The sequence below is a fragment of the Nicrophorus vespilloides genome, unplaced genomic scaffold, assembly GCF_001412225.1.
Source record: "Nicrophorus vespilloides isolate i.1.1-1 unplaced genomic scaffold, Nicve_v1.0, whole genome shotgun sequence".
Lineage (NCBI taxonomy): Eukaryota > Metazoa > Arthropoda > Insecta > Coleoptera > Silphidae > Nicrophorus > Nicrophorus vespilloides.
The window spans coordinates 19,919-141,814 of record NW_017099242.1 but is presented as its reverse complement, the minus strand read 5'-3'; the positions used below and the strand labels follow the sequence as shown (position 1 = coordinate 141,814).

General features: G+C 32.2%; 4 protein-coding genes across 10 annotated transcripts; 2 read left to right on the top strand and 2 right to left on the bottom strand.

Annotated features, from left to right (window-relative positions):
* Window positions 1-576: 576 nt before the first annotated feature.
* On the bottom strand, window positions 577-2,891 carry LOC108564243 (solute carrier family 41 member 1-like). 2 transcript variants are annotated; one of them, XM_017923234.1, is made up of 3 exons: window positions 2,806-2,891; window positions 2,311-2,420; window positions 577-2,249 (listed from the first exon to the last, which is right to left on the bottom strand). In XM_017923234.1, exons 1-3 carry the CDS (start codon window positions 2,825-2,827, stop codon window positions 900-902), a joined length of 1,482 nt encoding a protein of 493 aa, XP_017778723.1. In that variant the 5' UTR covers window positions 2,828-2,891; the 3' UTR covers window positions 577-899. The 2 variants fall into 2 exon arrangements, with proteins under 2 accessions (XP_017778723.1, XP_017778722.1); XM_017923233.1 differs by lacking the exon at window positions 2,806-2,891 and adding an exon at window positions 2,492-2,680.
* Window positions 2,892-2,910: 19 nt separating this feature from the next.
* LOC108564242 (SET and MYND domain-containing protein 4-like) lies at window positions 2,911-6,004 on the top strand. The gene is made up of 4 exons (XM_017923231.1): window positions 2,911-3,227; window positions 3,827-4,934; window positions 5,369-5,696; window positions 5,751-6,004. The coding sequence occupies exons 1-4, from the start codon at window positions 2,942-2,944 to the stop codon at window positions 5,946-5,948; spliced, it is 1,920 nt and encodes a 639-aa protein (XP_017778720.1). The 5' UTR covers window positions 2,911-2,941; the 3' UTR covers window positions 5,949-6,004.
* A 490-nt stretch (window positions 6,005-6,494) lies between these two features.
* LOC108564228 (prion-like-(Q/N-rich) domain-bearing protein 25) lies at window positions 6,495-9,136 on the top strand. The gene is made up of 11 exons (XM_017923191.1): window positions 6,495-6,563; window positions 6,748-6,876; window positions 6,929-7,207; window positions 7,273-7,428; window positions 7,492-7,620; window positions 7,675-7,806; window positions 7,964-8,101; window positions 8,158-8,286; window positions 8,341-8,460; window positions 8,518-8,655; window positions 8,876-9,136. The coding sequence occupies exons 1-11, from the start codon at window positions 6,518-6,520 to the stop codon at window positions 9,061-9,063; spliced, it is 1,584 nt and encodes a 527-aa protein (XP_017778680.1). The 5' UTR covers window positions 6,495-6,517; the 3' UTR covers window positions 9,064-9,136.
* Window positions 9,137-9,702: 566 nt separating this feature from the next.
* LOC108564240 (protein eva-1 homolog C) lies at window positions 9,703-106,599 on the bottom strand. Of its 6 annotated transcripts, none has more exons than XM_017923220.1 (9): window positions 106,319-106,599; window positions 13,636-13,850; window positions 12,998-13,036; window positions 12,172-12,310; window positions 11,963-12,112; window positions 11,738-11,881; window positions 11,432-11,677; window positions 10,412-10,627; window positions 9,703-10,266 (listed from the first exon to the last, which is right to left on the bottom strand). In XM_017923220.1, exons 1-9 carry the CDS (start codon window positions 106,383-106,385, stop codon window positions 9,887-9,889), a joined length of 1,596 nt encoding a protein of 531 aa, XP_017778709.1. In that variant the 5' UTR covers window positions 106,386-106,599; the 3' UTR covers window positions 9,703-9,886. The 6 variants fall into 6 exon arrangements, with proteins under 6 accessions (XP_017778709.1, XP_017778707.1, XP_017778708.1 ...); XM_017923218.1 differs by lacking the exon at window positions 106,319-106,599 and adding an exon at window positions 14,419-14,603; XM_017923219.1 differs by lacking the exon at window positions 106,319-106,599 and adding an exon at window positions 14,419-14,603 and having other exon boundaries at window positions 12,172-12,295.
* Between the last annotated feature and the right edge of the window lie 15,297 nt (window positions 106,600-121,896).

Genomic DNA, 121,896 nt, shown 5'->3' with positions numbered 1-121,896 from the left:
TTGAATATACACAGATTAAAATTAACGTACATATTAGTTTGTAGCTGCAATGGTATCTTCATAATTGATTAACAAACTTAGGTAAACAGTTTGGAAAAGAACGTTTTCGAAAACAGCCTGTATTTTCGTATACTCGAACTCTCAGAAGAGTTTTGGACATAAATGTTGATCTTGAATATATAGAGATTAAAATGAGTGTAAATACAGGTTTATAGCTACCATAGCTTCGTCACAATTATTTATCAAACTTTGGTCTTAGATAGTTTGGAAAACATATACATACATATACCCATTCTTCAGAGGGTCGCAGAAACTTTTTATGTGCAAAAAAGTTTGAGAATCACTGTTTTAGAGTCCTAGTTTTGCTGGCTACGAATTTCAAAGTTTTCTATATGAGCATTCTAAACTAATTAAAGAAATTCACGTCATACAAATGTATTGTTTATTGCAAGAGTAAATCTTATATCAAAAGTTTGTACAATTAATGTATGTTATTTTATTTGAAATAACTAGTAAAGTCAATGTTTGTTTGTACAATTCCATTGGGAAGGTAATCTTAGGTGGACAAATAAAGTGTTTTTTTTTAAGAAGATTCACATATTTATTAATAAGTTACAACAGATTAAATTGTTGTTCAGCATGTACATTTAACAGTTACTTTGTATTTGTTTCTCACTATACATAAATACTTATATGAAATATAATTTTGTATAAAATATAGCACCTTAAAAATATATATATCGTTTACAAATATAATTAACATATAAACCTCTTTTGAAGAAAATTTATGAATAATTTGATGCTAGTATCAACAGTATTTATTCTTTGGTAATTTTAAACAAACTAAATTACAATCACATTTATGGCCCCCAGCAAAACGTCGCTAGCAGGTATCAGGTTTAGTCGCCGACGTCGCTGTCTCTGTCGCCGATCAGGAAGAGTATTTGGAATGCAATACCCAAAAGTAGAGTACCTAGGAGATCACCGAATGCAGTCAGGTATGGTATGGCCGAATTGTCCGGATCGGTACCCATCTCCCACATCCAGACTATGATCACTTGGGCAATGTAGAGCAATAAGAATACTTGGACAAGAGCAGCTGCTAGATAGACAAGCATGAAGATCGGTGTGAAAGATGTGTGTCCTGCTTGTAGGTAGCTTATTGTGTAGGAAAATATTAAATGACCAGGCACAACCATTAGCATCAGCATTCTAGCAGTATCCGCATGAGGGGTCACTGATGTATCACAAAAAGCTGTGCATGGTGTCAGGCACACTCGCATACCATGCGGAAGCCTTCCCAGCGTTGATTTCGAATGCAGCTCGGTGGATATACGACTGGCCTGTACTGCGGCCAAATTCCCTCCAATACCGTTTATTACCAATTGGAAAACAGCCACGCCTTTGTACTGAGATACTGTGAAATCTAAAATTAACCCTCCAATGCTGCTTATAAGCATGGCAATAATAACAGGTGACCAGCCAGAGTCTAGTACTTCCCTGCTATATTCGTTCTTCGAAGCCATCCATCCCCATAGTGGCACAAACAAAATTGCTACGACTATTATGACTATTGATAGCCATGGCATAGTGTCCATACCTTTGTACATGAGAGAAGCAAAATAGGAAAGCAGAGCTAGAGTAGTTAAATCTCCCAAGCTTGCAGCAATTGGAGTCGCCACGTTGTCTGGGTTTATGTTGAAATGCCTGGAGAGTAGTATGACACCAACCATCACTAATCCTAATATAAAACTGGCCATAAATGCTGTCGCCACACTACTTGCACATAGCAACATTGCATGCTGGATATTAAACTTGCCGCTAGGCACCCATCCAAAAACCATTGCAGCTATGGATGCCAAAAAACCAACAACAATTGCCTGGCATTGAATCAACGACAAATTGCCTAGGATTAAGCTCCATTGTTGACTCCTTGTATCTAAATGGCCCAAGTTGGCATGGGTAGAGAGCCTCGAAGCTAATGTCATCTCCAAGTTGCCTTTCAATCCTAGTAGTGCAGGTACAAGTATATATACCTCAGATACATTTTTGTATACTGGCCAATGTTGCACTATATCCAACAGCAAACTAGCAGCAACCATTCCAAATCCAGCCAACAGGAATGGTATAAACATTTGAACTGACGTAGCCCATATGGATTCTTTATTGATAAACGCCACTCTAGGTTGTTCCTCAGCTTCTTCTGTTGACAATAAGAGGCTTCGATCATTGTCCTCAACAATTTCATCCTACAAGTTGTTAAAAAATAGTAAAACTGTGCATTATAAGTTAGAATCCAATTGGACTTACACTATTTTCACTTCCAGTCATATTTTTTGATTTTAGTTGATCAAAATTTCGCTTGCGTGTTTTACCTTCTGTAGAATTGTCCAAAGACAACATAGACATTGTTTGTGCACCTATGAAAAATGATTCAATTAACTGATGACATTGAAATACTAGATGTAAACAATTGAAAAACGATCCAAACCTTGGTCCCATATTATTCGTATTAATATTATCACAGTATCAAATTATAGTTAAACCGTAAGAGATAAGTAGATATTGTTCATATGGGAGGATTAAATATATTTTGCACACGTATTATACTCTAACTATACCCGTCTGGAGTGGATCAGAGAAAATTTTTCGTTAAGGTTAGACAACCGGGATGAGTGCAAATTATTGCAGTTTCCCACTTATCAGGCAACCAAACGTACATAATTCAAATATTGATTTTTTAAATAATTAATGAAATTAAGATAAACTAATAATTACAATATCTATTAACGCAGTTTTACTCACTTGATTTTTTATGATGCTTCATGGCGACGAGTAATTTAATTATGGCTCTGTAATGCGATGTTTGTATATAGCCCTGCAAACGAACTGAAATAGAATCTAAAAATAAGGTGGGCTTTTTATCACACACGTATCCAAAATGACCGGCGAGACGAAGTTTCAGTCGCAATGCGAAAAACTTGTGATCAAATTGCAAGATGAAGGCAGAAAAAAATTTGAAAAAGTTTCGGATGATCTGCAGAGGATCATATTCATTTACGAGCTGGCCAAGGAGACGCCAATCGAGTTGGCCAACTGGGCACCGAAGGACTTCCAAAGATCTCTAAGCCTGAAGCTCAATGGAAATAAGTTGTTTCAGACCCGCAATCTTTTCCATGCTATTAATGTTTATAATGAAGCTCTGCTGCGGTGCCCCCAAGATTGTAGTAAGTATTCTACGCAAATGTTTCACAAAACTCATTAAACTTTCATTTACCATTTTACAAATTATTCTATTTCACCGAAAGACCGTCTATTGAAATCCCGACTGTACCGAAATCCCGACATTTGAAATCATGACTGTATTAAAGTCCCGACGCTTGAAATCCCGACAATCAAACTCCCGATTATATCAAAATCCCGACTACCATAAATATGTTATTGTAGAAATTTATAATAATAAAAGACACTGTCGGGATTTCGACTTTGATTGTCGGGATTTTGACATAGTCGGGATTTTGAGCCAGCCGGGATTTCGAACGTCGGGATTTCGATACACTCGGGATTTCGAACGTCGGGATTTCGATAGACGGGATTTCGGTTGTCTTTAATTTACATCCTAAACGATTATTAAGTTTCGTGCTTGATATTATGTAACGTTATATTGAAAAACTCTTTATAATGTTGACATATATTGTTTATATACAAAGTTTGGAAAATTTGTATACTGTAATCATATTAGAAATGTATCACAATTTTAATAGCAAACTATTTGTGATTTATTTTGTTATGTCGATATGTAAAAATTAATGCGTTCCGTTTTTAGTTGAAGCACAAGAATTGCATGATATATTGATTGCAAATAGAAGCGCTGTGTTTTTTGAATTGAAAGAATACGAGAAAGTCCTGAAGGATGTTGAATTGGTGAAGGCGTATAACCATCATCCAGCGATTTACAAATTGCTGATACGCGCAGGAAAATCTTGCGAAGCGTTAAAGAAGAGTTCGAGTGCTCTTGATTACTACACAGAGGCTAAAGCGGCATTAACCTCTGGCCAGTTCGATGAGGATGAGGTGAGGAAGCAGCTCGTCGAGGTAACAAACAACATTAATTTGTTGAAAGGTAAGAAACTCGTCGACGTTGCTTGCGCATCTAAAGATGCGGAAATGGATATAGAATATAGGAACATGGGCTATCCAGCATTGAGCTCCAAAGTTTGCGTGAAAAGCTCACCGGAATTGGGCCGCTTTATCGTAGCCAAGGATGACATTAAAGCCGGAGAGATCGTAGCGGTCGAGGAACCCTTCGTCTCCGTCGTTAATGGGAGTACGTATAGGATGAACTGCGCCTATTGCTTGATCTCTACGAACCAACCTGTCGCCTGCGAACTATGCTCTCAAGTATGCTTCTGCTCATTGGCTTGCAAGCAATCTGCCAGCTTCCATAAGGTCGAGTGTAAAATGCTTCTGACCCTCTACGATATTGAAGCATCGGTGAACTGTCTAATGGCGCTCCGAATGATAACCAAGAAAGATTTGGATGCACACCTGAAAGAGGCTAAGGAACTGAAGAAGGAAAGGAACGTCGTAATTTACAAGACGACGGACTATTACAACGTGACTCAGTTAGTTTCGCACTGGGAAACTAGGAGCTTTGAAGACTTTCTTCATTATAGCTTAATTTCGACATTCTTGTTGCGCTTGTTGAAAATGAGTGGGTACTTCGGGGAGACGGATGATGCTTCTCTCACCGAGGATGAAGCTTATATAGGTAGCTTAATTCTGAAAAATCTTCAGATTCTACAGTTTAACGCTCACGAGATTTCCGAGCTGAACAACGACGTGGACGGTGACTACAAAACCGAGTCTGTCGGAGCTGGACTTTATCCCACTTTGGCACTCTTTAATCACTCGTGCAATCCATCGGTGATAAGGTAAAGTACTGGTTCTAATAAGCTGCTTATTAAAGTATTAAATTAATCATATTTGGCAGAATATACAACTAAATATATTTGTGTTAATTTTGGTACTAATTTTATAGAATCTTTGCTGATTTTTCTATTATTAATGCGTATTCAATAATTTTTATTTTCTATAGATAACATTTTTTGAAAATCAACAATTCTTAAGTAATTTTGTTAATTCGAACACAGTTATCTAATCGCTTCTTATAATCAATTCCATGCTGTAATTTATTACTTTAATTGTCTTGAATTCCAAGATTTCAAAAACTTTCAAACTTTTTAAGCAAGTATATCTCTTTTGATCTTTTGAAATGGAAGGCGAATTCCTATTTAAAACTCAATAATTGTCTCTGAAGAACTTTCCACTTGATTATTTCATTCCTAATGAATCGCATTGATTGCAGATATAACATTGGAAATGTTATGGTTTTAAGGGCAATAAAACCTATTAAGCGCAAAGAAGGAGTTTTTGAGAATTATGGGCTTTTGTTCACAAACAGTGTGCGCGATGCACGCATCGCAACACTGAGGTCCACCTATAGATTCGACTGCTACTGCCAAGCCTGCACCGAGAATTGGCCATTATTCCAGGACATCAGTAAAACTGAGTTAAAAATCGCCTGCGACTGCGGCAGTTCTTTGATTGCTGACAGCGAAATTGATGTATTTATGATCTCGTGCAAGAATTGTAAAAAAGAAAAAAATATCATCCCAACGTTGACGGCATTGATTGTAAGTTAAGTAAACCTGATTAAGAGGCCGCAGAGTAATTTCAATTAATTTCAGCCACTTGCGGAGAAATCAAATGAAGTGGAAGAGTTGTACGCCCAGCGGAAGTACGGGGATTGCGGGAAGCTTATCAGCGAGTTGCTGGATGTTTACACAAAGACACTTCTACCACCAATCAGCGATATGATAATTCTCCAGCATAGATTAAAAACGTGCCTGATATATCAAGGCAATAAGCATTTCAATTTTAAGTAGATTGACACTTATGCAACACTCATTCCATCCAACCAATAAGTTATGCATATGATAACTTCCTGTTGCTTATATATTTAAATAAAGTTTAAATAAACTTGTTAAAAAATGTAATTTTTTTTTATTTCCTCTACATCCCACGATATTATTCAAGTTCTTTGAAATAATGCAATATTATTTTTTCTAAAGTCAATTTAATACAAATAAATTATTGTAACAATAAAATTACAAAATAAAAACACAATACAAAAATAAATAATCTACTGCAAAGGGTTATTGACCATAGGTAATTTAATAAGTTTATTGAGAAAATTGAAAAGATTTATTAAGTATAATAAACAAAATATTTGGTTTTCTCATCCAATTTATAAATTTGCTATCAAAGTTCTATCAGGTAACAACACCTGGAATTGCGATATATGATAGACAATAATATATATATATATATATATCCAAACACCTGGCCATCTTATCGCTCGTTTATTATCACACAATGATGATTTTGAGTAATCAGATTTTAAATCGACTAGAAGTTAATCAGTTTCCATCGTCCAACGAGCGAGCATCACAAGATGAGAACTGGATTAATTTTCTTACTTCTTTCGTTTTTCCTGGCAAGTGAGTAATTCTATTTAAAGTTATTTCCACGCCGGATAAATTTCGCTCACGCAATGGAACGTAATGGAATATAATTCGGGTCGTCAATATTATTTTTTTGTTCGTCTGTTCGTTCCGTCGGCAGGTGTTTCAATCAATCTGATCATATCAGATGATAAGCAGTGATTAACACAATGTGTTATAGGTGGAGTAAATTCACGCGTCTTCGAATGCGACGATGAAGGGAAATGCCCGGCCGGAAAATGTGTGTCGGGAATCTGCAATTGTCCTGCCGGCGAGGACTTCAGCAAGGACTCTCTGAGCTGCCTACCTCGTAAGTATGCACGCGTTCTAAATGGGTTGCTTTGAACAATAGATATTTTTAGTGGCCAGAGGATATGGAGATCAGTGTGAGGAGGACATCGTATGCAGCACTTTGAAAGGTATTTCGGTATGCTACGAAGGCACGTGCAAATGTGCCGAAGGATGGGTTTACTGGAAAGGCGAGTGCATGAAGAAGAAGGATTTTGGAGAGACATGTAGCAATAACGAGGAATGCTTCGATGGATCTTATTATAATGCCAGAATTTGCAAGGACGGCAAGTGCGAGTGCAACAAAGGGTTCTACAAACGCGGCAACGATGATTGCAGGCATATTTCCTCTGGTAGTCGAACGCCCTTAGTCCGTTCCAAACCTTTGATTTTGTTAACACTTTGTTCCTATATATAGAGTTCGACAACCTCTGCGTTCTCGATTCCGATTGTAAAGAAGAATCTCTTAGATGCATAGTCGGAATTTGTAGCAAACCCGTTGAAGAGAAACCCGAAGGACCGAAGGACTACTATCATGTCCATGACCAGGAACGAAGCGTAGTTGAACCAAGAAGTAATTACAAGAATTAATTAACTTTATTTTTTAATTTATATTCACGTTTATTGTCTTTTTTAGCTACTGGGGATAAATGTAATGTAGACGTTGATTGTGTGGAACCCAATACCCATTGTTCACCGATTTTTAAAGAGTGCACCTGCGATAAAGGATATTTCTATACAAAAGAATCGAAAAAGTGCGCTGGAGGTGATGTTTGTATTTGTTAGAAGGATTAGCGTAAACTGAAGTTTAATGTTTCAGAATTGGGAAGTAGTTGCGAAAAAGACAAAGATTGTGTGATCAATAATAGCCAGTGTTCAGGGAAAGTCTGCGTTTGCAAAACAACAAACTTCCTCTACTTACAGACTCATGGTAATCAGAAGTGTTCAAAACGTAAGTAATACAAAAAATATAGTCCAAATTGCCAAACAAAATTGAAATAAATCATTAATATAACAAGAGGCTGATTTTAATCCATAGTTTACTGAAACTAGAAGGCAACAGTTAACTGTTATTATTACGATGGATAATCAGTATTTTGCTTTTGTAGCCTCCACTGCCAGTAAATTTACATGCTCAAACAATGAAAGCTGCAAAGTATTTTTAAGGGATTACGAGTGTTTGGGCGACATTGAAAAGGTATGTCACTGCAAAGGTGAGCTAAACAAGGACAATATTTGTGAAAAGGGTATGTATATAAAAGTTATGCACACAGTTTTCATTTTCCTATATTTTTTTTCCTAGTAATGCCAGGTACGACTTGTATTAATGATGAATCATGTCAATACTCAATGAAAAATTCTGTTTGCTCTCCAAACAAGATATGCGTTTGTCCAAAAGACTTCGTTTTCGACAATGATATGTGCATCGGAGGTAAGGATGTTATGATATTTTATACAGTATTCTTATTTTTTTTTTTAATTTTAGGTATTGGGTCTACCTGCAATATGAATGATGATTGCCGATTGGTAGATAGTGCTTTATGCAAGGAAAATGTCTGCGTTTGTGACAAAGGATATATTGACCATGAAAATATGTGCTACAAGTGTAAGTTTCCCAAAGCTCATAGGATTTTCAGTTATTATTTGTGTTTTAAACTTCTAGTGTCTAATGGTCTTGGTGAGGTGTGTGAGATCGATGTCCAATGCTCTAATATTAATCAGGCCGAGTGCAAGGATCAACGATGTTCTTGTGCCCCAGGTCATATCGACGTAAACGGATTTTGTTACAAGGTCGCCGAAAGTAAGTTTTTAGAAAATCTCGAGATATTTATATTTCAATTAAGTAAAATATTTATCTGTGATTGCAAAATTAAAAAAAAGCTTCTAATTAGAAAATTAATTTCATGTAATATTTATCATTACTTTTTACATACAACAAAAAAATGTAACTTACCAAAAACTATTGGATACAAAAAATGTTTCTTTACAGTTGTTAATTTGTACCTGTTATTTTTTTTAAGATTTTGGTGAGCGTTGTCCCACGCCTATTGTCTGCTCCGAATTACAGGGTTCTGTATGTTGGAATGGAATATGTCAGTGTCCACTTGGAATGGTATCAACGAATAAAAAGTCATGCATCAATGGAGCCGCAGGATTATTCTTAGCGCCATTAGCTCTTCTCGTTGTAGTTCTGTCGATAGTAATTTAATATGCTCTATTCATTATTCACTATTAACCTGTATAATTAAATTTTTAAATGTGTATAAATAAATTAAAACTCAAAGGATTTTATTTGATAGAATATAATATCAATAATATTTTCAAATTATAGATTTACTTACCTATCAATTTTTGTATAAAAACAGAATCCGGTTTAATTATTTCCAATAAAAGGATTATTACAGTATTTTTTATCCTAAAGGAATTATTGGAAGGTACTGATTTACTAAAAAGAAACAACAAAATGACAGAAGTTTACATTTATTCTAATAATAATAATATTTACAGAGACATTTATTAATTATTTAATGTATATATTATATATATATATATATATTTAATTTATATATAAACAAATGTGATATAAATAATTCTTTACCGTTTTCTTTTAAGTTTTGATTTTTTTTTTTCATCTTCCCAATATAAATAATGTGTTAGGTATATAAGATTATCTGTCACATATTTATACAATTATTCCATAAACGGTACATTTAATTTAATTAGGGGGACAGGGAGGGATTTTGAAATATTTTCGAGGGAGGTGATATTCTTTGGTCTCGTACACTGCATTCGCACGTTCGGCCAGTGTCCGTCGATATTAATCTGAATACAATGTTATATTTTTATATATATATATATATATGTATGTTTTTGGTGGCGGTTTTGTTCCATGGTGCTTCGCCGTCCTCTCGGCGATGAGATGTTGGTACAGTGCGATGATGATCTCTTCAGAAGCAGTAGGTGCGTTGGCCCGGGCAAGTGGAGGATGTCGGAGAGTTGAGAGCCGCCGGTCTCCTTCCCGGGCATTCGGGTCATCCATAGTAATACATGCTGTTGGACCCGGTGTTGAGGCTGCGAGGAATCTCGTTGTCGGCGGCCCTTCGAAGAGTATGGGAGTGGACATGAGGGTATCGCACCACCTCTCCAATACTTCCAACCGATGCTGGTGAATGAATAGCCACAGTAGGAACCGGAAGAGGGGTGGTTAGGTCAATATCAGCATCCACTTCGCTGATGTCATCAGAGAAACCATTAGGTATAGTATTTTCAGCGACGTTGGTGGCGTGGAACTTGGCCGCGCGTTTGCTGCGGTGTCTTTGAATCAGCAGACGTGTAACAACAAGGATGAGGCATAGCAGGACTCCACCGCCGATGCTCAGGATCAGGTATAGGTAGAACCTCTCCTGATTCTCTGCAACACAAATCCTACCAGTTAACACCATAACTCGATACAGAGTAAATATGCATGCAGCAAAGGAATGCACAACGACAGCGCAAAAAAAATGGGAGGATGGATGTATCTAATGTTTGTATTTTTTGTTTTGTTGTGTACTTACGCGAGACAAACGTGTACGCATTTATCCATTCAGATATGAATCCAATAACCTTCGTCCCCTCTTCGGGAGGCGCAGTGTATACTGTTACAGTGCAGTTGGGGTCGTTTATGTCGTCGGCCTGCATGTCTTTGGGTGTTTTTTGTAGAAAAGGATTTAGGGTTTTCGGATTGAATTTGCGAGGCCGCGGGGTACTAATATATGGCTTACGGGGGATCGCTGTAATCGAAAGAGAATTTCAGAGATCGAATAGTTTTTCGTTTCGTTTTACTTTTTTTGTGTGTTTGTTGCTTCGTTCTTTTGGTTTTGCAGTGTTCGTGTATATAAACAACCCCTCAGAAAGAATTTTCCATATATTTTTTTACATATATCTCAGTTGAAATCGAAAATGTTACCAAATATTTCAAAAATTGTAGTTTAGATAAATTTATTGTGTTATATTTCTATAAATTCCACTATTTATTACTACAATGTATGTTTCTGATATTTATATATACAATATATAAAGTAACCATACTTGATTCATTGAGATATGTTTCATAATTTTGGTTATAATTGAATTATTGTAATTGTTTATAAAATTCTTTCTGAAGGAAGTGTACGTTACAGTGTTTCATGCTCGCAGGGTGAGGTGTGAAAGTTGTCCCGACTGTGACCTTAAACCGATCGTTCAGCTATTGATGAACCACAAGTATAGAGTTCGTGAGTTCGAATGTAACATATTTACAAGAAAAAGGGTTGTGAACTTAAAAGTGGGAAGTGGAGTTTGTCGAGGAGTTAAGCTGCCAGCAATTAGTGCTCACTACGAGAAGCAGCAAATATCTATTTGTAATATATATATATGTATGTACATATATATAAGTTATAGCAATCAACATGCAAAACACTTCCGCTTGTAGACCGTTAATGATGCACAACTCGATCCGGAACAGCCGGAACGTGATGGATACACAGTAACAGTATACAAAGTTAAGGCCAAACAATGGTAGTGTACGATTGCGAATCGATATGTATTTAATGTACCTGCATCCGGGTCTTTGGATTTGGAGTGCGGGGGTATTTTAGCGGTGGTCGGATTATCTTTGGTTAAGTTGTTGGAGCCGTTCTCGACGTTGGGGGCGGGCGGAGAAGCCGCAGATTCCCTGATGAACTCGTTCCCAGAGTCGTAGTTGTCGAAATCGTCCTCCTCCTCGTTCGTCTCGTATTCGGTGTCCAGCTCGTCTGGCTCCAGTTGACCTTCGTACTGCTCCTTCAATACTTTCCTAGGTACTAATGGTGATAGCATACATATTAAAGCATGTACTAAATATGGTTTCTTGTGATACTCACCACAGGCGTATACTACTTTAAGGTACATCCGGGTTTGGGGCCTACAAGGATTACCGAAGGTGCTGGCATCCGCGGACATTTCGCAACTGCGCTTACCATGACATATTTGCATAACGGTCTCCGTGGCGTAGCTCACCAAGCAAGCTGCAGGACAAGATTATGTTTATACTTGCTTGGAAAAGTCATTTCCGAGGGATGGGTTTAAGGATGAGGATGTACACTTACTTTCCTCGGAGACTCCTTGTGGCTGGGGACATTGGAAACTCTCGTATTCGGTGCGGCCGTAGCTTGCGCTGTATACAGCGACCCTCGAATTCGGATTGCACTTCAATTGCATTCTTTCATTCTCGCATGCCACCTTACTCCGGAACTCATCTAAATCGAAACAGAATTAGTTCTCTACGAGCATACGGAAACGGGGTGATGGAACTCACATGGTCTGCATTTGTAGGCGACCTCCACGTACTTCCTTTCTCCTGGGCATGGATCGCCTCCGAAGGTTTTTGGTGAAGCTTGGAACTTGCATTGGCTCTTCTTCTGGCATGCTTCGACGACCGTCTGCAACAGTGAATACTAGGTACCGTCAGTCAGATCGGCTGTTATTGAGTTCCACGTTCGGCGGTGATTAATTGCGAAGCCACTGTGTTAACGAATGTTAGCTGAAGATTTAGTAAACAAAAACAGAGCGTGTGCTGAAGCTTCAATCAGAATCAAACCAAAGAAAAGTACATCAAAAAATATTTATTAGAGATACCATTGTACAGTTAGCAATAATTTTCCAACAATAAATCCGAACAAAATAATAAGATATAGTTATAAGATCCTAGAACTAAAGTAATTGGATTACAAATTTTGGAAAAGATATGAAACCACTTATTTATTATGAATAGCTCATTGACTTTCCAAGCTTTATTCATTCGATTATTCGGTAACAAAGCAACTGAAATATGATTATTATTCGATTGAATAGAGACGTATTGAATAGTAGACTTTGAAATGCGATTGAAATTCCAGTTAAGAAATGCTTGAAAAATATTCATTTAAATGATATTAATTATCTATGAAAATAAATTTTGTCCGTAATTGTTGCAGGAAAAATAATATTTTCTTTATATTTCTAACTAAACAACGGTTAATAAAAATAATAGAATATTAAAAATGAACATAAAAGTAAGTAAACAATGTACGAAATAGTCGAGAAACATAAGAACAGACTAGCTAAAAAAAATGTCAGAGAGCAAAGCTAGTGTAAAGACTTACTCTCCCCCAAGAACCTTGAGTGACTTCTTCCCATTTGCTCTGCAAGTAAGCATACGCCAACCAATAACAAAAAAAAGAGAGAACACAACCAATCAGTAATCGCCTTCTCTTCAGTGTTAAAATATATTGCTTGCGCTTAGATGTTTTGATATATTAATATTGTTAGTAGTCGAAGCACATTCTGCGTCTGATGGCTGTAAAATGCTGCGAGAAAGAGGTTTATTCCAGACATGGTAAGATCATTTACAAGGTATGATATATAATTAGCTAATACTTATAGCTTTAGTCTATGTTTTAATTTAATATAAACATGATGATATACGTAGCCATTAGTATACGTTACATGATATATTTAGCTATTTCTTACAGCTCGAGTATAAGTTACAATCAAATTATTAAATTGATGACATATTTAGCTATTACTTACATCTCCAGTTTACGTTACTATCATATATCATATAAACATGATGATATACTTAACTGTTACATATACGTAATAGCTCTAGTTTACATTACAATTTATCTGTTCAGGAATATTTAGACTGATAAATGTTTTGTTCTAAAAAACATGTTTATTATTAACTAGACCATATATTGTAAATGATAATATTGCGGATATCTTTGGTTATTCTACTGACCTGCAGGGAGTTGGGCCATAGACAGGATATGTTGAAGGAGTGCGAGTTCTTCGCCACCGGTGTCGACCTGTGTCCGCAAAGCGCCTTCGTCGAGGCCGACTTCCCGTACTGGGCTACCTGCACGGAGATGCTCGTACCCGGAGGACACTTCAAAGTCACCAGCTCGTCGTCGCACCCCGCCCTTTGGTAGGTCCTCAATGTACCTGATAAAAGAGCTGCAGCGTTGTAGGAAGGTCATCGTCGTCGTATCCAAACACCACCACCAGAAACAGAGAAGAGCACCAGAACCAAGATTAGTGGGTTAGGTAATTGCGGTTATATTTAGTTAGGTATTCAGAACGCGCCGCTACATTGTGCGAGTCTCCGCATTGTTATTTGTGTATACATTCTTTCTTTCTCTCATCTTACATCCTTCCTTTCATTTAATTTATTTAAGAGATTTTATTTATTTGGACGAGTTTTCATTTGATTTCTTTGGAAAAGTTTTTTTTTATTTCATTTATTTTCAGGGGTGTAAAAGTGAGTTTAGTTAATGGCGTGTTATATATTTAAAGCTGGTTGTCTTGGGCGATGCACCGTTGGAATGTAACACGGGATGTGGGAATTCGAACAAAAAGCCAGCGAAACGAGGGTGCAATAAATCCCTTGCGAGACAAGCTACATGTATCCGGGACTACGTTTGCACTGAAAACGCTTGTATCTATATCTATGTGCATCAATCTGCATATGTTGATATTGGGGTTTTGGGGTAGTTTGTGGGAAGGACGTCACTGTCGCGATTACCAAAGTGGTCGACCCTATGAACGATTTGCGCAAATCCGATGGTGCAAATCAGAACAAGTATGAGTGGGACGAGCACGTTTGCACCCATGCTCGAGCATCGTAGCGCGTCGCAGCCGTGTTCACAGATACAACTAACTGGCAGATGACAGAGTGGCGACCTGCAGAATTATATTATTATTATTCCGAATACGTTTCTGAGTATGTTGGTAGGTTGGTATAAGAGTAGGAGCGTGCTTTGGCAGTGGCCTGCTGCTGTTCCTGCCCACCTTTCACTTGAACATGGGTTGACCCCGTCACCATGAGTAAATATAGCGGAGCGCCGTTGCGTCTCCAGCTATCCCACAAATAGAATCTACCGAAAAACTGCGAATAACAAAACATCATCATCATCATTCCGAAAGCATCCCAGGCATCTCATCTTCTTCCTTCCGTTCGCCACCAAAACCGTGCGCGGCTTAAATTATTCACCGATAAACGCCCAGCCTCCATCATTAAACGAATGCCATCCGCCCAGTTCCCATGCCTCATACCATCCCATGCGTTATTCACCGATAATTCATTCAAATCCCTCATTACCTTACAATCACACATTAATCCCAAATCGAAAGGATTTTAAATAATAATAACACTGTTAATGGTACTTCAAAGTGATTACTTCATTAAATCCAATAATAATAAAACGTTTTTTTTATTCCATACCTCTTATATTCAGTACAAAAATTTAATGACAAGATTCAATTAATGATTTTCAGGGATGTGTTTTTTTTTTGTTGATTTATTGATCTTGGTGGAAATTATAAAACCCTTGGTTTATTCCCTTGTTTTTGTTTTCTGTGATACTAATTCTGTTATTTTTCTTTTACCACCGTTCAGGGTCGAAGAACCAGAACAAATAAACGGTCTCTCTGCTAATGTAATGTTCGTGCGGAACATGGGCGATAAACGGTCCGGGCTTTCGAAATGAGAACCACATGAGCTCGGTGTGATAATAAACACTTGGCTACACCTTCTACTGATTCTTTCCAGCTCACTTTCCTCCCTTCTTTACAGACAATAAATTCACCCGACGGAACGAAGAGATGCAGATTCTCATCCCCTAAAACGGAACCATCCATTCTGACCCCAATCCACCCTCGCACAATACTCCTTTGCCTTTATCAGAACCACTCGGTCTTTATCCAATTCGATTTTATTTATACCTAGGCTAAACTGAATCATATCTTAGCCGATAACGGAAATTGATTCCGCCTATAAGTCGCCAATAAATTAAGTTTCCTCAAGTATCTGTACTTGCGGGATTTGTTACAAGTTTATTTGGGTTTTGGAAAAGAACATCGAGAATTAGAATTTCATCAACGCGCGGCACTTCTTTCCTATGCAAAGGCATTCCGATACGGAACAGAACGGAGATTCTTGGAAAATAATCCTACGCAATGTAAATTTAAGCGAGATATTCCGAATGTTGTTAAATAGAATATTTTAACATAAATACCATTTAGATCGTCCATAAAAAGATATGACTCCGCTAAACAAGATTTCAATGTGTTCGGGATATTTTGTACAATGCTTTTTCCTCCAACATGAGGATTATAAAAACCATATGCATTTTCATAAATATCTATCTCTAAAGTATTAGAATTTTACTATTTCAACGTATTTTTTTTCTATAAAATAATTCTATTACATTACGTGATTATCTAACAAATTACAACTTTGTGAGAAATGAAGATGATAAAGAAATTTCTGAAAAAAAAAACAGATTTCATAACTGGAAATGGTTTATATTTATATAATGACCACATTTTGGGACGGATATGTAATTTGATCTAAAGTCGTCAGGATTCTTATAGATAATTAAAAATATTTATACATTAATCTAGTAGAATGCGGATTTCAGACGATATGAAAGAAGTTTCTCTAACTTCAAATTGCATTAATTGAAAATCAATGAACTGGAAAACGCATGACCTTAAATGACTTCAGTAAAAAAAAATGATTACATACCTGTATTATTGTACATTTATTAACATACATTATGTCTCTAAAGGAATATGCGAAGCGGATGAAAAGCAACGACACACAAACGTAATTGCTCTAATTTAGTTAAGAATTAAATTGAACTTGCTGTAATTTCTACAAATAACATTTCATTCATCTGCAGATTATGAATGAGATTTCGTGTTGTAAAATTATGAATGAGATTTAATTTCTAAAAATTAGTTACAATTTTTATAAAACAATTGATTGTATTCATGTAGTTTATACAACAAAAAATCGTTTGAATTTTATGAATGAATTTCGGTTTTCAAAATTAGATATAATTTATAGAAGAGAAATTAATTAAATTGAACGTGATGTAGTTTATATAACAAAAAAACGTTTGTATTTTATGAATGAGTTTTGTTTTTCAAGATTAGATATGATTTTTAGAAGAGAATAATTTAAAATGAACTTGAAGTAGTTTCTAAAAAAATCATTTGAATTTTATGAATGAGTTTGGTTTTTGAAAGTTAGATATGATTTTCAGAAGAGAATAAATTCAATTGAACTTGGTGTAGTTTCTACAGCAAAACAGCGTTTGAAGTTTATAAATGAGTTTGTTTTTTTTTTAAATTAGATACGATTTTCATAAGTTAATTCATTAAACTGAAGTTGATATAGATTTTTCAAACAATAATTATGAATGGGATTTTGTGTGTAATAATTACTTATGATTTTCATTGAAAACAGCATAGGTTAATTACGAACGAACATACAAGAAAAAAGGTTAATTCATGCGATGCGCTCTGTTAATGGAATAATTAATTAATATACACGAGCGTGAATTTTAATTGGAGCGACGGCTGTAAAGAGTGCTTACGCAATTGCGTTACGTGATTCGTGTGAATTAATGAAAGTTTGCTGACCAAATATTACCACAGGACTACCGATGGGAAATATTTGCATTCCTTATTGTCCTCTACGGATCATATTTGCCGACCAATTTTGTGGCGGATAATAAGAAAGTAATTACGTTATGCAACAGCGTCCCATGAGGATATGGGTAACACAACAACTCGGTTATTGTCGGTGGGCGTATTTGAAGTTCGTGGGAAGAATCCACATCCATAGTCCAGCATCAACCGTTACCACTAAAGTACAAGTTTCTAAATAAGTAACGAATGTTGGATAACGTCCATACAGTTTATGAACGTGAAACAAAGTGTGATGAGGTTAGTACTTGGATTGGTGATAATAGTAGTAGTGACGAATTTGTAGCAGTTAAAGTAATATTTTGGGATGTAATGTTACGTAAATTAACGAATTGGTTCTTTATTTCATCAGAATTTCAAGAATTATAATATAAGTTTTATTATAATATATTTATATAATGAGAATGAAGAAATCACTGAAAAAAAAGAAGATTTTTCATAATTGGAAATGTTTACATAATGACCACATGTTGCGACGGATATGTAATTTGATCCAGTCTAAAGTCTGTCGTTAGGATTCTTAATCTTGTGGTATGCGGATTATAGAAGATATGAAGGAAGTTTGTCCAATACTAAAATGTTGGATAGGAATAGTTCATGGATTGGTGATAACATTAGCTAATAGTTATAACGGACACAATTTAGTAGTGTAACAAGTAGTGACAAATTTTGGGTTGCAATGTTACCAGCCTAAATTACATGTATATTCATAACAAGATTATGTAGTTCGGTGAGATATGCATATAATGAACTAATCACTGCTAATACTTGCTGTATCCTATTGACTGTCACAAAAAACACAACTATTGCTACAAAACGAATTACAGAATTAATTGAGACACCGGTTAATCGGGACAGCCGCTTATATGGGACAAATCTTAAAGAACGGATACAAAACCGAGCAAACATTGGGACAGCGTTGACATTCGTGTCCCGATTAAGTGGAATCGACTGTATAATTATACGGTATTTAATTTAAACCTGAAATTATTGGCATTTTACTAAATAAATATATAGAAATTTAAGAAATTTAATAAAGAAGTCTTATTCTAATAATGAATACTAAAAGTAGGACAATTTGTGAACAAAGAGCGGATAACGAAAGTTCAGGATACTTTTTTAAAGTGAATTTTCCAATACTTTACAAATAATGCAGGTTGTTAAAACCTGGCAAGTCACAACTAACGAGAAGAAATAACTTACAAATATAAAAAAAAAAACAAAGTTAACTTGAAACCTGTTTGGACTTACGACATTCAACTCTCCGAAGAATCGAAACAATTCAATGAGTCATTATTAACAAGAAAGTGCAGCCAAAAAACTTTTTAGTTTTATCTAAGAAATTCATATTTAATATTAGTTTTAAATCAATAATTTATTTATACTTTAATATTTTTGTAATTACATTTAGAGATGAGAAATTCAGTTTTTACTATATTTAAAAAAAATACAGGAAACCAGAATATTTACATGGATTTTTATTGCTTTATTAGAAGGTAGAAATACCTACGGTCAATAGCCCTTTGTATCAGTTAACTTTTTGAATTATTAGATAGAAAGTGTGAGGATTTTATGCAATAAATTACACCAATTATATACATATATAATAAAAAAAATCTTAGACTTGATTCTAAATAATAAAACATTTCTACAATTTTATGCATTTTTATTTGCTGCAAAATTTTGGACCCAATCGTGATTCTTTTTATATTTACTCAGTTTTGATATATCCAAGTAGCAAAAGAAACCAAAGTTTCTTTTCTTGGACGAAATTGCTCTATTTTAGAAATTGTTAGTTTATTGATTGAACTCAAAATTCTGAAACGTGATGAAAATGAGTTGTTATAATATTTTATCTCTTAGTTTTAGGAACGAGATGCATTTCAATTAGATATGTTCGTTTGTTTGTTCGAAACTCTAGTTAATATTAAATAATAATTATATTAGTAGTATATATTTGCGAGTTTAATTAACCCACGCAAGTTGGTCCTACACTGTGAATACAGTTAACTTATTGGATAACAGCTCTGCAACTCAACGACTGAATCGTTTCAAAGCACAGGATTTACAATTTAATTAGATATTGAGTTATATAATCTGCATTTTAGTTAATAATTAAATAAATGAAATGTTTTATTCAGTAGTAATTTACTTGTTAGATTACAATGTTTATTTACAACCTAATTCATTGGAATGTAATAGGGTTGTGTGAATAATTATTGACGTTAAAACAACAACGATTATATTCGCAAAGGGAAGCCAAAGCAGATTTACTTTGGGACTCCTCGGATGAAGTTTGTTTAATTCGATTATAGTTCAACAAGGAACCGACTGTTTATTAAGCAAATTTAATTATCCTATTAATAGTGTAACGTATTTACGGTGAAAGACTAATTCAATTAATGATTCATTTATAAACTTAACTTTTCTCTGCATTAACGAAGTTTTCAATACAAATTTTTACTTTTCAATAAAATATAATTAGTTAATAAACACAATAGAAAAAAAAATAACAATTTTGTTTTCCTAATTTATTTTTCACGAATTAAAATAATTATTTATTTTTTTAAATTTATTTTAAGAAGAAAATTGTTAAAATTTTTCACATGGAATAATTTATTGGACACATAAGAAAAATATAAATCCAAAACAAAATGATATAAATTAATAATAAATCCTAATAAAAAAAAATAATTAAAAATCTGATATTATTTTTAATTTGAGTTGAATTAAATATATTATCAGGCAGTTACAATAATGTTGCGACTGTGCGCGTATATTCAAATTAAACAAATTACGTAATAATTCAATTTCGTTAAAAGCGAAACAAAAGTATATCATTTAAATGGAATTTACAAATTCTCGGCTGTACAAAAGCGCGGATTTCGATAAATCATTCGTTCCCATTAATTTTTATTATCGCTATGCTTCATGGATAATTTCTTTATTGCTTTTTAAGCGGAAATGATGAATTCTGTTTACAATGTTCGTAAATATAAGTTTCTTTTTTCTCACACTTAAATAGTTGGCACGTTTCTGAAAAACTTTGTCCACTATTTTTAATCCCAATTTCATACTTAAAATAAATGTCAAGAATATCGCAGTATTATTTCATGTTATAGAAATTACAAAAGAATAAATTTGTTAAATCAAAAAAAATATAACATTCATTGCGAAAAGTAAATTTTAGTAATTAAGTATAATTACTAGTAACCGTAGATGTTTTTGTTGATACTTTATGTAAAATTATGCAGACATTCATTAATCGTTTTTCACACGAACGTATTTGACGTTTGTCATTACGTTCATGCTAACAAAGAGACACTTTTGTATACAAAATTGTAATTAGGATTTGTTAAATTTATATGTACGTTCGCTTAACGTACGACAATGTGTATGGACATGGTGTGAAAGAAGTTAATATTTTTGAATTATACAACAGGAACTTGATTGTAGATCATCATGTCGTGATCAATAGATACATGTGTAGAGTCTTGTAGCTAGCGTCAGTAGCACGTGTTGATGTGTATCTGTAATACTAGCAGCTGTGAACTAGGTTTCATCATTTACATCATGCAAGGTGTATGCAAATATGTATAAAATAGATTATGCAATGTTGCAGAAAACTGTTCAGTGCTTTGTTGTGGTAGTAATGTAATGTATTCGAGCGATGCAAGAAAAATCGTGTAAGAATGAGACGGATCGTGCTGTACGGGGTGAAATGTATGCGTACACAGCATGCGAGTAGGGTGTTTTAAAGTTTATCTAGCAGAGCATATGTGATTAATTCAAACCTGGGGCGGTTTTGCGAGGGTGCAGTGTATCCACCACGTATTTGTAATTTATATTAGAGCAGCCGGAACGTGTGGAAACGGGAAACAAAACGATGCGATAACTCGCAAGCAGGAATATTAATTAAGGCATGTCCATGCTAATAATTCCGAAAGCGAAGAAAAATGCTGTCCTCCGCGTAGGATGGGACACTGTCAAAGAGTTATGGAAGCTGTCCTGCGATTTATGCAGGAAGGAAAACGACACCCATCCCCTTTATCTCCGCCCTGAAACTGGGCTAAAGCCAAACTGATTTCTAATGCATGTAGGCTAAAATAAAAGGGCCCTCGGTTTTCCACCGTCGTTGAGATCTATGAATGCCCGAAAAACGAGCCCTTTCAATTACGTCCTCCAGTGGCATGAGGGTGACACTTATTGAAGTGGCAACTTATAGTAGCCCAATATTTCGCCACCCCCCGAAATGCAACCCTTTCACCACAGCAGCGGTTTTCAAACAATGTTCCGCGAAATCACATTTTCTAAATCAATACACCATTTCGGGAGAGAAGCGCTCATTTAATCCTATTTCGCGCTCTCGCGATTCCGTTTTTCTCCCCTTTGAATGCGACCAGGACTATCCGTTTAGGAGGGCGGCAGCGGACGCAACCCTCGTTTCCAGAAAAAGAATTAATATAATGGCAGTTGATGACAAGTTCGTAATGAAACTATTACAGTTGATGCATTGGCTTCGATCGCAGAGTGCGCATCATTAATGTAAATTTACTGGCTTTGATCCGCGAAAGTTAGAGCCGTGAAAAGAATCGGGCCGACCGACCCTTATCCGCCTTCGAGGCCCATCTCCTCCACGAAAGCTGGAGCTTTATTAAAGCTCAATTGCGGAATACACTGGTTATCTGCAGTTACCACATTTGCTACCATCAATCACGGCCAGTCTGCGAGCGGGGTCCGCCTTTGACCCAAGTCAGGATCCGGGATTCTCGGCTGTGGAATGTATGGAATATTTCTTTGATATCCCGAAAATTAATGTTAAGATCAAAGTTTGCAAATTCCCTGGACCCGACGAGAATGTTTTGGGGTGGCGGCGAGAATGTGTATCGTTAATTTCCTGAACTTTTTGATGCTGGTTTATTGCCTCTGGAGATGTACATCCGGTCGGGCCGTGAAACGTAATCGTCGGCTCCAATGACTTTGGGGGAAATATTTTTGTATTTACAGGACTGCGGCTGCATCTTTCTTCCGTTTTGCTCTCCAATAAATGTGTATTTATAACCCGCACCTTAATCACCGAATTACACACACTTCTGGGGGTATTGTGTTGCCGGACATAAACTTATATTACACACGTATTTTTAACTTTCCGCTTCTAATTTTATCTCACTTCCTACTAAAACATACGTAAAAAAATACTACAATTCAATCACGTTCTGTTTTTAATTTCTGTAAATCGAATTTTATTGTAATTAACATTCGCTAATACGTACATTATCCTGTTTAAAATATAATGTAAATGAAACCAGTCAACATTGTTAATTTTCAAACCGGACTATAAATCCGGACTGATCGAAGCCTCTCTAAGCGAGGTATTGATATAACGATTTGAGTATAAAGTGCACGTATGCATCAAAGTTGAGTATGTACGTAAAAAATCATAGATGAATTTATATGACGATTAGTTTAGTTACTCAAGTCATTATAAATATGATTATCTTTTTCTATGATGATTTTTGGAAAAGTCGAAAGATGAAAAAGAAAACATCTGATAGATAAATACCATTTATTCAAAATCAATTTCGTTTATATTTATTCATATCTCCCTTTAACCATATTCTGCTGAATCCACACTATGCGTGACATAAGACATAAATGTCTATCAGACGTTACCAATTATTATATACACGTGGCAGCATAGTGTGTCTGTAATTGCGGCTGTCAGTTGAGTTTCGATGTCATCGGACATAACCAATAATAGTTTGTACATGTGGCAGACATTTATATCTCAAGTGTAGATAAAGCATAATCTAAACCAATTACATCTTTCTTTGATTTATGTCTTTATATGTATCATGCCTTTATTTGTCTAGTATCTTCATGCTTAATATCTTTATATTTCTCATAATTCTGTATTACGTCGTTATACATCTTGTTTATTATATCATGCCATTATAAGCTTTTGTTGGTATTTCCTATGTCTTCATTTGTCCCATTTGTATAAGATATTTATTATCTGATTTGGTATAAAATCAGACGTTAAAAGATATATACATTTACTGGTTTTAATTAAGGTTAAATGAGATTGAAAATGTTGTCTGGAACTCGAAGGAATGTTGAAATGTTACTAGTAAATTTTCTTCTGAGTAAGAAACTCTCGTTGAATTTAATGCCGATTGATTTATTGCGTTGCCGGTATTCCGGTATTCCTTCGTTTGGTTCCCAAAGACGGAAAGTGTTCTTAACAAGGCGCCTTTTTTAATAAATCCTTGCAGACGTGCAGATATGGCCGGTCGTTCGTCGGTATTCATTTGCCATCCAGTTACGAGTTATCACGATTCGCTCATCAAGCTTCGCATCCCTGAGGTACGTGACATTCTTTTCTAATAACTTGCATCGACCCTTCCTTCATCCCTTCCTTGCATCCCTTCCGCAGGACGCGGTCATAAAACCTGGAACCGATCCGGAAGGGCGGGCCTTCAAACAGCCCCGGAGCCCTCAGGAACGAAAGAGACAGCCAATATTTATCCCGGCGAAATCACTTTACTGTCCTGACTAACAGCGAGAGGCGGCGATTAATAAACGGGTTTGAGAATTCTTTTAATTGGACATTTTTCTTCAACGTAACAGGATATACACGCACAATTAAATTGTTCCGTGCCATTGAATAAATCGCAATACACCCCCTTCATCCACTTTCGTTCGATTAAATATTTACCAGCATTGTCGGAAGAAATTCAAGATAAGTGTGTTATGAAAGGATGTTTCTGAAATGTTGCGTTTGTGGAATCCGCGATGGCATTCCACTATTTGCCCTTCGGTTCCTTCGGATAATGACAGGCTTTGTTTGCTGCCACCCAAAAACGAGAGACAGAAAGGAAAAAAACGAGGATCGCTTAGAAAACCGAAATAATAAATCTCCGCTCCTCTTCTTCTTGTCCATGTCCTTTTTTTATGTTCCGTTTCCGACGCGTTGCCGAGGTAAATAATAAAAAAATGTAAGCTACACCTTTATTAAAATCTCGAACAATACTCCGGTATTGCTTTTCGGAGACGGCACCTCATATTGGCGAACCACCCCCGCGTCACGTAATGTACTGACTTAATTAGGACGAGCTCCCCAAGTTAACTACAAACCTGGGCCCTTACCTATCTCTCTCGACTAAACATTAGTCTCTCTCTTTACAAGCTTCAACGTCCTTATTACCTCTTGCGCGTCTGAATTTAAAGACTGAAACAATCATTGCATTACGCAAACTTCTTTAAATTCAATTACTCAAGGAAATCAAACCCGAACGGATTTAGCCCGACTTAATTAAAAAACATTAAGGAACATTTCTTAACTTCATTAAGCGTCATCAAATCACAGAGAGCTCCTCAAGGGTGGGATTGATTGCTTAGGGTGAATATTTTTTTCATTGAAAATTTGAAATTTATTTTGAGAAATTAAAAACAAATACATTTGTACATTTTTTTATTTCATACTTTGTATCTGTAAAGATTGTTTAAAACTAAAATAATTTGTTTAACACAATAAACTAGAAACTGAAAAACGTTTGTTCTATAGATTTTCTATACGTTTTTAAAGTCCTTGATTAGTCCTGTTTAAAACAGGATATTGACTGAACCGCACTATACGAGGTATTACTGTTAATTTGATAAATTTTGCAGTAAATGTCCATGTTTAGAAATTTGATTTGGAATAATAAAAAGACCATTTTTTTACTTTGAACTGATTGCTTTCTATAAGAAAATGGGTTACAAAAATAGATAAAAAAAATAAATTTTCAATTAAATATAAAATACTGAAACTCTTTGTAAGCTTGACCTATTTGATATCTAGTTCCATAATTGAATTGAAAGTACTTTGAGTGTATCTTTTGATGTGCTTTAAAATATAATCAACGTTGAATCGAAATAGAAGTCTAATTAATACAATGTACTTAAATATACGATTCTGTTCAGTTGGAACTAAGTAATTGCATAGGAAATGGATGTATGCGATATTTTCTTCGTCGTTCGATAGAGGTAGACAACTGCATTGGCAATTAGCTAATTCAGTTGCCGTTGATATCGAAGCTATATGGTCTGATAGCATTGATCATAAAGCAATGAGTTCGGATCAGTCGATATATGATTACAGTAATTGAAACCAAAACAGTTGATTATCCTATATCAAAATACAAATTTTCCAACGTACGTTATTTTTCATCTCTTGATATAATAAAATAAAAACTTTTATTCGAAGCGGATTGAAATTAATGGTTTGATTGGAAACAAAAGGCTGTAGTGTATTTCATTAAATTACGAACGCTAATACAATTATATAACCGCATATCGGACATACCGTTATTTATTGCGCATAATTATGTATATAAAATATAATTAGCACCGACGCATTCATTATGTATAGGGTAATTAATGAAATACTAATTTTGTGAAGCCTCTCTGATTCAACTTTCTGTTGGACAATTCTTTGGTAGGTCCATAGTAATTCCATTTTAATTATGGAAGAAAATCCGACCCGAAATTGCGATGCAAAGGCTATTGCGAGTTGGATTTGATTTGAATTGAATTCGATTCGATTGGATATTGGATATTATTTTAATTGAGGTTGTCCGTTTCACATCCGCAATTCCAATCGTACAAATACAATACTTTTAATAATTAAATTATGTTTTCAAAGTTTTTCACTTATAATGAAAATTATTAAAAATATTATATTTCATATTTCACTTACAATTTTTATGAAAATTTTTAATATGCATGCGGCTCTTCAAGAGTCTTGTAGTGGCTAGCCACAAATATTATATATATTTTATATTATGACTGAGATTTTTGAAAATTATTATACCAAAAAGTTTTCATTATTGCTTTACTTATAAAATGAAGATGAATAAATACAAATCTGAGATTGATGTAAAAAATTAAAAGTTATAAAAGTATCAGTAGTACTAATAATAAATTAATTATTTCACTTTATTTTTATTGAAATCATTTTGCAAAGAGATTTGTGGAAATTTTCTGTTTGCTGAAAAAAGAGAATTGAAATAATTGATTTGACTGAAAATTGAAAGTGATTGAATATTTCATTAAATTGTGAATGAAAATGATCTAAACTAAAGACTTTTAAAATTTGCGGAGCAATCCTATATTGACTTTGATGGACGTTTCTTGGAGATTATTTGTATCTAAATACTTGCAAAATAGAGTTTATAGCAAACTCGTAAATGATTAAACCTCAGAGAGAAGATGCAACAACATCTTGCAAACAGGAAGTGTCAGTATAAATTTTCCTTTTTCCATGGCTTCATTCGTTATGTAATTTATCAAGTTGTCAATAAATATTATAATGTAATTTCGGCACAACCAAGCCTGATTAACCCATGAAAAATGGATGGGCTTATGCTTCCCGTATACGCAATTATAACCTCTATGCACTTTGCGATGCACAAAAGGAATGCCCAATTATTGTCCTTTTTTTAGACCGTTTAAATTGTGAAGGTAATTTGGACGAAAGGACAATAAAAAAAATATAAACGTAAATAGAGGACGTCGGGTTAGGAAAAAAAATCAATCCTATGGGGGGAGTCAATTTGTAAACTGGGGTTGGGGTTAGATGAAAGGTTATTTATGTTGTTCTTCTTTTGTTAGTGACCGTTTAGTCGCGGAAAGTTGTCGAACTTTTTTCCTTTTTTTTTTGTTAACCGGCAGTTAACTCAACTTTACGCACCCAATTTCCATTTTGAATTGCGACGCGGGCGGTTAAAAAGTTTTTCGGGTGGGAAAATGAAGATTCTTATTAACGAAAATCATGAAAGTTTTTTTTTTCTTCATCTTTCGTTTCTTTTCGGTGTCGCTTGGATTATTTATTAGGTGGTTGCAGGTAACAAGTTTGGCCGTAAATCTGGGGATGCTACTAAGGGTGTAATTGAATTTAATTAAAGCTGGCGACCTGCACCCCCGTCCCCCAAAAGCGGAGTAAACAAAACTTTAATTAATCGATTCCGAGGGGTGCTTACTTTTTGTTGAGGAGGGACGACGAACGAAAGGTCAGCCACCGTTAATTGCATTCTAATTTCTGGAAAACAAACCACCCCTCGCGGCTTTTTACGCGCCGGGATTACCAATATTATCTCCTCGCGTCCAATTTACGAATTGGACACGACAACTAATTCACAAGGCGGAATGAAAACCCCCTCGCGTAATTTACAAACGTGGACCCTACTCAGAACGAAAATTAGTGGAAATCGTTCATAATTGCTCGGGACAGGAGAAATCTCCGTTTATGTGCTTTTGCCTTTCCCCCCTTTTTTTAGGACCCTATTTTCTTTTTATCTGCTGCCTCTTCTTTTGACGCCGCCCCCGCAATACTTCCTAGTTTTTCACAACCACCCCCAATATATATATATATATTTTCTTCATCCTCTCTTCCGCCACCAGAGACCAGTAATTGAAGTTTATCGTTGCGGAGGGAGAAGTTACATAAATGTCCATGGCGGTATTAGCAGAAGTAATTGTGGCGACGTGATTTCCTTCCTTCCTGTTTATTTACGGCGTAGCCCTGATGGACTGGTGCAATTTAAATGGTAATGCCCTGGAGCTGTTCCTCATTCATATTTTTTTTGTCCACAGGGTCATAGTTTTTTTGTTGTTGTTATTATTTTTTTTTTGGTGTGGAATTTATGTTGTTTCGCCATCATTCTTCAACCTGTCCGTGTGGTGTTTGTGCGTGTGGTCCACAAAAACGCTGTCTTCCGTTTACCACTTGATATACGAGCACCACCTATTTTTGCGACCGTTCGACATTTATGATCTCGGGGGGTAGAGATGTTCCAGACCTCAGTTTCATAGCAAAATCATGTGAACCGCCCTGAATCAATTCAGGGACAGCTCGGAAAAACAACATAATCATTCGCATGGTTAAACATGTATTCCCTACATGTTTTCTAGTTTGGGTCTTGATTTTTTTTTTCATTTTCATTGATTAAATTTTCAATTAAAGTCATAGTAATATCCACGATTAATGAATGATTTATCGTAAAATTGTGTACTACTATATAATTCATAAATGATATCATTATAGTTATATATAGGTGATGGTACGTGACGTAGTTATAGTTGAGAAAGTTTCGAGGGGACATTGGTTTTCATATAATAGGAAGCTCTTTTAATTGGACCGGTTTAGTAAATTCAATAATTCAACGTAAGTGTCTTCATCCATACGGTTTAAACCTTAATTCCTCTAATAAATTTCGGGTAGGAATAAATTAATTGCTCTGCAGCCGCAGCTCCGTCCATTTGGAGCGCACATCCTTATTTGCAACGAAATTCACCATTCCGCACGCACATTTAACTATGGTAACATTTCACAAATTGAATTGCAATTATGTCAGACACGGGCGTTTCCTTTTAAATCAAATACACTTAGTTGAATACAAGCAAGTTCTTGTACCTTCAAACATACTAAATTTCACGCATTGTCTATTATTTTAGTGCAAAACTTCAATTGCTTTGCATTATAAGACAATGGGTATGCAAACAATGACAGGCTATAATCTCGGTGAGCTTACCGAAATCGCGAAACCTATCTCTGTTTCGGTATGCGTTTCTTCCTCTAGGATTTAATAAAACGAGCATTTAACATTTCGCATTCTTATATTATTGATCCGGTTCTTGACTTTAGACTTATCCAATTGTACTATAAGTTATATAAATAAAATTTGGTTTCAACGAGAATTCGGATGCATTTGTACGCAATCCCATTTGAATGTATGTGTGTTGCAAACACAAAGGGAAATTGCTATTGAACATAACAATACGGTATTGAGAATTCCAATATAATCTAGGATTAATCCGGCAAAGCTCGTTTGAACCTCACATATAATAATTCATGTGCTCAGATAGAGGTTTCAGCTCATCTCTTAGATTCCATTATGCAAATTAATTTGCTTCATTTTGTACCATTACTGTTTTCTTTCCTTAATGTGGCGCCATACGTCATAATGTGCCCATACACGGGGAAACACTGTTTTAGGTAGAGAAATCTTGTAATAGAATGGCTGTAAACAGAATAAAAACACAAAGAATGAATTTACCAAGTGTCTTGATTTAGTTGTCACGTCAGCAGTGTTGTATATTTACTTTTTATCCTGCTTGGAGTGTGGATCTCGTGAGGTGTATGTCATCTGGCAACATTAACTTGACTTTGTCATGTACGTGCTTTCATTATAGCGAGGCTTTGAATATCCGGTCGAGTTCTTCATCGTCGCCACCCTTCGAAAAGGGCGACACTCGTGCCGGAGGAAGTTCTCAAACCTCCCCTGCAATGCCATTTGAAACTTTCAATTAAACCGAAATTAAGGAGCTTTTGTTTCTTCACCTTTCGCGATTATCAATATTTATTTTCAAAATGAATTTATTTAAATTACTGCTTTCCCCTTCGGCGCTAGCGAATTGGAGAACGAAACTCGAGGTTGGGATTCAGCCGCCGCCCATACCCGAAAACCGCCAAAGCAACTCGCTCCACTTTCTAGAGGGTGGCTTAATTGTTTCCTCGCCGAGTTTGCAAATTAATTTCTTCGCTCGGCGCCGGAAAAGAATACAATAATGAAAACATAATAACTCCCTAATTGTGAATCCATTCAGCACGAGAAAAGATGAAGAGAGAAAGAAGCAGCAAGGGGTGGCAGGCGAGAAATAAAATAAAGGCACCGGAATGGTAGTGCGAAACCCTTTAAATGAGCACAATCGTCGGTTAAATTGTATGTGTGGCCGAGAGATATACGCCACATAAATTATCCAGATTTCTTTGCTCACCCCAAATTTGTGTAGCTTTAGCTTTTAAAACAAAACCCTTACATCTAGTTTACATTTATTTTTTTGTTGTTGATTATTTCAGGTTTAATTTGCATTTTTTCAACGAAGATGCATTTATATTTTCCTTCTGTGACTACAACTACACTATACAATTATTTTTCGACTTACAACTTCGAAATGGTCGTAAATCGAATTAAAATATTACTGAAGTTACATCAACCAACGTCAATAATTGTGCGAATAGCTTATAGTGTATCTGCAACGGGATTTCGGTATCCCTAGTATTAGCTGCGTTTTTATAATCACAAATCCCGGGATTCACGTTGAATAACCCAGAACATCGTCAGAATAAGAACGCAATGGGATCATTTTCTTTACGAGTACAGTTTTTGATGTGACTTCAGGTGAATGTACAATAATATTATTATTGCAGGGCAGGAAAAGACTGTAAGAAGAAAAGATTAAAGAGTTGTTTGATGTTGTATGCCAGAGGAAAAGTATATACATAATTTGCAAATAACGAATAGGAATTGTATAGGATTCTGTGCTTTTGGACCCTCATGAAAATTTCTGCACGCGTTGACCCGTTTCAGTTGTATATTGTAAAACGTATTCGACACAAAGGGTTCGATTGTTAGACAAACGTAAATTGTGCCTACGCCTAGGTTTGTCTGTTTGCTTTACCGGCCACTATTGAAATCTATCAATCACACAACGGATACGTGTTCTAATAATCAAACGCCACCGCTGACCCAATCCTGCGGCGAACTTCACAGCATCACAACAGGTTCGTCCATCCCATCTACACCGATCGAAGTGACCAACTCTCCAGTTTAAACTCTGTATCGATGATTATACAACGTCGCTTATTTTAACACCACATTCAAAGTAAATGTTAAAAAAAATATTTTCATATTTGATTATTCTATTCTATTAATAAAATCCTATTTAGGGCTAAAAAGTATAAAAAATAATATATATATATATTTATACGACATACTTTCTGCATCATCGGAAATCTGTTTGGTAAATACATGGTGACAGGCGAGAGAAGCTAAAAATACTTTAATAAGAATTTTAAGTGTAAGCTTATACTGCGGCACTATTTTTATATTATTTATCGATTTATCCAATAAAACTCGGATATTTTACTAGCTTCAAGCCTTTTCTATATTATATATTCATAATTATAAAATATAAAAAAATCTATTAAATCCAATTTATTTTTTTGCTATTTAGTTACTTATTACCATTGGGTTACAAGGGTTTTTTTACAATTCTTGTACAACTGTAATATTGGAGTAAAGTATTGAGAAAATTTATGAAGATAATCATAAATTTTATAAAAGCTACTTTGTCCACTATTGTAAGATAAATGAAAGTTGAATATAAAAAATAATAAAAATAAAGAAAGAGTTTCTAACACAAAATAGGTTGGTTTACTATCTGCACTGGCACAGAGCGACGCTTGGATGGCTTCCAAAGATTGTCATCGTGGAAGAGCTAATGCATTTCGAATCTTTGGTAACTACAAGATCGTATTATCTCGATAAGCTATGACAGTGGAGAATATCCGAATTCCTGTGACAAATGTCATCCGTTTTTAATTAGCCAGAACAAAACTAGCAGCGGACTGTGATTAATGCGAGTAAACGAGCAGACTTAAATCATCGTCGCCTCTCTACGAAATGGAAATTGCTTGGTTTATGAATGAATGAGATGGGCTTGTTTCATGCCGAATTAAGGAGCCGCATTATTTTGGTCACGTCAATTATATTTACATGAATATTCATAACCGTCTTTCCTAAATGTACATGTTTTTATGCAAATTTACATGCTTATAAGCTCAGAACATAAGATTATATAAATTCAGGAAATTGTTTGTTTTTTTGTTGTTGTTGTTCTTGCATAATTTGCTTAAAAATACAAGCAACAGGTTTTCAACATTCATCTCAAATTATTATTAATGTATCAAATTAATTCTCATTTACAACAATATAATTGGATAATACGAATAAGTAATATAGAAATAACAAAATTTATTGCAAAAAAAAAACTTTTTGGTAAATAAATTTGAAATTATAATATCAATTTTTCAACAAATGAAAATTTCGTGTTTAAAAAAAAATTAAATTATTTATAATATCTAAACAATGTTTTTTTTTTCCTGAAAATAAATACAATATTATGCATATTTTCATAAAATTATTCAATGATTTATTTAAGCAATAGATTTGCGGTTGTTGATTTATGAATACAATAATATTATTTTCAATTGAGCATAAATAATATATTTATGTAAATATTTAAAAATGAACTGGACGTGTGGAACAATTGATATTTGTCGATGAAATGAAAATATCCTGTAATAAATGTAAACAATATAATTCAGGTAAACACAATGGATTTCATAACATTTTATTTGATTACGATTTAATATAAAATGAATACATTGTAAATTTTTCATTTCACCTATGATTTGAAAATGTTTTTATTTCAAGAAATATTTTTATTTCATAAAATTTGATAATATTTTGAAATTAAACTGCTTTTTATTCATAATAAATACTAACATATTATATAATAACATCAACAAAAATAAAATAATTATAAGTGGTTGAAGTTTGAAAATTTGCAAAAATATATTTTTTGTCCTATTTGTAAACGTAGAAATAAATGAAAATACGTTTGTAAATTAATAGTTGACAAAGAATGGTAAACTTAATTATGTAAAGTGACTATCGAGTGGAACAGTTATATAATAGGAAAATCGTTTGAAGAAAAACGGCATGCAAATGCAAATGAACAAAGTCCAGAGTTTGTATTCGTTTCTTTTTGTTTTCGATTCGTTTGTGAAGTGGCATTTATGCAGCAACGAAAGTTTAGTCCATTGTTCGTGTTCAATAATTTCTCTTTACGAGTTAGCATTAATTTTATCGAAATCTACTGTCTATAAAACAGCCATCATCACTACATATTTTAATAGGTACTTCATAATCCGGAGTTTACGAGGTTTGATAATATAATTATAAATATAGTTGATTCCGCATATTAGAGACAAATCCTAAAAACGGAAACAAAAACCGAGAAAATAACAAATGGAATTCGGATAATTCGGACAACAGGGATATTAGTCCTGATATGTCCCGATTAAGGGGATAAAAAAGTGCAGGTTAATTTTATTAAACGTAATGTGTAACTAGAGCATCGATCCCCCATGGAATCTATCCGTGTTGAAAAACTTCAAGGATGGCAGAGGATATTTGTCAATGTGTCACGCGCTTTTGTGCTTTAGTTACACAATACCTGTTATTTATATTTGTATGCTTATTCCAAGGGAACGACATCCACGGGCAAAAGTACAAAAAAAAAGAAGCGCCCTCGCGGCTCAAAAATGTGACACTTTGTCGCGCATTTCCTTCCTTCCTTTTTTTTCGCCTTTTCCTGTCCTCTTTCAACGTGTATTTATTAAAAAAAAAACGAAACAACTTGTTTTGTTTTATTTTCCTCTCTGATTTTTTTTTACGCCGAGAAATCTCGTGGGATGCGAGTGGAAGATAAGTTTTGTGAAAAATATATGTAAAAAAAAAGAGTGTGCGAGTCATTTGGATTATTGTTGTTTCGGATCGTTATATTTCGAACGTGCCGTTTTGGCATTGCCGTAGAGGCGCCGATAATAATTTGCGTCGCTTCCGGTTTTCTGCAGTGACGACTGGATCGTTGATTGGCAACGAACGCGAAAGGATTTCCGTAAGCTACTTTGGGAAGGAAATGCATGAAATACATAGATTTTCAATACTCAAAGGGCGGCAAATTTGTTACCGCAATTTTGTATTCCATTATTTATTTTTTTTTTATTCAAAGGAAACACATTTCCACATCCTATGTTCTCCTAAATCCATACATAAACCATTACAAATTACTTATTTCATCCTGAAAAATCAATGTTGTTATTTTATTACCTTGAAATGAATATTTTTTTACAATAATACCTGAATATTGATATTGTGAAGATTGTTTTGCTAGACTGTTTTGTATCATTGTTGATGGTTACAATTGTGGTTTAATTCTATGACAGACTATTCGATTCAGTGGCAATCGCTGAATGAAAATCGTCAAGCAAGGATTCAGTCAAATGTTAGATGCAATCCTGTTAATGCGATCCACACGTTGCGTCCATTATAACTTAGTATATTGATTAGTCCTTGTTTCCTCGTAGATGAGCGACATCCATGGATTTACTTCGACATACAGAACACTGTAACACGTAGTGAAACCTTATGACATGAAACACGTATAATTGCTTAAAATCATAACTTTTGAAAGTCTCGATCAATTTTGGAAAAAATATTTTTTTATTAAACAGATTCTTACTTATAATCAATATATTAAATTAAATGATTATATAGTGACGCCCAAAAATAGTTGTAAGGGGTTGAAGTGAAAAAATTTCAAAAAATATTTTTGAAACTAGGGGTGGTTTATAAATTCTTACTATATTACTTTATTAGATAGATTATTATAAGTGATAATACAAAATTTCATTATAATATGTCAAGCCGTTTAGAAAATATTAAGATTTGTCTAAGAAAAAATAATATGTATTTTTACTATAGAAACCCGAAAAAAATATTCATTAAAGAGCAATTAGTAAATTAGTATCACATTAAATCTGCAATTTGCCAGAGAAACAATTGTTGCTGTAGTAGAGAAGTTTAATTGGAAGATCGCAGCTAGTTGATATGTAGAGATAATCGAATGAACAAACTTCGGATTATCCTGGAATGAGAGTGGTTTAGATACTGGCACACACATATACTTTTGTTCACGGCTTTTGATGAATGATTGGATGACGCGACACGTTCACCAAGATGATGGAGAATTTTCCAGCATGAGGCGATTTATTAAATCACTGCGAACGGTTTCTTCACACATCGAGAGTAACGCATTGACAAATCGAATATTCAATGGAAAATTTCCATTCGCGATCGACGTTTCCGTAACTTAAAATGGCAAAAGCATTATTTATGATCTGTTTATGCACCACCTTTCCGAGACATTTAATTACATTTAATGCCGCGCTGCGTGTAGTTTTCCGAGAGGAAACTTCGGCTGGGTTTTTGCTGTTAAGTCGCTGAAGTAAACTTTCCGGAGGCATCTTTGATAGTTTACTTTATTAATGGAATTCGTGCGTCGCCTTAAATATTAAGTTATTTCATAATATATAATAAAGATCCTCACAGAATATTTCGGAAAACTGTTGTTACTTCAATTGTGTAACAAATTTTGTTCTTGCACATATTATCAGTTTTTTTATGTTTATTGACTGAAATCTTTATGTTGCTGATGAAGTTTCATACATTTTTTTTGTTAAATTATTACTTATTCTATACTTTAGTTATTTTATAAAATAACGTGAATGTACAATATGAAATAAAAACGTACATCTATTTATGTGCCTGTTTTTTCAGAAGTGACGTTTAATTTTTAGTCCCCAGATACTTTGGTTTTCTCCTTAATTTCATCAGTCGGCAAAACGCAAAGTAAAAAAAAGGAAAGAAATAATAATAAAGGGAGGAAGCAGGAAAACCCGTCCCTTTTCTAAGCAAACAGACCTAACTAATCTCCGCTGTGGGATCTTTCTGCATTTATGTTATGAAGGCGGACCGTTTTATCTGATTGGCAAAGTGTTGCGCAAACACACACACGGGATCCGTTTCCGGTCCAAGTTCCTGTTTAATACGAAACGCGAATAGTTTGGTATCTTCCAAAAAAAAAAAGAATATGTAAACCAGGATGCGAGTGGATGGATGAAAAGCTTGAAAGCGAAATGCTAAACAAACTGGTAACACTTCAGAATCCGAGCATAAAGTGTGATTATATAATTTTCTGATCATATAAAGAAATTGAAATGTAACTTCTTTTTTTTTTGGTATTTGTGCTGAAGTCTAATTGGATTGATTTTGTGGTCGATGAAAAAAAAATTGGATATCCATCTGTATGCGTATCTGAAAGCACAAACAAATGATCACTAATTGCGTTTCGGTTTCTGTATGTTTGATGATGCATAGTTTTGTATTGGCCCCCAGTGTTTTCGTATTTGAAGAAAATTTGTGCCAATTTCGGAATACTAATGAAATGTGTAACAGCGTATATCGCGTGTTCCAATCAGCCCGCATTGTGTTGGCCAGAGGGGGCGCAAATCCCTAGGCGGTAGCCCAAGGTGTTAAGGGGGGGCGCTGGATGTGCGCCCTTCCACCCAGTCCATCCAATTGTTTGCCCCTCTTCCCGCGTTTCGCGCCGGAGTGTAAATATTTTATTGTTCTGCAGAACTTCGCGGAAACTTCATTATGTGCAGCAATTAGTCCAATGACTAAAAAGTCTTTTAATTCGCGAACGAAACAATTACAGCGAACTTAATGTGCATTACGCGAAAGGCGCCCCCCCGAGCAGCGCCACCGGCAAACACTGATAAAGAAGTAAAATAGAATAATTAGAGGAGAGATGCGGTAGAATTGAATCGGCCTTTAACGAGGATTTAATTGGACAAAATGCTGGGGACTCCCAATCCTAGGAGTAGTCAGGTTGCCAAGGAGAATACTCTCCGATCCATAAGAAGCTTCCTTCGTTTATTTGAATACTTCTTATTCGAGTGTTCCAGTTACTCCGCTCTGCATCATTAAATGCAAATATGATTTCAACCAATTTTTATGCAATAAATATCCCATTGGAATTAATCTATTTAAATTAAAGATTCAGGATTATTAAATATTAATTGAAATAATCCCAATTTTCATTAATTATTTTTATACAAATATACATTATTAATTAACTAACATATCTTTTATAATTGTAATAAATGTAGTTGAAAACGAACATTATATGTTCGTTAACCGAATATAAAAATCTTTCTGAAAAGTGTTCGTTGTCCGAATTGTTCGTTAACCGATTTACCACTGTAAAACACAAATTCAAGGTCATATTTTTTTTTTTTAACTATATTACAATTTTACTAATCAACATTTTATATTAAAATCTTCGAACTAATATTTTTTTGAGAATTCATAATGAATCTAAATGAAAATAAAATAAAAAAACTAAGAAAATAATATTTCATCTAATAATACAATTATGTCAATGGTGATAGACGCTTTATATGTTTGTAACATGTTGTTGAAGTTGTCAGTCACACTAACAATTGAAAATGTACAGTGAAGCAAATTGAGTGGAAATGATTCTAATTTATGTTGAAATCAGTGAGTTCGAATTTCGAGAGTTTATGTATCTATCAAAGCATAATTATTCTACCAAATATTCATTTTTTGGCGTACAAATTTATATTTAGTTATTTTCAGTTGTTTGTTTTCTCTTGGAAACGCACAAACATTTTCCAATTTACAAATATATAAATGATGTTCATATAAAATTCTATATATTTTGAAGTATACTTGAATTTTGTTATTTTGGGAAATTAAACATTTATATTTTTATTATAGTGCATGAAAACCCTTTATGAATAAATAAAACTATTTTTTTATGTCGTATAATTTTATTCACAATCTGTTTATCAATGAGAACATTAAGTAAATTTAAGATCGGTTGACAATAGATGGATAATCTTTCTCGGTGAATCCCATTATGATGATTTGAACATTAATAATTACTTAAATCTATATACTAAATGTAGTGGTTTGCAACGCTTCAGCCTGTTTGTGGTTTCACTGTTGTCGAGTAGGCCAATAGCCAGAACATTAGTATGTGCCTCCAATCTATCTTGGTATCTACTACTAAATGTTGCTATTGTATCCTCGAGCATATCTATATGAAGATTTTCGTGTATTTGTTTATTCCTGACAAACCATGGAAACCTAATAATATTTCTTAGGCATTTTGATTGGAACCTTTGTATAATTTGTATGTTTGATTTACTGGCCGCACCCCATAATTGGATACCATACGTCCATACTGGTTTCAGTATTACTTTGTATATAAGTAATTTATTTTCCATTCTTAATTCCGACCTTTTCCCTAGAAGCCTGAAGCTCTTAGCCTGAATGTGATCTTTCCAGGTGAATCTTCTGTCTGGATGCATGCCTAGATATTTGACTTTTGATGCAGGTATCTTTCTTTAGCATAAATGTGATATGCATAGATTTCATTTCGTTAACTGCTATTCTCCATTTTTAAGCCATTTTTGTTGCTTATCTAAATTTTCCTGTAGATATTCGGATGCTACTGATGGATTCTCATCTGATGCCAAGATTGCTGTGTCATCAGCGAATATTGCAATAGTAGTATTGTTAGTTTTAGGAATATCTGCCGTGTATAGAAGGTAAAACACTTCCCTGCGGCATCCCTTATTCTATTGGGAATAAATGGAGGTATGACTTTATTATAAAACTATTGAATGACAAAAAAATTTTCTTTATTATATGTTTGTATATATGTTTGATGTTTTGTTTTTCAAAGATTAATATATTGACATTTAAGTAAAATTTAACTATTATGTGATATATCTCTGTTATCTTTAGACTTCATCTTAATAAAATTGCAAAGAAACAAACAAAAATCATTTAATAAGACAAATAACATTAAAATCACTGGGACAAAAGTATGTAATTTAAATATGTTCATTATAAAGACACACTTTCATTACAGAAAATGTCAAACAACTGTAAAATAACAAATGTCAAGTTGCACAACAAGCAACATCGGGGACAAAAATATGTGTACATGCTCGCATACTTTAAATCGTCGAGCAATTACACCACAAATTGCATTATTTCACAGAATTAAACCGAGACAATTATATTATAAAACAGTAAAGCTCCTTGTTATGTGCATATAAAAAAATACACGAATATTTATGAAAATCGTTTGCTATAAAAAGTAATGAATTCAGCGTCAAATGACTCTAAAACGGAACGGACGTAATTAAATGATCTTTATTAGTTTAAAAGAACAAAAAAATACAATATGCAATGGAAAATTATATAATGACAATAACGCACTTGCACTGTATGCATTCGTATTTCAATTACTATCAATTAAATCGTTAATAAGTAGATCATGCTTTTAGTTTATAAATTTTAGCTTGAAAAAGGAGGAAAGTGTGAAATTTCTTCACCTGACTTTGATATATATTGCGAGATTAAAGTTTCTGGAATCTCAGGAAAGTAATTAATACGCGAGTAATTAGACGCGTAGCATAATAACTGTTGGATTTAAGTCGAAATTTTCCGTAATTAAGAAAAATTGACTGTCTTCTGTTTATTTTTAGTTTCAGTTGCATTCATCGATAACTTTTTATTATGTTCGTTCCAATTAGGTAGAAACGATCAACATAATTAAAACACTGCAATTCGGACTAAATATTTAGATTGAAAAAGCTTTGCTGAATTTTTATTTCTACTTGAAACTGTAAAAGTTATCATCAACAGCATCATTATATAAAGTTGTATATATACTAAAAACGTTGATGCTAAAACTTAACTATAACTATAGTAGATCAAGAATATAGCTATATACAACTGTTAGAAAATTTGATAGCTCAAGTCGGCAAGCTTTTTGGAGACAAGAGCCATTTCTAAGGTTATATCTGTTAAACAAATATTTACGGAGCCGCAGGTTTCCGACTCTTGTATTAGATATATAAATTCGTCCTTACAAGAAAGTTGTTACATTATAAAAATGACTAAATTTTCAAATTGCAAACAAATTTTGAAATATCAAAATAATTCTCGTACATTTATACATGTATTCGCGTACAAAAGAGCGTGCATGGAATCAGAATCAAACAAATATCAGCAATCAGCAATAAAAAAAAATCTCATTAAAAACGACATAACAAATATTTATTTTCGTTGTCCGCATATGCAGCACAGCACGTTTGATCCGTTCTACGTTTTTAATATAAAACCTGAAACATTCAAGATTTTTTTTTTCCCGTCCACAATCGATCGATATTTGATTTATTGGGGAAGCGGTATTAATTGAATGCGGTAAAAGTTTGCTCGAAATTTGTATTCTCTGCAACGACCGGTAAATATTGTAATGAAATAGTAACTTCATAAGATACGTTATTACATGATAACATTCATTCGCCAAAACTATTTGGATGCAAGCCAGGAAAATATTGCACCGGTGTAATTAAGTTATCCATTACTAACAATGTTATATAATTCATATATTTTTATTATATTATCTAGATTTCAGCTGTTTAAATCTAATTGTGTAATTTTGTAACAAATATTGAACACAATTATTTTTATTTCAAAATTTAATTCAGTTTAGAAATGATGACAAATAAAAAAAATGGTGTAAAAATGTTAACATATTCGAATTGTACAAAAGTATGTAATTGTATGGGTAATAAAAATATATATATATATATGGAAATTCGGCAATTAATAATAAAATTTCGGCAACAAATCAATTAGTTACATAAATATTCGTTATCGGTGCGAGTGATATTTTTTTTTGCACCCTGCGACCGCGTTAAAATGCAAATTCCGTGGAAACAATCGTGTTGATTATTTCGTTCTCATTAATCCCCGTCCATATGAATTATTTATTTTTAATTAGCGCTGCCGATGTCACGTCCCAAAATTGATTAGGGCCAGCGACAACAACAAGATAAAAAAAAATGATAACAAATTATATAATCGTAATGTATAACATGTCAGTTTTTGTATGTAAAATGTTGTAATTTATATTAATGTTAAAACTTAATGTTTAAGTAATAGGTGCGCGCGCATTGATTTAAAATATAAAATTGTTTGAACAATTACATTAAATTGTGGTTTTAAATGGAAACATTTGATGTCATTTCCTTTACAAGATTTCGCGTTCATTAGTTAACGAACTTAACTTTCGCAAGACGAAATTAATTGCGTCATAATGTATTCACGCCCGAGACACCTTCAATTACCAAACAATTAAGCGGCTTCTACCGTCCTTTTACCATTTTACCTGCGCTCTTTTCTCGGCGTTCGTTTATTGTGCAAGGAACACTTAAATTTCATAAATATTAGACAGTTATGCGCGTCAAGTTTTTAGTTAAATTTCCGTTTCCGCTTTGTTCTTTCATCGCGGAAAGTTGGGAGTCAGGTGCGGAAAAATCTCTTCCGCACAACTTCCCCAAACTATTCCCGGCGGCTTACGTTGCATTCCTATTTTCTTTTTCCCCCGTGTCCTTACTTTTTTTTCCCTTTTTCTGCGCGTTTCGCCATTTCAGGTATAATTTACTCGAAATATACTGGATGCACGAAAGTTTTCGTATTATTTTACTACTATTCCCATTTCCTGTTTTCACAACATTGAAACACACATCTATTTTGGGATGGAAATGTAATATCATCTCACCCTGCTTTATTTCACATCGGTATAGAACTAATAATATAAAATGCGGATGTATGTCTCTAACTGAAACTTCTATATCGACTTCAATCTTTTGGTATATATGAATTTTTTTTATAGCTTTCATAAATCACGAATACAATTTTTAAGCAAAGTCACAGAAAAACTTTATATTTCCAAATACAACAATCTAGTTGCAACTACTATATTATAACAGAATTATACCAGAGGTCGGCAATCAGCGGCTCTTTTGATAAGAATTTTGAATTTTGATTATAGTAGAAAGAACAATTTAGTAGTAATAAAAGTTTCAATAACCATTGGTTTAATCCAATGTCTTACTTAATTGGTGATAGGTGTAGGTTATAGCTTCTGAAGACTTAGTGAAAATTTATTTTTTTTTGAATGCTGAAGTGGCCGGATGTAGATGTTTGTATCTTTTACCTGAAATGTTCTCACGTCTCGCTGTTGCTCCGGATATACACCGGATTTGTCGCCTTAAACATACTCAGAACTAAAGCTAGAAGTACCATATGGTATACATTTACTTAAATGGAAGACACCATTATGTTATGAGAAGTAATCTAAAAATAATATTCATATTTAGCACATTTTGTTTACTTTAAATATATATAATAAACACATTCTTATATAAGAAAAAAAATGTAAAAATGTCAACGATTTCTTTAATAATCAATTTATTAGTAATGTCGCTAATAAAAGTATTATATTTGAATGAATTATTTCGTTATTAATTAATTACTTTATGTTCTATTAAGCAGAAAGAGTTTAAATTAAAACTATTAAACAGAAAAAAAAATAGATGAGGTGAGGGATTTCCGTTTTTTTTATCCTTTACTTAATTTGGAAAGCAATTTAGGGGCTCAAACCCAGCGGAAATTTAATTAATTATTTCTTTCACGCCAATTACTTTATATATCTAATGCCTTTATTTTAATAGAATTTTCACAAAAGCTTTCACAGTAATTTATTTTTTTCTTATGAAAAATATTGTGAAAAATAATAAATAATAATAATAATTTATTGGCCAAACATCGATATATAAGAAGAAGAGAAAAAAGAAGTACAATTTATACATAAATAAATTTTAACATACAATAAAAATATATATACTAATAGAAAGGGCTGTGAAAAATATTATTTAGCGAAATTGAAAATTATTAAGGTTTTCAATTAATGTGCGTAAGTAATAAATTTATTCTTATAAAAACTATGAAGAAACTTATAGACTTCGATTTTATTGTGAAACTTGAATTAACCGGTTAAAAAATGCGAACCGGTTAATGGTTTCTTCGGGGCAAGTGTAATATACGACTTTGTTTGTCGTGGATGAATATAAGTTCTTCTTTTTAAAGTATATATATGTGTGTGTGTATGTATATAAAAATATAATTAATAGTGGCTGAGTGACTTCGATGTCTGCGCAAATAAAAAGGAGTTTTCGAGACGCGGAGAAAAACAAGAATGTATTTTTAATTTTATTTGTAAATGATTAATGTTGGTTTTGCGTTTGGTTGCTGATGTCGGAATAGAAAAAAAAATATATAGAGAGAGGCGGCAGTGAACCAACATCGCGGGGTGTGGATTCTTGTCCCCCGGTGCAAAAGAATTTATTAGATAAAAGTGTTAATATCGGCGGTCTGACAATAAATAATCGTCGTCGGGGCTTTGCGTGTCGCGTAAAATTGTCATGCAATGGAGGCTTGTTATTTAATAGAAGAGTGGTTGGAAGGGACAACGGAAGATGGGGTGGGTTTTCGAAATAGTCTTAGTGTCTACGGGGCTCCTTATCGTCGTTGCGAAATGGGACAAAGATAAATCTTTGTCTGCGATCGATAATCCTCCGGGGTGAGCTTCACCCTTGCCATTATACCCCGAAGTGGCCTGTAGGCGGGGGGTGGTATTACCAGTTGATTTTTAAGGCTCCAACGGATACGCCATTAATTAGGGTTGCGAGGGGTTTCGATCAAACGTCCGCGAGACGTCGGAACGAGATTCCAAGGCGCCGGCGTCCTCACCACCCCCGGAGAACACAATATTGTTTTGATCGCATAATTGCACTTTCCGTTATAATGCATGCCCTGAGGGCCCTAAGCCGCACTAACTCTATTATATTACGTACCCGGAGCTTCTTAATTAAGTCGTATTTTAGGCATACACTTCGGATTAATTGCTAATTATTTGGAGCCCCTTCAGCTTTTTCACCTCCGGAATTCAATTGAAAATTCAATATTTTATAAAACCGTCAAACTTCACTAGAAATTTGCAATCAACTCAGCTAAGAACATTTAAGCCGTCATCTTTTCAACATATTTTTTTCACATCTTCATGGATTTTTTTTTAATTAGAAAAATGAATTTAATTAGAAAATAAATTTACTATAAATATATAATTTACTTGTTAATCAATTACCTAAAATAAATCAATGTGACTCATTATGAAAGGAAACATTTATTTTCATTTTGATCATTTCAAATTTAGTTTGTTTTAAAATATTCAAACCGTACTATAGTGAAATAAATTAGTAAACAAAAATCAACCTACTTCTAATTATTTTCCTTTCAATTAAACTGAAAAGGTGACTCTTTCCAAACTGTAATTACATGACATGGGTCAATTTTTGATGTATGTAAATATTGAATACATTTCATTTCTATTACCATATTTACCATAACATTAATTACCAGCATTGTTTTACCTGCAATTATTCAATATTTATGTTACACATTATGTTTAACATACTTCAACCATAAAACATAACTAACTATTGATGTACCTATTTTAGTGATGATAAAACTGAAAGTCAATTTAGTATTTAACAACAGGTTATAATACTCACTAGAATATATTTTATATATGATATATCCAATGTTTCCATTAAAAGTTTACTTATAAATAAGTTTAAAGGATATACTGTATTAACCAATAGTATTTTCCATCAATCTATTTACAAATATACGTCTCTTTATAGCTTTAAGATCCTTGATATAATTTAAGTGTATATAATAAAAGTAAAGATACCCAGATCCTTGCATGTTATATACACAATGAGAAAGGATTCCTACAAAATTGAAAAGATGGGATTGCTAAACGTCTTATGTTACTTTGCTAAATTGAATTGAATTGCGTATGTTTACTATATACATATAGAGTGCGGCAAAGACATGATCGATTATAAAATTCGATTTATCAGTAATTAATTTGAATAAATACATTATGTTATTAACATAATAGCATTTACTAAATATATATTTTTTAGTTATCACATTTCAAATTCTTAATCTAAATGATTAATTCAATGATTAATTCAACCTTTATAATATTTATTTCATTTTTATTACTATTATTTGGGTTGTTATTATTATTGGGTTGAATTATTTATTATTTTATTTTTATTTCCATTACTCACAAATATTATCTAACAATTGTATATGTTTCTTAAAAGGATGTTGCAGAGAAACGGGCGATTATAAACTTCTATTGTTTAATGGCTATACGAATATCTAGGCAGTTTTGTTAATATTATATCATATAGAATAATTGTGTATTCAATACACAATAAGTATAATTGTTTAAATATAGGATTTCAATGATTTATTGCACTTTTATATTCATCCGTTTTTCTGCCGCACTATTTATAAATAAGATTAGTTTTGTTTATTGTTTATTTAATTATTTGGAAATCTTTTTTAGTCGAGTATTTGATATTCGGATTTAATTTCGTTCCATTACTCGTATAAGTCCATCACATTAATCGATCCAGTTTATAGCTTTTAGTAAAATAACCACTGCAGTACATTTCATTACCCTCGAGTTCGTGAAGTGTCTGCAAGGTCTGCTCGTAAATATCAAAAGCAACTTTCTTAGTAGTAGAGTTTAACTTTCGGGAATCCGTAACAATTAGTAAGTTAGGCCCACATCAAATGGCATCACTCGCATTCGTCGCGTAACCTTTTGACCCCAAACAGGATGCGCACAAATGTATCAGCAGAGAAAAAAAAAACAACAACAACGTAGAACGAAGAAGTGACAAGTGGAATGGAAGCAGTGAGAAGGCAATAAGTAATTCGCTGTTTATTCAGGCCCAAAAATAAGCGCTTATTTTCGGTAACATTGCGCGACATGTTAATTACAGCCCGTTCCGTTGGACCGTGTCTTGACAAATGCGCCCCGAGGAACGATCCGAACACTCTTCTCTTTTTTTTTGTCCGCCCTTCCCTTTATCTCCTACCTCCCCCTCTGACCCCACCCCTTACTCATGGTACAATTAAATTTGTCGAAGGACAGGAAAGGGCGGAGAGGAAACACGCAGCAAAAGAGAAAGAAAAACGAACGAAATGTAAAGAACGAAAAGGGCAATTTAGTACCTGATCCTCGCGACTTTTAGTGTTCATTAAAATGAAAACTTTGCCAATTACCTTTTATTACTTATGCCCCCGTCCGACTCGATTATATTAGTCGGAATGTTTCAAGTTTATTATTTAAATGGTTTCCAAGCGTACATAATTAAGTGTAATAGGTTTCAATTTTCGTGCATTATAAGTTCCTGAAAGTGGATTGGAAAGTTTTTATTTGCTTTTGATGTCTTGTCCCAACTCTTTTATATATGTATATGTGCGAGAGCACTAGTGTGCGTGTATATGTGTGTATGTGGACGTGTGTATATTTAGGGAATGGGGCTCATAGGTCGTATAAAGCTTGATGGCAAGCGATTAAAGGATGAAAGGAGCAGATGTGTCGCGTGTGCAGCCCCGAACGGAGACTTTCAGGAATTTGAATATTTTCAGGAAACAACAAGAAGGGGAAAACGAGAACACAAAAACAGGAGGTGGTAAAAGGAAGAGGATGACAGCGGGGCGAGGTCGCTAGGACAGGACCAAAACAGAGGAATAAAAATAAAGGATTCGAGGTGGGAAGAGGGCAGAGGACAGAAAGAAACGGCGGAATGTCTCGCGATGGATATAAATCTAGCAAGTTTCGGAATGGAGTGATTGTTTGTTGGGATTGGTGATGAATAACCTCCACTCGTTGGGGACGCCGACGAAGTAGAATAATAAGAAGAAGAAAAGACGCTTTTTGATTAATGCACGAACTTTTCATAATTACACTCCTAGCCACTATTCATCAATATAAATATAATTCCGCGGTATTTCTGTTTCTATTATTAATATGGAAAACTTGGCATCGCGGCGACTTCGGTTTCGGCTTCTACTTCGACTTTGGAGCGATGCAATGCAAATAGGATGGAAATTAATTAATCAAAGACAAAAGACGTTCCTCGGTTGAAGCGAAGAATAAAAAAATAAATAAAATAACGAAAGAATACAACGCAAAAATTAATTAAAAAATATTCAAGCAATTAATTTTCTAGTGGAAAATCACATCAAAAAAATGTATGCAAAATATCAATCATAAATATACGTGCTTTCAAAGTTCAAGCTGATTAATATTGCATGCAATTTTATTAAACTTATTTTAAGTCAATAGTAAAAAATTTCGTTCCATACAAAACTAAATAATCGAAAATTCAAAATATTAATTAAGATAACTGCATTCAAATTCTAATTCATACAGTATGTAAGCAATGTTTTAAAACTTTAATTCATAATTTTAGTTGAATTTTCAATCAAATTAAACAATTATATTATTATACAAAGTTTTAAAAATATGCGATTACAATTGATTTTAAAATATTTAAAAAGCTTTGGTCCTTGACCCAACAAAAATTAATAAATTAATTCAATAAAAAAAATGATAAGTTATAGTACGTATATTTAAATGTCATTCAATAATTTCATATTTAGTTTTAACAAAACTTCAATAACTTTCATTATTCTTGAAATTTCATTATTCTTGAAAAAAAAAAAAGTTGATAAAAGAAAATGAAACTATTTCCCTATGTAAATGAACAATATATTCGCACTTTTAGTATTATCGGTCTAAAAAATATCGAGAGTTGGTCCCTTCAGGCCACACGATTACGGTTCGGACAATTGTATTGGAAATCGGCTCTCCTTCATCGTTTTTTTATTGCTTTCGAAATCACCTGCTTATTTTGCAAATTGACCTCACGTTCTTTGTTCCATTTTTATTTGTTTCCACTTTTATACACTGAAATTATGAATAATTTTATACCAAAATGTACTTTTTTTATTGTCCCTAGCAAATATAATTGAAGGACAAAATGACATTTTTTTTTTATAAAAGTATATTATTTCCTTTCAGTTAATTTGTATTAATAATAATAATAAAATCAACATTTTGTAAAAAAAAAAATGGTGATTATGTTACATATAATAATTTACTTGTTTCTATAAACTAAAAAATTAATAAATAATGTATATATTTCATATGAAGTAATAAATAATTTTTATAATAAAAATATATCATTTGGTATTCACATGGGGATCCTGGTAATAAACGCAAGTGATTGGTGTTCATTACTAATGGCGCATGCAATTGAAATAAAGTTTCGCCTATGAATAGTAGCCGACAGTTCAAACGAGTTGATTGCATTTGCAAATTCCCCTATCTGTATAATAATTGAAAACGGAAACGGTGATCGGCTGAAACAAAATCAACGCATAAATAAATAAAAGAGAATTAATTCGTAAACTAATGAACCGAAAACAAGACAAGAACAAAAAAAAACTGGCTTTGTTTGCGTTCATTTGGTATTTTGCATTATCAAACATAGGTATAGCTTTTAATTGGTTGTATTTATTTTTAACGTATATGAGATGAAACCTTCCCCGCATAACAAACATTGCATAATTGATGGTTTGCGTTTTGTCGCATTGGTTTTCCATGATGAATGTCAATTTCTAAAACGTAATGCTTTCATTGATTGAAACGTCAATTTTGGATTTATGAAAATTGTTTTAACAAATTTAATTAGATTTTCTAATTTTCATTGTATTATAAGTTTTGGAAATGTTAATCACTTATAAATGTCAACAATTAAAAAGTGGACATAATTTGTCCCAAAAAGGAGAGCACAAAAAAAAGAGGTGGTGAAAGGAAGAAGATGACAGCGGGGTGAAGTCGCCAGGATAGGACCAAAACACTGGAATAAAAAAAGGATTCGAGGTGGGAAGAGGATAGAAAGAAACGGCGGAATGATGATCACTTGAGTATATTTAACTTCAAAAAATAAATTAATAGGTGTAAATTAAATTTATTAAAAAGTGGACATAATTTGTCCTGTACTTTACAAAATAAGTATAATGAATAAATTCGTAAATGTAAAGAATAAAAAAAGAAGAAAGAAGTATATAAGTATACTTCTAATGTGTCTTTCTATGATTAATAAGTTTTTTGAGGGTGAAGGAGAAAGAAATGTATGAATGAAGATTGAAGAGGTTGCCGCAGTTTCTAGGCAAAAAAATTGTAAGTGCACGAACGTGCTAAACAAGAGTTCTCCTTTTATTTTCTACTCGTTTTTATACCTCAATTGCGTAAGATATTTAGTCCACCACTTTTTTTTTTCTTCTTTAAACATCAAGTGTGTCATAATATATTCGCACCATAAGTCTATTTATTGCAAACACAATAACATTTGTCTTTTCCTTTGGAACCTTTAATCACTCCACAAAGGGGATTGTGTTACCATCGTTGGCATTTCTCCAACATAAATCTTTGATATAAATAGCAGTCTACTAACAGGAAAAAAAATATCGAATTCCTTTTTTACCGATATAAAAGTTTACTGAATTTCAAGGTAAACAACAATTCAGAGTTTTTAGAAAGTCTTTTTTTATATGTAAAACCAAAATTCTGACTTTAACTAAAGTTACAATTAATTAATCAAATAAAGTAGATTTAAAAAAAATAATTTCGTAACATTTAAAGTATTGTAGATTGTCCTATTTTTTGATATAAATTGGAACTAATTTAAGCTAAGCAACAATGCATTAGGTATAAATTACATAAAATATGTTTCATATTCATGCAACAAAGTCATAACAGTAAATTTTCAAAGTAAGTAATAGTAAATTCATAAGTGTTATGTAAGGATACAATAGCATACTATTGTGTTTAATTAATGGAAAGCGTAGCCTTGTGGCTCCGAAGTTTGGATTCGCGGTTGGTAACACGATAAGATTCCAGGGTGGCCAATTTCATTATCAAAATGACTGAAGTTTCCCCAAGGCATCTGTATATTCGTTGTACTCGTTTCTCCTTCATTCTTTTCCTCGTGTGTTACCGTTCAATCAGGTTTCAGAAAGGATTATTTCCTTTTGAGAAATCCTATTAAGCTTTATGAAAAAGAAACAGAGTGTAGGAGTGGCTGAACAAAAAAATAATAATGCACAAGGTGGAAAGTATAAGCTTCTGTTCTAATGTGTTTCTTATATTTACTATTTACTTACAGATTTTCGGTGTTATATTTATTTTATTTTTTCCAAACAACAGAAAAAGAAAAACTTTTATATCGTATAGAAAAATGTTAATAATAAATTTAATGGACTTTTGCTATATAATAGAAATATGACTTTTTACTTCAATTTTGATTGTACCATTAAATATAATATTTTATATGGGATATTGATCGACATCAGAATGAATAAGAAAAGTTCGCACAGGAATGAAAGTTTGGACATTCGCCAAAGGTTTTTTTTGTTGTTGTTGCAGTTTTCGTTCATATTACATGAAATCAATTTTTATAATATTATTTGAAAACTTGATGGTTATTGATTAATTTATGTTTTCCAGACTTCAGATCAGAAAACACATTGATATAAAATTGAATGTTGTGTACGGGACTGAGGACAAAGTGTATGTTCGTATGAACGACAAGTACGTGTATGCGAATAAAATATAAAATTAATAAGAATATAACAAAAACAAATGGATAATGATCGTTTAATTAACGTACGTTCGCTTAGCGTACACATTATCTATGTTAACTGAGCTGTAAATCTATATTTTTGCGTGATGGAGTTTTAAGGGTTGTATAGAGAAGATTTATTTTGGCTTGGAAAAAGGGGGAAGAAGCTGTATTTTTTAACAGTCAATTATCCTTGTCAGATGGAGTCGATTTAAATTTCCCGCCATAGTTTCCATATAACTGCTCACTGGATTACTATTGAATCCGTTCGAAAATGTAAATGTTGTTACATATTTCCATTAACTTTGAATTTAGATAGTTGTGTATGGCATTGAAGACAAAGTGTATGTTTGTAGGTGTAGGGTTGTGTACGTTTCATTTGCTTATCTATATTAACTGAGCGGTAAATCTATATTTTTGGTGGATTTTTAAGGGTTGTATAAAGAATATCTATTTTTAACAGACAATTAACCTTGTCAGATGAACAAATGGATTTGATTTAAATTTCCCGCTATCTCCAATGACAATTAGACAGGCGATAGACGTTAGTTGGCTTAGAACTGTCCATTGGATTACGATTGAATCCGTTCGAAAATGCAAATGTCGTTGCATATTTAAACATTGTTTCCATTAACTTTGATTTTCGTTAGCGATGACGGACAATAGACGCTGTCAAATCTATCAATTTCACGTTGCATCACCGAGTAATTATTCAATCAAGGGTTTCATGTTCTTTAGCTCATGTACCAGAGGAGAGTTTTCAGCATTCACCTGCGTTTCAATAGAACTGATATGAGCAAAAAGCGCCGCCCCCGCCTAGACAGCATTTGACTGACACCGATTGTATTTTAATCGAATTTTCGCCATGCCGCAACCGGAAGACCGGCAACAAAAAGCCGCCCCCGCAGCCACAGGAGGCAACCGCCCCTTGAAGTCCGCGCCTCCGCGCCCTCCATTGTTCATTATCGTAATTTACTGAAGCTTACGCATTACGGAAAGATAAACAACCCCGGAAACCAGCCGCCGGAAACCAGCGTCGCCACCCCACGTCCCGCATGTTCTCCACCCCTCTCACTCAGTACACTATATACCAGCCTTTAAAACCCGATTAACCCAGCGGATTCGGTTAAATTAAAGGACACAGATTAACTTTCACTTCATATTCGAAAACGACTTCATCCCCATCCTACAGGCGCTCGACTAAATTACGCTGTCAGACCGTTTTCCTTTATTTTCCGCAGGACCTCTCATATTCTTGCTTTCGAAGCATTTTATGTGAAGCTATATATTCAGTTGGAACCTTCTCACGTAACTACCTATCGACCACATCGTAGTTCTGCATATATTTTTTTTTATTTGAATACTTTTATTCGTGAGGAATTCATAATCCTTTTTGCTAATATAAGCATGTAATAATTGAGTACTGCTCAATTTTGCTATGGTATATAAAAATAACTCGCTTAGTCCGAATATTTGGTTTTATTTGTACCTGGACTGTAATAATGATTTTATTATTAAAATGGACAAAAATGAAATGATATTAAATTATTTTCTTGGTAACAAAAAAAAGATTTTGAAAATAATTAATAAAAAAAGTATGTTTATTTTTGGAGTCTTATATCATCAGAAATTACCATAACATGACAAATAATGTACACAACAAAGATTCTTATTATATTTGATTTGAGTGTTTGTCGTGTATATTGCTTTTCGCGTTGAAAATTACTTCTCTTGAATAAACAGTGAAATGTGTTTGCTTGTCTCACCGAGACTACCTTTATTAAAACGAATCAATTGGACATTTCTTATATTAACTTTTTTGTTTTGTTTCTTACAGATCGTTATGTGGGCTGGGATGCGGGCCGAGATTTCAACAAACTTGATCCATACTACTACATATGATATGAGAATTAAATGGCTTAGGTATACAAAATGCTATTGTATTTATAACTAAAGTATTGTTGTCAATATTTGTCAGAAGTCTTCAATTTTAATTAACAAATTGATTAATTACAACTTTTTAGTTTTGCTAAAAAATTTAACATTTTTGTATTTTGTACCAAAATTAGCAATTATTCATGTCTCAAAAGTCGCACCTTTATATTATTAAAAAAAATATTGTGAAGCAAAATTGAGTACTGCTCTTAGAATTGGAAATCATCCGGAAATGCTCAATAAATACCAATGTGTCTGCTTTAAAAAAAAATATATATAATAAAAATAATCCATGTCTGAAGTAACTCGAGCGGCAGAAAGTTTATGTGGTTCCGATATTTGGCCTTTGTCCAAATATATGGGAACTATTGATTGGCGACGGTGAAACGCGAAGACAATTGAGCAACGAAAATCTCATGAGAAGAGACCATACCATCATTCAATCAAGTAGAATAACACTGGATTTTTTTAATGACATTATCCTATTAACCTACTGGGATGATCCCTAGAAACAGCTCAACTTCCGGAAAAGTACTCGAGAAAGCAAACGTTCGACCAATAAATTTTAAAAAGAACATCTAATGTACTTATTGTCTCTGTGAGGTTTTCCTCTCAATTAAATGATTCGGATCAGTAATTGGATTAATTTTCAGATAAAACTATCTGCTCACTACAAAAAAAATATATATAACGAGTTGGAGGAGGAAATAAAGGACTTATTGATTAGTCGAAGGACAATTGAGGATATGTTATGTGACTCGAAAATACAAATCCGGGAAATTTAACCCTGGAAATTTCATGTTATTGGACATAAAACTGCATGGGTCTGCAGCAATTGACTATGGACAATGTAAATAATTATATGGACAAAAAAATTGTAACGATTACCAAACAAAAATCGATCTGTAACTACTTCAAAATATTTCTCTTTGTTGCAATACAATGAAATGTACATTGTTGTAAAGGTATTCCAAATTTATTAAATTTTTATTTTATTACAGCTCATATAAAGTACATTTTCCCCCTTTATTACGATCCAATAAAAAATAATAATTAACTTTCTGCAAGAACAGTTTTTCAGTGCAACAACCACTATTTTACGACTCTTTCTGAGGTAATGTTTTGCTGAAAAAGTACATACAGTTTGTATTAAAAAAAAGTTTGATTTTGTATCAAAAGAAATTTTTTTCTTTAATATATTTACATATAATAATTTTGTATTATGTGAATAAAATTAAAGAATTTTTTTGTTAATATTTTATATTATAAAATTTATATTTCATAACCAAATAAACACAATATTTAACTATTGTTTTTTTGTCCTTAAAATTTGTATTTTGTTTTAATATTTTCATTCTATTAATTGTAAAAAAAAAAGTTAAATTTATGGAATACTGTACAATCGTATATAACGAATTATTGTAAGAAAAGCTACAAATTACCAATTAAATCATACACGTAATTTATAATAACGAGAATTTAACTTTTACGAGCGGCTTAGGAGTAGTTAGGTTCAGTTATTAAATCATTCCGGGTTTAAACTTGGTACGTGCACACGTTTCATTGTGGAAATATGGATCACATGGAAATGCACAACAATAATTTAATAGTTTCCAAATGGTAAAATGTGAGAGTATAGGGGAGCGCGAACATTAATTCGCAGGATCGATTAGCGCCCTTCGAGCAAGAAGCCCCAATTATTTCTTGATTGCAGAATTTCGATTTTTTTTTCTTATTCACTTATTCACCCTTCGCATAATTTTCAAGCGATTCGTTACATATAAATTAAAAATACATTAATTAGTAGATTTAATTAAAGTGCTTATCGATTTCAGAAGAGAATTAGTATTAAGCAATTCATTTAATTGAATTTCAAAAATTTTAATTTTAAATAAGAAAAATTAAAATATTTCATTTATTTATTATTTTTCTTTCAAGAGATTTTCTGAGAATAAATATATTTAATGTTTTGTTTTATTTTTTTGCGTTGCCTTCGCTTACACCCAAATCAAGTTTACTTATTCTGAAAGGATTTTGTTTATTTTTTCCACTTGAATGTGTTTTATTTTATTTTTCTTACGGCCGAAGCTTTTCTTTGATTAAGACAAAATTTACATTTTCTCTCAAACAAAAATCCTTACAAGAACGAACTCCAAGATGAAAAGTTTTTAATTCGTTCAACAAATAGAAAACTGTATAAGCGTTTACATCAGGCGTATAGATGCTGTGGTTGCACCGCATCCATGCACAGACCGCGCCTGGTTTACATAGATGCACGACTTTATTAATATAATTATGTACATTTTTCATTTTTAGGTTAATGATGGAGGTTTTCGTATATATAAATTGGTGGAAATTAATGCAAGTTAACGTGAAGGGTGGTCCAGTAACGAGGAACGTAATTAAAAGTTTCAAGGATAAGAAGAAATAATGGACCAATAATAGTGGAATTTATAACGGGCATCGCAATTACGACTAGTCGAGGAAAATTCACTATTTTTGTTTGCAAAGTATCAACGACATTATGAGAAGAAGATGAAAAAAAAATTAACGTAAAGGGTTTCGTATAAATATGAAACTTCCTAGACAGTAATTAATACTGTATCAAATTTATAGCAGCGCTTAACGTTTTTTTTTAATAAACATACATTAATTTGGAAAAAGTTTCATTATTTAATTAACTTTACATACAACTATTAATTTTATTAAAAATAAATAAATTGAGTATGGTATTCGGTTAACGAACATATTTGGTGTTCGAAAACCTAAACCTTTTAACATCCTTTATTGTTAATCTCATTTAAAGTTACAAAAGTTTGTATATCATTAATGAAAATACATCAAATCTTAAAAAATATTCTAATTAATTATGTTAGTGGAAGATGACGATTGTTCGGGAACCGAATACAATTACATTATGAATTGAATAATAGTATTATAGATATCTGCTGTTCCAAAACAGGTTTGTTCGAAAACCGAAACCATTTTCCTTTATAACATAAAGGATATAAATAAATCCTTTATTGTTAAACTTATTTAAAGCTTTACAAAAGTTTGTATTGATTATGTAAATGAAAGATGATGTTCGTTGGGAACCAAATACAACAATTACATATTGAATTGGATCATAGCAATTTCAATTGGATTTAAAATGTGTAAATGTTTCGACAGCAAATCAGCAATAAAGTCAATGAGTGTTATTCACATGAATGCAATTCATGGATCCGATTATCATTGGACGATAAGCTCTGTTTACGTGGAAGCAATTGTTGTGGAAACTGGTGCTGGACGCAATTAGTCGTGAATTCACTGCCCCTAAATGGGCTCAATCTATTTGAAAACTCTACCAGTCAATGTGCGTACTTTATTTGGAAATACTCACCCTATCAATGGGTCCGTTTGCATGAAAGCAGTTGTTATCAATAAACGATGTTGGTCAATGGGCCCAATTCGTTTGGAAACAGCTACCGATTTTGGGAATCCCCGATTGTCAGAGGGACATTCAACTGAGACTACTACATTTTTTTGCTCTAAAAATCATTGAGCGTATGATTCGTTTAAACGATTCATTTATTTTCAATAAACTCAAAATATTGTGAAAAATTATATAAATAACATCATTTTATGTAATAAAGCACATATTTTTCTTATACAATTTTATTTAGATGAATTATTTTTAAATTAACTAAAATATTAATGAAAATTATTACATAATATTTTTTTCATTACATTCAATAATAATACCTATTAATAAAATTAAATCTAATTAATTTGATTAAATTTTCTACAAATTGTATTTTTAGATTTGAAATAGAAAAGTTTCTTGTTGTTTTTTTTGTCAACAAACTGAAAAATGTATGATTTTCAACAGCAGATGTTTTAATCTCAAAAGATGTACTGGAGAGCCCATTCTTCGGATTAAACCAAAAATATAAATAGATGAAAGAAGCGGCTTTGGAAACAAAACAACAACAGAAAGTAACAACAAGAATAGTATGAGATACGTCTACGTTTTGTGTGATAAATGGTGCCATAATTCCATCGCTCTTTCTGAGTTTCTTGCTTACCAATGTCTATTTTGCGGTGCGCAAATCCAGATATAATTGGAGATGCTAATTAATTAGAATTAACCGGAAGTCGTGTTTATAAAACAACGGCAATTAGTTATTTCGGAGAGGCACTAGACGCATGACGTGTAGGGGGGGAAACGGTGAAATTAATTCGCAGAGTCGAAAGGGTTGAAGAGAAAATACAGGATGGATGAGAACAATGGCTTTCGTAATTATTAGGGATCGTCGAGATGGGATGGGAAATTAAAGTCTGAGTCCGACAATGAAAGGACAACAAACACCTATGGAGAACATCACCTAGTGATCAGGTGTGTTCATTTGCAAATATATGCGAAGGTAGAGTACATGAATAAGTTGTCATATTGAAAATACACGCTTGTTTCATATGTAGACAAAATGTATATACAATTGAAAATACATAGAAAGTTAAATTAGAGTTTTCAAATTTAACCAATAGATGGCGTGTTGATTATAAAGTTGTCTTATTGAGAAAATCAACAAAAAAAAAGTACATTTCTGAGTGAATTTCGACAGAAATCATACGACAGAAAACATAATATTAATCAATAGTTCTGAAGACGGCAAAGGCGACCATCTGACTGAATCAATTTAGTTCAAAGGATACTATGTTTCCTTTCATTCAGAGTTTCAATATAAACTGAATATAAACACTAGGAAAATATAAAATAAAGAATAAATAAAGGCGAGTGGAAATGAATAAAAACAGTGGGTGGTCATAAAAATAACCTCAGGATCAAATGGATCATACAAAAAGGTGGAGTGGTTGGGTGTATGGAATTTAATCAACGGTCGTATTACGTTGTAGTTTTCGCTTCGACTTAACAATATTCGCGGAGGTGCCATATCATGTCGCACGGATCATAATGTATTCCAATACATATAAACATTTCATTTACATACCGTATGCACGGGTTTACATGACGTGTATGGAGGATTGTACAAGATTGGACATCAGCACCTCGTTTAATGGCGACAGCGGCGTTTAAGTGGTGATTCGCCACCGGTATTCTGATGTAGTACGTGCGCTTCTGGAATTGACCAAAACCGCCCCTTCGGAATTATGGGATCGTATAATATCATTATATGATGATCAGCACAAATTCCGAGGCCAGGATAGGAAAAGAAAAGGACTATATCATAAAATAATGAAAGAAACGGAAGAATTCGAACAGGAGACATATATAGGATCAGGTTTCCTATTTCACATTCCATTATCTTTTTATATTTGTCACTGACCCCTATAAGTTTACTCCTAACAGATATAGTCTGATAATCCTTCTAAGTTTTATTAATACAAGTAATTAAAATGAAAACAATCACAATTTTTGTTGCGCCATAGATTTTTGTAAGAACTAATTATGACATTCAATACGTATTACGTAAATAAGATAAGACAACACCTGGAACTTGTTTAACGTCGTTTCGTTTTAAATTTCTAAATTTCGATTTGGATTATTGCCCATAATTTTCTTTATAATAATAATATAAAATTTTAGTATTATTACAGAACTTATTGATCGAAATCTTCGATAATTATAAAATTGAAAAATATATAATTACTCCTTTTTTTTATAATAAAAGCGCAAATTTTACTTGGTTAAACAATATATTAGTTCTTGCTATTACAACAATGGAAACCGGTGGACTTCTATCATAAAGCTGTTGAATTCATCAAATTAACTTTGCAGAAGTTTCCTTACATAGCAGCAAATATCTTCCTAGAGTTCCTCCTTCAGTTAACTAATAGGAAACTTGGAATACCTGCTAGACAATGCAAATCAACAAAAAAGATACGTTCATGGACTAGATAATTCAAAATGATTTCTTTTCATTTCCTAGTTAAATAATAAATACAAATTTGAGTAATTCAAATTAAGTTCATATTAATTGGAAAAAAATGTAATTAAATTATAAGACTTTTTTATTCGTTAAAATGAAAAACAAAATATTTCATGAAAAGTAAATTATAATTGCATTTTCCTGTGTATAAAATAAAATACGAAAGATATAAAATGATGAAAACGTATACAATTATTCAGGTGGAAGGAACGATAGCATACAATAGGCAAAGTTCAAAGGAGATAAATATTTGAGTGAATTTAAAGTATAGACTGGTAAAAGCGTTTTAGTAATATAAGGATTATACACTGAAGGCGCGCAAAGAAGAACTCAGCATGAGACAAGGATTTGTCTGCGAAAGGAAATAAATATATTTTTTTATTTTTGATATATGCACAGATTGTATTACAGTTGTCAAGATTATTATTTTTTTAAGCAGGAAAGATTTAACTTCATTAGCATTTAATGATGAAAAAAATGTAAACAGATTTTATAATTAAAAAAATATTCTGTTCAATCACAAAATTAATTATAAAATGTAAATAATTGATTTTCTTTTGAGCGTTTTGTTTATATTTAAATCGTATTTCGCAAATTACATTTTCACAGTAATTTAAAGGAATTAATTAACTTTATTGTATTTGATTAATAGTTCAGGACTGTTTGAAACCGTATTAATTGAGAAATTGGTTTTAAAATTTTCACATCGGATTCGATCAGTTCATGCTGGATTATAAGATGTATTACTGTATATTTACATCATTGAAGCTACGTACTTAGTATAGACATAAATTTCGTAAGGAATAAAGCAAATTTAGGTTACGCCATCTATCGGATATTGGTAGTAACTACTTATGACTATGAGACATGCATTAAGCTAAAACTGGCCCCGCGGAGATTTTTCATTTCCAGGGTTGTAAATCACGATAAACTTGGAAGCCGAAGTTATAACCACGCATATAGAGAGTGAAGCTTGGATAAATGCACGGTCGCAATATTAAATTCCCATCCAGATTTATCGATAATAACATAAAGTGTATACAGGGTGTTCGGCGCGGCAGTAAAGCGTCATTTGTAGTCAGAGCGAGGGCCATCGATATATTCGGAATGGGCTTGTTAAATATTTATTTCGTAATTTGCGGGTCGGGTCAGGATGCGCTCGATACCAGAATCCGCAGCATCAAAATATATCGAAGCTCTACCATGCGGGGGGCTGTGGGGATGAGGGTTGTACTACCTCCCACATCCCCCGATTACCGTCATCCGCATTAATCCGCTTCCCCATAAACATAATGCCATCGCCGTATTTAATTCGTAATTAATTTCAATAGACATTCTCGTGGACACCGTGTATATACAATATGAATGGTGTTGCTGTTGTCTCCATGATTTGTTTTCTGGGGGGCGGTACATCAAATCTCTGCATTTCCTTCTGTTTATACATAACTTTATAGCATTTGTGGAAGTAATAAAACAGTCACAATAATCAATTCCAATAAGGGGACAAACTTCATAAAAATAAAGTTCGAAGTTTTGATGTATTGAAAATATTTTTGGAAATTTTTCGAAAATATTAGAAAATTGATCTTAAGTCTTTCTGCCTAGATTCTTTTTTTTCTTGCTTAAAAATAAAAATAAATCCTAAATATCTTTCAGCCCGAAAAGTTTATATAAAAAATGTAACTTTTCATCTACTTAAAAATACAATATATGGCGTATTTATTGTTTTTATAAAAAATTACTTAAAAGTATTAAAAAACTTAATAGTGTGATCTTAATTAGTAAATGTCGTGAGGTCAAAATATGTATAACTAGAAATTATTTGTAATCATGTGCGTAATCAACAATTAATTTCTTTATTACCGCTCAAATTTCAATGACACAAATTTGTGTGAAAAAAATATTACTAAATTATTTGTTTGGTTGGAAATATCCTTAACAAATAGTGTTTTACCCATTATGTAATAAATATTATTATATGTACAAGGACACGTGATTACGTAATTCCATCTGTGTATTTAATTTCGCTGGATGTTGTCGTGGACACCGTGTATATAAATACGTGTATGTCGTTGTCCGGATGATTTGTTTCCGGGGGGGCGGCGCACATCAAATCTCGGCGATTCCTCGTGCTGTTTTTTTTTTGTTCGAATTTAATAAAGTGCCATGTCCCGTTTGCTGAGGTTATAAACATCAGTGACACTAATCCAATTAGGGCAATAACTCATTCCGAAACTTCAACCGAAACCGGAAACACGGAAAAATATGAACAGCGACAACAACGACAACAAAAAAAAACCCGGCTTATCGAATGATAAAAGAGCAATAATTAGAGCAAAAACAGCATCATCGACACCTGAAACATTTGATTTTGAAATTCGTGTCGTTCAGTTTATTTTTTCCGGTTAATATTTTTTTTTTTGGGATTCTGTTTGCTGCTTTTGACAGTCTGGTAATTAGTTAAGGGCGGCGGTTGACACCATCGCAGTTTAAAAATCGCGTGATTTACCGCGAAAATGGGTGAAAATGATTATTTTTTATTACTCTTTTTTTTTTGTCAACAAAACCACAAGCGCCGTGCATATTTATCGTTAAGTGCAACAGCGACCCTTTGGATATGATGCAATCATACTTTATAACTCGCCGCCTCCCATTTCGTGTCGCGGCACTTACTTCAATCTAGGTCCAGGGGTGATATACATAATATATACAGAAAGCGGGTGTATTGGATAAATTGGTAACGGCTGGCTTTGCGTTCACACTGATTGGAGTGCAGGGATTTCCCGTATTCCCACGCATACAAACTTTGATCACCGTTGCAACGAGTTCGGCCCGTTACCCAATATTATCCGATAACGAATTCCTCCTTAAGTTATTGCCGTGCTCATTTACCGGAAAAATATCGGGCTTGTCCCTGACTGTGCTTTCCCCGGAAGTTTCCAACTACCCGGCGCATCCACCATTTTGAGTGGATCGCCGTACGCGTAATCAATTCCTCTTCCTGGACGGCCTCTAGCACGGAGCTTCGTTATTGCAATTGAGTGGGCCAGAACTTTTAAGAATCCAGTTTACTTAAGGGCTATCTCCAGGCAGAAATAAGTTCAGAGCTCTGATGCTCGAGCCAATATTAAAACAGTGAACTTCATCGAACTGCACGAACTTAATGTGCTGCATTCTCGTTTAAGTAAATAACAAATGTCCCCAAACCATTAAATTTCTCTTAAAATATAAACTTTTATCTTAGAAATATCAAATTTCTTTCTTTTTCTAATTACATTAGAGAAAAGTTTCATTCTACTATCATATTTCTTCCTAATCACACGAGAATTAAGTTTCCTAAGTTGGACCGGTGCGTTGATATGACCACTATCGTATTTATTCCGTAGAAAGGTAAAATGTAAATTTTAATCTTATTAAATCATTTTCTAATCACATTAAAGAAACCTTTACTAAATTGGTTCAATGCGAATATTGCTAATAGTCCTTCGATTGTATTAAATTAAGTTGCATAATATGTAATTATATCAATAAACTTCAACACAATTATAGTATTATTCAAAATTAATTTATTAATTATTTGACAAAGTTGCCTAAATTGGACCAATCAAAATGAAGGAAAATCTCAGAAGACGATTATAATAGAAAGGAGTTCGTATAAATGCATTTCAAATCTAAATTAAGTAAAAAATTTGAAATCCGGACTATAATGATCGAAGCCGTACTATGCGAGGTTACTGTATTATAAAATCATAATCAAATCTGTATTATATAATGCGGTATATCCTTCTCATTTTTCAATATTTAGATTACTATTATCACCTGCATACGTATTTTCCGATTACCATACAAATAGTTCTCTCGCAATTGCATAAGTTAGGGATTAAGCATCATCATATGTGCATGCATATTAGCAATAAAGTTGCACTGTATGTTAGTCGAGTAATTCCCGAACCACCAGAATGGTATTATTTGCAACTTTATGACGTTAATAATTCAGTTAAGTTAAGTAAGAGGTCGCTTCGGAGCCGCATATAAATATGTTGGAAATATCTTAAAAATTAATCTTTCATTGGAAAAAGTTGCATGACTTAAACGTTTAAAGAACAAACAACAAAAGTATCATCAATGTTAAAATTATATTACGTTTGCTACAGCAAATAACTCTGATCTGAAGAGTAAACTGCGAGTAAAGTAGTTGAAAATCTCAAAAGAATATTTACAAGAAAATTAAAAGAATTTTAAGACCAGAGCGTATTTCATTTAGTTTGGACAAAAATGAGCGGAATTTTGTAATATTGCTTTATTAGAAACACTCGGATTTATTAGAAATTATCGATTTATATAATAATCAGAATACAAATATTTTAATTGGATTATGAATGTACAGCACTTGCATCCAAAATCCCGCAGTGATTGAAACCGGACTAATGAAGAACTTTAAAGTAACATAAAAAAAAATTTTTTTTAATTATACTTATAATTTATTTAGTTTTGAAATTTTTAAACAGTAAATCCGGATCGAGGCCGTACCATGTGAGGTATTGCTGTGTAATATTATTTTTGTTGAGATTATTTATAATGAGAAAGTTTATAATGAGAAAGTAAGAAATAATAAAAGATGAAGAAAAATATCAATTTCATCTTAGAATTTTGTATTCCAGGATTGCATTTATGTATGCTCTCAAATCGTGCTCTCGTAATGCATTTCTCTTAGTTTTCTCTTTAGAATTCTAAAGATATTAATGAACCCTTAGCTTACCGGTATACGTTTTCGCTTGATATAGAAGCAATCTCATTATATTTCGAAGGAAGCATCTAAAGATATAAAACTAATTTGGGGAAAAATAAGGATAACGTTTCTCTATATACATTCGAACGAAGTTGTACAAACAAATCAATCAATCAATTCCATTTTGCTTTGCCAAGAAGCTGTATTTTGCCGAGCAGAGCAGCTTTTCGTTACGGGTAATCTGTTTGCACAAAATCAAATTGAGTGTGAAGATCTATATATATAGATGTGTGTATTTTTTGGTGAATTGACTTGATTTCACTATGATTTGACAGGAATTACATACTGCTTATTATGGATTATTTTGTCAACATAAATTAAATATTAAATTTGTCAATTTGCTCCTATGTATAAAACCTTATGTTTGGGGCGCGAAATTTGAAAACATTAACCACTGTATAAGATAAATACAAAATTCTATCGATCAAAGTATATCCAAAACTATCTAAAAATAGTATAGTAATTTTTCGTAATATATAAATTATAATCTTTTGGAAACGCTATCAAAATTTGATTTTTTTTTTAAACGCCTTCTATATCTATTACTTCTACAACAAACCATGTAGAAGTAATAGAGATATCTGTGGATACACCAGAAATCATTTAATTCTCTTAACGTCTGAACCATCCGGAAAGTTGAAATCTATATAAGTTTCATGGTTGGTTCACCATGTATAATGTATGAACGAGGGGGTAGTTACTTAGTGTCCGTCTGGAAACTGGAGGCCGGTTGCACATCCATAATCAAATTTCACACGGGTCGAGAGGTTCGTGACACGACCACATATGCACGTACATTCAAAGCGGACTCGCAGGGCGAATGTTCTCTTCTCTCTCTCTATATATATATATATATTTTGCTTGTTCTTTTTTCTTCCATTTTTACCACCCTTCTCCCAAGTGAATCGATATTCTTCTTTGTTCATGTGCTTCACACCGCGAGGCAAGATCACTTTAGCGCGAAGCCTTTCCACGCTGGAAGAGAATTAAAGTCTCCGTGTCTGTACACCCACAGCACATACATACACACACATAGCTGAATGCACGTAGAAGTACATAGAGATTCACGTGCAGAAGCACAGACACTAGGGACCTGAGGGCTGTGGCAGTAAACACGGAGACAGTCATTTCTGTTTCCAATGGATTCTCCAATGCAGCAACAAATCTACACAATGGCATTTCGCCTGTCTACTCACGTCCTCCCCAATTTTATTTCCGCCAGAACCAGTTACCTTGGCACTACGTTATTATCCTTGAGCCGATAACAATACAATTAAGTCTTATGCCGCGAATATTTACCCAATAACAATGATCGTTTATCATTGCCTCCATTTAATGATTTCGGAAACATCTGTGATATTCTAACTACAACTTATATATTCCTTTCTGTATACAAATGCTATTGTTCTCTAAACGGTTGCTTTTCAAGTAAAATCGAGTTTAAAACAGGGCATAATTGTTTTGCTATACAAATAGAAATTACATCCGGACTGTTTGAAACCAGACTAATCAAATAAACATATCAAAAAGAGATTTAACTGTCTAAATAACAAAAACAATTTTTGTATAAAAAAATAATTTTTATTTTTTCAATTAAAAATTAGTTTGTTTTGAAATTTTCAAATCGGACTGCAGTGAATCCGGATTAATCGAAGCTGTACTATGCAAGGTATGCTGTGATTAAAAAAATACTAATGAGACATTCATTTTCCGTACAAGAGACAAAATTTTCGGTTTAGTAACAAAATTTGTCTCAAAAAAATGTATATATTTTATTTTTTTGGAAATTATTGCATAAATTTATATATATTAAATTATCAAGTATTTGTTGTATTTTTTCCATATAATTTTATACTTTAAAAATAAAATATGTTTACATAAACTATATACTCAATTGAATTTCATTGAAACAAACCAATTACTTAGAAGATAAATTGTTTGAATAATAATTATTAGATAAAAATCAAAAATGGTTATGATGATTCATGAATGTCAAATAAAGCAGAACAGACTCATAAATAGGATTCATGGATTGCTGCAAACGTATTTTGTGCGTATACTTTCCGAACGGTGGATGCATAAATGATACGTTGGAAGTTATGAAATAGAAGTATTTGGAAATTGTGGCGGCGGCGGCGTTACGTGTTTTCTCGTGAAATATTAACGAGATGTGGAGGCGTTCGAAAAGTTCTGAACCACTTTCCGAAACCGGAACTTTCAGAAGATCTCGCATCGTAATGCTCCTTCGGAATGTTCGAATATTTACTGAATTATCTGATATTCACAAGCAACAACTTTTCATGTTCTCCTAATCGATTTATTATTATTTATATTAATAATTATTACTTATTTTAATAATTATTACTTATTTTAATAATTATTAGCTATAAAAAATTGTGTTTAGGACAAGTTACATAATCAGATTTTTTTATGAAAAAAAAATTGATCCATAAAACATACAAAAATGTGTCTATATTATAAACTGAAGAATAATGTTTATTATATAAGAAAGAAGTGTATCTTAGTCAAAGTCCTATCGACCTAAATGTTCCTGCCACGTTATAAGTAAGTTTATATAACAAAGTTATGATGTAACTTTGGTTTCACTTCAAAGGGAATACATCCTTCGCGTTTCACTATATAAAATAAAGTTACCTTACTAAATTGCATAAAACATATATGAAACAAACAAAAAAATACATGGCAAAATTAAAAAGTGAAAATATTGTTTGCTTGTTAAATTTCTGTAAAAAAAAATGTTTAAAAGAAATATATAAAGTAAAATTTTAATTATTAGATTTTCTATTCCATATTAATCTGTTATTAATACTAATTAATCACTGACATTCAATTATAGATTTTATTAATTTAAAAAAAAATCAAATTTTTTCATAACATAGTTAAATTAGATTTTTTGATATGACAATTGTTACATAATCTTAACAATTGGTTGAGTTATATTGATTTTTCTAGTCTTCATCAAAATTGTTTGTATGGGTCTTCACTACACATATGTATATTTACTTAAAATTACTGTGTTCATTATACACCTATCCCCAGATTTACACGTTACATTGGTTTATGAGAAAAACGTGTATATTGATTTTGTAACTTTTTTTTTATGATAAACCGTGTAAATGAAACGTGTGAAAAAAACGCATTTAATTTTTTAAACCGTGTAAAAGCGAAAACGTGTAAAGAAAGTACCGTGTAAAACGAGTTGTACAGCAATAATCGTTTCCAGGACATTAAAACCGTACAAAAAAAAACTACTACTAATTTATTTTGTGTTACAATTTATTCTTATTTTGTTGAATTAAAATTTAGTTTGTTTTGAAATTATCAAATAAATCGAAGCCGTACTATGCGAGGTATTACTGTAGTTTTAATGTGCATCCTCACACTAATTGTAACATACTGGTATTAAAACTGCTCCGACGGACAGGAAAACGTGAACTTCATTTCACAAATGGACATTACCTTATACGAGTTATTAAATTTCACAGCAATTTTGTGTAAAATGTTGCGTGAAAAACGGTCGCCATTAAAGCGGATCTATTGTTTTCTTGTTCGCTTTTCGTTACGTAACAATGTGCGAGTGCGGCGGCGTTTCATTTGGGAATGTTCCTTTGGAGCGGCCGTGCGATGCTCTCGGACGTTAAGTATAAAAATGTTAATAAAAACGGCGGAATCCGCGATCCGGGGAATAAAAGAGACGAGCAAAAACCACCAACCATTTTCGCCACCCCCACGGCACGTTTATTGCAATTTACAACCAGCCGACGTAATCGTAAAGCGCGCTTATCGCGCAAATTGATAATTTCTACATTGTCAACAAGCCGACGGTTTATTGCGGATTTTCACCCTCGCACGACTATGAACAAGTGCATTCTATCTAGTATTCTATTGTTCTGTACATTGGGGGATGCAGAGACAAATCTGTAATTCCTTGTATAGTATAGTTTTGAAATGTAAGGATTTTGTATAAAAATATATACGTGTAGTTAACTATTTACGAATTTAATTAAATATTCATGTTATAACTATATAGAATGAATTTTGTCCAATTATAATGTCTTAAAGATTTTATGTAAAGCATTGCTGTAGTATAGACTCTTGAAGTGAATTGAATGCACCCCAATCCTACACTCGCGGATACGCCTATTACGCAACTGCCGCGTAACGAAACGAAAATCCCGATTTAAAGACCGACTTCCTTGGCGGTCTCGTATTTATTTGCATGATTTGCATCATTTTATGGACGAGCGGCGACGTTAAGAGCCCTTTAAGGGTAGGCGCATCCAGGGCTGCGAGGCTGCACCGTGCTCTCAAACTCTATACTTACGTGCACCCCGCAGATTATTACGTGCCTTCGCGTGTCCTTTTCTTTCCATTCCTTTCCTTCTTCTTATATCCTGTACATTGCTACACAGGAACGTGCGCCCTTCGATTTCCCACCTCAGGAAGTTACCACCATAAATTCATCACTAGGAATTCCGGATAATATTTCTTTTTTTGGAAATTCCTCGGGTTTCTGTGCGTGTACATATATTCATCTTTTTTTCCCGTTATTTTTGTGGTTTTGGGAGAGACGCCGACAACACGTGGGGAGGAAAAGGTCTTTTCTAGAAACGGGATACTTTTGCGGGAAAAGAAACAGAAACGTCAACGGAGGGCGGCACTTGAGCGTCGTTTCCGCCCAACACGTGTACTTTAGTGGACGATCTAAGACGAGGAAGAAAACCAGAAAGAATGGAGCTGCCCTTTTTTTTTTGTTCACGCTTTAATTACGACCTTCCGGAACTTTTCGCAGCTCACATGGGAAACTTGAAAAATTTCAATGAATGCCGAAACACCGAAACAAAACAAGAGAGCAAAGAAGAAAAAAACTCATTCCCAGAAAGAAAAACATTAATTCCTCAACAAGCTTTCAGACGATTCCCAAAGCATACAAAAAAGACTTTAAAGCATTAAAAAAGATGCTGGAATGCAATTCCCCAGAGGTACATCAGCTAATTATAACTTATTATTTTAACAAGTACCCAAAGGACATTTAAATCCAAATAGAATTTTAATACATTAAAAAAAAATAATAAAAAAATTAAAGATATTTTACCTTCAGCAAAATAATTAATAATTAAGTACAATAATTAACTTTGTTTTTAAACTGTAAATAATTAATTGAAATTAATTACTAATTAACATGGTAAAAATATTATTATTCTTAAAAAGGATTTGGTTATATTTGTCTACAAAATCCTTAAATTTATTATAAGAAGAAATAGTTGAAACTTAGCTTATAAATCGATTCTTCAAATTAATTTAAAGATGTTAATTTCAATGATTTAGTTTAAATATTTAATTGTCTGGAATATAAACTATAATTATCGTATTTTCACAAGTATAAGACGTTTTAAAAAAAATGGGATCTGAAAACTTAATACAGTGTTTACGTACTAATTTTTGTTTCAAAATATTCGTGTACCCAAAATTAAGGTGCGTCTTATACATGGAACGTCTTAAACTTATGGTACTTCTTTTCAAATTTCGGACCTCGAAATTAAGGTGCATTTTATACATAGGAGCGTCTTATACTTGTGGAAATAGTTAAATAATCGAGAAAATATATAAAAATCTAATATATTCAAAAAAATAAACCTGTAAAAGAAAAACAAACAGAGAAAATATTACATATAATAAATTGTACAAACTTTTCTGGATATTTGTTCGAAGATGTGGATGCGAATTTGTGTGAGTTCGTTGGGTGGAAAATTCATCTGCTTAATGGATTTCTACCACCTTAATTACTCATGCGGCTTATTAAATTCCATCCTTACCTGAAACAAAACAACGCAATTAATCCAAGCCATTCACGGCGAACGTCAACGGACAATCAACAACCGTTATCAAAATCCGCTAAACAATTTTTCTTAATGAATCCCCACCGTCCGGGATTAATCACGGCGAGAGCCAGTCCAATTTCGCTTCGTAGCAATATACACAAAGTGTAATAATAGACTTGGACGATGACAGATTTACATAGAAATATGATTTTTGTTGTTGTTATAATATTACATAAACTTTTCACCTCATCAAATCAATACAAAAAGAAACTTCAAAAGACAATAAATAATTTTTGGAAGAAATAATTACTTTAGGTTCTTTTTCTGCAGCAATTTATGAAAAGAGAAATTTCAATATATAATTTATCAAAAACATATATGTTTAAGAATAAATATTGCATATAAGTGTTTGTATAATAGATTTCCATCCAGGTCAATTAACTTTTATAATATATTAAAATAAAATTATTTATTAAAAAAAAATATTTGATGGAATTTTTCACTTCTACGTAAAAAGATAGAAATAAATTACTAGATATATTTGATGTGTTTACATATTTATATTTTTCTTTTTATACTGCAGAAGGGACTGCAGTAAGTTTGACAGAAAAATCAATTTCTATTTTATATATTTCATACGTTGAAAACCATTTTTATTCCTTCTAAACTTTGTAGGCTTCCCAATGCCATTTTGTATGTTCACTGGGCAGAAATCTCGTGGTCGATAACCCTTTGTTTCCACTATAACTTCATAGTAATACATACATTATTTGTATTTATATAAAATAAAGAATATTAAAATATAAGAAAATCATGTATTTTTTATTAATTTAATTTATTGGATTATGCTATATGATTTCTGTAGTTTATGGATTATAGAGATAATTTAATAAATGTATGTATATATGCGAATATTATACAATGACGAATATATACGACATAACGACTTAATGGGTTAAGAATTATAATAAATAGGATTCTGTTAACAAAGATTTTTTTTTTATAAATGTAAATAAAAATGAAAATCTTACATTAAAAAAAAATGGTTTGATGATGAATTTTTCCATTTCTCTTTCTCCACAAAGTTCCTATCTGTTATCACAAGTGATTACAATAATCTGTCTGGCTTTCAGAAAGAGTCGGTAAATTATGTGTCCGAAAATTGAAAATTATAATAATTTCCCTTTTATATCCATTTGTCTGAGCATAAATGACATTGCAGATAAGCGACAAAGAGAAAAAAAAACGTATACACGCGAGAACAGACAAATAAATTTTGGTACGAGGTGTAAAAAAAAACGAAGAGAGGGAATAATGAAAATAATGTACATAACGGCGAGTAAATTTGAATTTTAAAACAATGAGAACTTCACAGACATCGAGAGAGGGTCGAAGGGTCAATTCCTTCCCCCCGAAGGCATATAAATATTTCTGTGTTAACCTCGTATCTCCGCCCGTATACTAAACCAAGTTCGGTTATTTTTTTGCGTTCTTGTATCTCTTTTCATCCCTCCGCTCTGTTTTATTAGCTTTTTCAAATTATAAACGGGACCGGGGAATCCTGTAATCTGATTAGTTGGTTTTATGAATCGCAGGTATTTCTCTTGCAGAGAAATGGAAATATCGAGTTGCCTGTGGTATTTTCCTCATATTCTTTTTTTTTGTGTGTGCAGCGTTTATTTGTTTGCTCCGTGTGTTTCTTTCGGTTTTCCTTTGGCCTCAGGGTTTGAAGCCCTTCGACCCTTTCCCATTCGCCTCCGCATTTTCCCTTTTCTCAAGAAGGCAACGGGCGAATGTAATTCTTCAGCGAGTCCGTTTGTAATTAAAAATGCTCTGTGCGAGGGGTCTTTGATGATGCGAATTGCATTAAATTAGCGAGCGCCCTTTTCCTTCCTTCATTCCATAGCTCCACGACTGTCGTGAAGAAAATCCCCGGAATCCAACAGAGGAGCACTCAATTTAGATGTTTACTTTTCCTTCACTGTTATTTCTTTCTTTAAGTCCGAGTTGAAGTCAGTACAAGCCAGTAAAAGAAGAAAATGTCACAGCTTTGAAAAGGAAATATTATTATACGCTTGTAAACATCTTTTTTTCAGCAATAGGAAAAAAGTTTGTCATTCGACAGATGCATTTCGGTGCTGCCCTTTGTAGTTTACGATGCGCCATTTAATGACGTAAAGAACCACATGTTCGCTATTTGAAAACCATAAACTAATCGTCGAATCTTTGAGACTACTTCACTTCGAAAATGTTCAACATTTTCACTAGACATTGTTGTTTTTACAGTATTTCTTTAGCGTTTACATTCAATAAATAACGTTAACGGCGCCATAACATCGCCATAAACGAATAAGTCCTTTGAAAATTATGACATTCTTTATTTATTGGTACTTCCTTCTTTCTGTGTGCATACTACAAATAAGCAAATAGCGTTAACAGCTACATATAAATAACAATATAAACTATTTATATTTATAATGTAATTTGAATTTGTACAAACAAATTGTGCAAATTCAATTTAAAAAAATTATACAACATATGATTTTCCATTTAATTACTATAATTATTCATTTCCTTCTATATGAAAGCATCGTATAGTGCGGTTTCGATTAGTGCGAATTCACTATTTCAGAATTTCAAAGCAAACTAAATTTTAATAGGATTATTATAATAAATGTGAAATTAAATTAAAAAATAATTATGATATAATTATAAACTGATGATTCAAAGAAATACTTTGGTTAATAGCCAAATGTATAAAAAAATATTTGTGTTTTTTTTTTGTTAAAAACTTTGAGAAACATACGTTTATAACATTTCTTTATAGACTCTGCGAAGTTTGATAGTAACGAGAATAGTTGAGACACATTCATCATCGTCTTAAAAGTTGGTAGAAAAGTAAATAAAACAGGTATAAAAGTATGAATAATTGCTAAAACAGTTGGAATGTAAAAATTATGTTACATTAAGTATTTATTAAACAAGGAGCTTAAATATATGTATGATTTCCTTGTTATCCTGGAAGAGCTTCATATAGTCTGAAATATTTACAGAGGACGATGTAATCTTATAATACATTTATCCACGTTATATAATTTTCTCTTGGACAAATATATGTATGTGCACATATATATCTTTGTGTCTTAATCCCTTTGAGCAGAAGATTACATAATTACAGGATTACCCCTTTGAATAGCAGTTTGTTTTTACATTCCTAACGAATAAAAATATTCCCAACACAACTAATCCTTTGTATTAAAAAAATAAATAAATGCGATGATGAAATCATACTTAGATATATCAATTAATTATGTAATGCTTTTACTCATGTTATTATTTTGTGGGAGTGAAATTAAGATAGTAGTCCATCCTAGGAAAGCAGTTGCTTAGAATGGACCGCTCGACACATATTTTTTTCGGTATATAAAAAATATATTCAGTTGGGTAAAATTTTGATATTTTGTTTATTAAATGAGTTTATTCATTGATGAAAAAAATTTGTTTAAAATATTAATCAAATTGGAAGAAACAAACAACATTTTAAAATCAAGAAACTACAGAAATATTGTGCTGGAGTGAAATTAAATTGGTGGTCCATCATAAGAAACTATTTGCTTAGATTGATTGTATTAATTAATAAAATTTAGTAGTTTAATAGATTTAATAAATTAGAGGAATTAATGTTGTTCTATTTTATGTATGTTCACTAATTGCGATGGATTGAATAGAGTGATATGTTTCTTTCAGTGCTTAATTGCGAAATTTACATGAGTAATGGATGTGGCGTGTGGTTTGTCGGTGTGACAATATACCGACAACGATTTTTGGATGTGCTAATACGCGGAATTGACAACAAGCGATGCGCATCGAGATTAATTAATTGAGAGCTTCCTGCGTGTCATTGAAACAATTAAGGATTTCGGGGAGTTTATGTGTTATGTGTTAATTAGATCTTCCCTTCGAAGTAACAAGAATCGAATCTGACAGACGACAACCGGTACCAACGTCAATTTCCCTCCGGACCCGGTGTAAGCATCGGATGCTTACGCCCATCGGGGAAATATGGTAGTTAGCATCAATGCTCTAAACATCAGGAAAGGGGGAAGAAATGCAAAAGGGGGGGAGTTCCGAAAGAGGATGTTGGTGTGGGTGTATGCTCGAATAAGCACTCATCACTTATTAACTATGCCTTCGGGATAAATCCGACGGATAATAAACAGATTCTAATTTGGAAGACATGTAAACGGCCGCGCTGTTTATCGAATAAGTTACGGCCAAATTAACCGTCGCCTGATCTTCGCGAAGACTTCGCAGCATCCCCGGAGCGGAGCAGACATCCCCAGGACGCGATTATAAACACTAATCCCGTTTTATTATCAATTTAACGCCGGATTCCCGCGCACTGCGCTTCGCTAAATCCCGTACGCCTCTGTTCACTCTATCAATTCGCTCTAATTCATCTAATTACCTTTTGTCCCGAGGCACCTGTTTCAATTGTTTGCTCTTAACTCCAACGCAAATCTTGTGGATGCAAAAAATGAAAGTTCAACCAATATTAATAATATAGTTCAACTTCAGTTGTCAAAAACATATTTTGTTCTTAAGTTGTTCGAAAACCGAAATTTCAAATTGTCAAAAAATATTTAAGTTGTTCGAAAACCGTTTTTTTTAATACTTAGATTATCAAACATAATTCTCGAATAAAGATTGTTCGAAAACCGAAATTTCAAAATTATTATTATCCTTTACTAAACCTGATTGTTTATTGAAATATAAGAATTTTGTTCGGGAACAGAAATTCTATTAGATTATTCTGATTTTTTAAGCCATTTGTAGATAAATATAATAGTCTTCAATTTCCAACTTTCATTTTTCAGTTATTTTGTAATTTTCAGATTAATAAATCAGATTTTTGTCATTTTCAGTCTCATTTCTAAAACCCTTCATTATTATTAAGTTATTATATAATAACAATGTTGACAGATTAATGCCTATAATTTAGTAATTGCAATACTGCTACTTTAATGTCATGCACTTTAATCATAATCTAAATTAATTAAAGACAATTCAACCTTATGTTAAACATGTTCAGTGTTCCATATATTTCCATAAATTTCAGCCATCTATGTACTACAACATGATTAATCATTGCATCTTGACTAGTAAAGCTGTTAGTCATTAATTTAAGGCTTTTCTCTAATATAATTAGAATCAAGAAAATTGAATATTCCTATTACATTGTATATATTGCTTTGAAAAGTAATTTTTATTTCCATTTTTTTTTTCAATTCAATTATTACTACTAGTAAATTTTAATTGACCCTCCGGCTACAGAGCCGCATGCGGCTCTTTTAATAAAGCTGGCTCCAATGGCTCCAATACATAGCAAATAGCAACTTATTTTAAAATGGCTCTTTGCTCCATAAAGGTTGCCGACCTCTAGTGTTAACACTACGAATCGTATGTTACAAATTAGGAAATTTGAATCAATCATCTGTTTAAATATAATCTGAATTATCTCCATAGCAATAACAATCTCAAGGATTTGTTTATCTTATAAGGACTCATACGAATTATTGTCCTCGAAGCATGTATACATCATGGAATTACCCGAACTTACTAGTCGGCAGTTAATGGACCCCAAAACAGTTTTGTCCCCAGGATTAATCGTGTTATCAATTCCGTACTCGGAAGAAGTCCGTAAAAAAAAGTGAGCTGAACGTTAAACCGTCCATGACAAATGGCCGTGGCGGGAAACTTAAATCTGCATGCGCACATTCATTACGCAAGACGTAATCCGTTGCCGGCACATTGTCTGCATCGACGCACGGAACCAGATTTACTTAATATTTAATAGTGATAAATCGCAACTCGGTTTAAAGCGCTTCACTAATACTACTCTTTAAAATTATAGTCAAGTTACTTAATTAGTCAGTATTTTAATTATTTTAATGTAATTTTCTATAGAAACACAAACTTTCTTTCATAAATTTACACTGAAACTTTCTCAAATATTATATAATTAAATAGACAGATTTATTTTTCTATTTTAAACACAAAAATATAATCTAAAAAGATTGAAAGACAATATTATCTTTCATTAAAGCATTTTTTTTTACTGTTTTAATAAATATTGAATCCGGACTAATCGAGGCCATAGTATGCAAAGTGTTTCTGTACTTTGACCATTAATGAATTGCATCCAAAGTTAATAAAATGTATTTAAGTTTTAAATTTCAAACGAAAACATTTATGAAATGTTCTTCAAATATTTGGGCCTTGTCTAAACAACTTTTCAAGTTGTGTTTTTCTTTGCAATTGATGAGACTTGAATTTAATCTTTCTAATGATTATCTATATAGCAAATAATCAGTGACTTCTGTCGGTGAAAGCTTTTCAAAGAAATGTTTGATCGCTTGATTTTTCATGGTCTTTAACAAGCATTTCAAGTTCTTCGTAACTGTATTTAGACTGCTTTTATCTGCACACAGCCTCGAGTATTGCCATATTCCTTCCCGCAGCTTTCGACTGTTCAGCAATTGCTTTCTTAATGGATATGGGGCAGTCATTACTTTCAACTCAATCTAAAATTAAATTTATATTTATGGAACAAAAATAACAAAAATACCTAAGGTCGATAGTCTTATATATTAAGCATCTTAATGTATACATTTATTTATTTTTAATTACATTTTTGTTAACAGTTTATGAATCTAAATATTTTATATAAATTAATATCATTTTTCTGAGGGCCCAAAATATTCTTTATATTTCATTCATTGAATCTGATGCGAATAAAGCAGTGTTTCTCAACCTTTTTTTGTGCTATGCTAACCCAAGCCAATCTAATATTCTTATGTAACATATACCTAATTTTACATGGGAAATTCAGTAATAAAGCAATTAAAAAAAAATTCTATTGAATAATTATCAAAGACTATTTAAAATATTGAATTATGAAGTGAAGCTATTAAGTTTTACTACGTTGAAAATATATTTTAAAGACTTATTTGTTTTATATATATATATATCTATTTATATAAATCAATTGAGCCGATTAACTTCGAAAACCGGTATTAGTTTTCTTGGCGTTAATTGGCAAATCCATTATGAATTGATTTTTAACTTTTAAACCCCAACCCACTGAAATTTGCTCATTATTTTTGATATAAAACTTTCGCGATTATAAAAGTTCGGGTTATGGACGGTTCGTTAATAATAAAAGGTCATTTGTCTTCCGCCCCTCTAAATAAATTTCTGTTCTATTTTTCCCATTCCACGCTAATTCTTTTCGAATTTGTTCATTTCGATTAAATCAAAACAATATTAAAAGAAAGCAGAAGATGAAGAATTAAATAAATGGAGAAAAAGAGAATTAATAGTATCGAAAGGAGAGATGTCGAGGAGAGAAAATGCATTATTTTCCTTTTTTAGTTTTTTTTTTCTTAGTTCGTAGAGGAACGCGCGAACTCTCGCCTGTTCTTCTTATATGGCGCTATGAGCGAACTGAATTTATGGAAGAGCACTAAAAACCCACTTCAACGAAACAAGTCGAAGTGGCCGATTTAAATGGAAAGAGAAAATGGCCGCAATTAAGGGTGAAACAGTTTCGCGCAGTATAAAAGCGGTGAAAAGGGGCATAATTCATAGGGCCAATGATAATATATTCTGGTGCGATTTTAGTGCGGCTTCCGTTGCCAACTGCTCAACAACAACAGAGGAAGAATATCAGAAGCATACAAGCTCACACACACACACACAAAAACAACAACAACAAAAAATATATAGAAAGCGAAGAAGCAGAAACGAAGAAGCGGAACAGGGAGATAATAGCATGGAGCGACGGAGAAGAAGTAACCTAGCTATTCCCCAAGCAGCATAACTCATGTCTTCTGACAACTTGTTTATTATGTACAGAGGCAACAACCTTACATGAGTATACCTAAAAAATATATTGATTAAAGAAAACATCTTAACCACTTCCAACTTTTTCAGCTCATTGCAATCTAATAAAATATTATTCAAATTATGTATTTTGAGAAGTATTTGATTTATTTGTGGATATTTTTCAAAACTTATATAATCTTACCGAGTATTTAGGATCTGAGTTTAGAGGCATTCAATTACGAATTTCATTTACGGGTTTTACTACATCATAAAATTTTTATTAAGTTAAAGCAGAAGAAAAAAACGACTATTTAAAGCTTAATGTTTTCTTCGAGACACATCTCCGAAGTAACGCCGAGTCATGAACGCAATACTATGGAATTCCTATGCGAAGTCTTGACATTCAGTTTAGAATTTTCTGTCCTGTTTCGTTGTATCATATGAAATAGTATTGTAACACTCGGAAAAGTTTATATAAAAGATTTAGTAGTTAATGTACACATTTACTTATTATTTCGTGATGTTCAGATTATTCAATAAATTGGGGTTTTCTGTAATTAAAAAATTGGTTAAAAATTAACTGAAAAAAAAATATTATTCATGAAAATACTTCAACAAAAAAAACCCTGAATTTCTTAAGAAAAATTAATTATTATTTTGTATTTATTATGTAATATAAATTGAATTAAAAAAAAATAAGAACTAATGAAAATATTGATAATTTCAACAAGTTTTGATATGAATAATTTGGTTGATGAAGTAATTGGCTTTAAATGTATCTAAAACCCTTGTGTTTTTTTTTGGGACTTTCCCATTTAGAGAAAATATGTGCAGTGTTTCACTGTTGTTTCCCTTCTGAATAAATTCCAAGGGCCAATTTATCGCAGCGTTCAGGATTCTCTGTAATGAATGACCCTGAGGGGGAGGATTTTATTAGGAGGATTAAGTAAGTTTCCTTTTGGTCCTGAATAATTAACACATCTTAAAAAGATGAGAGATTTAGTATAATATTTTTTTAAATATAATATAAATTTCCATACAAATTTAATATGATTATAAAAAAAAACAAAATAACAAATTAATTTTTTCGTACTAATATATTATTAGCGATTTAACCCTTTGTGTATCCTACATTTTAACTTAATTTTTTTAAAAACTCGACAAAACAACATTTCCCAGTGGTTCCGCACTAAAACTTCATTTATCAAAAAAAACATCGTCAGTTTTGACAAAATTAAGTTGGACCACAAAGGGTTAAGTGTGGTTTTCGTTGCTGCTGCATGACATCATAGCACCAGATGAAAAAAAGTAGTAGAGAAACATGCATAATTCACGTATTCCGACATCTTGCTTATGTAATGCACGGTGACAAGAACCCTAATGACCTTAAACCGAATTTATTGAAGGTACATTTGGTTTGTGGGTAATGAATCTGTTGGTCTCGGTTGTCATAAAAATCCCCGGGAGAACGTCGCACTGATTTATTGCCCTTTTAGTGTGTGGGCTGTGTCCTGGATGTTACCGCCCTTTTCGAGACTCTCATATTTCTCATCCAATATAAAACACTGTCTCTAATCGAGCTTCAAGGAGACGATAGCACAAATAAGATATTTATTGACGGACTTCTTATTAAACCTTGGAAATTCCCAAGTGGCAACAATCTCATTTTCATCCCTTCTTTCCATTTCGCACAGCCCTTTAATTGGCAACACGCACAAATTCAAAACGAAAAAGTAATCACCAATAGTTAGACCTTGACAACTGGAGTTGGCGCTTTTCCAGCGATGGAAATCCACCCCGAGGCGCACGGAAAAAGAATGAAAGGGTGGATGAACACATATAAAAAAAAAGAACGTGTACGCGTTCCACTCGAAAGAAAGGCAGAAAAGTAAGACGGAAAACGGGAATGAAGAAGAAGAAGAAGCAGAGAGGAAAAAGTCGAAGGCAGATGAGAGAGGATGCACAAAAAGGGAGTAGGCATTTGTTAAGATTAGCTATTCAGGGCGATGTATAATTTGTCTCGCAGAATGTACTTAACCCTTGAGAGCCCGGCAAGACTGCTTTCGTCCGCTTCGAGCTTAAATCCACTTTAAATATATTTAAAGTCGCGGTATTTGCAATAATCCAATGGAAATTATGTAGCTTAAATTACAATGAGACTTCATACAGTTGTTATATAAATGTCATTGTTCCTATGTTCCATGTTATATTTATTTTTCTATCCACCAGTTATGAAACAATACTTTAAAATATCCACTTACGTGCAATGTTTTAATATAAATTATGTAAGTCAGATTAAAACGCAACTTTTTAAACGTTATACATCGCAAATGCATTCAGTGCTGCATTTTGTTTACATAACATGATTATGTGGAGCATTTCTATAGAAATCTGTATAATAGTTGCTAACCATAAACTCTTAAACAAATTTAATCATTTTCCATTGTTACATTAACAATGTAAAAAAAATCCATCAGTTTTTGAAATATAAAATATAACAATTGAAAGTTATTGGTAATATTCAGTTTATATGATACAATGGAAGTTATACCTTTATATATACAGTAAATGTGTTTCCTGTTTCAAATAAAATTGCGTATAGCAGCTTGAGGATGTGCAGTATTTCACATGCTGGCGGGTTGTTGTGCGATTTCAAGCGAGAATCGATACGGAGGAGCCGGAAAAACTATTTGTCTGTCCTTAATTGGTTCAGGGAAAGTCAATTCCGAAAATGAATTACGCCCGATCCACGATCGTATAACTTAAAGAAAAATAGGAACTCGACTCGATCTTTAGATTTACTCTTTTTTTTTTTCAAGTGTTAAAACGTTCAACTCCCTGCAGAAAATTGTTTTTATTTCGTCTCTTTCTTTATTTAGCAAAATATTAAATTATTATTTTTTATATTTATCAAACTTATACACAAAGTCAATTAAAGTAAAATTTACAAAATATTTCACACAGATGATTTATTTTATAACTTTAATATTCGTATAAAATATGCACCATTTTCAAGTGACAGCTTGGACATGCTTATGTTCAATATTGAAAATGTCATGTTTATACTCGAGTATAATGCGCAGCAGCACGACTACAAATTGTGCGTATTATACACGAAATTTTGTATAAGCGTATAAAATTATTATTTGTTTTTGATTGAGAATCATTAATTACATGTAACGTTGAACTAAATGTTATTATTATAATTTCTTTGTAATAGTTTATAATGTGTCTATTAATGACAGTCATATTATTGTAATACCATAATTAATATAATTAATTAAATAAATCAATGCTTATTACGTATTAATGATGTGACAAGTACATTTTGTTTGTGACTCATAATGATTGTAATTAATCAGTTTGGAAGCAAATATTATAATATAATAGGTTTTGAACATGCGATACAATTAGTTGAGTAGTTAGAAACCATCAGGAAAAGTGTTGATGAGAGATCGATAGTAGCGTGTTAATAAATGGGGATGAGGCGAGGAGAGGAGGATAGAGCCTAAAATGCGGCTTGCGGATCGTGCGGTCTGTCTGTAATTGTAAGTTTGGAGAGTGCACGAGGTCTACTATCTCGCATAGGTTGGTGGTTGTCCATCAAAAAGGGTGGGACCATCCCATGCTATTCCATTAGGCAGCTTCCGCTCAATGAGTCTAATTGCATTGTAAAACCGATTTAATGCCATCAATCCGAGCACCCCGGAAGTAGCAACAAATAACGGGCGAACTGTTTTACAACCTACGATCGTCGTTACTAAACTTACAGAAACCGGTTTTCCATTCGAGTATTTCCAAATAACCGGTTCAAAACGGCTAAATAAATTTAAAAACCACTAAACCATCTAATGAAATATACTTATGCCAATGCAATGATCATTTTTTTTATATATAAAACCGGTTTTAATGAAATTTAAAAATCTGTAATATTTAAAAAAAAATATCAAAAATTTAAAAACCGTTTGTCTTTTTATAAAATATGAATAAACTTTAGTCCTTATCCGAAAAGATAAAAATGAATGAATTAAAACGTTATTACTACCTTCAGGACAACTTTATTGGCTTAAGCTTTAGGTATAAAGGATGCCGTGTCCCGAATTTTAAGCAGTTCCTTCGGAATTTGAATTTTATTCGGTCGCAATATTTCGCGCTGAACTTAAATGAGCTTCCCTTAACTCAGCGCCAAAAACGTACCCTTCCGAAAATTTTCATCTAAGTCCCTTTTTACAATAACATTAATCCCTTTTTCCCTAACATATTTTTCGCTCGCCCCCACCATTTTATCCTCTATAAATTACACGAAAGTCAAATTTAATTACACGAACGTATTTCAAGCTCCATCCATTAGCAGACATAGAAATTTTACCGGAAATGTGGAGAATTTTAACGATCTGCTTTGTGCAGCTAACTCAACGCACAAAAGAGACCTCTCTAACTGCAGTTTAATAAACTGATTAACGCCTCACAAACATAAAAAACCCAAATGACGAAATGGTAAAAATACGATCTGCTGTCCATTAAAACACATCTTCGAAAGCAGATGCTAAATTGCTTTTTCGTCAGTCTTTAGAGAGAAAGAAAAAAAAAACACTAGCCTCTTGATTATTTTATTTCAATTAATGGGTTTATTTAAAGAACATTCTTTATTTTAGAACTGAAATCAAACAACGTCTGCTTTAAAGTCTGTTATATTTTAACATTCACTTTAACGTTCTTCAAATCAATATAAATAAAACTCAAAACATATAAAAAAATAATTCAATAGTTTTAGAAAATAATACACCTAATCCTCGTTTTACACGGTACTTTTCTTACACGGTTAAAAAAAAATGTTGAAAATAACCTACCATATGCATTTTTTGCATACTTTTCGATTTACACGGTTTTATATTCAGAAAGTATCAATTTCTCAAGAACATATCTACCGTGTAAATCGGGTGTAAATAGGCGTACTACACGATACTTATCAAGTAGTATTTATGTAATTACTACAAATATGTTGATTCAAGTTGTATATAAGTTTGTCAAGTAACAAATATCAATTTTAACAACTTGTTAAAGCTATTGCTTTTAAATTATATAAATCTGGTGTGTATTACGCAACACTTTCCAATTCATTAAAACAATCTATATTTATGCAAAACATAACTAACGATAAAAATACATCTTCTTTAGATGATTGATTTTTTTTTTCATCAGTGAATAATATAGTTGTGTAATTATATTTTTTTTCTGTCTTCTTTACTATTTTTTTTTTGTAATTTTCAAGCACTCCTTAATCTTTTCAACGGCTTACAGGGATATGAAGTTACAATCGAATGAATGGACGGATGAAAACCTCTTAGAAATGAAAACGCAATCGAAAGCTGAGGATGAAATGTATGAAGTGCATTGACAAAACATCTCAACACATTGAAAGTGTAATATATAAATTAAAACTTATTTTGATTTCTGAAAATATTAATTTATATAACATTTTCTTTTTGTTGTCAAAAAATATTTTCATATAAATATATAAAATTATACTCGTTTTATATTAAATATATATAATTAATGAAATTTATTGAAATTATATTTGTTTTTGTCACTCGACGAACGAATAATATAAATTTGCAATGAAAAATATATTATTTTTGTGATTTTTTTTTACTTATATTTCATTTGAAATTGAAACGTTTCAAAATTATTAAAAGGCAACGTCGAGAGCTAGTGATAATTTCAGCTCTACTAACAACTGGAACAGTGCTTAAACCCAGTCCAATAGCATTTCATTACGTAATAGACTATAAACTACATGCAGTTTCAGAAATGATATAGTAACACATACCACTTTACAAGATATGTAATTCAAATAAGAACAAAACCATAAGACAATGTAATAAAAAATAAGAATTGATATGTAAGTTAATAATTCAAATAGAATTATTATAGTAGAAAAGAAATAACAGATTAAAGAAACATTAGTTGATGTATGAATCAAATTTGAACAGTTACAATTATTTGCACAAATTCAATATTTTATGAAACTAGTTGAAATTTGTCAAAACACATTTGACATTTATTAAAGTTAAGCAATGTATGTTGTGGATAGATGACTTCTTGCCTATGTAACAATATAAGATTTAACGCATTAGATAAGAAAGCTATGAATATTTTAAAAATTTGATAGTGTCAATTGTTACTATCAAATAATTAAGTTATTATATTGTAGCGCCATCTACAGTTTAAGTTGGAGATGTTCTATAATAGAGGGTAATTAAGGAATAGAATAGAAACAATTTTGTATATCCTGTCGGAGAAAAATTAGTGAAGGAAAATAAAAGTAGAGGAAAAGAAAGAACACACGACTAGTTGATTAATGAAAATACTCTACTAATCAAAGTCAAGTTTCATGAATCATGTGGTGTACATGGGGCGAGGCGAATACCAGACCAGAGTGAAGCAGAACAACGCAGGCCGAAGCTTCTGGTAATGCCAGGAAATAAAAGAAGAACAGTGGTGTTCTTAAGGCGCATTCATTTGCCGGTTCTTTTTTTAACGCGCGCGCTCGTTCCTCCTTGTTCATTTAAATTTAGCTTCAAGTGTAATTAAAAATAGCCGTTTGTGTTTTGCGCTGCCGCTCAAATCGCTCGGAAGATTTAATCTAGCTGGACTGATCGGATGCCGAGAAGTCTGGAGGGCGGATGGATGGATGCTGGATGAAAGTTGAAGATGTGGTGTGTCGTGTCGTGTATATATATATAGTAAAGGGGAAGGATGAGGATGGTTATGGTGGATTGGATAGGACGACTGTCGCCGGCATTTAAGGCAGAACAAACAAGCAAATTATGTTGGCCCATAAACCAGCCATTTAGCAAACACTTGGAGCTAATTGAATAAAACTTCATGGATCATTTGATACGCCTGCGTGCTTTCAATGTCCATATAGAAAAGACAATAAATGATCCGTGAAAGACTATAAGAATATGTCTAATATAAGCATTAAAATAAGGAATAACACAAACTTTATTAACTTTACGTATGTAGCGATGGAATTATTGTACAACCATACTGATAAGTCCCATATAAACATATACAATTATAATTACACAACTTATCTAAATACATCTAGTGTAACTGCACTTATTGCAATTATATTAAGAGCTTATCTAATGAAATGCAAACAGGGTTCATATTTTGATTATCATCCTGAAATTTTCACTTTTTGATAATTGATAACAGAAAATTTATGTCAAAATATTGGAAGTTTTTTATTTTAATTCATATAATTATGTTTTTATTTTTGGAAAATTTCAGTATTTAATATTCATGAAATTAATGTTTGTTTCTACCAAATATCCAAAGGATATTTCCAAACAATAGAATTAATTTATTTTTGTGACAAATAATTCAATCGAAAGATTCTTCTTGTTGTAAGGTTACAGAATGAGAAGAATATACGGAATAAAGCACCGACCTGGTGGAAAACTAATGAAATACATATTTTGATAATTATCCTGAAATTTTCACTTTTTGATAATTGATAACTGAAAATTTATGTCAAAATATTGGAAGTTTTTTTATTTTAATTCATATAATTATGTTTTTATTTTTGGAAAATTTCAGTATTTAATATTCATGAAATTAATGTTTGTTTCTACCAAATAACCAAAGGATATTTCCAAACAATAGAATTAATTTATTTTTGTGACAAATAATTCAATCGAAAGATTCTTCTTGTTGTAAGGTTACAGAATGAGAAGAATATACGGAATAAAGCACCGACCTGGTGGAAAACGTGCCTCAGGGAGAGACGGCGGTTTCCGCCTTTGCGTATTCGAATGGAAACGCTTTGTTTCCTATGGAATTCCCGAATGCATGTACTGTTGCCACCTATCCAAAACTTATTTATTATCTTCCGTTCACAAAGAAGGCGACTTTCAGTAATTTCTCCACTTGGAATAAAAGGGGAGACTTTTGCCTGGTAGATAGGTACAAGCGAGCCGCCGCAGGCATTCTAAACACAGAAAATAGGGTCGGGGTGGCAAGTCACAGGGGGTGCGCTTCAACGAATGTTTTCCTCGCGGTGAACAACAACTGCTCCTTAGAAAAGGCAAACAAACTATAAAAACCGCTCCCTCCGACGCTACCGCCACCGCCGAAAATCAATTCAAACACAAATATTTCTCTCGTCCGCACGAGTGCGAAATTCATCATCCGCAAGCGCCCCCAATATATATATTTATTTATTATTTTTTTTTGCTCGTTTTTACACCCACCTTTTACGTGGGGATGTTTTATTGTTGTTCGCCGGGGCGCGACACCGCAGAGAAATAAAATAAAGAAAGAGATGGAAGCTAAAAAAAAAGGCTTGTGTTATATAACAAATATACAAAAAGACTGCAGGATTTATCTTTCTATCCTTTATGGTCGAAAGTACTTTTTTTTTAACCTGACCACCGCAGATATCTTTAACTTTCAAAGTTATTACATAACTGATTTTTTAAGGACATTTTGCCAATAAAGAGAGATTGGAACTCTATTTCTGGATTCTCATGTAAAATATATTGGAAATATGCGTTTTGATAATAATAAATTTCATATATTGATAACAAATATATTACTAGATTAAATCAAATTCGAAAATATAAATAAAAAAAAATGTGCACATAATTTTTTGTATGTTAGAGTAGTCGATAATTGCTAGGGGAGGCTGAGTTTATTATTCATAACTTGCCGTTAAATTACGGCCGAAACAATGTTTTCGAAATATATGTTGAACAGAACACCCTTGATGATTATAACGTACGGATATTTTCAGAACAATGGAAAAAAAATCTACATATATCTATACATAGTGGATAAATAATAATTCGACAGACAAATTTATGTATTCCGAATCAAATCCCCATGGTTATTTATTTCATAGCATTAACTTCAACAATTGTCCACTTTTTTTTGTAGCAATTGGCAATAAATTACTCTATTTTTGTATTCATTGCAAACTTTGTTTACAGTTGTTTGCATAGTCTGCACATTTGTCAAAAGTAATTTAAAATTTTGTTGTAATGATACAAAAAAAAGAGCTTGTCACCTGGTTCCGCATTTAGCACAGGAATAGATGGATTACCTAAAAAGACGGAATTAATCCTAATTAGCATGCAGCATCTTCTTTGGAGTTCTCAACTTCTTTGATAAATAACTTAAAACGAACTATGGTATACCCCAAGGCTCTTACTGCGTCTCAAAATTTGTTTAATTGCTTTGCATCACATCCTAGATTAGTATGCTAATATTTTAATCCTATTTTATATTTCTAATCTCAATCTTCTGTACAAAATAAAAATATATCTATTTCATACAACTTTATTGAATGATGGACAACTCATTAAGCAGACAAAACTTGAATGGACCAGTAAACAAATATATTACAATAAAATTGACTTAATAAAATTAAATTCATACATTTTTACATATACATCAATCTGAAAGTCTTCTTTATAAAGAAACAAAATAGAAAATAGATTTAAAGATTTTTAGAACTAACCTAGACCATATGTAAATAAGTATGTTTTACAAAATTGTTGTTCCATTTCCTCTGACTAAAATTAGATTCGATTTAAGTCCATTTATCACAACTTCAATTTTAGTTTAGCTATAAAACCATTCATCATTTTAATGGCTTCTCTTTTAATTTTTTTTTTCTCATACAATTTCGGACGAAACAACACAATACATATTACTAGATATTTTCATTATTTTTGTTGTAAATTGGAAACATTCTAATTTATAATGTTATATTTAATTTTCTATCGCTTATGCAAATGCGGCTCTTTTTTATTTTGCCGGCTCACTATTGAAAATATCTATATCGGAAAATTCATTTCACTTATAAAAATAGCAATTGTAATGCTACATGCGACTCCCTAGCCTTTTTTTAACAGACAAGTGGCTCTTTACTCCAAATAAGTTGCCGACCCCTGTTTTATAATATAATTTTTGGTATTGCATAGAACTATTGCATTTCATACCGATTTAAGTAAAATACCAATAAACTTGAATTTTCAACCTTATTACAAATGAGATGTATTAACTTATATTTTATTCTATTTGGATAGCTTTAGAAACAAGTTATATAATGTATTAAAATTAATTTTCGCGCAACAGGGAATTCAATGTAGTCCCTTATGGTTTGATTTAATTTGTATATTTTATGCGCTTAATTGCATTTTCCAAATGGGAACACTCCATGAATTGAAATATATATACATACATATTTCATGGACGCGCCGAAACCTGAAACCCTATGTAGTTACGCAATCTCGAATCTGAAACGCTGAACTTGATAATTCCAAATTAATATGCATTGGTATTAAAACTATTAAAGCCGGGATGTGTCAAAAGTTCAATGATGCAAAATTAGCGAAATTCTAATGGATTCTAACTAAATTATTTCTACAGCAATCTGTGCGAAATATGAATAAGTTTAAAATTACTGAGAAACAAGACTAATTATTAATTGCATTATCAGAATTCATATAATATAAAATAATTGATATACTTTGAAATTTTTTATGAAGCAGTTTTCAATTATCAATGTTTGTTGTAACAAACCAATAAACAAATGTATTGAGAAAAAAAAGTTAATAAATGAAACACCAAAACCAAACGAAAATCAAAACGGGGAACGTAATTAAGTGAAAAATTCCGAGTATTCTGTTTGCATGAGTCGATGGAAATTGCTGCGGACTTTTGCACAGAATAAATTGAATTAACCAGTGCACGTATCCAAATAGTTTAACATTCTATAGAGATATATAGTTATACATATATATATTCAATTGAACCATTTGTTTCCTCTGGAAATTTGATTTTTTTTTTCAAAATTTTCTTTTTTTTTAGTGTTATTATTTTTTTCGGACATAATCCGAATGTTGTAAAAGCGCACTGGTGCTGTATTTGAAAGATCCCAAATGAACATTTTAATCACGAGGCACAAACAGGCCAAATTCAATATGCAATCAACAACATACAACAACAACAAAAAATATCCCAAACAAAAAAAAATAACAATACTTTACAAACGAAAATAAAAACGATCTAAACAAAACAGGAATGACAAAAAATATGGGACATTGCGAAAATATTAATTATAACGATGAAAACCGGAAATAACGTTAGTGCACGTGCCGTGCACGTGGAATTGATTGCATTACTATAATAATAATAATTTGTGCGTGCTCGATTTGTGCGAACGCGAATAATTCACATTGAATTACGCCAGTAAAACATGATTACATCGTTTCGCATTAGTTTTTTTTTCATTTTGTCGTGCACTTCATAGTTGTTGTTTTTTTTCGGTTAAAAATGTCATTGTAAAGTGAACCGTGAAAAGAGAAACAATTGATTCATGGCGGAGCGGGAAATACGAAAAAAAAAAAAAAAAACAAGAGTGTGTGTGTGTGTCGCATACACCTGTTTTGCTATTCTATTGTTAAATAGGTTTTGCACGACACAATGCATCGTTTTCTAAGACCGGTTTATTCTATTTTTTGTTGTTGTTGGTAATTTGCAGACTTATTATCCGCATGATTAAACACACACGTTTTGCTCTACCTAATTTAATTTTCGTTTTACTCAATGAATTATTTTTCTTGCAATTGTGACTAATTGTAGTAAAAACGTACAATTTTTTATTATATTTTAAATGCTAATATCGAACATTAAACTGCGCATATTGCCTAATTTGATGTACTGAATTACGTATAAATGTAAAACTACAATTTTTATGTAAAGGTAATGTATACTGGTTCAAGTAAAATCTGCGTTTCGATTGGGTTTCCTCCGCTCGTGCAACTGAAAGAAAATCCTAGGAAAAAAGGAGACATAGGTTCATAGTGGTAACAGAAATTTCGAAGTTCGCTCAGAATAGAGAAACCGGAGGGCTTTCCTTTAAATTGCCTCCGAAAATCCCCACACCGAGTTTTATTTTCTCTGATTACGGGGTGTGCAATCGCGTGTGGTTCCAGTTCCGTCGCGCAACGGGGTTGTGATTGCCACATGGACGAACCCCCGCTAACCTTAGCTTATTTTACAGAAAAACAGATCGCTCCGAACCTGAAAGAGATACATATAGCTTTTGCAATACGATTTTCGTTACACCTGTTTCTATTCCTCGCCGATTCAATTGTAAACATCTGCAATTGTAGATCAACCTTCATCGTATCCAATTCATACGTTACGCAATTATTTGCTGGGAATGTTAAAACATAAATAAACTTGAAGTGTAAAAAACACAAAACTGTTTGTACAACCTTATACATTTTCTATGTGGTAACGTGGTAAACCCACGCAGGTTGTCTGTACACATCGGAATACACTATAGATCCATAATCTAATATTGGTCCAAATATGGATTTCGAAAGGCATCTCTCCTCTTGAGCTTAATTATTTTCGAGTGTGCATTAGAGCCGAGTTCGTTGTGGACCAGTGGCGGCTTGAGGCATACCACAGCTTAATCTAAAGCTAATATACTGCGCCTTTAATGAAACGACTGTAATAATATGCATGGAACGAATATCGACAGGTGATAATTCTTTGGAATAAAGCGCTTCGAACAGGATACTCTCATGTTCTGGATTCCCTAGAGTCGACCCTAGCAACACTTGCATCATTGGGATAAACACCATTCATATATATATACACACAAGTACGGGGATCAGATATTGATTTTATAATTAAATACCGCAAACAGAGTCTAATCAGTATTAGCTGAGAGTCTCGATGTGAAGAGGAGCTTCTACCGACGTTATATATACTCTGTTTGTGCTCTAATGAAATGAGACATGGGCTTTAACGAATTTACCTTCAATAATAATGGTAATATGCAGGTTTAGGTATACTCTACAATTTGGGTTTTGTAATCATATTTATTATATGAATTTTTAATTATACTGGTTTTCGAATATCCGATAAATCAATTTACTTAATAATTTATATTCTTTTTTTAATGAAAACATACACATTGTCATTTTTATTTATTTTTTGTTTCAATACTCGAAAATTATTTTATGTGTAAAAGTTGCCAAAAACACAAATTTTGTTTGGACTTTTGTTTTATTCGATTCCCGGACAAATTAAATTAAAAATATGATGTAAACGTAAATTCTACTGTAAAATTGTAGTAAGTAAATATAATATACTGTTGTTAGAAAGTATGTAGTTATATGATTGGTTATTATAGATGTTATTGATGTGGTTTGTAGGTATTAATCATGAGAACATGGTCGTATATTGTTCGATACCCAAACATTGTTATAATGTATGTACACTAATTGGATCATAAACATCGCATATTTCATTGAAAGCAATAGATGTGTCAACTTTGTCTTTATGCCCAATAAAAGCGTGAAACTTTTTTGCGCATTTATTAAACGCTGTAAATCAGTTATAAAACGGTCGTTTCACTGCGCGATTCTGAAGGCGTGTAATTGTAAAATCACGGATTATACTTTGTTTATAAATAAGTTTAAATCTACAGGTAAAAAAAAAACACATACACAGAGAATATTCATGCTGTACCGCAAAAATGATCCTTGCGTAATAGCTGCGGCGTCCTTTCACAGATTACGACATCGGTGCAAAATCTTCGGTCTCATAAATAAGAGATTAATAAATGTTCAGAGGAAATTTCCTCTGAATATTTTATGATGTGGAATTTGCGTAAATAATAAAATGAGGGGGAGACTAAAAACCATCTCCGTTCTCCATCTTCAGCCTAAGTATGCTCTTCCACTGTCTTCTCCGATATTTTGATACACTCTTCTACATATACATTTTTTGCTATGCCTCCTGTATATAAATAACCGACGAGATTGAGGAGAGCCTTGGTAATTACCATATTTCGATTCCGAGACCTTTTATGCAGTACCTAAGCCCCGGGAGCTCCCAGAAGTATACCTTAATAACTTTGTATCCCACTCACCGTCCCCGTCTCTCGCACACACCACCTTCGACCTCCACCCCCGCCCCATGATGGAGGAAGGATAATGCGTGCGTTCAATATCAATCAACGTCAACGCCTTCAATTGCAGACCCCAGGACCATTTTTCTTCTCCAGTTCCTTCGTTTATTTGTTGACTGTTCGCGACGCTCTAATTGTTTCTTTCCTGGTAAAAGCAACATCCCAACTATCCTGATCTTACAAAAGTAATAAGCCTATGGCGCCACTCTCAGAAACAAATAGCCACGGAAATTAAAGTCCCTTTTTTTGGGCGAGTCCTGTTTTTACAACGACCGGAAGGAAAAACGAACGAAAAAAAAACACCCAGCAAAAATAATCCTATATTTAACTAGAAATAATTACTACTAGAATATACAATTTATTTTAAACGCGTACACAATGCGTATGTCTTAACAATTTGTATAATAAATAGGACATGCGACAATTACACATTTATTAAGCACAGTGTTTACACAAAATTATAACATATAAAGGGTGTACACGTTAGTTGCCAAGTAATATGTACTCGTCTTAATTGCAAGGACTATACGTTTTTTACAATTTTCAATTAGATAATTTTACAAATTGATTAATAGAATATTTAAAACAGTTTATTGGCTATTCTTGAAAGTAATAGAAAGTTGGGAACAACCCTTAGAACAAATAAACACGAAAATTGAGGGCTCGTCCTTGCGATATTAATTTTTTTTGGGCTCCTGTTTTTACAACGACCGGAAGGATGAACGGACGAGAAAAAAGGCGAACGTTCGCACACAAAAAAATAAATAAAGGATGGAAGTTAAAAAGGAAATTATCCCACGTGATATACACATATAAATATTTTTATTCGAGGATATTCCAAGATTTATTTTATCTGCTTTCCGCTTCTTCTTCCATGTGCGTATGTGCTTTCTCTTTTTTTTTTTCATCCTAAATTTTATTTATGGTTGAGGGTTCCCGAGGGGGATAAAAGCCGGATTAATTAAAGCGTTTTGTATGTTTATTTTGATCTAAATTCTTCATTGATTGAGGTTGAAGCCAGATGTATTATTTATTCTCTAGAGTTTGTAGCATTATTTGATTTTAATGTAGTTTAAGCTTGTGCAACAATAAACATGTATTGGGTTCAGCTTCATTTGAGTTTATTTTTGTAATGGCGAGTCGATTATTTTGTTGTCTGGTTGCGTGCCGGGAAAGTTTCCTAATTTAGACCAAACCGAAGAGGTGTTTCGAGTGTGAACGGACTTTTGTTGTGTGGGATGCGCTGGATGCCATCCTTCCTTTTACTTGCGCCATACCAGAGCCCCGATGAAATTGGGGACAATTGTAACCCTGAGGCGAAACCATTCAGTCGATAAACCCATGTCGCATACGGGAAGGAGAGAAAAAAACTCATCCCCTGAGAGGGACATGCAGGTCCTTTGACAAACTCTCGGGTCATTCAGATTTCAAGTATATTATATCTTATGGGGGACCGATAAGAACATGTTTCGAGGATAAAAAGTAAGAGGACAAGAAAAGTGTTTACTTTTCAAAAAAAAAAACTTCAGTCTATTGAGCAGAGAATTATTGAAAAAAATCAGCATATATTTGTTAGCATATATTTAAATATGCCATAAATAAAAATCTCAACAATATTTACCTCAAATAAAATATTACCATTCATATTCAAACATAAGAATTGAAATATAACTTCTAGTAAAATCAACTCATGTACAACAAATAATATTTGTATTTAAATATTATATTTGAAATTATTCTGTATTTTATAATGATTTCAAGAGAAACTAAACACATTAATAATGTAACAGAAGTTAAACTCAGGTTTAATCTGTGGATTAAATGGTGTTAATTAGTGTATAATTAATTTGGTTGAAACACAAATATCGTGTAATTACGTTCATAAAATGTACTTAATTTCAGCTCTTATGTGAAGGTTGCTTGCTATCTAAATGGGATTAAGGGAGTCAATGTTTGGAGGGATTTAAGAAGAAATAAAGGTAAGAGCCAGTTTAGGAAAGCGTTCGTGGTGTTAATTTGCTTCTTCTTTTGTTTTCACTCCCTTTTCGTATAGAAGTTAATTAGCTTGAATTGCGTACGGATTTTGGGCTACTCAATGCCAATTCAAACTACTTTATTCTTCCAAATTAATGTGTACATTTAATATTCTTTTTTAATTAAAATATTTTAATTACTTTTACCAATTATGGAAAAATTAAATTATTGCTTTGTAAAATGATATTTTTTTTAAACTATTGAACTATAGTTATTTCCACGTTTATTTTATATCACGCATAGTAACTTTATGGTAAACTTTCACGTATTCCTGAAAAGCGTATACCAGAACTAATGAAACAAGTGATAAATCATGGATTAATTTTCCACCGCGACGTGATTTTTTTTTGCTTGTTTCCTGTTCCAAAAAGTTCAAGTGTAGAAAACACTTTAGTCTCGCCTTCACGGTGCTGCACGTAGTTATGCAAAACGGTTTTCTCTTTGCTCGTTGTACTCCCCGTAGATGTGTACAACACCCTCCTGCAGCTTTCAAACATTCTCTCCAACCACCCTTATAAAAATGTATCATCCACCTCGGACAGTTTTTTTTAACCGCCACTAATGCCTCTCTCATTTCATCCTGATTATATGCTTAGATGCGTGTGTTCCTTCTAGCCAAGGTTTTGGGTCATTCCGCGCTGGGCCCACGCGGCTCCACTTTCGCCAAGGCCACCTTCTTCGTCGGCCATGACGCAATCACCAATCCATAGGCTAAGAGTATGAACTGGACATCCCACGGATCCACTTTACACACCTGGTGTCGCAATGTTTACTGTTTCTGTTGCTTCTCGTTCCGTTCGGTTTCCTTTGCCTCGTGTATCGTAAATTCACTCGTAAAATTATTACGACTACGAAAACCTACGATGTTTTATGTCGCGCTCCCCCAAAACTTCAGGGAACAATTTCTGGTTTTATTATCTTACCTCCACCCCCGCGCGAGCGCGTTTTATATTATGTATCCACGCGTTTTGGGACCACCCCATTTTACACAGTGCAAACGAAAAAAAAACGGTATAAAAAAATGTATATCTATATACAAAAAAAATGAACGGGAGGGAGAGGACAAAGGGGAAGATAGATAAACAAGAGTGAAAACCGAAAGCTAAACCCTAAGCTATTTTAAATCAATTCCGTTGGATATATTTTACAGACTTTCCTCTTTATACGTTGAAACAACAAATAACAATAATAGAAAAGTGAAAAATTTATTATATTTAGTTATAATATCAATATTTATATAGGGACAAAAAATAATTTTGTTATGAAAGCATTTCATGGGGCTTAATTGGACTACCGGGTTTAGCGTGCATCTCTACGTGCAATTGTTGATATAATCCAATATGTCGTAATCCTTTTGGCTCTCAGGATGCGCAGTTTCGTTGATCCTGCGGACTTGCGTCGAGTCCCGAGTGTTTGCAAAACCTGGCCTACATTTGCCTTTGCATATTAGCATTAATAGGTAATAACCTCGAAGTATTCCAAATGGGAAACGGGAACGCCGGGAGAACGTCTCGCGAAGCGTTACGTAACACGCCGTGCGTGGGATTCGGATGGTTCTGATCGGAGACCTTTGAAATTCTGGTATACCATTTTTGGTATACGAAGGTGGTCAGCTTTGTTTACTTGGAAAATAATAACTACAATTATATTGTCTTTTTTGGCTTGATTCTCATACGAATCCGTTGTCGGACAACGGACAACGGTATAGAATTATCCATTCTTATATCAATTTCTTTAAATGGTACTATAGTGAATCCGCACTAATCGAATCCGTATTATGCGGCTATTCTGTTGTATAAGTATGAAAAATGAAATAATGATCATTTAAGTAAGTTAACATTTTTATAAATAAAGTAAATTAAATAAAAAAATTGTTTTACGTAACAAAACATTAACACTGAATTGGAACTTGTATAATAACATGGAAATGTATAGAATGTATGAAACATTGTAATGAATAGAATGTTCAGTTTTTGTTTCGAATTTGATAGCGAGGAATTCGTGCTCGAAAAATGATTACACAAAAGACATGAATTCATTCAAAATTTTCGTATGAACGTGTGCAATTGTAAACTTTGTACACTATGGATTGTATAGTCTATTGTTTATATAATACGTATTGCATTTCAATCGTACATTTGAGAAAACACTTGTTTGTATTGAAAAATGAAAGCGATTCTTCTTCTGTTTTTTATGTGTCTTCGGTTTCAGAAATGTGCGCGACGATTTTAAAGCACGTGATATTTTTTTTTTGTTGACTTGTTTGTATTGTGTGGTTGCTTCTGCGTCAACCATGGTAAACTTTTGTGACCCAAATCCCATCAGATTATCTTACATTTTAGGAACTCAATTCATCTAACGCTTACAAAACTCAAACTTGAATTGAACTAACTTCGGGATGGCAGATGTGCATAATGCAGAGAGTGATCATAAAACGTTTGCTTTAAAATGGTCCTATATTCTTGTCCTATATTCTATTGACTGCATTTTAGAGCGTCATTTTTTAGATAAATGTTATCATTTAGATTTTTAAATTTAGCAATTATAGTAATTTTTTTTCAATAAACATTCGGTTTACGAAGACAAAATAGAAAAGGTTTCGAATTTAATTTTGGTTCCCGAACACATAAATTGAAATTAGCATATTGTAATGCATATATCTAATTTCGAACATTTTTCGGTTCACGAACAAATAAACTGGCGATTAAGTCTATGTAAGCTAGTATAATAGTAGTTTCAGATCACGAAGCTAAAACGAAAACTGAAGTGGACAGCGCTTATAACAAAATCAATATTGTAATATAGACATCAAAATCCGAACAAAATTTCAGTTCTCGAACACATAAACTAAGGATTAAGTCTATGTAGGCGAGTCTTTGCTTCCATAATAACTATTTTTTATGGACATTATGTATCTGACATTAATAATTAATTTGCTAAATCCAATATATTAAAGATATATAGATGTACAAAAGGGACATATTTCTATATATAAGATATAAGGCAAATAAAAACGAAATAGCAATTAATTTAGTTTTCGTTCATATATATTTTTTCCCCAAAATCCAATCAATGGGCAGACATTAATCACACACTAGGCGAATCGATAAATTCATTGGGGAGCTGTACTTGACAAAATTTAATATTCCATTATAATCATCACTGTCCCCGGATTAAGGGCTGCGATATCTGCAGCTGCTTTTTTTAGCTGTTGCGTAGTTTTTAATTGTAACATCATCTCGCCAATTAATATTTTCACCCTTCCGAATGAGGCGCAGAGTCAGCACATGCACAATCCCGATCAATTAATAATATTCGACGAGTTTGCAAAATATTTACACTTGCAGAGAACGGAAACGTAGGAAAAAAAAAACATACCGAAACAGAACGAAAAAAAAATGTGGTTTTACCGCAACGAATTATATGGAAATGGTTGCACTAAATGAAGGGTAAAAAATAAAGGACTAAATTGCTTGAAGTGCAGTTCTACTTCCAAACATATTTGCGAAGTGTTGCACGGGATTCCCAAGCGTATCCAACGACATCCTTAACACATTGTTTTCATTTTTTTTGTAAAGCGCAGTTTCCTTGTTAAATTGTATCCTTTAATTGAAATTACAAGCTGTAATTGCAAGATGCGAAGCATTTATATAATCCTTAAAGCAGTTCAATAATTCAAATAGGAATCTAAATAAATCTAATAAAGTTTTTTAAACAATCGGTGTATGAGGACTACTCTAAGTATAGGAAGCCTTCAAAATATGTTGATGAAACAAGCATATGATCAATTGTTCTTATACCGACTTTAAAATTTTCGATTGAAGGCGTGCAGACGCATTCTGTTGAAATAACAATTAAAATAAAGGAAAGATATAATAAAAAGCTTGATGATGAAAGTCCATTATTTTTTTCAGTTTTACAATTAATTTTTCAGAATTACAATTAATTGTCGGTTTGAACAGATTTAATGTTCGATTGCGCATGCGTTAAATTCCGAACTGCCTTAAAGTATTAGAACAAAGCAAATTGGGATGCAAACGTCAAAGGCGGTCTACGGTCTATGATATTATAGTCAGTTTTAGTGCATTGCGGCATCACTACAATAACAGGACAATAAAAGGATAGTCCTTTGAAGTGTTATTATAATGTTACTATTGAAGCCATATAACAATCTATAGAAATAACACATTTGTTAGTCAGTTATATCTGGAGTAGACATCGCATATACTTCTTACAACAAAAGCATCCTCTGAAGATACTGTAATAGACATCGAGTTCTAACGCAGTAATTACATTAGAGTATCTCCTATAGCAGAGTAATTTACTACAAATAGCGAAATACAAAGAGAGACTAGGCTATCACATATATAGGTATTCATCCTATTTGCTAACCATTTTGAAATGTTAATTCATGTTTGATGTACTAACGTATATTACAATAACTGACAACAAAATTTATTAAATGAGTTACATAAATACTTTTCTTCAAATGATGAAAATATGTAAAATAAATTAAAAAAGTATAATTAAAGTTATTTCTATTTGAAGGCATGATTAACATACACTTAACGGAGAAGAAAATAGTAATAATTAGAAATCTCAGTATTGATGTAGGATTTGGTTAAAAATCCTGTTAATTATCGTGATTTTTAAACAAGGTTTCAAACATTGTACCATGGTTTTTAATGTGATGGGTGTACATGATCTTCTGAGAGAACGCCGTGACCTTGCGATGAGCGAACGTGAGCTCATTCGCACCTACGTACTTCCGTTGTGTACACTACAAAAAGCAAGGCAATTTTATTCCCCGTTGAGCAATGAGAGTTGTACATGCACAAAAGCTGCTCATAAGACACGTGATATGAATTCAATGTCTTCCGTTACAGACACGAAACCAAAATCTCATACCAATTCATTCATAATGTATTAAAAATTCATAATTGAAAACAAATCCACTATTTTTCAAGAAATTTACATAAATACAAACTTTCATAAAAAACATAATATATAATAAACGGATAAAACAAATGCAAAAGCTTAATTAAAATGTATACAAATGCATTTCAAAATGTTTTTGAATATGAATTCAGTGCTATTTCATGTACAAATTAATAATAAATCATATTTCCCGCATAAATATTTCTTTTTGAATTGAAAATGAAACTATAATGAATTCGTTCATAACGGAAATAAAAAAAATAAAACCGTGTACCGTTTAGCATCGGTTAAAAGGTTTTATTAAAACAAAATGCAATGCATATAAATCAATGCATATACAAAACAAGAAAAGGATTTTTGCTAATGCATGGACTTAATGATGGATGCGTCAAAATTTATTGGAAAACCATGTGCAAATCCAGCTTAAAAATACATACATTGTGTATATTTTCTGCTTTTATCTAAAAATCACTGCAGTCAATGTATAGATTTACACATGAAAAAAAAAATGTTGAAATAAAAAAAAAGAAAAATTTTAACAAATAATTTTCATAGTGAAAACACTTTTCAGATAATTTGATATGCAACAAATAAAGTTTAATTAAGAATTAAATAAAGAAAATTATGAAAGTAATTAAATATAAATAGAAAAAGTTTCAACAAAAATATTATATTTTTCCTAGTGAAGGCAGTTTTAAAATTATCTGAATTGGATCAAATAAAGTTTTTTAAACTCTGTGTATGAGTAATAAAAGTAATAAAATATAAATAGAAAAAGTTTCCATAAAAATATTATTATATTTTTCCTATTGAAGACAATTTTAAAATTATCTGAATTGGATCAAATAAAGTTTTTTAAACAAATCTGTGTATGAGGACTACTCCAGGTATAGGAAGCCTTCAAAATATGTTGATGGAACAAGGCTAGGATTGATTGTACATATATCGACTTTAAAATTTTCGATTGAAGGGGTGCAGCCACGGTGTGAAAATTTCGTCGATTCCATTTGTTTGCGCAAACCGAGAACCATAATTATTGCCGTTCACATGGAATATTTCGGTGTTGGAAATGGATTAGGGAATTGCAAAAACAGGACCCGATTATTATTATTATTATTATGTGGTATTAATGAAACGGCAGTTTCGCGTGTCCGGTCGGTTTGTATTGGTAGAAATTTATCAATGCGAATCTACCGGATTGAGTTATTTTAATTGAAATTGGCTAATGTGGTCGAATGCGGAAATTATTAACGTCACGTATAAATAATTGGTCAAGATAAATATTGACTAACGATCTAAAATCTAACTATTATTAGTGTTACAAGATCTCTCTAACGTCATTATTGGTTAGATTCAGAACTTAGACATAAAGGACAATGGATAAAATGACGTTGGTGGAAAGAAGACAGGAACATTAATTTCCCTATACACACATTCACTCGGATGTAGCAATCAAAGAATCGTTAAAGATCACTTGGCTCTGGAGACTATGGTTATTTGCTGTGGTACTACTTTTTTTCCATTACTCTTCTGTTTTCTTCGTAATAAAACACGCAACCGAGATTGCATTTTGAGTGCATTTGTAGATACACTGTCGCCTCCAATCGAGGGACGACGTAATAAAAAATGTAATACTATCATAGAAACCAGGATGTAAATAAACATCGTTATTTTCCATTGATTCAAGAAATTGGAATATTCCATAGATGAGAAAAGAAAAGACAAAAAACACAATTTAAGAAATCTGTTAAATTTTTCATATAAATTTTCACAACTTCTTTTTTTGAATTTTAAGATATTTGGTTTATATAATCTATTAAATTAATCTGACAATAAATGTACTTTTTAATTTATTTGTACTATTTCCATAAATTTAAATAAAATATACGCAAAATATGTATGAATTCGGATATATTGTATGAAAATTAATATTAGCAATATTTATTTACATTTAATTTTATCCATGTAATTACGAATATATGTTAATTAAAATTTATTACGTACATATTTTTAATTAAAAATTTGAAAAATAATAATATTGTACATTTAAGTAGAAAACATTTCTCATCGAAAATGAATATATTTGAAATATATAATTAACGTGAAAGGTCTGAAATTTGCGTGTAAATGTAAAACTGCAGTTGAAAATACGAGCATCTCTCGTGAATTTTATTAATTCTATATAGTTGTTACCAGATTTGAACAGCAACAGCGAAAAAAAATTTTTTTCAAGCGGATTAATTTTAATTAAACCAACCCCTGAGGCGAGGTTTGTATCCACCGCAACAAAAAAAAAATAACAGACGAATTCATGTGGAATTTCATTTAAATATCTGGATTCAAGTCTGTCTGGTAGTAGACAAAAAAAAAACAATATAACGTTCAGTTAACGTGCATTATTCATATATAATTTCCAGTTCTTTAAGTGGATACGTTAATCAGATGGTGAATTGATGGTTCATATTAACGTACTCCATAATCATACAAATATTCATAGAAACGTACTCGATGTTCATACAAACGTACCGATTGAAATTTCAATCTGTATGTTATTTTTTTTTTACTAAAAAGTGTTTTAAAATAAATCTAAATTGAATAGAAGTAGACTATAAACAAATAAAAATGTACGTAAAGTGAATGTTTATATACAAATATTGTTATTATTATGTATCGATCCGTATCGCGTATGAACAAATGAAATATTGTTATGTAATGAGAACGGCTTACTTATAACACTGCTTTGATGAAAGGGCGCAATGTGCTCCACTTTATATTTCTTGAAGTGCTGCTTACAGAAAGCACTTTTTTTCTCCCGTTCTGCATTGTCGGAAGCCTCAAATGTTTGTTGCTTTATACATTTTCAAGTACTGCTCAAAGAAAGAAACGTTTTATATAGAGGTAAATGCATGCCTATAAAAACTGTGCATCGACTTTTTCAGTTCGACATCGAGATGTAACCAGTAACATTACATAAACTACTTGCAGTAAGATCAATGCACTGTCTATCCGTAATAAATGTACTTTTTCATATAGAAGAACATAATTCAAGTATAAATTTATATACTTTTCTCTCCAAGACTTTTTTATTTTTTTACAATTTATTGCTAGTAAAATATTATTTTGAATTTAACAACTGTAAAGAGAATTTACCAAAATAAAAAAAATTAGAATGTTATTTTTGGGTTACCGGTTAAATTTTATATTTTAATTACCGGTTAATTCCTCTTAAACAAACACAATTAAAACTATATTTATAATAAAACACATAAATATTGCATAAAACTTAATAGAAAGTTAACATATTAATTTGAAACAAATATTTTTTTTTAACTCGAAAACCGTTTTTTTGTTACTTGAAAAATGATTCGTTATTTAAATGAAAATTCTAATTAATTTAATTTGAAAAGTAAATTATTATTTAAATTGTAAATCAAATAGGAGAATAACAATGGATTATATAAATATTCAGCAATTAAATTGCGAATAGAGAGACATAATGAAATAAATGTTTTTCCCCCCAAATGAACCGAACTGAAATAAAGGCAAAAGCTATTTATTTAAATATTACATTTTATTTCTACTAAAGGAATTGCCGTCCCTCGACTCGTAAATATTTAAAAAATAATTTATTCGCAATGGAAAATCATGATGAAGCTGAAGCTTTTACGCTCCAACGTAATGCTTTTAGTTTTTGATATATTTTTTTATATAATCGGTACATGTATTTACAATAAAGCGCAAATAAGCTATAACTGAAAATACTATATAAAAATGGTGCGCTATTTTTTTTTTGCTTTAAATCTCTTTTAGTGTTTGAAAACTAACACTTTTTTTAGCAATTGTTCAATGAAAATTTAAAAAAAAACATATATTTATTATAACAAATAAAATACTTAAATGGTATTAACTTTGTAGCGGGCCACATGTGACCCACAAAAGCTATGAATGTGGCCCAACAACAAAAAATCTTAAACTTACAAACTTTATGAGAAAATTATAACAATTTTATACATTCATTATTTATTATTTTATTTAGAATTTATAAATTTCTTTTTCCTAATAAACTAATGATTAAAAAGTGTTGATTTTTGCATTAATTGTAGACTCAAATTATTAAGTTTTTGTATGAAACAAAAAATTAGACTGAATGCAAAATTGAAGTTTTGTGTTGATAAAATTGTTTTGTAATAAATATTTGAGTTTATTGATATTTATACAAAATAATGTTGTTTTGTGTCTTTGTGAATTCTGTAATTTTTACATAACGTTTGTTTGTATAAATCGCTTCAAAATGTTGGATACAGTAGGATGAAAACAAAGAAGAGCGACGATTTCCAATGGATTAACATTTTATAGAAATGTATTATTCGGGGTACGTTCTTTTGTTTTGTGGTGAAGTGTTTGCTCCTTGCCTATGAATTATTGAACTGGGCCGCATAAAGGATTGAGCCGGATACGAAGTGAAGCGCACGCCATGCGATAGGTTGTTTTATTCCATCCTTCTATTCTATTTCTATTCCTCCCTTTTTTTCCTTACTACCCTTTTTATCCACACTATTTTCCCAACACCATTCGCGCATGTTCATCATGATTTGTTTTTGTTGTTTATTTGCTTTTTTCATTTCTCTTGCGAATCGAAGTAAAAATGAGAGAGAGAGGACAAAAATTTGTTGCAGTTTTAATCACTGTCCTTTTGTGTACACCCCAGACCGATATCTTTTTTTTTAAAGCCTCTCCGTTTGTCATCTCTGGAATCATCCCCAAATAAGCGGATTTTTGAACACATTTATGAAAAAAAATACATCGGGTGGAGAAAAGCAGGATTATTCTTGACACAACATTTGGATTAACAAATGCTTTTTGTATTATTTGAAAAAGTCGCAATGTATAACTTTCATATAAAAATCAATAAATCATATATTACATTATTAATAAATAACATGAAAAAACTTTTTTGTCTTCACCAGTTTTTTTTCTTCATATTATTAATAAAATAAATGTAAATTAATTTAAAAGAAAAACTAAGTTTTTCACAATTTATCTATTGAATTTAATGAATTCAGTTACACAAAAATATATTTTCAAACACTAACAAATAAAAAGTGAAATAAATTATTTTATATATTTGATACACGTATTATTAACAACCAACTTTTTTTTAATAACATCTGTTTCATTTATTGAAAACAATAGGCTACAAATAGTACTGTATTTAATAATACAACCATCATCAAACAATGCTTTCTAACAGTCCAAACCGGACTAAAAAACAGCACAAAACAAAACACATGATTTTTTTATGACATTTCACAAATCTGTAAGAAAAACACAACCTTTTCATATATTATCTTTTAATTAAAAGATTGCATATTTTAATTTTAAAAAAGTTAATATTTTAAAATTCACCTTTATTTGAAACCATTTTTTTTTTGTTATTACGTTATTATTGGAATTACGCATTAAATCGTTATTATATTGAAATAAATGTTGCTTTTCGTTGTATGATTTATTTAATATTGCATTTGGGAATACCAATAAAGCATACAAATTATCAAATAAAAAAATATATTGATTCAAACTGGTTATAAAACTTGTTTTTTTATATTGTTTTTCATATTAATTAATAATTCGTAAAAATTTCTAATTTCAAATAAGAAATTAAAAATTTGGAATGAAAAAATGATTTTTTTTTAAATAAATTTAATTTCGTTTATATAACAATAAATTATGTATAAATATTGTTGTGAGTTAAGCAAAAAAAAAATATATTTAAGAGTCATAAAGGATTCTATATATTTTCGTAGAAGATTAAGGCACCAAAGAGAAGAGGAAGAAAAAAACACTATCCATTTTGGGGTGGTTGGTGATAAATGTGTGGATACGTGCGTGCGGAGAATGCATTAGGGGATGTAAACAGGCTGTTATTGCCGTCTCCAAAAACTACCCCCTGCGAACGTCTTAAACGCTTTTTAATTTCGCATTCATCATATATGGGCTGTATCATGGCCTACCCCAGGATCCTAGCCTTTCCCGCACTTATTTGGCCACTATTTTCTTATATCTTATATTATTTTATTCAACCCCCGATGCGCGAATTTATTATCCCTCTGCGCTTGTCACATTTCCACAATTCAGGATACCGAAGGCAACAATGGCACCGTTCCCAAACGAAAAATATCAATTCAAAGTCTTCTTTGAGGCGAGAAAGAAGACTTTGGATTTTCACTGAACTCGCATCGAAACCCAGTATTCGACAATAAGGCATCTTTTCAAGAAGACATCCTGAAAGGACATTCTCGTATCTATATATTTATTGCATATTTGTATACCCGTTTATCTTGAGAAATATATTTCATTGTCTTTTTCCATCCAAAAAAAAATCGACAAAATTTTAAAATCCTCATATATCTTAAGAAAATTTTCTTCATTTTTTTTCAAATTAAACTAAAAAGAAAACAAATCAACAAAAAAAGAAAGAAAATATTCAAATAATTACATAATAAATACTCAATTTCAAAAGCATTAATCTTATGATAAGATAAATCCACTACAGTTGAAATTTGAATTTTTTTTAAATTTAATTTTTTTTTAAATTAATGTTCACAAATGAATAAATGAGAGAAAATAAGTTTTGTATTTTATGTAAAGTTATATTAAAAGTTGTTTGTACTTATGGAATTTAAATGCGAGATGCAGGAAGCGCATCAAACATCGAAACAATTCCTGCACGAAGCCTGAGAAAGATTGCAGACGTTCCATGGTATTTCACCAACAAGAAACTACAACGAAAAGTTTTTAGTTGAAACCGACGAAGAGGTAATCACGAGTTAATGTAGGGAATACAAACAGAACCTCGATTCGCATATAAATGCACAGCACCGGCAGTCGTCTTATTACGTAACAGTTGAACGGCTGCACCGGATCGACCATTTCGTTGTAGTTGGATAATATTAAGATAATATCTAGTAAAACTAATAACTGTTACAAAGTAGTAAATTTCATATCAATTTCAATTTTTTTTTTACATATTGTAAATTATAAATAAATATTTAAAGACGTAATAAAAACAGTTACACCGTTACAAACAATACCTCGGTTTTCGAACATAAGTACCGAAATGTTTCAGTTTTAGAATATAATTTCATTTTACGAATAGGTACTATTTTCCGAATGATTCGGTAAACAAATACTGTTTAGAATTTTTTTCTTTATATTTTATATTTTAAAATTGAAATGTTTGTTATGAAAATACGTTTATATTATGCACAAATTATCAGCACAAAACCTTTTAACGCATCTCTGAGCTATTTTAAATATATATAATTCAGAGAAAACTGAAGCGAAGTTAATCTTGTCTGAATAGTTTCAATAAATTATTATAATTATATTTTCTTTCATTACAAAATATAAACTATATAACTCGCATTGTACGTTTTAGATCAGTGCGGATTTACTATAGTATGGTTTGAAAATTTCAAAGCAAACTAAATAAAAATAAATTAAAAAAAAAATATATATTTAGCTATTAGTTTAATTAATTTAATTAAAATAATGAATTCTTTAAATTTACACCAATAAAAAATATCCAATTACTTTTACATAATTACTTTATATCATAATAAGTTTGATAGATAATAATAAAGTTTGTTTTGCAAAATTTCGTTCCGTTCAATTAATAATTTCCAAACTATTTTACGTTGCATAATATAAATTGTTTTCTATCTTCATTCATAAATTATATTCACTGAAAATTCAAAAAAATAAATTTAAAAAAAGTATTAGACAAAATTATTATTTTTAATGAGATTTATTTTTATGCAGTTTTAAAGTCCTCGATTAGTCCGGTTTTCAAATATTCTGAAATATTGATGTAACCGCACTATTCGAGTAATAGCTTATCTATAAACAATAATATCATTTGTTGAAATTATATAATTATTATTAGTGAAAATAAAAGTTTATTAATTAATACTAATTGTAATAAAAATATATGATAAATAAAAAATGGGTTGAAATATTGTATCTATTTTTGATATGAACCTAGGTTAATTTATTTTGATTGAAGAAAAGGAAAAATTTCAAATAAATAGGAGAGGAAGACACCCTTTTCGAAGGGTTGTTAAATTGTCCTTGTAAGAATCTAGTTAAATTGTCTCTACAGGAATCCAGTAAATGCAAAATTTATTGAACCGTTTGGCACAAAAATGGGCAAGTGTTTCAGCAACATAAACATACATCACGAAACAAGAGAAGAAGCAAAAAAAACATTGCAATTCGCCTCGCGTCTGACAGTCGGAGGCCATTAGAGAAACCCACTTTTAGCAATTCAAATCGGGTCCAAATACACGTTTATCCCAAAAATAATAAATATATTTGTATGTATACCAGAAGATACAAGCAATTTATAGAGGTGTTTTTTGCTTCTTTGATTTAAATAGAGAAGCCAATTGAAGTTTCTTATTTGATATTGATGTTTTGGTACCATTTAGTTTAATGATGGTACCGAATGTTAAAGAGCGTTTTTTAAAAAAAAGTTTACCTAAATTGTCAGCTGCAGCTGCGAGTAGACCGTTGAGGACCACTAAGGTGACAATCCAAGAAGCCATTCCGATGATGGTAATTCTCTTCTGGTAAATAAATAAATACACAGTGCTCACAACATCACTGAATTATTATTGTTTTTTTGTGGATCGGGGTTTGAAACTTTTTGATGATTTTAGGGAAAGTTTTTCGAAGTTTTGCGCGCGACGTTTCCGAAACCCGTTTCCACAGCAGAGGAGGTACCGAGCTGCCGAAGAGCTGCGCGTTACTGGCCTGTCTCTGGATCTGGATGCTGTAACACCAGAGAACAGAGTCCTCCTCTCTGTTCTGCGCGAACGTTTACGATGCGCGTCGAAGCCCCAGCAGAACTCGCTCTGAAACTTACTTCTTCTATTTTATTTTTCTTTTGGTAAAAATTCCTTCTCTTCAGAAAACTGTCCATCAAGACTGAAACACAGGCGTACGCTAATTTCCATGCGGCATACTGTTTTTGACGTACTTCAAATCCTCTGGCGAAATAGGATAATCACAAGATTGTGATCGACTTGAGGAGGACGAAGTCTTTCTGAAGTTTTCTTTTAGGGACGACGGACGACGAAGTTAACAAATCGGATTAAAAAGATTTGCCTCAATACAAATAAAATGGGATTAAAATGGAGCGGATTTGACGTGCCCGCGACCACCGCCACGAGTTTTTTTTTCGAGGGGGTTGGAAAAAAAAAGGAATAAATGTGTAGGGCAAATCCAATAATGGTTTTCTTTTTTTTTATATTTTTAATCCCCGGTCGAAGCTCTTCTCTCTAACTATATAATTTTTCTTCTTTTTTACATAGGCGTAAATTATAATGCATTAAAACCGACCCTGGCCTATCTCAACAATGAAAGTTATATAAGTGTTTGACGCGAAGAGGGTTGCAATGCATACATTTCGAGTTAGTCCAATAATAGAGTGTTGCGACACATTTAACATTTTGTTGTCATTGGAACTATTTTTTCATAAGTTTGTTCACACAAAATCAATACCTCGAATACTGCAGCTTCAATCAGCCCCTAAAATTCGATTTGAAAATATGCTTTCATGAAAATACTTTAATTCAAATTTCAACTTGTATTAACAAATTAATGACGTTATTTCTATTCAAAAATCACTAAGAAATTAAAGACATAAAACCTATGTTTTCTAGCAAATGTATTAAATATTCCCAATTTTTGATAACAGTAATACCAAAGAACAATATTTCGATTTCATTTAAAATTTATTGAAACGAAAGTTACGAAAATTTTTCAATTTTTCTTTTAATGATACACTACCAAAACTTACTTATTATACCTGACTGTATATAAAATATGTTTGTATAATGTTTCGTAAAAATTAGTATCAAAAAATAATTGATAATTATCATAATTTCAAAATCAATGCAAAAATAAAATTAATGAATGGTAAAACATTAAGCATATAAAAGAAAAACTTGTCTTGACATTAAATTCTACTTAAACGTAACATACAGCCAGTTAAAGCAACTGGATTCGTTATAATCTTTTTAAAGAAACTTTAAACTCGTGAATGAAGGGATTTATTTTATTGCACCGTTTTTCCACCAAAGTTTTGGAGCTATTTACATTTCCGCTTGTATTAAACGTACTACGCAAATTTTAAGCAAAAAAAAAATGAAAGTTTCTTTCATTAAAATATTTTAACACTTAAACGTTTACTTATTAAAATATTCTTACATAACGATCGCCTGTAAATTCGAGTAAATCGTGTTCGGTACACGCTGTACAATTTATTTATGGCAATTTCAAACTTCGCGCCATACAGATATTTACGTAGATGGAATAAAAAAAAAGATTGAGTTTGTAGTAATATCGATGAAAATATGCTGAAATTATCTAAGACAAGAGTATATATGTTACCATAATATAAACAATTTTATACTTTAACTACATATTATATGAAATAATTAGTTAAAATATATAATAACGATATATTCCATACTTTTACCATTATTAATAGTTATTCTATGAAATAAGTCAGTTATTTCATTGAATAACGTATTTAGATACAAACGATTAAGGGGTTTCAACCATAAATACGTTTCTGCCTTTTTGAATGCTCAATTCTCAAATTTTATTCATCGCCGGTGGGCGGTAAGTCGGTTGCATTCAGGAAACGGAGGATGACTCCACCAAATTGATTGCGTAAGCTGCTTTTCGCGCGAGGACTTTACATTCTTTGGGATGGCCCATTGTTGCGTTTCCTTCGACGAAGGATAAATTATGCCCATGGTTTTGCTATCATGATAAATGCTTACGAATCTTCAACGCAAGTGGTCCAGTCATTCCTTCCTTCGGATGTTGTTGCCATTACACTCCGCAGCCGTTCCTATAATTTAATTATGTCATTTATCTACGCTCCTAATTATGACTAATGCTCAACATACGTAACGCCACCGTTAATTATTTACTATCAATTACGTAATTGTTCGCAGTGTTACCGGCGGAGTTGCATTTCTTTCTTTCCGAATTGAAGTGGATTTTTTTTTTGAAGTTGAGGGTTCTCCTTACATCTTCTGGGCATAGAATAACCCCACTTTTTTTGTTGTTGTTGTTTTTGTTGAATGTCAACCATCCCTTGTGAGTTTCCCTTCATTAAAGACATCCAGTATCTTCCTGTTGAAGTGGCTCCTCGAAACAATGTGCCATTGTCTCCTTGTGCGCACAATGCTTCCTAACTATGACCTTGACACAGTTTTGGTAGATTCTTGTAATACTTTCTATTAAACAATGCTTAATTCATTTCTTTATAATCTGATTCTTTTTTAAATTAAGAAACTTATACTTTTTGGACAATACTATCAAATTTTTATTAGTAAACTTCATTTAATTTTATGTCTTTATACGTATATGAATATCTATCTAGTAGAATAAAAGTTAAATTACAAATTTAAAAAAAGTTACAAATGAAATTGTTTCTATGGAATAACTTAGTAATTTTGATTGATATTGTAGTTCATTACTTTGTAATAGCAATCAAGTTTTAATTGAATTAGAAGTTCGAGAGAATCTGTTAATATCGTATAGGACTTCCAACTAATGTAGGACACACATATAATATAGTAACGATATTAAACAAGGTATGAAGTTTTTATTGAAATTTGTTCGAATTATATTGGATGATTCTGATAATATCGATTACACCAAACGCAATTAAAACCAACTAGAATGTACCAAAAATTACAATTTACACAGTAAATAAAAAAAAAACAACAAGTGTATACTCAAATCGTTTGGATCAAATATTTGCCATGTTTTATCGAAATAGTGCAACAACAAACAAAAAAACTAATTAAATATTGATGTCCAATATTTCAATTCCAGTTAAAAATCAGTAAATTAGGTAATTTTCTATCAATATAATAATTGTAACAGATTTTTAATTAATAATGACACTTTAAGAAATGACCTTTCTAATAATCATATTGAAATATTGGTGGTATTATTTGTTTTCATATTATAAGCTGTCAAATTTGAACTATCATAAGATGTCATATTTGTATGTGTGATTTAGGCTTATTTACCAGGGTTTAGTTCCATAAACTTTACTTTCTACTCTACTTTTTAAACTTTCTTTGATATTGTTGCATTATGTAACGTTTTTTAATGTAGTTATACTTAAAATATAAGGTAAATATATTTTGTTTTTGGTTTCCTTTAAATCATCTCTAAGGAATCAAACATTTACACAGGTATAACGTAAAATTATGTAAGGTAAACAGTTCTAATAATGTGAATCGAACACGTGGTATATGGAGGAAGTATTTTATGCACCTGTAGGATGACAGGATTAAGTTTCAGAAAAATAGGGTCATAAATTGAAACTCTTGGCGTAGTTATCATTCATCCTCCGATGCACAAAAACAAAAGAGTTAAGTACTAATGTGATACCATTTATTAAATTTTATAAATTACACTATTCTGAAGTAAAATTTTTAAAAAGCCCCTAATCTTTGTATATTTATTATGAAAAATTCTAAATAAATTTAATATTTCTTTAATTTATTTATTAAAATATATTAAATAATTAAATGTGAAATACAACTCTGCATTCAATTGCAATAGTTATTAATAATTATTAATTTCAACATTAAAGTAATTAATATTTATATAATTATTTTATTTTTGTTTACTATACGCACATTTATTGGGATTATATAATAATATTTATTAAAATTTAACCCTTCGTATATTTTATGTATAAAAAAATATAATTTTTTGTTTGTAAATTTAATACACGGTAAAACAATTGATTATGGTCTCAAAAAAGTGTTCTCGAAGGATGAGAACAGTAGAGATGACCGACCGATCTGTACTTAATTGACTATGGTCATGGACTTTCTCAAAATGTATTCTCGAAGGATGAGGAGAAGAGTAGAGATCACCAGACGATCTGCAGTTCTATCCTTCGCCAAAATCAGGAACACAAACAATCGAATCCATCCAGCTTTACAACGTAAAGAAGTAAAACTAAAATCCCAAGAATACACTTGGGAATTGAAAAGCTGAACTCGAAATTCAAGGATAACGACACAAACTGGATGATGTATCTGCGGCGCGAACGGAGTGTCAAATACGAGGACACCGATTTATACAATACACTAGTTTTTGAAAAGAAACATTTTACATTTCGTTTCTTTACATTCGTTTAATATTATTATTTTATATCTTTAAAATTTAATTTAATTTTATTTCGTTACATGTAATATTTACCTCGAATTGTAATTAAATTTTATATAGAGAGAATAATATAAACTTGTATGAATTCTGATATTTTATTCTAACATTTCATAAATCTCTATTATTATATAATTCACTTGATTTACAAATATGTCAAATCTAGGAATTAGTAAAACAACGTTAGTAAATATGTTGAAAAATGATTCTTTAAACCAAGGATGTCTAATACGTGGACCGCGGGCCGCATGTAGCCCAAAGCCAAAATTGATGAAATTGCGTCTAAAAATACAATTGTTAATGTATTTTATCTATGGACTTTATCAATTGTTAAACAACTGAATGTATTGTCCATTCTTTAATATACAGGTGAAATGTGATGAAGTTTGTTTACACGTATATTACTTTATTAGAAAATAAGCTGATGTTTAAGTTATGGATGTATGGGAACTATAACGCAGTTGTTAAGAGGCTTTGGTATAGGAAATTGTGGAATTTTGCATCAGAAGTTCAGCGCAAGAAAGTTTTGGTCTATATGTGAATATAATCTGAATGCTTGTCGAACGAGGACCAAAGTTTTAATCCTTTCGATATAAGCACGAGCGATTCGGATATTATATAACACGCACACTTCCTTTTCGAGACGGGCGGATTTATTATGAGAGAACTGTTCCTACTTTCCAGCAATCGTATAGGAATGACAAGCAGATTCCTTTTGATCCAGTTCCGAGATTGGGTTCGGGTCAAGTAACAAAACGGCCGCGCGGTCGAATTGTAATATGTATGCGGATTAGGTCCTGAGTAAGGTTCGGATCTTGGAAGGATTCGACGACGATTTTAGTAAGAGCTCCCAGTTTTCGAAGGACCAAGAGGACTGGTCTTAGATGCATGGGAATTACGGAGACTATTCTAATTATTTCATATTTCCTAGGAGGGTAGACGAGATGAGATGTTGCGCGGAAAATTCCGTCCCTTGATGATGCTCGAACGAGGGACATTACCGAGGGGACGGATTATGTCCGCATGGAATTGCAATGCAATAAGAAGAGGAAATAAAAAGAAGAATATAAAAAAAAATAAGAGAAGAAAAATAAAAACGGGACAACTGGTACCTGCCAGAAGTCTGGGCGAAACGGAGCGTCGCCGGTTCTCTTTTTTTGCTCCCCCACAACCATCCTGGATATCGGGGGGAGAAAAACCGTCGGGGTCAATATGAGTTTTCCGAACTCCCCAGGACGTTGCATCCACCGGCAACGAACTGAACTGCACGGGCGGAAATTAACGCGGCATTATCAGCGGACGGTTTTACCATTCCTGTACCTCCCTAAAGTCAAAATCCACCCCCTCCCAAAACACACACACACACCCTATAATTCGATCAATACATACACGTGCACTCGCGTGAAAATCCATTCAATTACTTTAGAACAACTAATCCGACGTAAATCAAAACATAATACCGCGAACTTTTCCACGCCCCCTCATATTTGTCGCTTGTCCTTGTTGGTTTGTACATTTCTTTTATATTATTTTTATATTAATTTCATTGCTTTTTATCATGAAAATTTATAGCGCTCATTTACACCTCTTTAATTGAATTTCATCCAATAAAAATTGATTCAAAGAGATCTCCGCAATCGCAATCCCAAATAACACAGTTCAAGGATTACAATTGCAACCCTCCGTTGTAATTAATGCAAATTCAGACTCTGTCCTATATTTTAATTGACTTTGCATAATCAACGATCTGCACACTTTTTTTTTTGGTTTTAATATTGGACGTAAAAGGATTGACGTTAATTCAATTTTTATTGTATTGATTACAATTATGTCTTGTTTCTTGATACAAAGATTTTTTTAATGCCGGAACCTTTGATATTATAGATAAAATATAACATAAGATGATTATAAAAACAGCTAATTTTGGATTTCCCGGGAACGAAATCCTGAGATGGGCACAATGCAGTATTGCTGAATTAGAGACTTTTTCAACCCCGGGTTAATATTGGAGATAAGATATAACATAAGTTTTATTTACAAACACATAACATCTTTCCTCCTGTTGATGGTTGACGATTATATTAAAATCAGCAAATTCCGGATTTTCCGAGAATAACACAAAAATTTTAATTGATTTTTCAATCCAGAGATTTGGAATGTCTGATATTAAAGATAAAATATGACATAAGTGTTTAGACTTTTTTATAAAAACTAAAAGTGACACATTTTATTTCGTGGACACAATTTTTTTGTCTTAAAAATTATTTAAAAACATTGATTATTGTCAATTGACAAAGATATTTAATTTACAGCCATAACGTAAATAATGGTTAAAAAAATTGGAATATTTCAGAGATTTCAATTGAAATTTCTCATCGGCCCATTGACTTTTATTTTGAGGGTAGAATATCAGATAAAAACTTCAATAAAATTTTCTTTTTTCTTGTATTGTGAGTCTAGTGGAGCTGAAACCTTTTGTGAACAGGTCGGTAATCCATATATTTCATTGACACTATTTTTTTATTTACTTCTAAATCTTATATTTATTTTATTACAGCAATACCTCACATAGTGCGGATAATCGTATTTCGTTTTGATATTTTCAAATAGTATCAATTGAAATATTCTCACAATAAATCTACAACAAATTGTTAAATAAGTAAAAAAATATATATTGTACAAATTTAATGTATGTTTGATTATTGAAGAACAACTGCAATTTGTTTCTGCTTTTATTGCTGATGTTTAAGTCTCCGGTTATATAACGACGTATGGGCGTTAGGAGTCTACAAGATTATTTTATGATTGTTTTTATTACTTGTAAATATTTGTGACAATAAAATTTACGGTCGACACTTAAACACGTTTATTAGAGAACTATTTAAGACCATGAATGCTTAGTATTTGTGTCTAAGTACTCATTATTAAAGAAAATGTACACAGTTACTTTGTGCTTATGATGGACAAATAATTTACATCCCTAGTAAAAATTACAAATAAATTATTATTTTTAATTTTCTTGTTTTTGTTATTAATATAAAACTAAAATTAAATTTAGAAAATTTAAGATTTTAATATTATAAAGCAATAATCTAATTTATTTATGAATTTTAGAGACTTTAATATTTCAATTGTAGTTGTATAATTTAATAAACCCTATATTGTAACATTATATGACATAATAGAAAGGACGCTTGTTGGAAGCAATATCGCCTGAAGGCAATTGTTGGAGATTAGATAATAGTGTTTCATCAACAGAGTATTATCGATTTGGGGCATTTAATGGGAAGTAAACGTTCCAAAGATTTAATTGTTCTCAACTTGTGAACTACTAAACGCAAGTACACTTCGCGCAATTCTAGAAATGTTTAGCTTCCTTAGAACTACTTGAATTTATCCATTATAAAATTAGTGAAGTACAGTTAATTAAAGACACATTTAAAATTTATATCAATGATTATTAAAGGAAATATTATACTAAGTTATATTCATTTCAATTATCTACAAAATAGCATTACTATTTATAATATTACTTTTCACTTTTGTACGGCAATTCGACATGAAACAATTTACGACACGTTAATTTCCGGTTTAAATGCGATGGCATTTTCAATGCCATTGCTTCCAAAAGCAGTATCTCGCTGCGGTTCGCTTCAGTTGATTCCATTAAAGTAGACATCCGGCAGAATAAGCGAAAAACGAATAGAAATCTTTACGTGAGACTCTAACTTAACAATACCACTGAACTTTATAGTAAATAAGTATTGACTATACTCTCATTTTAACAACAACAAAAAAATCAAATTAATTTTGTATAATCTATAACAGGGGTCGCGAAATTGTGGCTCGCGAGCCGCATGCGGCTCTTCAAAAGTCTTGTTGTGGCTAGTTGAACCACAACAAAACAAAAATTTTAGATATATTTTATATTATGATTGAGATATTTTAAAAATTATTATACCAAAAAGATTAGGTGCGGCTCTTGCTGCAAAAAGTCTGGCCACCCCTGATCTATAATATAATTTAAAAAAAACATACTTCGAAAAAATATAGAATGTTATATAATAACTTGATATTTCCATTGGACTTTTCTTGCAATGAGACCGGTCCAATTCAGGCATTTATGAGTGGTCCAATTTAGGCAACTTTGTAGAATAATTTAAAATATTGGTTCCGACACTAATTTTTAAGTATATTACTAAAGTTAAATAAGCGTACATTAAAGTAATAATGATAAATGTTTATATATGATGTAAAATAAAATCTGAGCCATGTAAATGTGAAGTTCTGTAAAAAAAAAATCAGAATACTTAAGCGACGCTCGTTACTTCGTGGAACAGATTTTTTTTTATTCAGTTAATGATACGACATGCGAGATCCTTCAATTCTAAAGACCGAAATAAAATGCAAAGGTACGCGCATACCATTAATTACGTTTTGATCAGCTCGAGCATTTGCGATTTAAAAGATATGTACGTGAAACAGTAATGATGACGCTTTAAATAATTAATTGGAATCGTAATGATGTTATTTTAGAGCAGGCTGAATTATGCACGTCGCGAGCTTGCAAATAGCGCGGATATTGCGTGTGGTGGATGCGCCGGGTTAGCAGTTACGTACAGGGTGTTTCCGGAGGAAATGTCAACACTCTGATGGCGTTCCGAGGATTTAAAAGTAAAACGTTCTAATTAAAATATATTCTATTCTGTATTGTAACATAGTTAAATAAAGTAAATGCAGACTAAAACCTATTTAGTTTCCAAACAATTGTCAATTTAATTTACTTGGATACTTTGATATTGCAACGATTCATAGCAACGAGCCTTTATGGTTCAAATAGATAAAATATTTTTAATTATTCGTAAAAGTTGCCTAGCTTGGGTCCAAAATTACAATGTAGCAATTGGATGAAAGGCGTAGAAGACAATTGTAACAATAAATAAAACTAAAATTTATAAAAGAAATGACATAATTTAGAAGTTATAACATTTAAACAAATTTAAACATATATAAAAGAAAACATCAAAAGTTTTTTAAAGAACGTAAAGAAAGATACTTTTCATTCGTAAACACATTTATTGGAATTTAATTAATTATATAAAAACTCTTAAGAGGCCAAAAGGTTAAAACGTCTTGTACATACAATTCATTTCTAATTAAACATTAAGGTAATATGATATTTTATATATTACGACACTTAATAAATTAATTAAATAAAATTCATTAAAGTTTTTTTATCGCCGTATTAAGTAATTAATTAGTTAATATGGTTTAATCATTAATTTAATTGGATAATTTATAAATTATCGAATCAAATCAAACAAACCTAAGTTTTGGATAGTTTGTATCCAAATTACTTTAGTTTATACTTTAAACCAAACGCATTACCTGAGGTTTGATAATATCAAGAATACAGGTCTATACATTAAGAACAGTAGGACCCACGAAGTTTTTGAGGGCCAACGAGACTTTGTGGGCCCACGAAAAATAGTTGAATTATAACTATGAAATTGAATCACCAACAAGCCTAAGCCATTGAACCGCGAGATCATGTGTTTGATGGATAGTTTTTATCAATCTTATATAATATTAGTTGTGTTTTATAAAGATAATGGATAATATATAGATATAATGGATAAACTGTTTCCCTTTCAATTTCATTCGACGAAATGCAGAGGTCGTTCTCGAGCTTTTTAATTAATTTCGATTCAATTAAGGGTCCTGTTACGCCTCGCAAGGGTCGCCCTTAGTAAGGGCACGAAATCGCGTAAAGTAGCTAATTGAAAATGCGAGTAGTTTGATTTACACGGTTTCTCGCTTATTATTTTTTTTCTCCCTTTGTCGCTCTTCTCTCTCTCATTCTCTTTCTCACGCTTGTGGTGCCTTCTTTCTTGCTCTTTGCCTGGTGGAACTTCGAGGGAAATAAAATGGTGGAATTAATGGACCGGGCCGCATTCGTCGAACGCTGCCGGCCGAAAAACCGCGCTCAACAAAGTCCACTTTTAAACTTTCATTAATCTTCGGGAACAATTGCAGAGTAAAGGCTTCTGGATTTGGTCAATACCCGTGTAAAATGCCATTGTTGCAAGAATAACGAGTGTTTTGTTAAGCACGCCTATTTTGTAATAGATTAAGAATCATCAAATGCATTGTAATTAAATTTCCCGGTTGTCAGGATATCCCGGGATTTTACAAACTTTCATTCCCGATTCCTCTGGGATAGAAACAAGAACAGCGCCATACTAAATTTTGTTGTTATAATTAGGATCTCAATTATTCAACAGATAAGGTTAGGACTATCTCTATACTGTTTTCATAAAAAAAATATAGTCATAATTAAATACTAGAAGAAATCAATTAAATTTTAAAAACAAAGGTAATGATCCTGAAAAAAACTGTAACTATACCAAATAGGAGACTCGAAATGGTTCCTATGGAAACGTTCATTTAAACGTTACCAGGATATGGAAATACTTGTTCCAAAATGTAATTAGCGAAAACGGCGCTATTTTTTTATATCTTTCTTCGGGTACAGCTGAGTTTTGCGCAAAAGTTTTTGGGAAGGATTCGACGATATGACGATTGCGATTGTGTGCGATTAGGATAAATGTAATTGTGTCCCCGGTTTTCGGTTTCGGACCGCAATTAGCTTTGCTTCAAACCGCCGATGCCCCCCGGGCCGTCCCATTAATACAGTTAGCGCAGCTCGAACGAAGCCGCCTCCACCGCCACTGCCACCATCACCACCCTTTCCACTCGAAAGCGATTATTAATAATGGTTTTAATTATTTATTTCTTAATTACCACCCCATGTTTCCGTTGAAGTAAATCAGTTTCGCGGATAGGGGATTGAGAGAGTTGTTGCGGTTTTCGCGCAATTGTTCTGTCCGCCACCCGCGTCTTTCCTGTCCCCAGCGACTAATATCTCGCACCGCCATAAGCCAACCATTAGCAGGCCAAGATGCAGGAGTCCCAGTTATCTCGTTCCGCCAACGCTGTCACAGTTATTAATAAACTGGAATTACTCAACTTTCTGCATTGTTATGCACTTCAAAAACATTCCCCGCTTACCTTCGTAGCGAGAACTTTAATATTCCGCGAAATTAGTTTGGCTTCACAACAATAGACGATCGACTGGGATGCTTTTCTCCAAGACCGGATTCAATCATTTCTGGGTTATCAACACCCGTTCGCACGGAAATTTTGTATTATATACTGACTGCCCTACAATCCTCCTGTATCGATTCAATCTTTAAGTGCACTCTGAAAACGATAGCATTCAATAAACAATTCTATATAAACAATATCTTCATTACTATAAAGAAATAATAAAGAAAAACTTAGATAATTCGTAAAATCTTAGATGTTTTATCACCGGATGTTATACATAATTTAAATATAATATACTTTAAAGTCGGGTGATATGAAGCTGCGGATTTTGCCTTCAAATAGTATCCTATACATAACATGTGGGCATATATAGTTTATATTTCATCATAAATCTCAGCATTGAATAATATAATAAAGATATAAACGAAGCTACACCTTCGAGAGTTATATAAAACTCAATGGTTTCTTGCTTAATAACCTGTAATAATCGCATTTCAGTATTAAACGTTTGATATACCAATGAAATTGGACGTGTTTTCAGCACCGACATAGGCTTATTGGCTTTAACATCCATCTACCTACACGTCCAAACATTATCACTCGGTAATTCCATTGATCCTTCTCTCATCATACAAAGCTTCAAAAGCAAAATCCCATTCTCAGACCATATTAATACCTTTTTCTCTGATTTTAATCACACTTCAGACATGTTATTTTTTTATTCACACCAATGCAAATTACCAAAGCTACATCTAGAAACAAAATAATACTAGATGTAATTACTTAAAACTAAACCAAACTTTGATTAATTGTTACAAGATTTCATCATTAATATAAACATTAAAAAGATCAAAGGCAACCACTTGTTTCTATCATAATACTACCATTATACCTAAAAATATATTGAAATTTGCATTTAGTAAATCCATTTTACATTTTTTTTTTAATGCATATATGCTCTTTTTTCCAAATTTCAGGACAATTGTATCGTATTACCAATGACGGAATCATTCAAATGGAACTATTATTTAACCTTTTAGTATTGCAGGCAAAGCGCGATCGAAAATCGGTTATTGCGAATGCAGTTTTTTTTTGTTCGACATCAAACGCACGGATGGAACAAGGCAGTTATTTCAGCCGTGCTGAAACAGAAAAGGAAAGACTAACAAAAGCAAACAAAAGCGAATGTGGATAGACAAAAAAAAATAGAACTGTACAGGGAAATGTCCATTTCGCTAGTTATTACTGTCACTCAGAGGCAATTACTCGTAGGAAATTATTTTTTACAAACATCGTAGTCAATTCATGACCGTTACGTAATTGCCGCTTAATTCGCCAGCTTTTCCAATGGATGAAAAAAAAACATACACTGAAGGGAATTATTTTGAAATGATTTTGAAACGTTCAATGTGATTTGAGTATTGAAGCCTTCAGTTTAATTAATATTACAAAAGTTATATAGGTATTCAATTTTATATTGTCATTTAGATCTAAATCATCTTCCTCAAACCATCAGATATGACTATTTTTTATACTAATTCATATTTAGATCATACCTGATGGGAAGGCATTTCCATCTTGGACAAAATGAGGAAATTGCCCTATTCTTTCTAGTGTATCTTAGGGTAGTGTACTGAGACTCTTACTATTCCTGTCATGTACAGCAGGTTATAGTGGATACATTTACGAAACACACTACAATTCTGATAACCTAGGTTGATCCAATGACTTCCAGTCCAAAACAGTAAGACAAATTATTAATGCTTCAATGCTTTCATCATTTGTAATTTGATTTCATTATAATTTGCGAACTGCGCAAATATAGTTGAAATGCTAAAAAGTTGAACAAAATTCAAAGGTTCTAAAGTTATGATACAGGAGGATATGACCAAAAAAAGCTATGCAAATTCTCAGTTCAAAAAATATGGACGTGAATATGTATGGATTTGGGATGGTGATATAGGTGCGAGAGTGAACGGAAAGTATAAGAGGGTAGACTCACTTAGTAATAGGTTGTATACCTGAAGATGTCATTGCTATCAACTTTTTGATAGCTTTTACATGTTACTAGTTTTGTGCAATTGGAAATTTGAAAAACTAGTGATGATAATGTTCTTTTTAATAACACTATATTGTATTTAATATAAAATCTTATAAAATATTAAATGTTGTAAGATATTTAGTGGTTGTAGTATATTGATGTTATATAAAAAAATGTGTAGTACACCGTAAGTAATGAAGTAAAACAATTGTTTATTATTGACACAAGGGTTGAGTAGATTGTATCTATCCTTATATACTGTATACTCGAGTAAACGAGAAGAGCCACACTACCAACGATGTTAGTTACACAACGTATACATCCAATTATTTCTTAATGCACTTGAGCTCCGTTCCACGTTTATGCAAAAGCTCGTATTTCATCGACTTATTATTTGTATAAGTTTTTTCTGTCTAAAAGTTTGTGTACTTATATTTCAACGTCTTTATATTTATCATCCATTACAATAATCTGATAATCATCTGATTGACAAGTCTTGAAGTATGGGGATTAAATAAATATAACTGAATGAATTAAAAAAGATAAGTTGGTTTTCAATTGTACTTTCAAATTTAAGTCGACAAAACGCTACGAATTATTAGTATCCTAGCCTCCGAATAAAAAAAGGACGAATCAGGAGTAAAAATATGTATGGAATTCAAAATAAACTCCATTTTATTTCCTCATTCATTTCCATGCAAAGTTAATTTTCGCTTATTCATTTTTATTTTTCCTTTCTCTTTTTCCTTTTTTTATATATATACTTCTATTATCTTTCTTCCTTTGCGATTCATCCTGTTTCGTGCGTCATTGTCGTGCCGGATTTTTTGGACAACGGGGACTTTGGTTAGCATAGAACTGATTCTGCGGAGTGGCAATAATCGCGCCAGGACGAAAATAGTCCTTCGCATTTTGATGCGAGAATTTAATCTCTCCTTCAACAATTTCCGCAACGGTTCGGTATATTCTCGAACGGCTTCACAGACATTTAGCAATTTTTCTATGACAATAATCGCTCCGTTTCCTTAGCTCGATGCCAAAACGAAAACCCTTAATCAACCCTTATATACGCAAACAAAGTAAAAGAAAAGAAAAAAAAAATGAATAAAAAGGAAAGAAACTTCGGACGAATACAATAAAACCATTAACTTTTATTAACGACAATAACCGTAATCGTTTTTTTTTCTTGTCCATCATAAAATTTATAAATAAAAAAAAAATCAATCAAACAGTTGAATGCTTAATTTTAGAAAATTTCTATTAAATTTGAAAATAAAAAAACTAATTTTAAATTAAATTCCGTTATAACTTCATGATCGATATTTTATGAATGAAATGATGGAAATTTACTCCAGTTTCAAATTAGGATCAATGGGATTTAAATCTAAGTAAATAATATTGTGGACAAGACAAACGTAATCCGTTATTTAAGGGGAATTGACACATCGGAATTAACGAGTTGATGAGTTTACTTGAATGATAGTGGTCATGAAGCTAAGATTAAGCGATTCGACTTTTGACAAGTTGGAGGTCGGTAGTCAACATGATAACATTGATGGCAAGATCCAATTGCGATGTTCGAGAAACAAAGGACTGTTAAGTTCGGCGTAAAAAAATGGATTAATCCTGAATCAGGACTATTGGGAAAGTTTGTACCGGCGAGGAAACAGCTACAAGCCGGATGCTAATTAGGA

Excerpts from the sequence above, each read along its gene's own strand:
- LOC108564228 (XM_017923191.1), top strand. The coding sequence starts at position 6,518 with ATGAGAACTGGATTAATTTTCTTACTTCTTTCGTTTTTCCTGGCAA. Across the intron at positions 6,564-6,747 it reads TCTTTCGTTTTTCCTGGCAA|GTGGAGTAAATTCACGCGTC; the intron begins GTGAGTAATTCT and ends AATGTGTTATAG. Across the intron at positions 8,287-8,340 it reads CAATGATATGTGCATCGGAG|GTATTGGGTCTACCTGCAAT; the intron begins GTAAGGATGTTA and ends TTTTAATTTTAG.
- LOC108564243 (XM_017923234.1), bottom strand. The coding sequence starts at position 2,827 with ATGAAGCATCATAAAAAATCAA. Across the intron at positions 2,421-2,805 it reads GAAGCATCATAAAAAATCAA|GTGCACAAACAATGTCTATG; the intron begins GTGAGTAAAACT and ends CATTTTTCATAG. Across the intron at positions 2,250-2,310 it reads TGACTGGAAGTGAAAATAGT|GATGAAATTGTTGAGGACAA; the intron begins GTAAGTCCAATT and ends AACAACTTGTAG.
- LOC108564242 (XM_017923231.1), top strand. The coding sequence starts at position 2,942 with ATGACCGGCGAGACGAAGTTTCAGTCGCAATGCGAAAAACTTGTGATC. Across the intron at positions 3,228-3,826 it reads GCGGTGCCCCCAAGATTGTA|TTGAAGCACAAGAATTGCAT; the intron begins GTAAGTATTCTA and ends TTCCGTTTTTAG. Across the intron at positions 4,935-5,368 it reads TGCAATCCATCGGTGATAAG|ATATAACATTGGAAATGTTA; the intron begins GTAAAGTACTGG and ends CATTGATTGCAG.
- LOC108564240 (XM_017923218.1), bottom strand. The coding sequence starts at position 14,506 with ATGGGTGCAAACGTGCTCGTCCCACTCATACTTGTTCTGATTTGCACC. Across the intron at positions 13,037-13,635 it reads TATGGCCCAACTCCCTGCAG|AGCAAATGGGAAGAAGTCAC; the intron begins GTCAGTAGAATA and ends GCTTACTTGCAG. Across the intron at positions 12,113-12,171 it reads CGCCTACAAATGCAGACCAT|ATGAGTTCCGGAGTAAGGTG; the intron begins GTGAGTTCCATC and ends GTTTCGATTTAG.